At 44.1% G+C, this 121,896-nt stretch overlaps 5 protein-coding genes across 8 annotated transcripts in view; 2 read left to right on the plus strand and 3 right to left on the minus strand.

Moving 5' to 3' along the window:
* DRD3 (dopamine receptor D3) overlaps positions 1-4,596 on the plus strand; it is an 18,987-nt gene extending 14,391 nt beyond the window's left edge. The window contains exons 5-7 of the mRNA XM_086770549.1: positions 401-597; positions 1,494-1,839; positions 2,674-4,596. Of these exons, the coding sequence (XP_086626675.1) occupies positions 401-597; positions 1,494-1,839; positions 2,674-2,870 (740 nt within the window). The 3' untranslated portion in view covers positions 2,871-4,596. The remainder of the gene's footprint in view (positions 1-400; positions 598-1,493; positions 1,840-2,673) is intronic.
* A 9,503-nt stretch (positions 4,597-14,099) lies between these two features.
* Positions 14,100-30,500, minus strand: QTRT2 (queuine tRNA-ribosyltransferase accessory subunit 2). The gene is made up of 8 exons (XM_086761204.1): positions 30,274-30,500; positions 29,504-29,559; positions 27,146-27,222; positions 23,075-23,284; positions 20,787-20,986; positions 18,012-18,163; positions 16,450-16,567; positions 14,100-15,448 (listed from the first exon to the last, which is right to left on the minus strand). The coding sequence occupies exons 1-8, from the start codon at positions 30,468-30,470 to the stop codon at positions 15,187-15,189; spliced, it is 1,272 nt and encodes a 423-aa protein (XP_086617330.1). The 5' UTR covers positions 30,471-30,500; the 3' UTR covers positions 14,100-15,186.
* A 104-nt stretch (positions 30,501-30,604) lies between these two features.
* Positions 30,605-51,680, plus strand: CCDC191 (coiled-coil domain containing 191). 4 transcript variants are annotated; one of them, XM_086761217.1, is made up of 16 exons: positions 30,605-30,733; positions 31,949-32,090; positions 34,435-34,566; positions 35,104-35,282; positions 35,794-36,017; positions 36,838-36,991; positions 38,889-39,079; positions 39,861-40,110; positions 41,443-41,912; positions 42,429-42,523; positions 44,142-44,224; positions 45,628-45,729; positions 46,898-47,041; positions 48,226-48,378; positions 48,735-48,889; positions 50,345-51,680. In XM_086761217.1, exons 1-16 carry the CDS (start codon positions 30,665-30,667, stop codon positions 50,475-50,477), a joined length of 2,676 nt encoding a protein of 891 aa, XP_086617343.1. In that variant the 5' UTR covers positions 30,605-30,664; the 3' UTR covers positions 50,478-51,680. The 4 variants fall into 4 exon arrangements, with proteins under 4 accessions (XP_086617343.1, XP_086617360.1, XP_086617368.1 ...); XM_086761234.1 differs by having other exon boundaries at positions 30,628-30,733; positions 32,008-32,077; XM_086761242.1 differs by having other exon boundaries at positions 30,634-30,733; positions 32,008-32,090.
* Positions 51,681-59,278: 7,598 nt separating this feature from the next.
* On the minus strand, positions 59,279-62,486 carry ZDHHC23 (zDHHC palmitoyltransferase 23). The gene is made up of 4 exons (XM_086770664.1): positions 62,380-62,486; positions 61,359-62,063; positions 60,435-60,602; positions 59,279-59,584 (listed from the first exon to the last, which is right to left on the minus strand). The coding sequence occupies exons 1-4, from the start codon at positions 62,484-62,486 to the stop codon at positions 59,317-59,319; spliced, it is 1,248 nt and encodes a 415-aa protein (XP_086626790.1). The 3' UTR covers positions 59,279-59,316.
* Positions 62,487-63,738: 1,252 nt separating this feature from the next.
* On the minus strand, positions 63,739-121,176 carry GRAMD1C (GRAM domain containing 1C). The gene is given in 20 exon segments (XM_086770783.1): positions 63,739-63,964; positions 65,500-65,605; positions 66,429-66,539; positions 67,068-67,125; positions 68,646-68,825; positions 69,543-69,646; positions 71,336-71,478; positions 72,629-72,747; positions 73,533-73,679; positions 80,549-80,708; positions 87,137-87,257; positions 88,392-88,510; positions 94,984-95,064; positions 96,225-96,320; positions 98,056-98,159; positions 102,402-102,486; positions 119,582-119,710; positions 121,011-121,037; positions 121,040-121,087; positions 121,090-121,176. Coding segments are annotated over 20 exon segments (2,103 nt in total). The 3' UTR covers positions 63,739-63,886.
* Between the last annotated feature and the right edge of the window lie 720 nt (positions 121,177-121,896).

Below are 121,896 nucleotides of genomic sequence, written 5' to 3' on the forward strand. Positions count from 1 at the left end.
CTGCCTGCTCCAGACGGATGGGGGTGAAGGGACACCTGTGCTTCTAGACAGCTCAGAGGCTGTCAGAGGAACAGGAGGAGGGACAGAAGGAGAAAGGATCCTGTGAGAAAGGATGGGAATAGAGATGAGAGTAGAGGGCAGAGCTGTTGGCCAGAAAAGCAGGCAGATGCATGCTGGGTCATGCTAGATGGCTCTGGGTAGAGTCCATTTTAAGCATCAGTTAGGTGAGTGGATAGGCCACGATATAATTTGCAACGTCAGAAACAGGAGATACTTGCACTCCTTAGATTTCTTTTGTCCCCCAGCCACCTTTCGACTTGTTTTGCCAATGCCTCAGAGCCTCCTTGTATTAAACCGAAGCAGCTCAGCCTCTCCTCTCTCTCTCTCTTCTCCTCCCCAGGGGATCCCAGTGTCTGTTCCATATCCAACCCTAGTTTCATCATCTACTCCTCTTTGGTGTCCTTCTACCTCCCCTTCATGGTGACCCTGCTGCTCTATGTCCGGATTTACCTCGTGCTAAGACAAAGACAAAAGAAGCGAACCCTCACCCGGCAGGGCAGCCACAGCGCCAGCACCAAACTGTGTTACGCACACAAAGTAAGATCCACATGAACGCAGCAGGACCTTCCAAAAGGACAGGGCATGCTTCATCTCTTCTCCTCAAAGTGCCCAAGCACAGAATGGAAAGCATGGAGAAGGGACATGGCATGTTTTCATCCCATCCCTCACTCATACACCATGATATTTGAGATGCAGAAGCTCCAGTTAAATCCTTTCCAGCCCTCTAGAAAGAGAAAAACCTCTGTGTATCTCTGCCCTCTAGAACCAGGCAACTAGAAAAGAGTACAGCCTCCTTCAATATTTCTTCAGAGCAGGTCTTTTTCAGCCATGCAGAAGTCTGGCTAATTTATTCATTTATTGATTTTAATGTCTTCATTTATTGATTTTTCACTCTACGAAGTTTCGTTCTCAGGGCTTCACAGGCTTTAACCTACATTATTTAAAAAAAAAACCAACAATCTCTTCATCTGACAGACTGAAGAGGTCAAAATGCTCATGGTGCATGGAGCATTTGTTCCACTGACCTTTCTAGATGAAATATCTGCAACCATGGGAACCAGCACAATGGTTTGAAAGGCATCGCCTGGTCATGCATATCTGCTTGTTTTACCTATTTTCTCACAGTGAAGCTACATTTAAAAAGGGTGGGGACGTTGAGGGAAGCAGGGCCAACACAAAAATATGAGTGAAAGGTTAGCAGAGCAGGTGTTTCAGCCGTTCTTGTTCTCATGCTTCTCCTTGGTGGGATGGAGGCAGAGAGTTGTCCGGTGCTGGTTCAGTCCTCTGATAAACCAAGGTCAGTCCAGAGGGTATGGTGCAAACCTAAGGAGCAAGTGGGGCTAAGGATGAATCCTACAACTTTCCTCATCATCCTTTGACCCAATGAATGGTTTGGATGCTTCCCAGTTTTTCTGTGGCATCCTCTTTTTCAGGAACACATGGAGAGAAAAGCTTTGCCAAGCAAATGCCGAGGCCCCTTTTCCCGCTGTCTCCCACTCAAATGCTCCAGTCAGGAGATGTCTACCAAAAGGAAGTTGCTGACTGTCTTCAGCCTGCAGCAGTACTGCAGCTTCTGCCACGAGGCATCCCTCACCAAGACACCGGGGACTACACAACACAGCAGGCTGGAAGAGACGAGAAAGACTACGAAGTCAGGACTGGAGGTACGGAGGCTCGGCGATGGCAAAACTGTCAGCTCTTTGAAGCTAGCGCACCAGCAGCCCCGGCTGATCCAGCTTCGGGAGAGGAAGGCTACACAGATGTTAGCTATTGTCCTCGGTGAGTGAGAGCCACTCTTCTAGTTGGGGTGCAAGGGGTGATGGTTTGGGACTTGCAAGAGCAAGGAATCTCCAAATACAGTAGTGAGATTAAAAAACAAGGCAAGCCAGGGACAGACTTCAGCTTTCACTGCTCCACAAATTCAGGAGAGACAACAGTGGGACATTTAGGAATCTAGGGTAATGCACTCGAATGCTGACAGCCAAGCGTGTTAGACTTTTATTTGCTATATTTTGTTACAGTTTTGTTTTAAATCAATGGCAAACAAGCCCTGCTAGAGAGAGCGACAGCCAACACCTTTGCTTTCCCTTTTCCTTTATTTTATTATTATTATTCTTATAAAGCTGGAACAATCCTTATTTCCAGACATGCAGCAGCTCTTACGTCCAACTACAGAAGGGGAAACTGAGGCAAGGAGCAGCAGAGGAACCAACTCATAGAGCTGGACAGCGAAGCCAGGAGACTGCTGCCCCAGTCAGCCGCCACGAACGCCACACACACTGCTTCCCCTCATTAACTCAGCAGTGGCAGGGAAATAATGCTGCCCTCGTCATAACTGATCAAAGCAGCTGAGGCAGCAGTCTTTCCCTCTAAGTTGTGGCCACTTGACTTTTGTCTGTCTCCAGGCCACTTCTGAAGCCCCACCCACCCATTCACATAACTGGTCTCAAGGAGCCCGAGCTCTTGCCAAGTCCCTCTGTATCTGAAATAAACATCGCCTTCAACATTTACCAATAGTGAGGGGATGGAGGGAGAGGGTACAGGTGCAGGCCCGTTTCCAAGCAGTTGCTTCTCTAAAGTCATGGATTGTTTTCTCCCTCTCTCTAATTCCAGGGGCATTCATAGTCTGCTGGCTGCCTTTTTTCTTGATTCACATCCTCAATGCCCACTGCCCGTCCTGCCGCGTGCCCCCAGGGCTTTACAGTGCCAGCACCTGGCTTGGCTATGTGAACAGCGCCCTCAACCCCATCATCTACACAACCTTCAACACTGACTTCCGCAAAGCCTTCCTCAAGATCCTCTGCTGCTGACTGTGGGGCTGGCACCGAGCTGCACCACTGCAGTTTGCAGCAGACTCCTGGGCTGGGGACAAGGCCTTTCCCTCCCTCTGCTTTACCTGCTGTCGGGAGTGACGTGCTGTGGGCAGTGTGAGCAGTGATGGTCAGCACGGCATGGTCATGGCCAACAGCCAAGCACCCTCTGCACCGGAGTGAAGAGCAGGAACGTGCCCCACCTGCACCACTGGCTTCACCCACCCAGCCTCAATGCTTCTGCTTAAGAGAGTACAAGTGCTTCCCACTTTTGGGGAAGGAGGGTAAGAAGACACAGAGGCAAACCAGTGAGTCCTTCAACGCTGGGCACAGCAGTGCTGAGAGGCACCCCTGGGTGGGCAGTGGAAGATCAGCATCTCTCATGTCCCCTGCCTACGTGCTAGGAATGCATCTGCCCTCCCACTGCTGGAGCCTCAGCCTGCAGAAGGTGGCCAGCTCATGCACAGCAGTCTTAACAAGAGGGCAGAACGTAACCTCTTTGATGAGGGTCCTTATCATCCCTTCGATCAGGAGCCAAGAGCAAAAATTTGGCAAGAAAACTTAGAAATGGAGCACCAACGGAGAAATTACACCATCCCTGTTATCTCCATCAAACAGTTTGCCCATAGAACTGGGTCAGCCTCAGTGCTTGAGAAAATTGCCCCTGTTGCAAATGAAACCTTCCCTCGTGCTGCCAGCTTGTATTTTATTGCTCCTTGCAAGGTAGAGAGGTGGCTACAATCCCTCTGGTAGGTCAGATCCCATGAGAAGTGCAACACTGTCATAGTGTCACCTCTCTTCCTAACCCAAGGACCAGTGACAGATCGGCCACTACTTAACTACCACACATCCAGTCGTCTACTGGGGTCACTAAATAATGAACAAGGCCTAGGACAGCTCCAGCCATGCCTGCAATAGATCCAAACCTGCTGTTTTCAGATGGGGCAGGTTGCACGCACCCTGTCTCAAAACTTGTTTGTGGTCTCTTTTGAACCAATCTCTGTTTGTGCTCTTCACCTGGTCAGGAGCACTGCTAGATCAAGGGTTGGTCCTGTCTGACTGCTGCGATAACTCCTGATACAGCCCATCGCTTGTTTCAGTAACATCCCTCCCAGTAAGAAAGGACATGCACCTCAGGATCAGACCCAGAACTCTCCCTGGCTCCCCTCTCCAATACACCCGTCTGCATACAGGGTGTCTGTACATCCCAGCTTCCAGGAGCCAGCCAAATACAGCCCTGCCATGGTCTCCTTTCCCAGCAGTATTTTCCAAAGTGACCTCCTGTAGTTCCTGGATGAAAACACCAGACAAGCCCTGCTGTACCATGGTCTCTTGTCAGGGCACTCCAGTGCTCTCCTTGTCTGGTCAGACAAACCTTATGTGGGACAGCCTCAATACGTTTCACTCATTTTTCCCCCCTCGCTGTACCGGATCAGAGGCTCTCACTCCCAAGACTAGGCTTAGCTGCGCTGTTAGCCACGCTCTTTGGGCATAATTCTGTGTGCTGCCTCAGCCTGTGTCCATGCCACAGCTCCTCCATCCGGGAAGGGCTTCCTCTCTTTCATAATACAAAGCCCAAACCAGTGTCCCCTGCCTCTGGAGCACATAGCAGAGCTCTGGCTTCTTTTGTTTGTCTGAGTTTTGGGAGGAGATGCTCGTGGACAGCGTTGTGTGGTTTGCCTGGGGAGGTGCCCTCCATACTGCATTGTAACTGCATTAATCCAATAAAACATGGATGTAGTTGGAAATTTTGGTACCTTTGTGGTGAATGTAGTGCTTCCATAAGCCTTTTCTCCCCTGTAGCCCTCCAAACACTTTCCCTGTACCAAATAAGCATCCACCTGGACACCCACAAGAGATCTTTACGATTACTTGCATTTTACCTGCAACTGGGAAAGAAATCAATGGCCCCTGTAAGCACTTCCAGCAGATGAATTCTGAAAATATGGTCAATTAGTTCTGCAGCTATGCCAGGCAGGCATGCGGTAGCGTGACTCCATCTGCTCAAAGGTGCTGGCCAGCACAGGAGGTACTCGGCACACGGGATACCTGGGTTATCAGTCGAGTCAATCAACCTGTGGACAAATGGCTGCTCAAGTAATTCTCATTTTAAGATGCTTCCTAACACAGATCACCAGAGAGCAGTTTCAGTGGCTTTATATGCACAGTTGTGAGAAAGGTGGAAACAAGGTAAAAGATCTTTTAAAGGGTGACTAGATCCATTTCAACCCCTGGCTGAGCATCTCTCAGGTGTCATGTTCAGTCTGATCATTCTTGAATTCAAACCTGTTTTTCAAGCAGCGATCCTCAAGATGATTCAGGATAGAGGTGAGGAACAGGAGGTGTCGCAGAAGACCAGGCAGTATTTTGGGACCCATACAGCTACCGGGGATGGGCAAAGTTCTATTCCTAAAAAATATGGTCCTTTATTTAATAATTAAGATTTGAACTATCAGATCACAGAACTGACAGCAACCTCTTGAGCTATAACCTGCTATGGACAATTAAAAAAAAAAAGCACCACAAAACTCACCCACAATTACAAAAACTCAGCTCCAAAAGAAAACAATCTCTCTCTCCCCCTCCCTCAAGTATGGCTGGAGCTCCATGCCCAGTTTTACTGTGGCAATCCGAACACAGGGGATTTGATAGGAAAGTCCAAGGAACAGAAGCAATCAAAGGTGCAACCAGTTGGTGCCACCTCGCCCTCCCCAGCAAGCCAGAGGGACACTGAGGAGGGCCTGTACTTCACAAGCCCCCAGCTGTTATTTGCAGTAGAATAATGGGCGTTCCCTCATTTTTTAATTGAAACTCCTCCTCCTAATCTTAATTTTCTACGTTTTCGTCTTTGCTGGTTTTTCCCCCTGGCCCCATGACTGCCTGAAAGAGGAGAGGCGAGCCGTGACTCTGCGCTCTGCTGAGGAACCACAGGCGTTGCTCAGGGTTCGTTTCCATCCTGATATTCACATTAGGAGGGCCTTCGGAGAACGCAGAAAGCTCCTCTCCCACAGAGAAAGAAAGAGGGAGCTCAGAGGTCACCGCGGACTGTAAATAATTCCTGGCGGCTGTAAATAATTCCTGGTGCCAGGAGACCTGCTCTGACAGGGCGGCTGGGCAGACGTGCAGGCCCAGCAAGGGGTCCTGCGGGCTGGGCTCCCCTTCACTCTGCTCCACCGGGCAGCAGGAATGGGATACCTGGAGTCCCCTGTGCCGGATGCCATTTGTAAATGAGCCAGCAGCCAGAACAGCCAGGAAGCATCTCTACAGTAGCTGAGGAGAGTTAAGACACTTTGGAGCTGAAGGAGAGCTGGCAAAACCCACTGGGAACAGCAGCCCCCCCCCGACAAGACACAAGGCAGCCATCCAAGTACCGCCTGTCTAGACGCAATTACAGCACGCCTGAGAAATGGACTGAAAAACACCGTTTATCCCCTGCCTCTGCCGCTTCTCCAGGCACACATGTGTCCCAGCTTGCAGAGCCGCAGGCTCTGACTGAGCTGCAGGAGCCCAGATGAATGAGCCGCTGGGCCCCTGTAAGCCCCACGGCTCGCTCGCAGTGAGTTATGCTCGCTCGGGTTAGCAGGCACACGCAGCCATCCCGCAGCACCGCACACGGGCTGGGACAAAGCTGCAGAGACCGTGATTTCCTCCACACACACCCGAGGCTCCCCAGGGGTACGTCTGGCATAGAGTGTGCCACACATTGCGTCCGTGCATCAAGTTTGCTGCTCCCACCTGCGATGCTGCTCTTTGGGGGCTCCTGAACAGCACAACCCACCCAGGTGTGTGCGTGCATCTTCCTGGGGATACAGGAGACGCTGACGATGGCTGCAGCTCTGAGGTGCATTTTTTTTTAGAGCATAAAACATGTAAATAATTATTAATCCGTAGTTCAGAATAAGAGCTTTTTCAAAATAAGTGGTAAGATCCTGACTCAGGGCTGGGAAGGACAGCCAGCCAGGCAGTGACCTGCCCTCCATGGTGCTTCTCAATCTGCAACCTCTCCTCAGGCTGCTGTGTGGCAGCTGTGATGGTAGAGCATAATTAAGGTGGCTACCAATCATCTGGAGACAAGACAACCTGCCTCGAGCAGCTTTCAGTCACACCTACAAGCATGGCAGGCAGAAGCAAGCAGAGAGCATCTCTGTAGCTCAGTGACACACCTTCACAGACCACCAAAAATTTATATTTAGGCTGCTGTATGGTGGTGATTGTCACTACTTTTGTGGCTTACTTGGGTGCAGGTGCAATGGGAGATGTCCATCACACATCAGAGCCCCACGTATGCCCCATGGCTGTCTGCTGTGTTCTCAAAGGCCACGATTTAAACTTCAGGTCTAGCAGCTAAAACACAGGTTAACCAAGTTACTGAAACCTTAAATGGTACCAGGCATCAAACTGAAGCCTTCCAGAGCTAAAATCAGCAGTTCTTATGTTGAGTTTACATTGTAAAATGTAAACAGAGAAGAAACCATAAAACACTCTCCCTTGCCAGAGGCATCAGCAGGCATGACAGGCACCAGGTCATGCAGGAGTCTTTAAGCAGGAGAGCACAAAGGTCCATGGAGCAGCAGGTAAAACAGTCTTCCATGAGGGAAAGCTGCCTGCTGGCAAGGCAAAGAAATGATGAAGGAGATGGGTTTCACCCGTTGGCACAGCCTCACTCCTCTGCAGGTGACACTGCTCAGCTAACCTGTCCCAGTGCACCTTGCAGCAGCCGTCAGACACGTTGTCTTAACAATCCCAGCTACAGACAGACATTTAAAAAAACCCACATTTGCCAGACTACAACAAGGACAAAGCAAAGTCTTGTAGAAAACCTCACTCCTCCAGGTAATCCTCCCTAGACTCCTTAGGGGATGGGCTGGCCACCTACTGAGCTGAGCTCAGCTGAACCCCACTGTGGGGTTAAGCAGGAGAGGTTCTCCAATGGGAGGGGAGTACACCTGGATCCTGCTGTATTGCAGCCTCTGTGAGGCGGATCAGAGTGACCTGGGGACCTGCTTCCCCAGGCTGGTCCTCTGTCCACAGCTGGGATCAGCCCAACTGGCTCAGGCTAGCAGCTCCTCTGGAAGGGGCAGCCTTACGCAAGATGGAGCTTGGGTTAAGCTTATTGCAAAGCCAAGCCCTGTCTCTGTTACTGTTACTGACACAGTGGTTTCTGAAGAATGTCTAATCAATGCCAGCATTTCGAGGAAGGATCAACAGGCTGCAGGCTGCTGATACAGTGATGCTCAGAAAACTACAAATAGGAATTGAGGACACGCAAAGGACATCGGTACCAATCTGATTAGTTTCAGTCAAATGTGTGATGATTTGCTCACAAAGTGATGACAGGCTCTGGCAGCCTTCAGCCTGCAAACGCTCCTGGCTGTGAGGTGTCTCATTTCCCAAGAAGAACGGGCACATCAGTTCTTTCTCAGACCAATGCAGGTACCTCAAATCTGTATTAGCCTTTGAGTGATCCATTGAAGTGAACTTTTCCTTTACCATTAGATTAATGCTAATAATGAATTAGCATAGTTGTCATCTCCTGGTGGTATCTTACCACCTGACCTGCTGCCAAAGGAGCAAAGGAAGGCTCACAAGGCTGCAGGCAATTCAAGGTGTGAGGGATTTGAAACACTATTTCTTCAAAGTCAGCATCAGCTGCTACATACATCTTGCTGAATGACATTGAACAGGAGGTAGAAGATATATCCCAGACCAATCATGCCTTTCAATCTGAAATGCCTCTGTTACTCTCCAAACAGTCAATCTCAACTCAAGAGAGAGCAGTGACCCTTCTTATTCTCTTTTCCCAGCATCATTCATGTCACCCTTCCTTGGTTTCATACTACTTCAGGCACCAGAATGGGAGCCCATCAGCTCTGATGCCAACCATACATTCTTCCAAAATTGATGCTCTTTGTCTCAGGCCCAGGTGTGCAATTCTCCTGAGCCTCCTTCATGGTTTTGGCCACATATCAGTGAACTTTTTCCTTCTAGACACTGGTCTCATCTCGTCCTTGAATGCTTCTGGAAACGGGAGGCAAAGAAAAAGAAAACCCCTAGAGCCAAAGAAGAAAACAAACGTAATTAAAAATTAATTTCAGTATAATGATTTAAGCATCTCAGCGAGACAAGCACCAGGCTGCTGTATATTTGGTGATGTGGGGAAGAGCTTTCTAGTTCCCTGCCCTGGAAACTCTTATCAGTTTTAATAAATTTTACTCCCCAGCTGTGAGCGTGGTGAATTGAACAGTACATATGAAGGCTGCTTTCCACTGGGCAGAAGCACGCTTACTATGGGACCTTACATTTCTTTCTGCCACCGTGTGTCACAGTGGGAGGGTTGTGATGCAGGTGGGTGACTCACCTGGCTGTGCCTCAGCTGAGAGGCAGCAGCATTTCTGCAGAGGGAGACGGGCAGATCGTTAATGCTGTAGGACTCCCTTGAATATTTGCAATGGTGCCAGCTGCGGGGAACGGGGGAGCCAGGTATCAGGGGTGAGTCCAGCACTCAGTCCCCCCTCAGTCTCAGCTCTGAAGGCCACCAGCATTACTCTGCAGCCTTTTGCCTTTGTGAGCAGGAGTATCGCAGCCATTGCTAAACTTCCTAAATAACGACAGAATGCTTCTTCCTCCTCAAGGCACGCATGAAACAAGGGATGTAAAAAGGCACATGCCAATATCTTCTGCAGCTCAGTGTTGGCAGTGCTACATGTGGACATACTGCACAGCTCCCACTCCTTTCTTTGCTGGCCTTGCCAAATCCTCATCATCCTGTTTGCCTATGCTCCTTCCTCCCAGATGCTCCATCTCCTGCTCCGTTCCTTGAAGATGCTACATCTCTTTGAAGGCTTCGGCTGCCTGCCAGTCTCTGTGTTCTCTCCCATCCCAGTTCACTCAGCTTCATCTGAGGAAAGCATCTGGCTTTCCTAAGGGTTGGTTTCCTCAGCTGTTTTTCAGCACACAGTAGCATATAAATTCGACATTACATTGTAGATAATTCCATTCTGGTCTGGGAAGGGAAGTATAAAAAGCTCAGGACAGATTTGTAGCCTTTGCTGACTTCCTGCAAGATGTGGTCTACATCACTTCGATACTTCTCCTGATTATCTCATCAAAAGGCAAACCAGCTGTTCTCTTGTGGAAGGAGGCAGCAACAAGCACAAGGCATTGCTACGAAGCCACCTTCATGTCATGTTGTGCAATACCAATAGCAATACCTCGGAAAGGCAATCAACTCAGGAGCAGAAGGTATCACACACAGAGCACTGAAATGGGTCCAGGAACTCTGGCCAAGAACCTTGAAACCTCTCCTTTCTTTTGTGAAAATCTGTGCTGGGCCATTACATCTAAGGGGCGTAGTTGTTTGATCTTTTCTTGACCTGCTCTGCAAGTACAAACCGGTAAGATAGATACACCTTGTCCTGTAGAGCCGCAGGCATGAACCATAGCCATTGCCTTTCCCCATGCACTGGTCATCTCCTTGAACAGAAAATGCTTTACACAGTAGCAGGGGGATAGGGAAGACAGGAAGCTGGCTAATCCTGAGCTGTCTGGCAGATCCTGATGCCTCTAGTTATAATTTCTTTACGTATGGTCCTGTCCCCACTACACAGCTTCTTAAATTTTCAGGCTGAAGTTTGATATAACCCTGTTAACCAGATAATCCTTTCTCATACAAACCTGCCTCCCAAAGAGCTCTGCAAGTTGTTCAGACACACAGATTGCTGCTGAACAGAGCAGGCTTTCTCTGAAGTTTTTGAAATGATGGGGAGTGAGCAGGGCCAGGAGCTGGAGAAGGTCTGTTAGAAGCGTGACAGAGCATCCCATTGTGTTGCACCTTCACCTGACCAGTCTAATTAAACCGTACAGACAACAGATGTAGAAGTAACCAGGCAGTTCATCATCACCTCACTGTGAGGCAAGGAAGTTATTGCCTTTCTCAGCCAATATGCCACAGGGGAGAAGACTGCACGCTCTGTCAGGTGCCATTCACACTGGCAACATCAACAGGGAAACAAGAACATTTTGCTGCAGAAAGATGTTCCCTACTTTTGTGCAAGCACCAACTTTGCCAGTCTCGATCCAACTTGTCAAGGGGATTTAACTTCATTCTTTTTGTTTGAAAGGTCCTGTAGTGCCTACAGAATGTGTTTAAGGAAGGATGGTAATATGCACGCAAACATCTTTAATAGTCTGAAGACGTGAGTGCTGCATTACCAGAAAAGAGTTGAGGTCCCTCGTGAATTATGTTGATCGCCCCAGAGTACTACAAATAAGACCATTAAACTGGCCTGCACCGTCATCTGTTTTGTGCATGCCTTCCACATCACAGAGGAAACCTCTCTGAAATTACTGAGAGGAAGGTTTAAACATTTTACTGGGGCCCTGTGCCTGCCAACTCAGGTTATCAATCAAAAATCAACAGGGTTCAGAAAGAAAAAATAGAGCTGCCCAATGCTTAAAAACACCTGGGACTGATTTTTCTATGCATAAAAACCCCATGATCTGAAAGCCCTCTGGACCTAAGAAATGTAGAAATAAATTGAACACTCTGCTGGAACACTTCCAGTCTTGGGCAGCTCGTGCAGTCCTGTAGAGCTGCAGAAGAGCAGCCCTAGAAACTGTCAGACAAGGCTTGATACGACCTGTCATGGACACCACGTCCTAGCAGTTTAGAGGATGGATGGGGTGAGTGAATGTACGGGGGAAGAATGTACATGGCTGAAGGAAAGGGTAAAATATTTTTGTGATAAACCCATTTGATTTTTTTTTTTCCTTAACACATTTTAAAGCATACCTTTGACACTGCTAAAGAGTCTGCAATATTAAAATAACTCTGGCAGGAATAAGCTACTGAGCAGAACACTGATGAAGTGGTCAGAAAGGCACAGGACTTAGCATTTAACATGTGGTCCTGACAGTTATTCTCATCAGAAACAGAAGAGCATGAAAGATTTATCTTTATCAAGGGAAAGGCTACACTAAAAATTGCTAAAGGACAAATATTCAAGGGTCGGATGTTTTTGTAACACTCCATCTCTTTTGTATTCTGCTCTGCTCTTTCGCGTTCTCCCATTTGGGGATAGATGGCAGTCAAGGATGTTTTTGCAGTCTTCTGTGCTAAGTAAAGTTAATTTAGCACAGAAATTTTTCCACTCATTCATTTCAATTTTCACTTCCCCATGAAATGTTTAATTTTCTTCACGTAGTTTTCATCCCCTTATTAGGGCAAGAATTCTGTTTTTGAAAGAAATTACATCTCTGCTTGGAAATAAAAAAGGCTGAACAACCTCAGCTAGCTCAGCCAGTCTTCATAGGAGAGGTGCTCCAGCCCTCTGACCATCTTTGTGGACCTCCTCTGGAGCTGCTCCAACAGGTCCACTGAGCTGAGGTTCAGTTGGAGAAGAGTCAGCTCTGGGGAGACCTTATAGCAGCCTTTCAATACTCCACTAAACCACGTCCTGAAGTGGCACGTCTACATGTCTACACGTCTACACATTTTTTTAACATCTCCAGGGATTGACTCCACCACTTCCTTTGACAGCCTGTTCCAGTGCCTGATGACTCTTTCAGTAAAGAAGTGTTTCCTAATATCCAGCCTAAACCTCCCCTGCTGCAACTTGAGGCCAAAGATGGTGAGAAACTTTTTAGCAGGGCCTCTTGTGATAGGACAAAGGGTAATGGATTTGAACTAGAAGAAGGTAGATTTAGACTAGATGTAAGAAAGACATTTTTTACAATGAGGGTGGTAGAACACTGGAACAGGGTGCCCAGAGAGGTCATAGATGCCCCATCCCTGGAAACATTCAAGGCCAGGTTGGGTGGGGCTCTGAGCAACCTGATCTGGTTGGAGATGTCCCTGCTCCTTGAAGGGAGGAGGGCCTTTAAAGGTCCCTTCCAACCCAAACCATTCTATGATTCTATGATAGGGGTTACTGAGAGTGGCACGTTATTGGCACTTAGCTTAGCAGGTCACTAAGATCCCAGTACAGCTATGTGCAGCTTCTTAGAACACCCAGGCTGGGAGACAAAGAAAAATTAATAAATTCTGATGATTCACAGAATTTATTAATATAATTCACAGAATCCTCCCATAGGGGAGGATGGGGAGACTGACCACAGCTCACAGGTTCAAAATGGCACTTGCAAAACTAGCAATAAGGCTACCAAGAAGAACGTACGCAACACGAGGAAGACAAAATATCTAGCATCCCTTATCCTCCACGTCTTCACAAAGCATCCCTGACAGACCTCTCAGACACAACCATCTTGGTGCCTGAGTGCTGGGCCTGACTCATGCATTTTGGTGATTGCGAGTACAAGGGTATGAAAGTGTCAGTGAATGAGAAGTTTTAAAATAATCATTGTCCCCTCCCATAAGGTTTTGTACTGACACTTACAACATTGTAGAAACAGACACTGCAGAAAGGTCCCAACTCTACCATGGTATCCTGCACTCCTCTTGAAAGAAGCATGAAACACTTTGTTTCATTAGAATTCCCTGCCCTTTAAAATAGGCAGATCTTCTGCCTCACGCTGTGTATCCACGCTCCATCTCCAAGGTTCCCGGTGCTGCATCAACATTAACAATCATAAGGTGCTTCCTGGAGTGAGCACATTAGTCCTGTACTTTTAGTAGTTTCTGTGGCTGAATTATTCCCTCTCATCTCTATTTAAAGAAAACAGTAAAGCAGTCTTTGCACCGTTTATTCAGGATCCTGTGGAACAGAAATATAGTCAGTGCAACACAGTGGATGAGGCTGGAATGCTAGAAAGGACTCCGACACCGTTGTGCAGCTGCCCAAGGAAATAGGGATGCACAGGCAATGCTGACAGGGAAGCTAAAAACTCCTTACACTCTATGGTAAAGTCATTCTGATGTGAGATACTAACATCTTAAAACATTAAAGAAATGGTGAAGAGCAGCAAATTGCAAATTAATCCTTAATTGCTTTAAGGCCAGCAACTTTAAATGCAGTATTTTTTTAAGCTTAATTCAGGTAGTAGAGTTATTACAGGGAGAGGGATGGGTGAGAGTCTTTAACACTGCCAGGTCCATTATGGCACTCTTTTGAAGCAAATTATTTGGATCCCTGCTCCGTGACACGATCCTACTCCTAGATGAGTTACTGTCCTCTATCAAGCTGCTAGGTCAAGTTTCCAGGAGACATCTTCTTGAGCACTGCACTCAAGCTCTCTGGTACACCACCTCTGTCACGTATTGATGAGCCAGTGTAATGAGTAATAAATTTTTTTTATTGTTGCTTTGTAATGTACAATGAATAAATCCAGGACTCCAAAGTAAGAGGCATAAAAAAAAAAAACCAAGTAAGAGGAATGTGACATAATTAAGTCATATTTTAAAACAAGGAGCCACAAGAATCTTTTCTAAAGGCCTTGTCCTGCGATACATCTCTTCCACTGCTCTATCTCATGCTGGTATTTGTGCAGCCTGCTATTTGACCAGTGCTGTGACAGTTGGAAAGAATGGTACGTTCGTTATCAACCACATGCTAGTGCAGGAGTGAAATCTTAGAACATACAGGTGAAAGGGTACAGAGTCAAAAAAACCGTCTATAGCAGGACACAGTTTAAACAGTCTCTTCTTTCTGGCTCTAACGTCACAGACTGGGACTCCTGAGGCAGGGGCTTTCAAGGCCATGCTGAGGTGGAAGGCCTGCTCCTGGCCCAGAGAACATTCTGCACCATTCTGCAGGTGGCCTGAGAGAAGCACACACACAGTCCCTTGTGCCACTGAACCCAGCAGCACTTCCAGTCCATTCTTTTCAGGGACACAAATGCTGGCAATGACCACAAGGAACAGTGTGTTAGACTGAGGCGGGATCTCTCATCAAAGAGCTGCACAATAGGACAACCACAACCACATCACTAGGAGTTTCTAGAAAAATAATTACCTGTAATATCCATTGGGTATGGACTGAGAGTCCCAAACAGCTGCTAAGCCTCCAGGCAGCTGGATTAATTTTAAGTATATGCCCTGCTTCTTCTTCAGTCACAAGTTCAATAACTCTATCCTTCCACATGGAAAACCAACAGCGAGTAACTGCAAACAAAGCTATCCATACTGCTCTTGTGAGCTGTTCAGGCTCTTCCATACCCCCAGAATGCAGCAAGTCAATTAACCGAAAGGGACATTTGAGCAAGATCTTCCTTCCCTGCCAGGAAGTGAGATCTTCTTCAAATGTCTCCTTCTCCAGGAAGGAAGGCATTTTACTACTAACAGGTTCAGGTGACCCTACTGGCAGTCCACCTTACACAGTCCCAGTGTATAAGGATGTAGCTTGCAACCTCCTCTGTCCTCTCAGAGGCCTGGCTTTGTGTTTGCTGGGCCTTGAAGCGCCTGCCTGAAGACAAGCTTTTTCAGCTGATCCATTTTATTGTCTCTTAAGGCATCCCGTATGGCACTGAAGAAACTGAAGTAGTGCTGGAAGTTGTGCATCATGAGCAGGACACCAGCCAACAGCTCATTGGTGACGAGGAGGTGATGGAGGTAGGCGCGAGTATGCCTCTGACAGCAGTAACAGGTGCATCCTTCCAGCAAAGGACCAAAATCATCTTGGTATCTAAGGAGGAAGCAAAGATGGATAACGTCAAAGGTAAGAAGACCCATTCAAGCAATAAAGAGTATTCAGTTACTACATGGCCTTTTGCAGGGACCTGAGCCTTGAAGTCCCAAGTGCCTGGATCCAGTTGCTGTAAGATGTGTTGACATCTAAGACCAGCACCACTGGCATGAAGGACTTCAAACATCATGCCGGAAGTCACTACAGAGCCAAAAGGCCACACGTCTAAGTCAGAGGATAACTTTGACTACATCACAGCTAACAGCAGAGAGAGGCCTTACCTGTGCCTTCCCTGACAGAAAAGCTGCAGCGCAAGACACGTCTCACTAGCTATCACACAGTCTATGAAGGAGGAAGCTATCAGAAACAAGGATTTACTGATTCCACTATTCACAAAACAGTATTCCCTTCTACTGTGAGATGCACCATTCTCAAAAAGTGGAGAGAGGACTGAGCAAAACACCACAGTTGTCTACTCAGACAGCCTAGCGATAGCTGTGGAAAAGAGAAGGAAGGACAGGTGGTAACACTGGCCAAAGTTTTTGTGAAGTATCCAGAAACTGCAGAATTGCTCTACAGCTGCCCACACTGAGTCAGAAAGTTGAGGCTCTCCATAGTTTAAATAAAATCTAGATTCTCAAGATGATGACCCAAGTTAGATGCAGAAGACCAAAATGATCCCCAAACAATCTCTGTGAACCTACTGTCTTTCAGATGGAACACAGTCATGACCTCAGTATGTCTGCTGGATGAGCGATCAGAAAATTCCTGGCTTTAGGTCAGGTGAAAGACAGTGCTTTCAGCCATACACTGTTGCCTGAAAACAAGCTAAAACGCTTGTCCAGCACTCTCCATTCAATGTCCAGAAGTACTGTGGTCAACACCTTCATGTTTTATGAAGTTTCCCATCCAGCTACTGACCACGTGCAATCAAATACAGAGGACAAAAACATAATATTTAGTGACACAGCTGCAGGTACCCTCCTCACAAACTCACATACTTTTTGTCCTTCAGAAATATCTCAAATGGTGTCATTTCTGGGTCAGCTTTGGAGACTTCATCCTCGTCTCCTTCAACACCATTCTTCTCCAGGTCCTCGGCTCCATTCTGTTTCAAAACTGTTTTAAATAAAAAGACAACAGCTTTTTATGAACAGACAGCAAGGGCAGAGAATGGGCAGCAATCTTACAGTAGGCATTTCTGCTAGTCTCTTGCCAGATGAGAACTCCTGCCACAAGTTCCCACATCTTTCCTACAGTAAGCAACTATTTTTCTTTAATTGTCACAGATTAGTTAACACAGATACAATTTTAGATTATTAAAACAGCAAGAGACCAGTGAAAACTAATCTACTAAAGCTAATGAAGACTTAGAGCTGAAACAACAGTATAACTTTTTGCTGCTCTACTGAGCTGAATTCTTAATAAAATGCCAAAAATATTTCCCATCTGAACTGCATGCTGAATAGAATGCAATCACTTGAACAAATTGATTTTATTGAGATTTTGTTAGAGGAGACAGGCAACTCATCTGCATTGGATCATTCTACTTTCCATGGTATCATCAGGCTCAGAGATTTAGAAGCCTTTTTAAAAAAAAAAAAAAATAAAAAAACCCCAAACAACTGGAATAAAAAGAGGCTGGTACCACTACTGCAGAACATGTAGATTCCACATGTGGCTTTTCAGCATCTATCTTAAAAATAAAAAATCATCCCATAATTTTGTAGGATTTCAATTTTAGGATTGTTCTTACACAGGAGATGTATCTGGAAACATGAATATTACTGTTTACAAAATGCATGTCTACTCAGTCTTAAACATCCATGGGACAAAGAGATTGTCCTTACCCAGAATTTTATGATTTAAGGTGAGACAAAGTAAAGAACAACAAACAAGAGAAGGGTTAAAAAAATAGCTGCAAGCACAAAGAAACAAGATGTTCTGTTCTATTCAGCTGATTTTGAATTATCCAGGCATAAAAAGTCGCTAGGTTCTACTCAGGAAGAAAAAATGTAAAATGTTTTTCTGTATTAAAAACATTTAAAAGGCCAAAACAAAACAGCTGCTTGAAACACATTTGATAGATGCTTTAATGGGTGATACACATGCTCCCATCTCACAGCGTAATGAGGTAATGAGTTATGAACATCTCCTTTTTGTTTTGATATGAACTGATGAATGCAAGGACAGAGAGGAAAGCTCCCCAAAGAAATGTGTTCCTTAACTTTTGTCAGCTAGAAAGAAGAAGGGACTTCAAAAATATATTATTAAAAGAGACACATATTCAGTTAATTCTAGAGATCAGGCATCTTAGATCTCCACTTAATAGGTCCAGCCTTCACTGTTAACAGTAGCAGAAAATTTGCCAATGGTGTTGAACAAAAACTCCTCTATTCAGTAAGTGTTTAAGAAATACTTGAGCATATCCCAAGTTGGGGCCTCAAGCTCACCTTTTTTCAGGAACAAAACCGTCAAATATAGATTCTTCCAAAGCATGAGTGATGCCTGTCACAATACTGGCTGATACAGTAAAAATCATAATGACCATCAAGAAGCCCACCTGCTGCTTCAGGATCTGGATGCCAGTCATAACTAAAAACCAAGGCACAGCCTCGCTCTGTCACTTGGAAGGGAAAGAAGCTCTCAAAAATGTCCACTCCCCTTTCAATGCACTCAAGTACCTCGTCTGGTTTGCCTACACCATGGATGATTCTGTAAGAGACACACAAGAAGATAAATCTAGAATATTCTGAGTAGAAGCAGGTACCTGAAGGAAAAGGCACATGTAGCTTATCTCTGTAACTTCTAACCAGAAGGCAAGTGGGTACAATAGTCATAACTCAGAATCCTGTGTTTCCATTTTCCCACCTTCAACCTATCCAGTACACAGCAGAATTTTCTTTATCTGCCATTTGTAAGACAGCAATAAGCCCTCACTTATTGCAGAAAAACCTCATTCTGTTCATTATGGTTGAAGTGATTTGGTTTCCTTCACACACACATAAATACGCTTAGATTCAAAATTCACCTAACGTCTATGCCGTAGATCAGATATTTTCCTTAGTCATGTTTGTGCCCCAGGGAACTACCAGCTTCCAGACACATGGACCCCTTTGCTTGGTAACTGTTTAGGAGACAGTCTAAAAAGACTTGATCAAGAGCAGCAGAGACAGCAGTAGACGGCTGGTCAAAGATACAAGTCTTCCAAGAGAGCTAAACATCATATAGCACTTGGAGAACTGCCTGGAGAAGAATGAACTAATGAGAAACGTCATTGGTAAGATAAAAGTTCCTCGCTTTATTCTTCTCTTCTCTTTACACTTTACCTGCTCAAATGATTTACCCAAAAACCTGGGCTGCAACATCTCCTGTGACATGGCATTAAGAGCCAGGAAGAGCCCAGCTGGATTGCCATCAATGGTAACGGAGATCCTGCTGTTTGCCAAATTTAGCTGGCAGCTTCCCTGAGAGTGAGTGAAGCAGAAGAGAATGGAGCAGCGCCTGCTCTCCTGCAGGTGCATGGCTGGGCTGACAGCAGTAGAAGCTAATGTAGGGCAATGATCTAAACAGATAATTAGGAAAATACACAGGTGCTGATAAATGAAGTCACAAGGTGCCATTTTTAGTCACTTTTCCAAGTACACCAATTAAATTGATGAGTATAGAATAAGAATGGGAGATGTTTACAGCACGAGTCTCTTATGTTTCAGACTCTCATGGCAGGTAGAAAATGATACTCAACAGTTAAAACAGTACCTTTGCCTATATGATGAATACCCTTGCTAAAACTTATCTTTGCACAGGTAAGGACAAACATTTGCTCTTGCAAGGGTTCTGATGTTACTGAAAAGGAAAATAAAATTTTACCAAGATACATCAGCGTCTGTAGGCACATGAGTACCTAAAGAGTACATTCATAAGATCATTCCTCCATCATACAAAAAGCGATCGCTTCTTGGGTGAAGCAGAGAAAGTGTTTGTCTTCTAGAGAATTTCATATTGGGGTAGAACATAGCTGCAAAACAACTTTTCCAGACAGAATGGCAAGGGTGATTCAGGAAAGCAGAACTGTCTGAAATTCACTTGAAGTACTTACAAGACCCCCAAGGGCTAACCAGTTTTCTTCCTACAAAAAGGTCAGAAACACTTGTCTTAACCAGACAAGCAAACTATTTGATAGATGAGGCAGATGCACTGGTAGCCACTAAGGTTAGCTGAGCAGATTGGACTTTAATGCTCCCAGAGGATCTTTTTAAGTAGCTCAACCAGACAGGATGGCATCAACACAGCAAGCCTTCTAATTGTCAGGAAAATTCAAACCCCAGGCACCACTAAGCACAAACAAGCTACAACACCAGACACATGCTTTTGCATTCCATTTCCTTTTGAACACCGTTAGGTCAGAGCAATGCTCAGCCAGCAGAGAGCAGGACAGCTACGGAAAGACAATGGGGCCTGAGTCACTCTCTTCAGGAAATGACGAAAAAGGTACCCCTACTACTTCTGTTGGAGCTGCTCTTGTAAGAACAAGCCATGCAAAAGCCAGCAAGCTCAACCCAATGCTAAGAAACCCCTCCACTTCTGAACCACTAGCAAATATTAGCACGTTTTCTGGAAGTGTTTAGTTACTGCTAATCATTTATAGGAGTCAAGAATGCTGCCACTCCTGTCCAGTCTCTGCCATGGATCTGCTGGGCATAACTAACAACTCAGAATACATACGATCCCCACACTATGCCAGTCCAAGCAGAGAATACAACTGTTTTGGGCCAGGCTGTACCACCTCTGGTAGTTCACAGGCTCGGTGCCTCAGGTACTAGGTCAGAGCTGGCTGCTCATCGTGTAAGCACTGCCTGGTTCCGTCAGCACTGCGCTCTGCTCTCCTCCAGTTCAGACCAGAGAGAACTGGAAACATGACAGCTTCTCTGAGAAGAGGTCCCTGTAAAATAGGTTGATAGTAACATTCTTGTTCAAGTTGAACTTCAAGTAAACCACGGCCACAGAGGCCAAATGCAAGCAGCGCAGACATGTTCTACCTGTAATTCTTCCTAAAAAAAAAAGTAAAGACAACTTGAACTAAAATCTTTATTATTCTCCAAATGTGGGGAATACTCAAACCCACAGTGTGAGCGCAGCTTGGTGCCAGTTGTAGCTAAAAACTGAAACAAGGGCTGAAGACTGCAGCCTGACAGTGGTAGAATTTATGCAGCCTGGCGCATACACAGAGCTGTGCAATACAGTGATTTTCTCCTACAGTGCTTATTGCACAGCAGCCTGCAGACGCTCCTCATAATAGGACAGATGGACTTTTTGGGATGCTGCCCACACAACTTACCTTGGTTTATCCTCTGGCAGCTCTGCTGTGACAGAAGCTATCAGTTTCAACTTGGTCTCCTTGGCCATGGCACATCCCTGGAAGCCATCTAGCAGAAAGCCACCCACAGGTCGCTTGGCAGTCTCCCTGGCTGATCTGAGCCTCTCTTCCAAGATATCTCCACCTTCAATTGCCCCAAACACTACACTTCCTTGTAGTTCCTGGCCCAGGAGAAAGCAACAAGTGTTAAGAGAGTGCTCTGCCAAAGATATACAAGACATCTCACAGCCCAGACTCCAGATGCCTGCTACTTAAGCCCTGCATTCCCAGGAACTTGTGAGAGCCACAGTTTTTCACCCCATGTAAAACTATTCCCCACACAACACTGTGAAGTCCAAGTGTAAGGTCGAAACAGGATTAGGAGAGACGAGATTCTGCTCCTTACCTTGACACTAACTCACTGAGAATTTTGGTGCCACTCTTCCCACCTCCCTAAAGAAGGCAATAACCACAGATTATCTTTGTACATGGCTTTTTAGAGATGGCCCCTCAGCACTACATGTGTCAGTGCAGAATACAAAGCAGGTGCCATTACCCTGGCTGTGTCATAGTTCAGCCCCGATCAGGACCAGACTACGCAGTCTCTCTCTCACTCCCCCCACCCTCCAAGAGAAGAGGGGGAGATGATATAAGAAAAACAGCTCGAGGTTTGAGATAAGGACAGGGAGAAATCCTTAAAGTTACCGTCACGGGCAAAACAGGCTCGACTTGGGGAAAACTATTCATTTATTACTACAAAGAGCAGGATAATGAGACAGAAAACAAGATAACCTCCCCCCACCCCTCCCTCTTCCCAAGCTTAACATTATCTCTACTACCTTCCCCTCCCGAGCGGCACAGGGGGGAAGAGGGAATGGGGGTTGTGGTCAGTTCATCACACGTTGTTTCACGCCGCTGCTTCATGGTCGGGGGAAGAACTCCTCACATTCCTCCCCTGCTCCTTCGTGGGGTCCCTCCCACGGGCCACAGTCCTTCATGAAACTGCTCCGGCATGGGTCATCTCTTCCACGGGGTGCAGTCTCTCCAGAACGACTGCCCCAGCGAGCCCTCCACAGGCCACAGCCTCCTTCAGGCACCCACCTCCCCCAGTATGGGGTCCTTCACGGGCTCCAAGTGGATCTCTGCTCCTCCGTGGACCTCCATGGGCTGCAAGGGGACAACCTGCTCCACCATGGGCGTCACCACGGGCTGCAGGGGAATCTTGGCCAGGAGCCACATTACTCCTCCCCCTCCTTCTGAACTGACCTTGGCGTCTGCAGCCATTCCTCACAACAGGCTGGCAGATGTCTCTCAGGATCCTTTTTACATCTTATTCACTTCTCATCTCCTCTTCACTTCTTGCAGCCGGGCCGGACCGAGTCGGGCCCAGTCGGCCGCCTGGCGAGAGGCCAGAGGGTGAGGCCTGCAAGGCCCATGAGGCCTGCGCCTCCCCCTCTGCGCCTCTGCCCCCGCTCAGCTTCTTCACATCTTCTCTTCTCTTTTTTTTTTTTTTCTGTTTTCCCCTTCTTAAATACGTTACCGCAGAGGTGTTATCACGGAACGTTCTGCTACCTATCGGCTCGGCCTTGGCCAGCAGTGGGTCCGCCCTAGGCCCGGCCGAGTCCACTGAACAAAGGGGAGCGGCTTCTAGCAGTTTCCTACAGAAGCTACCACCTTAGCCCCCCCTCACTAACAAAACCATGACAGGCTGTTAGACACCAGATCTCACGATGAACTGTCTTTTAGGGGATACCAATATCAGCTCCTGTCACTCATTTTCCTTTGCAGTACAGACTCAGATAGTATGTCCACCAAAAGAGAGGGAAGTTTCAACACTGCTTGAAGAAATAAAGAATAGCCCTGGCAAATTACAACAAGTACTCTCTCACTTGGAACTGAGAGAAGAAAAAATGAGTTTTCTCAGTCTGAATCAGAAGATTCTACGTTGTCCATTTATATGACATGAAGGGAAGTGAAAGAAATGCACTAGAGTCCAAAAGCAGAAAAAAAAGTTTAGAAAAAATAGTCCTCCTCAACTAGTAGGGATGGGTATCCTGGTGCAGGAGGCAAGTTATTAAAAGAATAGAGTGGCAGAAGGAAAACTCACTGTGCTACTAGTTATACCTTGTCCAGGACTGTCACCTGAGCATCCTCTGATAGACATACACGACACGATTTCCTACTAAATCACATCCTGGGACTGGCCTGGAATGCAGCACAGACCAAAAAGCAGCTGCGGTGCTATCGTCCCGATATTTTGGCAACCTTACCGGTGATTTTTCTAGCAGCTGAAGGCATACATCCAGGAAAGAAAGCGACCTATCCACAGACTTCTTGGCCCTTTTTCTACCAGCTTCCCCAGAAATGGTGTCTCCATCAGAGATGCACTGGAACCAGTCTGGCTGGATGGCCCGCTGCATATCCATGAACTTGGAAGCTGTAATTTCCATGCGCCCTGAGTTTCCCCACAGGGACACTGTCTGTCAAGGAAGAATAGGGATGAACATTCGTTGCAACGGTTAGCAGATCTTAAGGGTCAAAGAAGAGAAAGAATTGCTCTGGTGAAACACCAGATAACTGGAATGACACTTCATAGATAAGTTCTCCAGGAGCATGGCTCAGATAATCAGCTGCAATTGGCACAATGAGTTAAAGGAGATAAATGACTGAATTGAAATTTCTGGAATACTATTTGGTGAAACCATCACACTCAACACAGTGACTTCTCCACATGTTGTGAAGTCTCTGAGATAGAGCAGCTGGCTTATCATCATACAAATTAGTGGCAGAATTGAAAAAAAAAAAAAAAAAAAAAGAAAAGAAGAAAAGATTTAATTCCCATCAAACTTACGTTGTCATCTCAAGAAAAGCAGAAAAGGCTGCCATGGGAAACACGGCTCACTAGTTTTCTGTACATAATGCAAACCCAAGAAACTATTTCCTCTTCTAAGCAGTGAATTCACACCACCCATGTGAATATACGTGTATATATAAACCACACAGGCACACTAGGAAGAATACAAGCATCCTGGTTCTGGCTAGGATAGAGTTAATTTTCACCTGAGCTGGGAGAGGAGCTGGACTTGGTGGCACCCCTGGCTGGGGGACACAGTTGGGACAGTTTACCCAAATTGCCCAAAGGGCTGTTCCATACCATCTGACGTCATGCTCAGTATACGAAGTGGGGACAGTGCTGAGGAGAGGTTCCTGCTGCTGAGGAAGGAGCTAGGCATTGGGATCCACTGTGAGCTATTGCACTATAAGTTACGTGCTTAAGTATTTTCTGTAATTGTTTTGTTCTGGGTTTTTTGCTTTGTTTTGTTTTCTTTTCCTCTGTTGTTCTCTTAAACTGTTTTCATCTCAACCCATGAGATGTGCCTTATTTTCTTTCCCAATTCTCCTCCCTGTCCCACTGCAGGGGGTGGTGAGGGGGGAGTGAGCAAGCAACTGTGTGGTATTTTAGTTACTGAGTGGGGCTAAACCATGACAAAAAGGTTGTTAGATATTTAATCTTAGAATCCAATGTTATTTTAAGCCCCAAATTGAGTCACTTATGAAGGGACTGAAATACCAAGCGCAAAAGAAATGCACAGCTTTCAAACTGAGCCACTCCAAGAAATGCCAGGTACTCATTAGGATTTCACACACGGTCTTCTTGGTCTCTTCACATGCTTTCAACTCTGTGTGTGCACACTGGTCCCCATATTCCATTGTTACTCCATGCTACCCTCAAAAGATTTTTAAAGCAAGACAAAAGTACCTGCACAGAGAGGTTATGTCACCGGACCACCTCTGGGCTAGCAGATGTCACCATTCAATTCACAAATCATTCAGATTCACAAAATGTTACTGCAGCCACTGCAACTATGCATGCTACCATGTTTCAGCTTATTCTGCAGAATATGTAATTGAATTGTGAGTCCAGTTTGGCTGTTGCTTTTGTTGTACGATTGTTAGATTTGTGACACTGCTGCTTCAAAATTTTAAAGGGGTATTCAAGTAGGTTAAGTATTGGGCTTGAGCCCTTCAGAAGTTAGTTCTTTTCATCTGCAACTCCATTAGTGCTTTTATAAATAAGGAATGGTTTTCAGCTATCAGAAACAGCTGATAGCTTGGAGTGTTAGGGAGACTTTTTGGAGCTTGAGGGCTTAAACACATTCTCCTAGCCTATGCTGGACAGACAGATTAAGCAGTGCACTTCTCATGCATACCAATTCACAAATTGAATTTGATCAGCCAATGCAAAAAATATGAGCAGAACGTTTTTGGGTTTTTTTTTTGTGTATGTGTTTGTGTGTCTGGTCTCCACAAAAACCAAAAGGACTGCACAAACACACCATGTGACTGTTGTCTGTCCATCCATCTCTCCTGATTACTTTTGGCCTGGTGTCCTGGTTTTGGCAGGGATGGAGTTAATTTTTCCTCTCAGTAGCTGGTATGTTTTGGATTTTGTGTGTGAGGAATGTTGATAAACACCCTGATGATACGAGTTGTTGTGAATGAGACCAAGTACAAGTCTCGCTAATTTGTAGATGCAGAAAGCTGGGAGAAAGACAGACAGAATAATTGATCCAAACTGGCCAAAGAGAGTATTCCATGCCATAAACGTCATGCTCAGTATATAAGTGGGGGCAGGCGAGGATGGGTATCTGCCTTCCTGGCATCCATCTTTCCTGCTCGTTTTGCTGGCATCGTTCCCTCTACCTTGCTGGCTCCCTTTTGCTCCTTTGCTTGCTGCTCGGGACAGGCTGTATCGGTCATTGGGACATCGGGTGGTGAGAAAACACATATTGTTCACTTTATATATTTTTAATATCCTTATATTCTGTTATTATTGTAGTTTTCCCTTTTTATTTTAGTAAATTGTCTTTATCTCAACCCACGAATTCTCCTTCCTTCCCAATTCTCTCCCCCATCCCCCTGGGGAGGGGGAGGGTGAGCGAGAAACTGTGTGGTGATTCTGGCTAAACCATCACACCTGGTCAGCCAATTTCACTAAATTTGAGTCGTAAAGAAACAAACAGAAGTCTCCAAAGTAATAACATTTTTTTAAGTTTCCCATTAAAAAAAAGAGAACCTTAAAGGAGGGAGATTCCAAATTAGTACCTGCACAATAACTGGAATGCAGCAGCTATATGTTGTTCTGCAGCAGCATGTTGGCCAGTTATTACCTGTTGCCTCTTATGCGAGAGCATCAAGAAACAGCTGGTGAGAGCAGGCAGAGGCAAGTCAGAACTGTTTGAGCCAAAGGGCACAGAGTGTAATCAAGTCTAGTTACCTTCATTCTGCTCTCCAGAGGAAAAAAGCTGCTTTAATAAAAAAAAATTGCGATGCGGCTTAGAGAACGGAGCGTTACCCTATGACTATTTAAATACAGCCTGGGCCAGGCTTTCTGGCATAGAACCCAGAGCTTTCTGTGCCATTGCTTTCAAAAAGCTTTCATAAGTATTTCTCAGTACAGATCCAGCTGCAGAAGGCCTTGCAACACGGTGACAAAAAAAAAAAACCTCACAAAAACCAAATCAAACCTACAACACTCAGGCTTACATTGCTGCTATCACCTCATAGCTGCACAACAGTGAGACAAGCTTCAGGTAGCTTCTTCCCTGCAGAGAGACAGGACTCAGCCTGGTTCCCAGCAGCAAAGAATAGACGCTGATAGCTGGATGGCAGTAGTCATCCTCTGTCGTTCAGTGACCTTTCACCAAATATGACCATACTCAAACAGGCCTTGGGGCTGATCACATCTGACAAGGTGCCAGGAGCAGCCCCTCCAGGCCAAAGCTGTGGCAGGCAGCATGTAGCGTGGGGACTGCATGGGGAACCTGCGTGCCTGTGGGATGGAATGGGCAAACATCTGCAACACTACACACCCCTGGATTGCTCAGCCACCTTCCTAAGGGAATACTAAGTTCTTCCCCTTTGTGGGCCTGTAGCAGACCGTAAATACATACATAGGTGTTCAGGTTTATTGCTTATCAGTGGCATCACCAAAAAATTGTACAGCATATAAACTGTGTATTTTCTTTTACTAGCATAAAAGTAACTAGCATACTAGCAACAGCATGGGAGTCCAGAGCTCTCCTTTCTATCTCAATTGCCACTTAACTGTCCAGGAACTGTTCAGGGAACACACAGCCAAGTAAGAAAATGTCCAGCTTTATTTAATTGGAGGTATGCACATGTAAATGGCATTCCTCTTTGTGCAAAGATTTATTTTCTATAAAGCACAAGAAACATCTTGCGGCTGTCTATGTACACCCATACAGATGAGGGGAGGACTGGCAGCTTTCTTTTGGGAACTTTAAGTGAACCCTTCCAAGTCTTCACAATTACTGTACCTTGTTAGTGTTGTAGCCAGATGGACAGGGAGTGACTGGGTCATGAAGGGAGCAGTACAGCACTGTGTCTGGCATACCTGAGAACCGAGCAACACAGAGTAGTTCCATGAATCAAAACAAAGCCAATGTAAATACATGGTTTGTAAATTTGCAAAAGAGAATGGAGTGCTGTCCCACACACAAGTACATCCACTATGACAAAAAGAAAATAAAATAGTTCATTTGATCTCTCAGCACCACAGGAAGCAGACTTTTTTTTCCCCAGCTTTACTAGCTCCAGGGAGGAGAATGCAAAATCATGACAAACCATTAGATAATACCCTTTGGTTCTGCAGCCTACACAGCTCCTTTGAGACTGATACATCTTTCTTCTTGATTAATACTCCTGCTACTGAAATTTGCCAGACCAAACAGTTGACTCACTTGACCACTCAACTGATATACTGGAGACATCAGACATTTGACACAATCTAAACTGGGCAATAGCCTCAAGCCTAGAACTTTTTGGGAAGGACAATGTACAGTGAGAGAACAAATCGGCTACAGAAATGAGAAATTTACCATTCCTGCCAGAACGGAGGTTTCGAATGTTATACAGAAAGCTAGAGAGTATGTCTCAATGACATACAGTTTTCACAAATAGTCAGTGAAATTCCAAGAAGTTTCAGATAAAAGGGAATTTAAATTTTTCTTGAAGGAATAAGTTGCCCCAAGGCAGTCAAAGTTTATTGAAAGCTGAGTGAAAACTTCCTTTGGAAATCCAAGCTATAACTCTACTTATGTAATGAAATGCATGTCCAAAAACTTAATGTGTTTTTTTTTTTTTAAAAAAAAAAGAGCTCAGCCTCAGTATATAGAACAAAAATGCTAAAACATTTTTTAAATTATAAAGATTTACATTATTGTAAACTTTAATAATATGTGCAAGTGGCACATACAAAACATTCATAGAAATACCTCAGTTTTGATAAAAATAGCAGCACAAAAGTTTGTGTCTTGCAAAGTCTGCTAGATTCCATATATAAAGAACTGTGGGTACATTCTAGAAACTAGAGACAGGCCGTCACTTTGACAGGATTTACCCTATATCCAGTGTAGCCTGAGATACACAGACTTTGATTTCTTTGATTTGACTTCTTCTTGTCCCAGAGAAGAAGCTTGTTGACTTGCCTGATCATCCTCCAGTTCTCTGAGCTATCTCCCTAGACAGAAATACAGGCTATGTATGATACAGCTATTCACACAAGATGCTAACTCCGCATTCACTCTGCGCTCAGGTTCCTTTGCCACAGGAGCCCAACAACAGTGATCTTGGTTGCATACTACACGTGGTCAGACCTTTAGTGACCCGTAATGACAACCAGAGGAAAAACACAGGACAGTCACAAACACGGGAACTGCTGCTTTACTCATTCTTATCAATAAGGTGTTAAGATAAAGATTTCATTTGTGAACGGCTCTGAGAATGGAGTATGGGAACTGATGAAGATCAGAAAGGCTTGGTGCAGTAGCTGAGGGCTACGGAAACGTTGATTGTTTTGCATTTGATCTGTTAAGTTGGGTATATTCCTAAAACTGACTATTTAACATGAAAAAAATGGAAAGAGCATACAGCGAACAAGTACAGTCCAACTGCTACACTGACAGGGATAAAGCAGGGTAGGGAAGAGCTTCTCCACCTGCTTCTTTAGCTTCTCAAAGCTCCTGCAAATCCAACACAGGTCTTTCCCCTAACACCCTCTCAGAACAGGAATAGCTCAGAGGCAGAAGTGTCCACCAGCAGAGACTGATTTGATGTGGAGTGTTTTGCCTGTTTATTCTTCATACTGGATTAAGATTTCCTGTTGGGTCAGATGAAACCAACTGCTTTATGAGAATCAAAAAAGCCGGCCAGAGTAGAGAGATACTCTCAGGAAATGTATTTGGACAGTGGTAAGGAGAAGGCTATTTTCATGAGAATTTCTGATTCTCCCCCTCAAAAGAAGTCAGAAATTGCATTTGTCAAGATTCATTTGTGGCAGTGACTGGGGGCTACAGTAAAACCTCTCTCACGTCTAGTCTCAATTTTGAGTTAAGCCCATCTCATTCTGTGCTGAAGCCCCCAGGGAGAAAGCTAGGTGCAAAAAAGGAGAAATAAAGCAAAACTACATATTTTTGTAGCCTATTTGAAGGATTTCTGGCCACATTGCTGACAACATACAATTTCAAGTCTTCCTTAGGCATTTTCTCACTCAAAGTGGCACTAAATGTAGAAAGCCTGCGCCTACATCTTTCTGCTTACTGTACTGCCTAAAAATGCACCAGTGGGATCCATCTGTGTTATCTCTCCAGGCATACAAGCAAACACACACACTTTACCTATAAATTTTGCAGCTCCTTCTTTATATTCTTCTAGGACCTCATGAAGTTCTGCCCTGCATCCAGATACAGAAACACATTAACTAAGCAAATGGCTGTCGAGAAAGATTGGTGGTTTTATAACTAAGGCTTCTGTTTCCATATTTACGTGTTGTCTGGACTTGGATTGGTTTGGGCAATGATAGTTGCCATCTACCTATGGGGCAGCAAGGCAGGGACAGACGGAAAAAAATGACAAAGAGCTTGAGAATCACAAGTTTACAAACCGGGGCACTCACAATTCTGTGGCCAGAGCTTTTACCCACACCGACAGCTGGTCTGCTGGAGAGCGTGAAGTCACGCTGTGACTTTTTGGGTAGCATTACTGAAGTGCATCACTCAGCACCAGCTATGGAGGGGGGGAGCTTCTACAAGCTCCGCGATGTTAATCTTTCCCTTCCGTTCCCACTCTGCCTAACTGGCTTTGAGGGCTGGCTGCTTCTAAAGCCGGTTATTCTGCTGGGAAGATGACTGTGAAGTCGCCGAGAGGGGTTTGGCCAAAACACCGCTCAACGACTACGCATCCCGCTAGGTCCCTTACTTTCACCTGCATCCTCCTAAGCCACCGCACCTCCCTTCGACGGGGAAGCAGCAAAGGCGCGACTGGCTTCGACGCTTTGCCTGGCACCCGGGGAAGCCAGAAGCCCGCCTGCCCCCAGCAGAGCGGCGGGGGCTCGCTGCGCCCCGCAACCGCCCGCTTCTCCCCCACTCCCCCCGGCCGCAATACTCACATGGCGGGCAGGCTGAGCTGGGCCACGGCGGGGACGCCGCCGACCGTCTGCAAGGTGTCGCGGGTGAGGTGGGGCGCTGAGCCGGTCCGCGTGTAGAGCAGGCAGCCCGGCAGCGCCAGGGCGGCGGCCCCGCTCCGCCCCAGGCCCGCCAGCGTCCCCAGCCGCCCGCCGCCCGCGCCGCACAGCTTCACCCTCATCGCCGTTGCCGTTCCCGCCTTGGTCGCCGGCCTCCCTGCTTCCCGTAACCGCCCCCATCCCCGCACGCGGCATCATCAGCCTGCGCCGGCGGGGCGGTGCCTCCCTGCCTCCCCCCCCCCCCAACCCATACTCGCCGTTGCTACGGGCCCCGGCTGAGCGGGCTGGGCAGCTCGCGAGGTTGCCCAGGGCGGCCATGGCCTTCCCGGCGTACCGGCCCCAGCTGTACCGCTGGCGGCGCCGCACCGCCGCGGCCGGAACGAAGGTAACGGGGCCTAACGGGCCGCGGGCTGGCGGGGAGAGCGCTAGGGGGCGCCCTGCCGGGTGAGGGGCTGTGCGCGGCCGCCACGCCCCCAACGGCTGAGGCTGATGCGGGAGCGGGGAAGCTGCGTGGGGTGTGCAGACGGGGAGGCGACCCCCGCCGGTTTTGAGGGCAGGGTGGGGCTCGGAAGAGAAATTTCGCAGGCCCTGGGGTTGGCGGGGGGCGGCTGCAGTCAACGGCCCTTCGGTCTGCGCGGCGCAGGAGCGAACGGCGCCAAACCTGGCAGCGTTGAACTCCGGTTCAAAAAAACGGTGGTTGAAACACTATTTTTATATATATATATATATTTAAATCTCGTTTCCAGACCGGGTTTGACTCAGGCAACTTGGAACACTGGATCAGAGTGAAGTAAATTTGCACAGTGACTCACTCGCGAGTACGGTGCCCTGTTGTTCCACCAAAAACTGACGGGACGCGCACAAAGCTTGCCGTTGAGCAGCGCTGTGGGTTGTATGTATGGGCAAACAGGAGACGAGATTGACCGCAAAATACCTTCTCCCTGCATCTACAACCACCGAAGCTCAAAGAAAATTAATTTTAGGGTGAACTTCCCTTTGTATTACTTCCTTGGGTAATGCTACCACCTTCGGCCTGCTGCTTAGGGCAGGTAGGAGAGCGCACTCGCACCCTCATGCAGCTTCCTCGGCCTCTCTGCAAAGGGAAGAAGTTCTGCAGAAACGTGGGCTGTCCGGGGTACAGGTGGTACATGTGAAAACACAGTGATGCATCAGGACCATTTACACCTCAGTTGAATGTGGGACAGAAATTCACTCAGATTATTTACACAGTGGCCAGCCTGGTTATGACAAATGCTGATACCAGCTTCCATTGTTGGTGGTTGCTGGGGACAAACTCGGCAAGTCTCCATTCAGCCTCCAGGGACTGGATGTTTGCATTCTCCCAGCGCGTTCTCCAATCACTGTGATTGTCACTAATTGCCAAATGAATGCTTATTAATCATTTCTAAGTCCAATTTCTCCAGTCAATCAAGAGCAGTCAGAGAAACGTGTTTCAAAATAAATCTATTTCTTATAACAGCCATACTGTCTTGTGTTACGTTCCCACTGATGTTTGCTCTCTCTGGAAGAGAAGCCTGGATATATGAAGTTTAAAAATTAATATCCAGCAATCCTTAGAAATGTTTTCCTTTCTTTAAAGAGAGTGGAGCAAGCCTCTGAGTATGCTGTCTCTGAAGCCGTTTCCCTTCAAAAATCAAGGTATCCACAGAGGCCTTGTGGTTCTGTGATGAGTTTGGAAACCGTGGAACAGCTGCAAGAGCATGATGAGGTCTGTGAGGAAGGTGAGCTGAAATAGTGCTTACTAGCGGCTGCCTAAAATTAACTCTTCTTGATCCAGTATTGTGGTTCTGGTCAGAACAGGCTCTTACAAAGCTTGAGACTAAAAGAAACAGTTCATTGTAAGATACCTTTCATCTCATGGAGAAAGGCATAAGAAGAATCAATTGCTGGAGTTCAAGGTAGATCTTAATTAGCATACCTAAGATAAGGATAAACTCTCTCCTGGAGATTTCAGGTCAAGACCAGGATGAATACTGCCCTTGAATAGACACTGTATGATCAAATACAAGTTGGTGGGCTATAAGAAACTGGATGAAATTACCTGTCATATTTTAATAGCAGGCCAGATGTGAAAATGGAGTTGCTCTGTGTAACTTTCACATCTACGAATAATTGTGTGGTTTTGCTTTGATTACCATGCAAAATTTTACTCGCTAATTAGCTAACTAAATACTCCCTTTGTAATGCCTGCAGTCACAAGTGCTTACTGAAATTCGAAAATAAAACTGCGGTACATTTGGAAAAAAAAAAAAAGAGAGCGAGATTATCTTCCATCAATGCTAGAAGTACATCTGCAGTGTAGAAAGCTGGTAGGAGAAAGGATTTTAAAAACAGAGTTAACCATTCTTTTAAGACTCTAAAGTGAGCCTTACAAAGCGGAAGGAAGACATCTCAAGAGCATCCACTTCAATACAGGAAGTCAGCTTTTTCACTTGAAATCATCAAGGGTTCAACTAATAGCACGGAATATACCTATCTGCTTACAGTGCACTGTCTGAATGCATTATACAGCATAGTGGCTCAAAAGGAGCTGTCTTTGCAATTGGTGGAAAAGTTGCTTGCTTTCCTCATGTTTCTTTATTATTTTTGTTTGCCCTTCTTTGCTAAGGTCTTGCTTTTTATTGTTACCAATCCCTCAGGATTGCTCCTAGCTCAACTGAAAGCCTTTTATCTGAAATCCATTATTAGAATACTTAATGGTATTAACTACATATAGTCCACTTTGCAAAGAAAGGTATCGTTAAGAGAAGTGCTGGAACTCTTTAACTCCAGTTACATGCAGCTCACATTTCCCCATCAAAAAAGTAACCCTTCCCCAAATGATAAGCTGTTTTTCTCTCTTCTTTCTGTTATCAGATATATTTACTTGATCCTGAGCTGGCCTGAGAGATTATAAAGGAGCACAAAAAGTGATGTGGAGGATACTAAACATTAGGTTTATGTTTTCTTCAAAAAACCCACCCCTTTTTAAGGAAGTTTTTAAAAAGGCTTTATTGCCTTAGAAATACCGGGACTCAATGGGAGCATCTTCATTTTTGTATTAGAACTAGAGATTTGGAGTAGCTGCTTCCTCCTGTCTATCGGCTGTGCGCCTTTGTAAGGGATGACTTGCACTGCAGCGGCTGCCGAGATCCCTGCTCTTTGCCCATCCTCGTTGCACAGATGACTTGGGATGGCTCAGCTTCTTGGGGGCCTGTTCCTGATACCTTGCAGTTTACAGCCCTGCATTCTGCTTCAGGAATGGCTTGGCCACCCATGCAATGAGGCCAGGTGGTTTGTTGAGGTAGCAGCCACGTTAGCTGTCTTTGCTTTTGAGTAGGAACTCTGAAAAAAGGAAGTTTTGTATTCTTCCACAGAAGAGTGGAGATGCAAATAAAGTCCACAGAAGGACTTTATACCCAGTTGTTCATTGGGCATTTGAGCTCCCTGAGGAGTACCAAATCCATCATGGGTGCATTCCTGTAGTTGCAGTCTTAATTCTGAGTACAGGTAATCCCTAGTGAAGCTTGCCACCTGGCAGATTTGTAATCTAGACTCACCAGTTGTTCCTGGAGCTGTGGTACTAGCAAAGGTGAATCTGTTCACATGAAGCAAACATTTGTCCAAACAGTGGTTCTTTTTGTATTTAACATGTGACAACCTTGGCTGTACATGTAGAAAATACTGAAATGTCTGCAAGTGCCGTGGTGAAACATATGAAAGCTATCTGAGTTATGAATTACCTCATGTGAATTCCATCTCCTTGATAAATGCTATTATAATCACATGAGTGATCTAAATGTCCACAGAATCTTGCAGGAAAAATGGGGTGGAGAAGAATTAATTTGTGAGATATATGACAGGGAAAAAGTTTGCAACCTTCTCTTCCTGGTCTTTTATAGATCAAGAAGATGAGAGCAGAACTATTAGCCTTATTCCATTTTCTGTTGCAGAGCAGCTTTCAGCCATTTTAGACTGCCTTCCCAGCCTATGATATAACTATGCCAGAGACAGAGTCTTGCTCGTTTACACTTGCCCATATATTTTCTAAGCAAGTGAAATCATCAGTCTCTTTCCTCCTGATAGCCCAAGAGCTGCTCAGTAACTGGATGAAGTCCAAACTGCAACTGGAACTTATGAGCGATGGAGAAGAGGAAGCTGACTTTGTCCTCCTGGAAAAGCCACCTGCAGCCCCTCTGAAAGATGAGTTGTTTGATGGTGAGAGCACAACAAAGCAGTTTCCATCTTCCTTTCTGAGGATGTGCTGGGGAAGGGAGCCAGGCCTTGTGGCTTGTCAAACTGAGAGGTGAAAGTTGCTTTGAAGCCAGGATAGTGGGCTCAAGAGAATCAAGACTAGAGGTGGTGATTTTTCTCCCCTAGCTCTTACAGCAGCTTACTGTAGGGCTGCACAAATGCACCTCAAAAACATTCAACGTCTCCCTTTGTAAAAGAGAAATCTTATTTCTTTGTGTACGGGTATTTGTGAGGCCTGTCAAATTTATACAGCCATTTGAGGTGCTCAGAGGCAAGGCAGTAAAAAATGGACAAAATGTTGTTACTGTTCTGGTGTGTTCAATGGGAGACTGATTAAGACTCCGGGGATAAATGGAGTGCAGTCAGTGTGTCCCCTTTCATCAGAAATGCATTCACATTCTGGCAAAGTGATCTCTTTAATTACTTTAGGCTTTGTGATCTGAGACAGAGAGGATTATTAATTTCAGACTAGTCTGAGATAATCTGAATTCCTCATTTCAGACTTGTGCAGCTATCTGGAACGTGAACTGGAAAGTTCTTCTGTCCAAAAATACCTACAGCATCTTTTGCAGAGTGAAGCTGTGAACTGTGAGATAGCAAAAGACCTTAGACTTGAAGACATCAAGGAAAAACAAAAACATGCAGATCCACGAATAATCATGGAGCTCAGGCACAAGCAGGTGAGCAGGCAAGGCAGCACAGTTAAAAGGAATAAGATGGAGCATTATAGGATTAGAGTAAATGCTCAGTGATACTTCCCCAGTATTCTCTTCCAACCTGCAATAATCTCTGACTTGGAGGCAAATACCCAAGGATACTCTTCCATAGTTTAGCTGAAATGTTACTGCATTTCTGTGTACACGTTGGCCATTCTCTGTAGCTTGCACAGTCAGTCAGCTTCCACTGCATCTGTTCAGGTTTTCCCTCTTTTTAAAAACTGACAGGAAAAGCCACCATAGCAGTCAGTTCTGAGTTTGCTCACATCAAGTAATACTGGTTTAACCTCACTCTCTTGAATTGAGTTGTTTTGCTGGTCTGAGAGCAGAACCAGTCCAATCAGTGACAGCTACGGATAGGGTTGCTTGCTTTATGTGAAAGGTGGACTGTGAACCCCCTGTCAGTGTACAATGAACCTCAAATTCTTCAGCCTTTGGTGCCTGCTTTGACTTTTGCTGATTTCCTCCTTCCCAGGTGAAAGAAAACAGAATGAGGCGTCAGAAGGCATTACAGCTTCAGAGACAAGAAAAGTTCCTGAAGAAATCAATTCTGTCTGAGGCCAAGCTCCAAGCACAGAAGGAGGACAGAAGGAAGGCGCTGAAGGCCAAGAAGGAAGAGGAGGAGATCCAGAGGGAAATGGTGAAGCTGCGAAAGGAAATGGCTGAGAAGAGGCACACCGTGGCAGAAGCATGGAGGATGTAAGAGGGAGGGGCGGGGCATGGAAAGAACCATATGAAGAACACTTCTCTTATCAGCTCCTTTTGCTAAATATAGGAGAAGTGGTGGTCCTAAAGGAAACGTCTGCTAGTCCTCTGTCTCCAAACTCTCCCCAGACATTTTATTCCTTTGTTACCAACTTCAATGGCAGAGTTTGTCATTAGTGGGAAGGTGGGCCAAAGATGCTCTTAGCCTCCCCTCAGCCATTACAGGTATGTACATTGAAACACAAAGTAGGAGTCTGTTTGCACCACTGTGCATTCTCTCCATCAACTCTGTGGCTACATCCAGCCTTGTTAGCATCAAATACAGCATGAAAGCTAATACACAAACACACACAAAAAATTAGGATGAATCGCTAGCCTGCCTGCAGTAGTGTGTGCTGAAGTCTAGCACTTACGATACTTCCTCTGTTATGAGAGAATTAAGAGCATTCTTGGCTGAGAATTCTGCAGAGACATAACTTTTGCTTCTGCGAAGCTTGGATTGTTACAGAGATGTGACTTGTAGGGATGCCATTTATTCACTTAGGCAGCACCAAGATCCTAAATCTTCCCATCCACGTGCTTTACTGAAATCTTACGATGTTCTTCTGCCTGCTATATTTTGGAAATTCTCCAGACTGTTGAATCTCTGGGACCCCAAGCCATGACAGAGCCTGTTTTCTAAGAAGGCTGAGTTAAATCAGCAACTTTCTAAGCTGGAAAGGCAATTCTCTTAGGATTGGCCAAAAAGAGAGTGAAATCTATGCTACATTACTTTCCTCATTGTATTAGATCTGTATGTTTGTTCACTTTCCAGGGAGAAGAGAAAAGAAAAAAGTCAGAAGCTGGCAATGCGGGAGGTATCTATTACTGCATCACCACCCCTGGTCCTGAAGAAAGAAGAGCAAGAAGAGGAGAAACAAAGAAAGGCTCAAGAGCTGCTGCGCAGGATTCACGCCAATAAGCAGAGAGTGAGCATCACCCTTCTTTATTTGATACTCTGAGCTACCTACCCTCAGCCAGCTTTTGCAAAACTGAAGTAAAAAGTCCTGATTACCAGAATGTTTTACTTCTTGCAAGCCCTCCTCCTGATACCAAGAGAGTAGAACAGCAAGGCAAAAGATATATTGTAAGACTAGGAGCAAGAAATTCTGAGCCTCCATCCCCAGTGTGTCTGTACCTCAACTGTACTCAGTGGGAGGTTTCACTTAGAATTGTGGAAAAGATGTGGCTCTCAGGACAGTTGCGAACATAAAGGCTTCTGCAGTTGAGAAACGGGCAGATGTACAGAGGAGGCAGTGGAGCAAGATTTGTTTTCCCATGAGGATGGAAGTATAAGAGGGGAAGTGGCACAAAAGTGCCTAAGAAGCCCTTATTGTGTGTATGAGATGATGTTTTAAAGATTGCCTTGCAGACTTTGGTGCAGGAGCAGGAAGAAGAAAGAGGAGAGAAGTGCTGAGGCCTGGGATGAATTTTGAGCTGGGTCTCCAAGAGCTGAAGTATGCCAGCACATCCACAGTAACGGGTTCCTCAAGTATCCACTCCCACTGGGTGCAATAGGATATTCTGTGATAATTGCAACAGCACTTTTGAGACAAATGTGCAGACTTCAATAATTCCTAGTGGGAACCTCTTTTTTTTACCCTTGTTATTCTAATACCATGGCTAGCTCTGGGTTAAACACCGAGTTGTATCAAATACAAGCAATTAAAGAGCGATCTTTTTGTACGCCATAATTTTATATGGGCAGTCTCAGCAAAGGGAATAAATTTCCCTGAGTGCAGGTATGAATGCCATCCATCACATAATGTTTTTAATTAATAGATCAGTCATCATCATTAATGTCTACTTACCTTCAACTAGATTTTTTTTTTTTTTTAATAGAAGAATCTCATAGCTTTTATGGTGATTCTCCCCATGGCTCACTTCATCTCCGTGCCTGTTGGATTTGAGCCTGGCTATTGTATAGGAATGCACAACCTCTCTCCAGCACAATCTAAGCTATGAAGAAAAGCCTGAATGAAACCGCAGAACAATTTAGGGCTGGCATAATGTGAGAAGCCATGGCTTAGCTGAGCTAAGCAATAGTGACACTTTGATTATTTTTCTAAAGCAGAAAGAAGTAGCTAATGCACTGACATTTTGTCCTTTTTGTAAGTCTCCATTTGGAGATTTCAGTGACTGAGAGGAATGCAATTAAAACAAGGCATTATGAGAAAAGGGGAACAGCCGAGTCCTGTGGGTTGACCCACTTGGAGGATCAAAATGAACAGTGTCTGCAATGACAGGGCTGGAATTATAGGGTAGACTAGATAGCAAATGGCTGTTCTGTACAATGTATATCACTCCCGGAGGCAGCAAGTCTCATTACACAATAGGGGAAAGGTTTGGCTTCCTACTGGAAGAAGGGTGAGCTTAGGTCGTGTCATAAATTCATGCTAGGAAGTGTCTTGATTTTTGTCTAAGTGAAAATAAAGAAAACAAGTGGTTCATGGAGATATTTGTGAACTGCTCTCCACAGAAGTGTTCTTAGCTGTAGCATTTAGTCATTTTCTAGATTTTGAAACGTCTTCCATGTCTCTAGAAATTCTATGTTCTTCACCCATTTTATTCCTTTTACATGTGGTCAACTAAGTGTGTTTCACTCAAAAGCATAGAGCCCCATGATGTTATCTTTCTAGTCTCTTTCTGCTTTTTGTAGAAGTCCTGCATATGGTCTGCATTATTTTTTTTTTATCCCTCAAGGTAATTGTGGAAAGTAGGGATTCTAAGAAGAATCTCAAAAAGGAAAGTCAGATACGGAGAGGATCAGCCTTTGTGTGATGGGCAATATCTTGTTCATTGTTTTTATGAAACTCTTCCATGCAGTGCATGCAACGACATTTCTCTGCTTGGCTGAAAGTGATTCTGGAGCACAGAATTAAAATGGAAAAAGCCAGAGCCTTTGCTGACTGGAAATGCCAACTGAAGGCCCTGCGAGCCTGGAGGAACTACACTTGGGCCCAGAAAGTAGAGCAGGAGACACAGCAATTGGAACTTCATCTCCAGGATCAAAACAGGTAGTGATGCTACACTGTGGAATCCTTCGTACTGTGACAGTACTTGGGCAGTGCGGTGATCAGGGACTGTACAAGGGGCTTGCCAGTTATCCAGCTGGAGGAAAGCAGTAGCTTTTTGACAAAACTGTTATATTGCCTGCAGTCTGCCAGAGCGTTGTGGCACAAATGAAAAGGAGGACAGAGATAAACAAGAGCTTTAGCACTTTCCAGCAAGCCTGCATCTCACTCTCTCTGTAGGTATCTTTCCTGGAAGTCTCACCCTGCCTTGCTCTGGACCGCAGAGAATATGAGGTGCCATATTTATTCCTGATTAGTGTAGTTATTTCCTATTTCAGCAGTAGTATAGCAGAGATCATTTTGGCCAGTGCTTTTCATTAGGGAGGCTGTTGGATGAATTCCCTATCAGCCAGATAAAATTTTGCTTTTTGCAGGTGTCTGGCAGGCTGTGTGGTGAGGTACTGCCGCTTCCCCTTACGCAGCTGGCAAGGGAATGGGATACCTCTTTTCCATCTATCCTGCAGCCCAAGGGCGACATAGGAAATTGCAAAGTGTGAACTAGGGAAACCCACCTCAAAGTAATGGGCATCCTTTCTGCCCTCCCGCTCCTCCTTGAAGAAACACTGTACAACTTTGGAGGGCCTTCAGAGTTAAGTGACAAAAAGACTCAGGAAGTTATGGGGCCTCGTGCCATGGCCTGGAATGCTGTACTTGATGTAATTGTTTCAGGCAGGCCTGGGCAGAAGCCTCACTCCTATCATAACACAAGTGCTTTCTCATTCAGGAAAAACCAACTGTCTGTGCAGCATAACCAGCGACGGCTTTTGCGCTGCTGCTTCCTGGCGTGGCGGCGCTGGAGCCAAGCAGAGACAGAAAAGCGGAAGCTGCAGATCAAGAGGGAGGAGACAAAGAGAAAGATGGCAGAGCTGCTGGAGGCAGTGTCACTGGGGAAGGGTGGTATGGACAGGCCACTGGAGGTTAACAAGCCTGGGACAGCAGAAATAAACCATCATCAAGATTTGCAGCAGGAGAAGGTAAATCCTTCCCATGTAGTTTTGTCTATTAGCATCTCAGTACTCGTGCAAAGTACTACTACTGTGCAATCTGAAATAAGGAGTGCATTGTCCGGAGGAAGGCTTTTTTTCCCCAAGGTGACCCCCAAATACCTGCCTGAACCTGTTCATGGGAGAAGTCTTTAAGAGTCAGAGGCAAACGTGAAGGACAATGTATGAGTTTTAAAAATAATCTCTGATGCTGACAGAGAATAACCTTCTTGTACTGTGAGTTGCAATGAGCGTCCCACCCCCGGATCACTTTTGCTGAGAGATTAGTTTCATCTTTGATGCCTGCTTAGACTGAAAAAGAATAATGCTTGACTGCATGACAAGAGATTTTGTAATGCCAGTGCAGCTCTCTGGCTTTTAAGCGTGGGGGAAAAAGGTTGTCGCTGGCTGTTTCAGAATAATGCACATCACAAGGAGATAGGAGAGTAGAATCAGAGGCTGCTTCCTTAAATTCTCATTTGTCAGGTCAGAGCCTGCCCTGCCTTTCTGTCTATAAAACCTATACCACAGCAGTGTCCCGATCCCAGCATGAGAGCTCCCTCACACATATTACAGGTCAAGTTTTTCGTTTGCTTAAGTGTCAGAAAAAGTTGATTTCCTATGGTGCTTGTATCATCCTAGTAGGCCCATATTTTTCTTCTCATGCACTGGTAAAATTTATGCTGGAAGGATGAGACTGAAATTGTCTGACCTAGGAATCAGAAGGCAGACCTTAACCTTTGATTCCTCTTCAGAGAAAGACCATGTGTTAGAAAAAGGTGCAGCCTCATTCCCCACTGTGCACTAGTTTCATACTAATACTTATTAAAGCTGGAGAAGAGGCATGAGGAAGCAGCACCTTGTAGACTTCTCTTCCATCTGAAAAGGGACTATCCAGTAGATCAGCCATATAGATCACTTCAACAACTGTTTTTTCCTTTATTCTCCAGCTGAGCGCTGAGTGGGGACAACATAGTCCAAAAGGGAGTGTGCTAACCCCTGAGAGATGAGCTGTCCTGAGCTGTGCTCCCTAACAAAATAGGATATATTCCTGCCAGAGCTCTTGCCTAATCAGGATTTCTTCCTCCCATTGAAAAGGGACACAGCTCCGTAACAGTTCTTTCCCACAGCCTGCCATTTTGTGCATAACAGGGCCTCTCTGCCCTGGCTAGAAGCTGGATAAAGATTGTGTAGCTGAGATTACCCTACTTCTCAGGCGTCTCACTAGATTTGCATTAAAGAAACACTGTGTAGCAAGGGCAGAAGAGTGCTTGGTTTTAATCAATGCCAAAGTTTCCTAATTTTTTTTTTTTTTTCCCCTAGCCAACTGAAACTTGCCTCATACAGAAAGAACCTGACCAGGTCAGAGACCACTCATGTTGGGATGCTGCTCACACATCGTATTCTTACAGAAAACTCAAATTTGCCTGGGAGATCACCCTAAAACACACAGCCCCGAGTGCCCAGGACCAGGCTGTGTACAGGAATGAAATACCCACTCTCCTTCAGCAGTTTCAGGCACCTGGTCCCAAGACAGCTCCTGCTTATGGTAGCCGTTTTGAGCACCGTCATGCCTTCCAGCAACGTCTAATTGAGGAGCAGAGGCAGCAGCTTCAGAAACAGCAAGACCTGATCCTTAAACTGCAGGAAGATCAGAGGCTGAGCAGAGCTAAAGGAGAGGCAGCACAAGCCACAGTTGTAACCCAGGCACTTAACAACCCTGCTTCACAAACCTGGGAGGAAAACCCAAAGAGGGCAAGACAATCCAAATGCAAGAATACAACCTATTTGAGGTATATGCCCATGATAAAGCAGGCTCAATTAGACAGCATGTCTCATTCCTACTCAAGTTGAGCCAGAATTTGCCAGGCACGCTTCAGTCATGCTAGCGTTCTCTGCTCTTCCTCTCATCTGTGACTTAGCCTCGAGGGTAGTATGAGGCTGGCCACAGTTCTCTGTCCTTCTGCCTTTTTGCAGTGGCTCAACACCATGTGATCCATACAGGATCCACTTAGAAACAGGAACACTAGATTGTCACACATAGTATCAGCAGGGATTTAATTAGGAAAAGAGAGTGTCATCCTCAGTATTTCAAAACATGCAGCAGCCTTAGGTACTCAGTTCCTTTGGAAAGGATGCATCATTAATCCCATTTCAAGCAGAAGAAGGGTGTATCAGGGATTCAGAATTAAAATGCAGCACAATGGCAAACAGAAACGATAAGGCATGTTTCTCAACCATAGCTGGTAGGTGTGAGACATCGTTTGACCACATTCATTGATGATTTTCTTTACTCTTTCCTTTCATAGTCCACCTGTTTCTCATGGGCCAGAAAACACAAGGGCAGCGATGCAAGGCAGGAGGCCCTCCAGCCAGCTGACCTCAGCTCATCCCATAGTGAAAGGTATTGTTCTAGATAGCAAAGGCCACTCCAGACCACTTTTCTCAACAGCTTGTCTCGAAACTTGTCTTTATTTGCCTCAGCCTTGCTGGCTGATGACAGTATGCAAGTAAAATTCAGCACTCTCTTTCCCAGCCTGACCAGTGCTGTGAGAGGGTAAGTTGTTCTCATGGCAAGTCAGGCATCTGTAAACCTGGGCCACTGCAAGCCCCTTAAGACCGTGCCTAGTAGCAGTGGTAGCAGTTACTCCTAACACTTGTGATTCTTTCCGGTGGGACAAGACTCAGAGCAGCTCTACAGCGGTTTTTTTTGCTGTCAGTTTTATTGCCTTCATTGTGCATCCAAGTAACACTTAAACTGACCAGTCATTTTCGTCTAACTTTGAAGTACTGAGATATCAAAGGGAATTAAGTGCCTACCCAGCATTTTGTGAGACAACAGTAGCTAGGCTGGAGAAGGAGCTCCAGATTCCTGCCTTCTGTGAGATACCTCCCCTTCTCTGGCCATGCTGGAACAGCATATATATGTTAAACATGCAGCACAGCATTTTCAGGCAGTAAATTGAGATCGGGTTCTGTTATATCCCTAGGTCAAGTTTTTCCATATCAACTGGGGGATGGTCATAGTCTGCATGAAAGGCTGTCTGGAATATGATCATTGTGATGTTTTAACAGTTTTAGGATCACCAGAGCTTTTTGGCCATGATAGCTTGGTATTAATAGTTGCTTTTCATTAACTATGTTCAGCTCCAGTGCTCCCTAGTCCAAACCATCACTCACTGTGATTTATCTGAACTCTGTACAGCTTAGGTTCAGTAAGCGTATTTTCAGAACATTCAAGTGCTTTTTTTGAAGATCTCCCAAAAATTCAGTGAATAAGTTATCACTGGACGATTTTCCCTTGCCATAGAACCTTGGGATGTCTGGGAGAAGAAAAGAACCTGAGGAAGCCTATTGTGGTCAAAACACTTAAATGGCCCTCAGTTATTGATTGCTCCAGCCTGTGCTTCATTTGCAACTTCAGGAGAAGTAAGCACGGGCTCTCAACTCCACTGCATATTCTGTGTGATTGCGTCAGCACTGTTAACACCTTCACTGATAGCCAGCAAGAGCACCACATTGCAATTTATCGCACAAAAGAAGCATTAAGCAGTAGTTTCTCACTAATGAGACTGAATACCTCCATGTCACTGTGGCAGGAATGCTTTCCATCATGAAGTTGCTTTTTAAATACGCAACTGGAGCTTACTGGAGACCTCATAGCAAATGCTGCTAAATCAGGTGCCCTGAGCCTCAGCACTCAACCAGGGAAGACAGGGATAAAACCTCTGGATACAGTTCCTTTCATAACTGAGCCTCATGGCTGTGCCTGTAAACCAAGTAGGGTGGAGTGAATCTAACTGCAGTAGTCCTGAGTCATCTTTAAATGTTTATGGGTTCCTCGTTCATGACACTGCCAGCCATAAGAGGCAGCAAAAAGCAAGTCCCCTTGTGCTAGCATTGCCAGGTCAACGGGGGCCTGACAGTAGAGAGAAGTGGTCATCCTTATTCACTGAAGTTCTGCCATTAACGTATAGCTCATTTTCACTAAGCCTTACGTCCTCCTGTTTTAATTTCTGTAGCTATGGAGGAGAGAGCAACTCAGCGGGCAGAACGGAGGAGGAAACTAGAAGAAGCCAAACAACAAAGAGAGGAGGAGAAACAGGTAAGGAAAGTAGAAAATTAATCAAAGTGATGCCATTCCAGCTACAAGAAATGCTGTTTTAACTCCAGAGCCAGGGACCAAAAAAAGGCCTTTTATCCAAAATAAGAGTTTTATAGCTTGTGAGACAGTGAATGTCCAGCACACATCAAAAGAAGAAGTTACTGCTGCATTTGCATATGGTGATGGCACTAGCCCTGCCATATCACAGGCAGATACTTCATGTTGATGCAGGTGGAATTCTAGAAGCAGCCTCCCTTACCACCCCATCACTACCCGTTTCACACCTATCTCATGACTGTAACTGTCCTTGCTGAGGATGGGAAGGGTGGATGTGCATGCAGAGATCCACTTGATTGGACCTGGGAATGGTGGGTTTCCCCTTTGCTGTCTTTCCTGTCTGGTCACGTGCAGCTTGGGGATGTGCAGTTTGACCTAGTAAAAATATTACATCTTTCTAGCAAATCTCTGCTGAAGAGAGAAGATACTGACAATATTTGCATAGTTGATATACAAATTCTGTGATACGCATCTAACAAAAGAGCTTTCTTGGCTTCAGGGCATTAAGCTGTCACTGAAAACATTGATAGTAAGTTGCATTAGGATTAGAAAGCTCAGAACTGGGGTCCTAAAACAACCAGCATGTCTTCCTTCTCCAAGCAAGAGAGATGCACGTACATATGCAGGAGGCTGAAACGAGCCGAAGAGAACACTTTAACCATAGAGTAGGCAGACAAGCGTCAAGTTAGGTTTCCTCAGCTGCAGTTGCCATGATCTTAGAGATCAGGAAGCACAGTCATAGTAATCATGCATTATGGCTGGTGTGGGTTTTAGGCCTTTTATGCATACACTAAGAGCAAAAGCTTTTTGAAATGCAAGTGGAGTTGGGTTTGCAAGGGAAGCAGATGAGCATTCAGAGAAGGATGTTGTGCCCAGTATGATCAGTACTGAAGTAAGACAACTTCTCTGATCTTCAGCGTTTGGGGAAAAAAATGTTTGGGTACCTGTAATGCTGCTTTGCATGTAAAAGTAAAACTTAAGAGCAGAGCCCAGGGATTCAGAACTGACTTCAGCAATCAGCTTATCAATAAATAACTTAGTGTACAGTTTAAATGTTTTAGAGGAAGAATGAGCAAATATTATAACTTAGAGCAAAGAAAGAGATACATACATATATATATATATAAATATATATATGTAGTAGAAAGAACAGTCTCCTTCTCCCTTCAACATTTCATTGATCAGCACAGATCATGTCTGGTATGTGACAAAGTCTGCTTCCTTCTGAAGTTTCAGGTGCTGGTCAATACTAGAGGAATACTGGGAAAGCTTAGAGGTTTGTGTTCTCTGAAAAGGTCACATGTGCCAAATTAAGTTTTACCTTCCTCCATTTTCTCCATTCCAAGGCCCAGCTGAAGGCTGAAGAGGAAGCTCGACAGAGGAAGGAGGCTGAGGAAAAGGAAGCTCAGCAGGAAAAACGACGGGAGGAGAGAAGGCAGCAGAAGCTGGTGACCAAACACCTCACCTGTTTGCCCCCCATTTAGCCGGGATAGGGAATAAGAGCCATTACCCACTAGCGCTCACTCAGCAGCCAGAGTAATATGAACTGAAAGTCTTCATTAGTAGAGCAGAGTTCCACAGCACAGCACCCGCTGTATAGACCCACCACCTTGCCCTTTTTTGGCAATGTTAAGGGAAGGGCTGTGAACCAAACACTCTATGAAGCATATGCTGCCTCTGACTCATCAGCAGGACTAGAGGTCTCAGCTAGTGGACCTTCACTGCTGAGGTATAGCCACATAAGCCCCCACAGTTGCAACATGTTCAGCCTACTTTCAGACTGTTCCTTCTCCTTGTATTCCCCTCGGGCATACACAATGATACCAGTCACAAACACATGATTTACAAGTAAACAAGCCTGACAGATATATCAAGGGCAACTTTCCACCTGAAGAAGAGAAGCATCCTCTCCTTGGAGCTAGCCTAGGAATAGCGTCACTTCATTATTGTTACTTGGAAGTGAACTGTCCTAATAAACCAACTAGCACATTTTAAATCCTACAGGAATTTGACCTACAAATACTGTTCTACTTGGATTGAGTGGTTTAGGATATTTGACCTTCATCCCTGAGTCTCAGTCAAAAGTAATATTTTCAGTTATGTAATACCCACATCCCTCTCCTACTTATTTAGGCTAGATTAAGTGAAAAGACCCATGCGTAAACTCAGAATCATTTTTGGACATGTTTTCAGTCCAGTTTTATAAACATAGAAAGCTGCCCTCCTCAAGCTCACCAAAGCACCCCTCCCCACATTGATGAAGGCCCATCAAAAGGAGGTTCCTGCTATGTCAGCACTGCTAGTAGCCACAGATTATACATCTGCTACAGTGATACCAAACTGCAGTGCTGAAGGAAGGCCACATGCTGATACACGGCCCAAGGAAGTGTCCAGGAATAGTGTCATCTTCCATGAGGATTTTCAAAACAGTTTGCTCTGCTTTCTACCACAGATTCTAGTACACGGGTGTCATGTCTGGTCTGCACTGCTAAAGTTGATGCAGATCCCTATTTCCTGTCAGGTCAGGACCTCCAGCTCCAATATGACAATCTGTTGTCATTGCTTAACTTCCTTTTAATCCAGAGTGAATTAAAGCTACTGCTCTTTGTATTGTAGAAAGAGCTGGAGAGGCAGAGGAGGCTGGAGAAAGAGCAGCAGCTCCAGAAAAAGGCCAGAGATCACTATGAGAAGGTCCTGCTCAGAAAGCTGGGAATGGTGCCATGGAAAAGGCTGAGGGAGCAAGCCAAGGAAAACCTGGTGGTAAGTGCTGAGGATAAAGGCAGGGACTGGCGCTGTGGCAGGAAGGGAAAAAGAATGGAGGCAGCACTTAGCAGAAACCTTAATAGGCTCTTAGGCCAGGTAGAGAAGGAAAAAGCAAAATTCTCCCTGCACACCGTGACCTAAATCAGCCCCTCTGACAATAATCATGAAAGGTCATCAAAAACCCACAAGGGAGGCATCCTAATTTATAGCTGATTAAACAGGAACCAAAAGGAAAGAGAAAGAAATAAATTTCAGTCTAATGAGAACTCATGTTTTGTTAGCCTCCACTTGTCTGCAGTACTAACCACCACATGATTTGATGCCAATAAGACAGTGGGAGTTAGTTCAGTATGATACAGCCAAAAAAATAACTTGAAGTTATATGACATGAGCCTGTCAGTTCTCTTGCTCCATAGCAAAGCTAATCAGTAAGACACTGCCAAGCCACTGTAGTTATAGTAGTTACCCCAGCCCATCACCAGGGCTTTCCCTCTCTCCGAAGGTGCAGCGTTGGCCACTGCTAGAGGTAGGACACCACAGGTGAAAATGTAGCGATTTGTTCTGGCCTGGACATGCCTTCAGTGCAGAGTAGCAAGTGGTAGCTTCTGAGACCGTAACACATAAATATTGCTAATGAAACATTTCCGTATATGACTGCATTAGCATGCCTTATCAGGGCTGGACTAGTAACACTCAACCGTATCTGGAAGGTTTAGCCAGAGCCCTGGGCTAAGATGGCAAGCTTCCATTGAAGTCACTGGAACTACAGCTACTTACAGTGCTCAATCGAATGCACACAGGCCTCTGGCCTGGAAGAAGTAGAGGGATAGCAGCTGCTCCGTAAGTCCACTCTGCTGGTCAGCGTTACGGACAGGGTTGGACTAAACTGTTACAGGCCATGCCTCGGCTCCATTCACAATAGGTTAAACTGAGCATCTAATTCAAAACTATATTCTCTAGAAGTGACACAGCAGTGGCCTGATAGAGACTGATCTTGTTCCTTATGCTGAGCCCTCTTTGTGGGAACCTACCCTACAAGTTATTCCAGCTGTCAGACATCTGCATTTTGGGGGCCCCAAAAAGCTGAGGCAATTTTCTAGTGTACCCAGTTCTCTGTTGCTTTGTGTTTATATAGTCACTAGTGCAAGTAAGTAGCTGCTGTCTCTGCTGTCTTTACTCAGGTGGCACAAAGGCACCACTGCTTGGGCCTGCAGAGGAAATGCCTGATGGCTTGGCTCCAGTACACCCAGGGGAGCCTCATGGAGAAGGTGTCTCAGGCTGAGGACTTCTATTCCCATATGTTGCTGAGACGGGGCTTCAGGAACTGGCTAAAGGTCTGCCTGCACCCCAGGGGAGAAATGAGCTAGCTGCTGCTCTGCTTTCCCCTCACCACAGTGCCACTTCACACACCTGCAGCCCAACCTTTGCTGAGTTACACTGTACCCATTCCAGCAACATCATTCCTTTCTTCAGAGACCTTCTTTCTGCTCTCCATCATCCTCTTCCACTGAGGACACTCTCCTGTGTAATGTTCCCCACTCACTCACCCTGTTCCCTGCTGATTGTCCTCCATTCCTGTCCCCATTACCCTTCACTTTCAGAATCTCAGCACTGCTCTATTTCTGCTTATTGAGCTGGAGATTCGGAGGAAGAAGCCATTCTCACCTCTTTCTCGGTCCTCCTTCCCTAGTACAAGGATTATCTCTCCGCTCAGGAGGAGAAAGCAAGTACCCTCCATGCAGCTTGCCTGATGAGGAAGTACTTCTGGGCATGGTTTGATCTAATAATGGAGGAAAAGAGTACCTTATGGGAGAAGCTGAAGATTGCTACTGACCACAGTAACAAGTAAGTGCATTCCCTTGCCAGCAGTTCTTTACTTGGGTTTAATATACCCTATAGATTATTTTAGGGACTACTTTTGACAGGTCAATTATTTGCTCCCCAAGAACATGTGAAACAGGTTCTTTACTGTTGATATGTGATATCCACAGACAATGTCCGCAGAAGTTTGTGGTAAGAATTTTCCAGGCAGCCTGGAAAAGGAAATTTAGTGGTACCCTTCATAGGACTTTTAAATCTGCTGAAGGAGAATACAGTGAAAGCAGGTAAGTGGCTAAAACGTTCTAAGCTGATCAGCAGATCTGGCCATGCAGCTTCTGCTAAAAGCTGCCATAGGAAAATCTTTAAGTACAATTATAGCAAGCCAAATGATTGTGCAGGAATTACACTGTATTGTTTTGTCCACAGCAGAGGATTTAGTTCACAAATCCAAAGCTGATCAACTGGAAACCCTACTTAAGGAATCTTTCAGTTTATGCCATTGTCAGCTTGATGCGGCAGTGAGAACTACAGCAGACAGTTCTATCAAACACGACTGGAGCTGGACGCACCCAGTTCATTCATTTTTCCATAACTACATTAGCTGTGTGTTTTAACAGGAACAAAAAAAGAGAAGCATGTTCACCTACCTCACCATGAAAGCATGTCAGCTGCATGCAGTCGTGAATAGGCTGCACCTGTGCATAGCCCAAACAGGATCCACAGCACCCTGGATCCACAGCACCTTTTATGTGGTAGAGGGAACTTGTTCTAGCTGCTCTGTCAGTAAGGTCAAAACAGTGCGTGATTTAACCCAACAAGCCAGCAAACTGGAGGAACCAGGGAAAATTCAGACTCAGGAAGAGACTGGATTTATTCTACCTATGACCTCATATTAGGAGCATAATCACCTCTCGTTCGTCATTGCCTCTTCCCCCACTGACTTGCAAAAGGCAGTTCAGACCTTGACACAGCAAACTTATTTAGAAAGGACTGTGCTCCCTATTGCACATATAGGAACCCAGGGCACGGGGCAAGGCACCTTTGGTGGGGTGATTAAGATCAGGTAAGAATTGGAGCCCAGCTGCCTGCGCTTCCAAGTGGTTGGTCTGGACTAAAAAAGCGTGCATTTTTCCTGAAGAAATTGCTTACAGAGACCCTGTTTATTCTTCAGGAAACATCTTTCATCTTCAGTGTGCTAAGCAAACACCAGCTAATGAATCCTGTCAGAGGGAGGAGCAAAATTCTTGGGGGAGAGGAATAGATAAGGGCAAGATATTATTTTTCCCAGGGATGATTGACATATTAATAGAGTGGTCTGCATGCAGATGTTTAACATGTCACAGCCCTGACTAGCAGCAGAAAGGACAAATCCCACAGGGAGTTCCCCCCTCAAATAGAAATAGTCTTTTGATTACCTGTTATGTTATGCACACATCTGCATGTTGTCACTTTGTTCTTTGTGTTCCAAATTTCTTCAAGGAGACTCATGCTGAATGCACTCAAGGCATGGAGGCAGTACCCGTTACTGATGAAAAAGGAGAGAGAGAGAGAGGAAAGGAGAAACCAGCTGCGCAGGAGAGTAGCTGAAATTCTTCCCGACTTCCAGACATGACAGAAGACAGTCAAAGGAGACTGGGAAAGGGGACAAAAAGCCTGATTCTGTTCCGTGCTGTTTTCCTACTGACTGAAACAAATGCAAGGGGAAGCCCTGTCCAGTGCAAAGGGTCTTAAAGTCAAAGGAAGCTCCCTGGGGCCACTGCTGTCGTAAACTAAGCATGTGTGGAAACTCCTCAGACAGTTTCACTTTGCACTTCAGAGGCTTATTCCCCACAAGGTCCTCCTCATGTGAAGTCTCAATAGGGACGTCTTGGCTGGTGGCAGTGTGACCTAGGTAACCAAAGCCTAGCACAGGGTGTGTTTCAGGCCAAGACCATTTCTACACACAGAGCTGCAGCACCGACACGACTCCTCCATCATAGGAAGCACAGAACTGAACTGCACCTATTTTTCGAAGCAGTAACTTGGTGTTTTTCTGTTGCCAGCACTCTGTAGGGTGACACAGCTTGATCAGAGAGCAAACAGACCTGACTGTCAGCTGACCCCCACTAACCACCACTGTGAACTTGGCCACCCAGAGCACAGTTTCTATCAACTGTGCCAGGAAAGTTTGGATGGGAGGAGAAGAGGGAAGAGCTATTTATGCAAATTGTATTTGCTGACAGTCCAGATCACAGCATCACATATGGACAATCTAAAACCTGGATTCTTTTTCAAGGGACCACCTAGCTTGCAGCACTGGCCAGCTCACAAGCACAGTGCTTTGATTTTGGTGGCAAGCAGTGATTCCAAGTTTATGAGCCTCTATCTTATAATTTTAAACATTTTCCGAGCTGGTTAACTGTAGCATTTAAGGAGGTATTGTGCAAGTCTGTCTGGGTCTTTTCACTTGATCCAGCACTTTGCCTTTTTCTTGGATTTTTATTTTTTCCAGACTATATTTTTACATAAGCTAAAGCTGACATGATTAAAATGAAAGTTTCTTATCACTGTTTAGCCTATAACATAGTGCAAATAGGGTAATGCCGTTAAGGTATGGTGTGTCTTGTCTTAGCAACAGCATAAGGCAGGAATCTGGAATTGCTTCTCCCTCACAACAATACAGGCAAAGTTGTCTCCAGAAGCATTTGGCAGTACAGGGAGCACTTGGGTAATGCCAGGAAGACAACTGTTTACTGTTATCCATTGTATTGGATAATTTTTGATTCCTGTATACGCATTGAAAGTTTCCAATAAACCCAAATCTGAAATGAGCACAGCCGAGTTGTTGAGGCAAATGTGTTGGAAGCCAAGGGAATGGCACTAGACGGAAGTCCATGGTGAGGGACCTAGAGCAGCATGAAGTACTGCCCATGAAGTAGCATAGGAGAGGTCAGGCACATAGGTGCAGCAGCAGGCTCCAGAGCTTTAGCACTGGGAGTTTTCCATGTGGAGAGCTCACAGGGATGTAGTCAGAGAGCCTCCCTGCCCACACAAGCCAGGCTATCGAGCAGGCTCTCGGTGCAGGTATGAAGACGATCGTCACTCTCGGGTTACTTCCCACAGCCATCCTCTACAACACATGGACATTTACCAGCTCCCAAAGGCTGTCTGCAGACCTGACCACCAGGAGGTCAGATGAGCGCATTATCCAAGCGCAGGGAGCTGAAGGTGCCTGCATGGTGTGTGGGCGAGTACAGACCATCTGGCTGCATTAATGGCAGATTGTGAGAGGAAGCGACAAGCTGAGAGAGGGCTGAATAACTTGTCTTGCAAAGAAGAACAAGCACTGCAAAGGGTAGCAGCTTTTGCAGAGGACTGAGCCAAAGGAGTGAGGAGCAGAGCTGGGGGCTGAACTACCAAACTAATGCCCCAGTGCAGCTAGTAGCTACACTTGGTGCTAATAGCAGCAACCTGTGGCAACAGAGCAGCAGTAGTCCACTTTCTTGTCATACATGCTCTCCCCTCGGAAACCTCTCCCATGCAGTGCCTAACAAGCTGCTGGAACACCTCCAAACCAGCCCTTATGCTCCCATGTTAGTGGTGGCCTTTTCCTAAGCAGAATTTCTCCTTACTGGAGCTTCGCAATGAACACAGCAGGGAGAGTCTCCAGCCCACCCTCCCTCTGGATTCAGGGCATAAGGAGGATAGTGACCCAGAGAACACGCACTTTCTCAGCTAGAGAGAAGGCAGCATTACAGCAGCCAGAGACAGGACACCCTGCAGCTGTAAGGGAAGTAGCAGGAGTGTGGCGCAGTAGAGTGGATGAGCCCACATGCAGCCTGGTCTTGACCCCAGCAACAGGCTGAGCAGGAACTGAATCTACATCTCTCACAGCTAAAAGGGTAAACCCAAACCACTGGCTACTCAGGGGTGCATCCAGCTTACTGAACTGCAGATTCTTTCCCCAGCAATGCCACACTTGCACATTTTGTCCTTGAGGCCCATAGCTCCCACTCACCATCCATGAAAATAATGCTGCTTATGTGGAGCATAACTCCCTCAAAGAACTTGAACTACAGTCAACACTTACTTTTGAAACTGGCCTTTGTCTCCAATGCTCTCATCTTCTAGGGCTTTATTCTCAGTGTCTTTGAAAAAGATTCTTCTGGTAAGATGCTCTTTGGTTGGACAGTTCCAGCAGCAAGGCGGCAAAAGATGATCCAGGAGGAGCTGTGCTTTGACACCCCTTTGGTCTTACCTATTGCTAACTCAATGCTAGTGTAGAGCTGAAGCCTCACAGCTGGATCCAGCTGAGGGATAGGGATGATGTTCAGGGATCAGGCACATTCATACTGATCGTGGTCCGAATCTAAGGAGAGATGAGAAGCCCCTCACCTTCCCCATTCAATCCACACCTGGCTGAAAAAACTCATACCTCCTTGGCAGAAACAAGGCTGTGCCCAATGATACTGTTGAGAGACTGCACAGGACACCCCTAAAATCCCTGGCATGTTAGTGTTTTGCAAAACAAAGCTCCAGCACACGTTTCCAGCAGAAGAGTGACACACGAGAGCTTGTTAGATAGAGGAAACTGCTTCAGCCTGCAGCTCTGCCAGAGCACCCCTCCTGCTCCAGCGCTTGGTTAGATGCAGGTGTCAGTGCCTTAACGTTGGTCATCAGCCCACACTCTCACAGCTCAGACACACTCCTGCCTGTCAGCTCCTTGCTTTTCTTAGCAAAAGAGGGAGGTGGCTGCACAGCCAGACTTCCCTTCTGCACAGGGAGGTGGGGAGGACTTTCATTTTGGTATAACGCAAAACGCAGAACCCTGAAGTGATTGCAAACTCCCCTTCTCCCCAACCCCATCCCCTGCCAACACAGACCCTCTGGAGTTCTTGCATGCTTTCCCAAAAACCTTGACTACAGAAGTATCATCTTCTTGGTAAATCTGTACACTGGTTTCTTCAAAGTCATCCAGGCCCAGCTCAAACTGGATTTGTAACAGTGCCTGAAGTATTAAACAATTTCCTCTGCTCTGCACAGGCAAACAAGGCCATAGCTGGTGACAGCAGCTAGCCTGGGAGGCACCCATGAGCCACTGCAGTTGGAAACACAGCTCACATCTTTGCAGACCTGTTAGACATTATGGACACCAGCTGCAGTAATGCACCTTGGCCTTCCCCAGCATGTGAGCTGCCACTCCAGACATGCTCCTGCTGTGCAGGGATAACATGGCAAACCACAAGTGGGAAAAAAAATAAAAGCTAGGGAGAGACAGTAGTCTTATATATCCCTGTCATCAGCACTGGAGGCAATAAAGCTGGTGCTGGCGTGTTGGAAGTCTGACACCCTTCTGCACACACCACTCTCACCTAAGTACAAACCTGGTTCACTGCTCATGCAAGGTCCTTGCTGTCAGCCAGTGCAAAGCAATCTTCAAAGAGGAATAGCAGAACAGCAGACAGAAGTGCCACCCAGGCAAATCAAAGCAGAGCTCTGGGAAAAATCAAAGGCACCTGTGATTCTACTCATTAAAAGTCATCTCGCCTTTCAGCAGATATCCCAAGATACCGACAGAATCAAAAGCTACATCTCTTCCCACTATCTGCACAGAGAATATCCACGTAGTTTCCAAACATGGCTTAGAAGAGGGTTTAAAGTAAGAGTGTTCGTTTGGGGGGTTCTGAATGTATTGTGTGGGAAGATGTAGGAGGGAAAGCAGGACACTGGACAAAAAGAGCTAGGAACCTGATCAGATACTGATAATGTATTGCTCATGGGATGCAAGATCCCAGTTCAAATCCCCACTGTGGGGGAATAGCCCTAGTTTCCAGGGTGATGAGAACTGCCAGCAGGTCTCTTTCATCCCAACATCAACAAATCCAAAGGTAACTTTTGCAGATCTGGAAGAATACTTGTTTCTTAGCTTCTCCTTAGCGTGTTGCCCACTTATTCCCAAGTCCAGTCCACAGTTAAATAGACATGAGTTGATGGCAGCTTTTGGTCATTTGACCTGGCTGAGCATTGGCATAAATCAACAGGCCACTCTACAGATCATTCGTAATAATTTATTTTAATTCATATTTGCATCCATTTGAAGACATTGAATATGATGCAAAATGGACAAACACACACACACACCCCAGTCCTTTCAACAAAGCTCAAATGTGTTTCACAAAGTTTCTTCCTAAAGGTTAGGGTGAGAGGGGAAAAAAAACAACCAAACAAAACCACACAAAACCAAAACACTCCACTGTCCTAGACAGACAGTTCTTCCAGAGCCCATCATTCTTCACATTATTATTAGAGGAGTTCCATAAATACCTCTTGGGAGGTTCAATTCCTGCATTTCAGAAAGAACCTCACTTGTCCACCGAAAGATTTTTTTCCATACAAACATCCTAATAGTGGAAGAAAATCCTAGGAAACTGTAGAGTTCTTCACTAAAAGCAATACAGGAAAACACATTCATAATCACACACGCTTCCTGCCCTAATGAGGCGATATACATTCATATAGAAGGATAAAACCAAGCACATTATTAAGACATTAGGCAGTATCCATTTTATCGTCAGAAGAATTTTACAGCAAGTGGTTTCATTAAGACACTTGAAAGTGTCTTAACCTACTTTGAAGAAAGAAAAGAAAAAAAAAAGCACCATCATAGCATGAAGGCTGAAATGCAATTAGGAGTTACAAGCAGCGCCAACTCAGGCTCACCAGTGACTTTTGTCATTTGAGGACAAGTTAGATGGAGAAACAGTCAACATGGGGACCTGTGACTTGCCTACAGAAAAGCACAGTGTAAGAAGACACAGAGTGCCAAGCCACCATTTACAGGGTATATCTAATGGTGCACAGTTCTTACTATAGTCACCAAACAGTAGGGTGCTGGCATTTGGACACGGAGGGTTTAACACTACAACAGCAGCAATATCAGGACCCTGGCCCCTTAAGAGCTGCCCTACTCTACAGAAGTCCACACTATTCGTGAAACAACAAATGCCTCTTAAAAGATCATGGTTAAAGCAGGATAAACTAATTTTCAAGTCTGGGTGGAGAAACATCAAGGCTAGATATTACCAAAAATCCTTCCCTGCTTCTGACCAGCTCTGGGTCCTCTCACACAGGAAAAACTTTTCAAGGGGTACTGTTTTCTGCACTGCCAGGTACGTGCATACAGTTTTACAGGTGAGACACTAGTCCTTGTCTCAAGGTCACCAAGTCACTTGTCAAACGCAGCCTGCTCTCACTGCTGCAGCACTCAGGCAGCACAGATCTAGGCAGCTACTAACACAGCGAGCCCAAGGACTGACTCTTTATGCTGAGGTTTTAACGTTTCTCTACCAGCACAGCCAGTAACAAGCTCAGCAAGAAAATACTCAGAAACAAAATTGCCCTTAGTGCACAAGACATCACAAGAGTCTGCCCTCGCTATAAGTGCAAAAGGCAGCGTCACCCTTCAAGGGCTTCTTGCTAATTCTCAGGGCTATTAAGAGGAGAGCTCCCAAGTACGCAGCTGAAGCTCGAGACTCTTCTGCCCTTTTAGATACCAATATATCCTGTTACTGTAAGCTTTCCATCTCCCGAGGCATTCACAAGCTAAATCCTCTCCGGAAGAAGCCAGGATAGTAAACAAAAGCCATGTACTTAAAAAGTCACCATTGCTATGCAATTACAACCAGGAGAACTTCCTATTCACTGAGGAATCAGCACTGCATTCCACTCCTACAAAAACCCAGCCTTGCAACCATTTTAGTGTCCTGAATGGTTCCAATTCCCTCTGGAGCGAGTGCATAAAAAGAATTTACTTTAGCACTTTACCCTCACTCTATTGGAGTAGGCTTGACCAAGGTATGGAATGGCTACATTATTCCAAGGTCCTTTGTTCCTAATCTGCACTCCGAAGTCCATACTGCCTGGGACAACACCACTGAGAGAGTTTTGGTGTAAGCATTTCAAATGACATATCCCACGCCAGAGCTCACTAAAAGACAAGGGACCAGTCTACAGTGACCCACAGGCTGCAAAGTAGTAACCAATCTCTGCTTGTGGGAGAAAGTGAGCACAACAGGGTCAGGAACTGTGAGGGAAGTGATCTGCGATCTGCTCTGCTCTCCTGTCTCCCAGCCAGGAGCAGCAGGACTCTTAGAAATCACTTATCTCAAACCTGTACACGCTCCCAGAGCTTGTTCAGCTCATGGGCACATGACTGATTTCTGCAGTTGTAACTCACAGGGACAGAGAGACCTTAGTGCCAGCAGGATGAGGGCTGAGAAGATCATAAACCTGCTAACCCATAGCATCCCTGTCTCTGGGATTACCAAACTCCAGTTCATTTCAGCAGGCATCACAAAATGCATATGTGCCACAGAAATGCTTAGAGACAACTCATGCAGAAGCAAGGTCTTTGTGTGAATTCAGCTCCTAGGGTCAGGCTCCAGCTCCAAACAGCCAGAAGGTCATACTTGGCTGCCAGAGAAAGAGCCAAGTGCCTTTTTCTTGGCATTAGGGCCAGGGAAGGGGTCAGAAACCTCTTAGTGTGTTCAGTTAGAAGCAGGAAGCAAGAGAGGTGTCCCCTTCACTTGCTTATAAAGGACTTCTCACTGGATGAAAAGGGGTAAGAGGAAATTATGGGACACTCACTAATTCAGTACCTTTTTCTGCACAGCCACATTCCAAGTGCAGCTGCTCTTCAATTATCTGCTGGTTAGAGAAAGTCCCACTTGAGGAAACTAAACAGTGCAAACAGGGGCATGGTCTTGACCTTAAACTGGGACGTGCAGTGAGGAGCGCTTGCACCAAATATGGCAGAGATCTCAAGGGAGACCCTCCAACCCTGCTACCTTTTGGCATCATGCACCATCCATCCATTCTTCAGAGACAACGCACAGTGAGTTTGCATCACACAGCCAACATCCCCCCACTGCCGGCCACACAACTGGAGCCAGGGGTACGGCATGATTTGTGCATGCTACACATACATCTAAAAACATCAGTAGCTAGGACAAGACTCTTCTCTCTGCTTCTGCATCTTCAACTTGTAATTCTTGTGCCATGGTCCCAGGCTTTTCCAACCAGACCTTTCATATTATTGCTGCAGGGCAACTAACATACACAGAAGGTTTAAAACAAAAAGCAACAAAAAATAAAACCCACCAAAAAAACCCATGCACCCACAAAACCCAGAAACCATCGCCATCAAAACCTTGTGAGATTTCAGCTGAAGCTCAAGTCTGGGCAATAATACGGCTGCAGGCTGCTGAGGAACACGTGGCATTCTTCCAGAACATGTTTAACACATCCATTCACCTCCCAGTGCAGGTCATCTACCCTAAAAGCAGCCAGCTCCAACACATTCTCTCAACCTCCTCTCAGCTTCCTGGCTTGAGAAAACAGATCTAGTCTGGCAGCTCCACAGTGACCATGTTGAGAGGAGACAGGATCACTATGTTATTAGCAACACAGCCAAGATGCTACCTACCAAAAATGCTGTTAGCAGAATTGCCTGTTCTCCCATCCCACAGAAGGAGAAAGGTAGTTTCAATAAAGCAACAGTAACATTGGATAGCGCTCTTGTTTTCCCCTCAACACTGTTATGTGTTGCTTCAAAACATCTCCTCCTTACCTGCTGGCTCATATCACAATCCATAGTCAGAGCAGAAACACTTTGAGGGAGATGAGCCAACCCTCCAAACCAACACAGACCCAGCTTGCAGAAAGAATGACAAGACTGAAGATGACAGCACCTTGTCAGACAGACAGGGATGGAATAACAGCTTTAGAGGTTAAGAGGAAAAGGGATCTTACAAAGCCCTACAGGAATGTTGCTCACAAAGGCACTTAATACAAGCATGTACACAGCTGGATGGAAGAGAAGACTGGAAAGAAAAAAAAAAAAGAAAAAAAACCCCACAAACCACCAGAGAGGAGGGAGTTGCTCAGTGACTGTCTAAACAGTCTCTTTTAAGCCAAAGAGCCTGGCTTCTGTTGTGGTCCATCTGTTCTCTGTATTGAAAGTTCACCCTCCTGACATCTCTGAAATGTCACACGTCAGAATGAGCCAGGGATTCCTTAACCATCGCCACTGCAGGAATCAGGGCACACTCTGAAGTCCAGCAGCAGGTTCCTCTTGACGCCAGGTTTCACACCTAATGAAAACTCAAGTTCTCAAAACCTTGTGCTCTTCTTCCTGCTGAGCTGCACAAAGATTCCCTCAGTGGAAAAAGGCAGCAGGCTCCTTCTCTCCAGGTTTGTGCATATGGCTTACTGCTTTCTGCATCCTGTTGCTGGCTGACAGCACGTGAAGAACCAACCATTCTGGCGGGAAAAGCCTCTGATGTAGTCAGTGATGGGATAGGCAGCCCATACACCGACTGCGAAGGAAGGGCGTGGGAGGAAGGAGTCCTAGTGGAAGGGGCCATTCCCCTGCTAAAGAAAGTCAGTCAACGTCATCTGCAGAAAGAGGGGTGTCACACGATGTCTTCAGCGGAGCGCTGTGGAGGAGAAGACCCTAGGCTCAAGAAATGGCCCCAGTTGCATAGGAAACCCCTGTTATACTGGCCAGTGTCTATCACTAACCCACCCAGGAGCCTGTGCCCAGTGTTGTCCCGCAGAGCCAGCCGAGCTTCCCTCTCGGTCACGTTGTAGCTGATGTTCAACAGCTGGATAAGGAGGATGTATCCCATGCCAGCTGTTACAATGGCACAGTACCACACACAGGTGAACGACAGAGCAGAGCTGGCAGCAGGGAAAAAGATGGGAAGGAAGCCATTTAGTTTTGGAGCAGCTGCTTTAGAGTGACTTTCCCTGGTAATCACTATTCTTTCAAATCCCTGTCTACATCTGCCACAGTGATCTCACTCTGCTGCTTTCATCAGATAATCCTTAAAGGCTCTCTCAAAATTAAAGCTTCAGGGCTTACTTAATGAGAGCTTTTAGCACTACCAGAGCTACTCCTGCACATTGCTATCATGCTATCTAGCTCTTTACTCTTACTCTTGTAACGGCACTTGGTCCTTACTTAAGGACACAACGATGTTCGCACTCGACAGATCACAAAATGGAGTGCAGAAGAAGGTAGAGTCATTTGTGATAGTGCACTCCGCACAACAGGGATAGCACCAGTCTCTGAACTCATGTCCAATGCTTCTCACCACCCTCCCGGCCAGACAGGGCATATTAACGCCGTCTGTTCTGAGCGGATAACTCAGAGGGACAGTACTAGATAAACAATGAGGGATGGGAGGGAGAGAGAGCACATGGATTCCAGACTGTCACCTGCATCTAAGGGCAAACATATTTAAGGGTGTCACTATACAGGACACAAAAAAAATAAAGACTTCAAATCTCAGCTCCTTCAACAACTTTTCTCCAAATAAATGGTGAGCTCTCTCCAAGTCTCAGGCTCCCCGAGATGGCAAAAGCAGTGATGCATCCCTACTTTCCAGAGGCTTTTAGGGAGCCGTTTTGGTGGAGCTCGACAGCCAATAGCACTGGCCTGGGGCACAGAATGAGGAACAGTAAGGAGCTAAGCTGCCTGGTCAGGACTGAGTTCCCATCCCAGCTCTCTCCCAGACAGATGCCTCACCTGTAGTCAGAATAGGCCCCAGGGCAGTAGAACAATGCCACGAACGGAGTTCGGCCCCTACAGACGGTGTGCAGGGTCAACGTAATCCCATACACAGAGGTGAGCATGAAGAAGGAGAGTGCAAGGATGAATGCCTGGTGGTTCTGCTCCCCTACACAGCTGTTAATCCTCCAAAAGGAAAGAAGAGATTACTTTGCTTAAAAAGAAAAGAAACTGGCTTCTTTCCTCCTCCCCAGCCCCAGCTCTCAGAGAACATAATTTCCAAGTTGTCTCTGTACAACACAGGCTAAGAACTTTGAAACACATTCAAAGAAGCTTTATAGCTTTTTATAGAAAGGTTATAGGCACAAGTCAATAGTTCAGCAGGTTTAACGGTGGTGGACCATTTGCCTCAAACTTTTAGCAAATGTCGTGTCCTTTGCTGAGACAGATCTATACCCTCCTTCTCCTTGGTTCCAGTACTGCATGCACACAGTCAGCCTTGGGTTCCTTTGGCCCAGGAGAGTGTTAATGCAAACTAACTGAAGGACTGCTAGTGCTCCACAGACCAAGTCTACTGAAAAAACCCCAAACAAAACAAAACAGAAAACACACCCCAAAAAACCAGAACCAAACAACCAGATGAAAACCAGTAAAGAACCAAAGGCAATTCTGAAGTATGCTGTAGAAGTTATCAGCTAGCAGGTCATTCCCCTTACAAAGTTGTTTAAATTGTTCTTTAAAGCAGTAAATTTATATTTAATTGTTCCTTAAAATAGGAAATTTGTATTTAAAAATTTACTGTTTCAAAGAATGCTACCAAGAGTTGCACGTAACAAAAGCAACTCCATTTGACAGGGAGTAAAAAAAAAAGCTAACTTAAGAAGAAGGGGGAAAAGAGAGAGAGAGAGGGGACATATGTAGCCCCAGCAGTGCAAAACCTACCAGACACAGTGATGGTCCAGTCTCCTTACACACCTGCCGCAAAGCCGGCAGTGCCCTGCTCGGGCCGGTCTGACCAGCTGGCATTTAGTGCACCAGTCCTTTTTCACAGCTTCCGGCTCCTCAGCTGACAGCCTGGAATAGCCTTTGGCCTCCCCATTCACAGCACGGCTGCTGGCAGCTCCCGACGTGGTGACGCCATGGAGCCCGTTGGAGCTCCCTCCTCTAACACTCTTGTTGGGCAAACCCTGGTGCGATGACTTCTCATTGCTTGCTGGGATGGGAAGGTAGCCAGGGTCTTTCTTGGCTCGGCACAGGGCTGCAAGCATAAGAACTAACCCACAGGTGAGAGCGACTACTTGGGAAAATCCCACACGGCCCCGCGGAACCACCTCCTGGAGAAACACATAGTACATGTAGCCCAAGGAGAAGAGCCCCAGGCTCAAGAAGAAGAGAGTCCGTTCCTTCCTCCTGTGGGTGAGGTAATAATACCACAGCACCACGGCGGGCAGAGACGTCAAGATGACGAGGCCCAGCAGGAAATGCAGAGCGGCAACGTGGAGGAGGACGGGCAGCAGCACCAGCGGCGGCACGAGGCTGACGTTGATCTTCACCGCCCCTGCGAGCCACGGGACCCGCACCCGGTCCGCCACCGTCTCGGCGATTCTCTCCAGAGCTCCCGGCGGCAGCGATTTGCACGTCAGCCACCTGTTAAGGGTGTAGGGGCGGGGGGGCGGGGAAGCACGGGTGCCTGGGAGCAGGCGGGCAGCCGCCCACCCCAGGCCCTTCCCCTCCCTCGCCGCCCCGGCCGCCCCCTTCCCTCTCTCCCCTCAAGTTTCCCGAGGAAGCGGCAGGTGGCTCCCCCTTCCCCTCAGGGCGGGAGACACCGGCTGCCACGGCGCTTCCCGTGAGACGAAGGGAGGGGACGCCCGGAGCCCCCCCGCCGGCCGCCGCTGGGAGGGGGTCTGGCGAGGGGGGGGGTCTGGCAGCGCCCAGGGAGGCAGGGGCCCGGCGGAGCCGTTACCTCTCGCAGCCCTCATCCAGGTCCTGGCAGTCGCAGCAGCACGCCGCCAGGTGGTTCCTCTCGCCCCTCCGGTCCACGTACTCGCAGCAGCAGAGGGGCTCCTCCATCGCCGTCCAGCCGGCGCCCGCCCTTCCCTCCCTCAACCGGCACAGCCGCCGCGGCAGCCGCCCCGCCCCGCCCCCCGCCGCAGGTGCCTCGCGCCCGCCACCGCCTCCACCACAGCGGCCCCGCCCCCGCCGGCGGAGCTCGGCCGCCATTGGCCGCCCGCGCCCCAGGCACCTCCCGAAAGCGGAGGTGTGCGGGGGCGGGGGTGTGAGGGGGACCCCGCCCCGGGCCCATCCACCTGACGGTGGAATGACCCAATGCCTGCCCGGGAGGGGCGGGGCTGGCCGTGACGCGATAGCACCTGGCTTAAAGGGAGAGCGCAACAGGTGGCGGCCGCAGGAGAAGGGATGGCGGGGTCCCGCCGCCAGCAGCTCCGCGCCCGGGAAGACGCCCCCGACCCAACCCCGCCGCCCCCTACGCGGAGGGGCGAAACAAGGCTGTTCGCATGGCTGGGGAAAGTTTCCCACTCAGCACAACAGCCACCGTGGGTGATTAAGCCCACCCTGCGTAGCAGTAGCGGCAATCCCAGGACCCTGCGTTTTGGGACTCAAGCACCCCCTAACCTACCCTGCACCACCGCAAGACAGCCTACAACCACGGTCTGAGCCCACAGGGAGGGTGCGGTTCCCCTTGCTGTCAATTTTTAGTTTTGTCCTCTTTCTCTCAACCCGCTGAGGAAAAGCACGAAGCCAGAAAAGGTGTTTCATCGCCCGTGGGCACGCACCACGCTAAAGAAACGAAGAGCAGCCCTCCATGGAGGGGAACTAGTGAGAGCCGAAATGTCTCTGGCAGAGCTAGAGACAGACGGCAGAAGGCAGACTGCCAAAGCTTGCCGTATGCAAGAGAGATTTAGCAAAGAGCTATCCAGCATTTTCCTGTTTAGTTAATTAATCTTAAAAATATTCCTCTAAAGACAGTGATTTGCTTTATAAGGTCCCCATTGCTAAAAAAAGCATATAAATATCCTGTGGCTGTGAAACCACTACCTGTTCTCTCTCTCCAAAACACTCTTCATTGATTGTCATTTTTCAAGCTGACATAAAAAGCTGTGATTTCATTGAAGACAAGCCCAGGTCTTTGCCGAGGGTGTTCTCCTCTCCTCCAAAATTTGCAGATCCATGAACCAGCAGTACAACTGCCCTCGCTCACTCACCATGGGACTTCAGAGCTTGCACTGTTTGTAAGCAAGACTCCCCAGGATACAGGGCTGGCAGGAGAGACCGATCGCCAGGCTATGGGAACACGGAACCCAGCTTACTTCTTCCAGAAACCTTTATTCCGTGCAGTTTTTTAAGCCACATAGTAAAAAGTCCAAAGGTGACAGTTACAATCCTGACCCTGCAAGTCCTCACACACACGTATCTCTTCTTCCAATGTCTCGAACAGAAAGCTGATGTGGGTATTAACTCTCCGTCTTGCCGCTCTGTGTCCTGTTCAAGTGGTCAAAGCTTCTTTGGAGCATGGAAAGGGAGATCTTCAGCTGTGAAGATACAACCATCATACCCCCCACCATAACTTAAGTTAGTCTCCTGCATGAGTGAGTGGTATCAGGAAAATAACATCTCCCTCCTCCTTTTCTTTTAAAGACTTCTTGCAATTTCCTCCTCCCTGTTTTCTATAAACAGTTGCCTTACTGTGCTCTAACAGCTATACTCTGTACAGTGTATAATTACTAACAGTCCAGTATGATAAAGTCTTACCACCCCACCAGACAGTAAGATAAACCACCCCACTCATTTTCAGTCACAGTTAATGTTCATAGCAAATACTAAGGAATGTGGCAGCAAAGCATGAATTTTCTTTTAATACCTGGGCCTCCCAGTACATTTTGGTGCACAAAACTGACAACCCTCAGAAAACACAAAGTAACAGGCACTAAGATGTGTCAGGACTTCCAGCCAAAAGTGTTATTTGGGATGAAAAAAGTGACTGAACTCTCACTTTTTTTTTTAACAGTCTGTGTGTTCAAGAAGTAGTTTAAACACTTCAGAATTAAGAATTGTTTGGGCAGTAAGCAGAGAAAATAAAAAGGGCATGGAAACCAGGAAATTAATTTCTACAGTGAAATTTCCAGCACTCAGAAGCTTTTTCAAGCTGCGACCAAAATGGTTAACAGATAAATAGCAATTCTGCGTGCAGAGACCCCTTTGAACAAGGAGTATCAAAAATGTCTTCTTTTTCTACCTTCCTTTAGTGCGTGGGAGAGCACAGAGAAAACTGTTGATGGATGGAGGTACATGTGAACTCCCCCACAGCTTTCCTAATCTAATAATTTGTCACATTTTAAAATTTAATTAAAAAAAATTAAAATCAGGCCATTCATCGGTTATAAGTAAAAAACAAAGTATGAATTTACTGTCCTTCACATACTGAGTTGAAATTTCAGCTTGGGGGTTTACCAGTCCTGGACTCCAGGATCAGAAGGACACATACTTACAAACACTATATTAAAAAGTGCTGTTGTAAGAGCCTGGAAGTGTAAATTAGTGGCAAGAAGGCAGATTAACTCCATAGCTGTGGAGCCTCTCAGAAACATCATCTGCAGACGTTATTTTTCACTGGAGATTAGGTGGCCCATTCATACAAAGGCTAAGTGAAGCTCTCACCAATATCTAGAAGAGTAGTGGGGAGCAAAAGCCAGGATAAACCTGAATGAAGAAACCTCATAATGAGGTGAGCAAATACTTAATATTATTGTTTGAGTCTTCTTAAAAAAAAGGATCTGCTTTGAATTACTCCAGTCTCTTTTGTCATGATTCAGAACTGCATCAACACATATCATCAATAAAGGTTTAAGAAAACTGATATGAGTATTTAATCTTAGTTAAAAACCAACCCAAAGTCTCAGAAACATGAGCATTGTTTTTGTAACAAATTCAAACCTAGGACCAAACAGGTCAAGTCATTAAAACTTTAGTTAGCACCAGAAAACAAACAAAAGCTATGATGGCATAAGGAAAAAAGCCTGAGTTGTTGAGAAACAAGAATATCACCAGGAAAGACTGGCAGACCTACCTGCTCAAGCATTTCAATCGAGTCTCTCAAAACTCCCTTCACATGTTTAACCTGTTCCTTATCATATTGAGGGATCTCCTCTTTTGATACCGTTTCTGGGGATATGCTGAAAGAAATTGAGATTATATCAGAAACATGAAACTAGCATCTGCCTTTCTAAAAGCAACTGCTCTCTGCCACAAGCATCCTTTCCCAAAAGCCACATAAAAAGCTGCCTGCAGTTGAATTTCAATCCATGCTGCCTTCAAGATACTGCCTCAGATCTTTGTGGACAATGGCCCCCAAGGACAAATGAGCTCACGTTATGTCTACAATGTAAGTTCTCACACTTCAGAGGGCAAGATCCTTCTTATGAAGAAAGTTATTCTAATAGTTCTGAGATGATGACTGCGGGAGGTTACCACACCACTTCCATACTCAAGATCACATTACGGTTTTTAACCTGTTTGACAATACCGTATTTCAACAGAGGAAGCAACATCTGAGCCTCTTCTACGTGTCTGAATACAAAAGGCATCTAACACAGAAGTTTGAGGGGTAAAGGAGATTTTGCAGGAGACTCACAGAAAGAGGCTAAAAAGCTAAATAGATCTTTAACATTACATTTGAGATCATGCTGGTTCACACAGGATGAAGCAAGCAGTTTGGTTCTGTGATCAGCACTATGTATTCACAGATAAGTCACAGCACGGTGATAAATGCAAGCTAAGGTTAACACTCCCCCCAAAACACAGCTTGTCAAAGGAGAAATTTATTACTGCAAGATGCAGTCAGACATGTCACTGGATATCAGCACAGACCACAGAAGAGCAGCAAACCTCAGCAGCTTTTGAAAACTTACACTGAGTTTCATTGTTCAAAATTTATTTCTTTGGATCAGATTTTCACATAAGCTGAGGAAGAAAGCAAAGACTGTGAATTCAACTTACTTCAAAGAGCTTTCTTCCTGAAGCTGGACATGATAGAGGGACTGAGCTGCATGCTCTATCTTTGACAGTTTGAGAAACAGTGTTATATTCAGCAAGACCAACAGCAGCAAGCTGTAGAGAGAAAAGAACAAAAATCAAGTTCTGTAACAATTTTGGTTGCAATGTTACAGAAACAAGATCTGGGCTAAAAACAGCTAAAAGAGAATCCTTCTGGGAGAAAAAAAAAAAAGGTGTGGGGCAGCACTATACTGAAAATAAAGATCTATCCAAACAATTCTTAGCAGTTAGCTTTAAGCTGTGAAATAGCAACGTATAGGAATGACAGTGTCTCCTCTTGGAACTTTTAAAAAAGTAGGAATGAGTAAGTTCTAGAATCTTTTTTTTTTTAAGAGGATCAGACCTAAGTAAACCTGCAAGGTAGACTAGCTTGCCAAGACAGTATTTTCATTCTATACGTCACTTCCTAAGTCAATCCATTCCCCTCCTATACCCAAGTGCTCCTATATATACACATTCAAATTAGGTTATGATCTATCATGCTACATGCAATGTTAACATGCAAGTGAGGTACAGGTAAATGCAAATAAAGACCAAGATGAGCTTGAATCAAGCCACATTTTAATGCAAGTGAGTACTTACAAGACACTCATTACTACAATGATGGTGGTGGTCCTACTTACAGCATCCCTTTTCCTTCCTATAGAGCATGAAAGAGAAGTAGGTTAAAAAGTACTGAAGAACATTCCTAAAGGATGCCTGCAGATACGTATCAGTGCCCAGCATTTCACAAAGAATAGCTCAACAGCTTCTGATGGAAAAAATAACAGATCACATGGGTGCAGAAAATAGTCTCCAACATTCACCAAGGCATTTCTGCAGTCATCTCAGACAAGTCAGCTGGACAGTCAGGCTCTTCCATCAGAAGCAAGGCTGCTCCCACTCCAGTATGCTGCAGACAACACAGCCCTGGGGCACATTCACATTAAACCCAGATAGCCTGAGCAGGCTACAATCCATTCATTACTCGCACTCACATAGGCTGCTAGTCACACATGAGCAGCAAGGCTGGAAAGCGACTCTCTTCTGCTTGTTCTCCTGCCCACATTAGTCTTTCTAACAACCAGTGTCAAACCAAGTTCTTCTTTAACTTGTCCCATCCTTACCAGCTCAGTTTATATACTGGCCTGATGACAGCCTTTCGAAAGAGCACTTGCTAGTCATCAGACAACAGGGTCTGGACACTAGTGAGGGACAGGAAGTATGCATGTCCTCTCCAAACTGAGCAGCAATCACCTACCACTGTGGTCAGGCTGATCTTTACATATAAATTTCCCCAATCTCCTAAAACCGTTTCTTACATTCGTATTTTCTGCCCTGGTCAAGGAACATACACAAAAGCTGTCATGTATACCGAGACAGACACACTCACCTGACAAGGCAATAGCAAAATTAAGTAATTAGGAAGTAACCTGAGGTAGGTAAAGAGTCCATTACACACGCTGTCGTGACCCAAATGCTCTCTCAATGCTGTACTCAGTGTTTTCTCCCCCTTTAGGAAAAAGCACTTGCTCCGTTTACAAGTCAGCTTGTGTCATGAAGTACACTATTCTCTGGTACATATTAGTGCACAGACGTTCCTCCTCTCTGTAGGTACATAGCTAATATTGTATATGTTACTGGTGAAATCTAGGCTCCTAGAGGCAGTGGAGCTGCAAGAAATGCTTCAGTGACCCAGGAATTACAGAAGCAGATGGAAAAAAAAAACCCTTAACTTAAAAAAACCCTCCAAAACTAGATAATAGGACAAAGAGGTGAGTGACAAAATTTAATGAACTCATTACTTGGGCATGCAGTTACTTGAAGAAATAAAGCAATTTTTCAGCAACAAAAGTCCGGTTAAATTTATTTCTGATCCCATCTCATTTTCAATCCTATGCAGGTACAGTGCAGCATTTTAGGTTTTGGTTGGTTTTCACTTTTTTTTTAAAACAGAAAGTGAGATTAGATCTGATTTCATAAGATACTAATTATAAAAGTGACTATGCATGCTCCAAATCTATTTTATGCAAGCTTCAACACACTAGAGCATTTGCCATCGCACCAATTAAGTAAAAACAATGAGAGTAACATACATGCAAGTGTTACTCTTCCACTATTTTAAGAGTTAAGCTTTCTTGAACATACCTTTTGGAAAACACTTGATATAAAAATTCCTACCTATTATGCTGCCTTGGGACTCTACTCCCATGTCACCAGAGGAGTGCTGGGAAGAGCGTTTGGGAAGTGATTCTGCCAGACTCCGGTGTAAAGTGCGTCGTCTCCGTCTAAGGGCAACTAATTTTCCAGAGTCTTCTATGGACTGATTAATTGCATATTCCTCCATTAGGAGATCTGATTCTGCAGTGGGAAGAAATAAGGTTACCGACCTTTCAAAAGGAAAGCTGAAAAGCCTAGCGCTGAAGACAAATTGTGAGATATGGAGGGTGGCAGTGAGAGGAGTAAGTGCATCTTCTTGTAAACGAACTTAAAGCAGGCAATTGACAAACTAGTACAGGTCACAGTGTACTTGTCCTATTTGCTAGGTAGCATTTAGTAGACTTTTCACATATGATGTACATTCAGCCTATGCAGAATTGTTTAATGATATGTTAGACAGCAGTTTGAAGAGCACTTCAGGACACTGTTAAACTGAGACTAGGAATTGTGTTAAGACTGCAAGCCTGTAGCTGTGGCTGGCCAGGCTGTTACCAGACATAGCCCAGGAGCCTGCCAAGTGCCACTGCTTCTCTTCTCATACCCACAATCAGTGAAATACCTAAAGACAGGCACATGCAGTTGAGAGTAACAGCTTTCCTGCTGCTCCTGATGTTTCCTTCTGAAAGCAATTACAAGAAGGTATACAAGAGCTCCTTGTTAGCATTAAGCTACAAGGCTTCTTTTACATCCTGGAACTGGCAGATATTATTCGTGACAGGAACTTCTGACTTTGAGATTCCTTTCATATTGCCTTCCTTTCAAACCATTCTTTGAGGAATCAAGTTTGACAGACAAGAAAATACATATAGGAAACGCAGCCTCCTTACGCCATCCAGCAGAAAGAAGAAAATGCCTCACCAAGTTGTTTGAAGTTTTCCTGTATTCCTCCCCAGGTGTTCTTCTCGATTACAGACTTGACAAGGCCCCAGGGCTGTTTTTTGTACTTCACTTCTGCAGAAACCCTAATAAACAGAATGCAATACTGAAAGAGTGCTCTTCTAGGTAGCACAGTAATAACAGAAATCTCTTATGAGAAGCAGGCCTCCAGCTTATGTTCATAATCTGAAATACCAACTAGAACTGCCTTGGGTTTCCACCTGGACAGCACTTACACTGAAGCAAGACAAGAGAGACAGCAGCACAGACAACACACCTAGCTAAGGCCTCAGGAGATCTGAATGTCCAAACTAGGGGAAACATTTTGAAGTGTTTTCCTTCAGACTCAGATTAGCAGAGAATTTCTCCTCTGAAGTGTTCTCATTTTAATAAACATTTAAAATAGGCTTCAGGCTTTCAGATCATAAAGTCCCATTTTTCACTCTGTATGTGTACACATGATGTATTGCATGGGCACCACAATAGCAGCAGGTGAAATTCATTATCATCACTCATGCACCAAGTGCTCAGATCCCACTTTGAGTAGACAGAAATTAAAATCTGTCTTTCTGTGAGCATGGCAGAAGTGAAGTGACACTCCTGCCTTGCATTCCCCAGGTCAAGTTAATCAATAATGCTTCCAGAATAGAAATGAATTGGAGTAGAATACTTCAGAGGGCTGCTTCTAACAACTGAATGAATCCCAAAGCTTTTCATAAAGGACAAAAGGATAGCCTATGATTTTGATCTGTTTAAGTCAAGAACACTGACTGTCCTAGAATACATTTTTTTCAACATTTTGAAATAACCAAACAAATCAATGTAAGCCCACTGTGTTTCTAGTCTAACAAAACAGCCTCCTTCAAATAGAGTTTTTGAGCCATTTTAAACACAGTATAATAAAGGCAGCTGTTACACCACCATGCACCTTCTGTTCTATACACGCATGCTCTGTGCACCACGTTGAAATCTGGTTTTGCTCCTACCCGAGGGTTGCCATGCATCTCAGACAAAACAAATATAGCCCTCAAAGAGGAATAATGACTCACCAAAAAAAAAGTCACCCACAAAAGACCTTTCTACTGGGAGGAGAAGGGAGTCTTGAGCACTTTTATAGCCTGAGATAAGCCAGAATGAAATCCAGTCTTGCTTACCTTTCCTGTGTACTGATGAAGTTTGAGATAAAAAGTCTTACTAAAGACAGCACAAAAACTACCAAGGATTACATAGTCAGAAAGTCACACAAATGCACTGAACATGGAAATTGATAAGTGGGAGGGGAAAGGGAAGTGCCTTTTAATACTCTTCTATCTAGGTAGAGTCTAATAATGAAGCCTGATTTGCTTGAGTACCCTTCCCTGCAAAAGTAGGTATGTTCCATCTTCCCTGCACTTTCCTGTGAAACCATCCCCCTCTTCAGGCCCTTAGCAAGGATACCTGGGAAACTTTGTAATGAAACATCTCAAGTAGCTCCAATTTATTCCACTCACACAGCTGCACTTGAAAATGCAAGGCTGGTCAGAACCCAGTTCAGTCTTGTAGATGAGTTCAGCACCTCCCAGAGTCAACGTAAGAGTTAATTTCTCACTGAATTAATTAGATCCAAATACAGCATACGTATGACAAGATAAACCAAGCTTATTTTTTCAGAAGAGATCCCCAGCTTCAAGAGAAACTGATCTTCTCTATGCTGTTGGCAGATCTTTTGATAAGCACACATCTTCAACCCGTGCCTTGGCTTCTCCCCTCCCACTGTGCACCACACCCAGGCTCACCGTAATCGACACTTGTGACTGGATGTGCGGCTGATGCAGTATCTGTTCACAGTGTAGAAATAATCATGGTAGGGGACATCATGGGTCAGTACCTCAGCATCCACCTGATAAGACTGACCTTTCTGGCTCTGCTTATGCAGGATCTACCATAAAAGAAAATAAGAAGGTATATTCATGGTACCTGATTTTTTTTTTTTTTTTTTAAATTCAGGCCTGAATTCCTTAGGCCAGATCAACCACCTCCAAGTGAACTAAAGTAGAGAGAAGCCTGAATAACCACAATAAAAAAAAAAAAATACAGTTAAAAGTGACAATTATAGATGGGGTGGGGAAAGAGAAGACACCTCCTGCTAGAACCAACATAGGCAGCAGCAGTACTTCCCCACTGCCATTTCAAGTACCAGATGCAAGGCTGACCACTGATGCATGACTACAGCTCTTCTTTGAGACTGACCTATGAGATCTTTCCCAAAGCAGAATTACAGAATGGTTGAAATTGGAAGGCATCACTGGTGGTCACCTTGTCCAAGAACCCTGCTCAAGGAGGGCCACCTAGAGCTGGTTGCCCAGGGCCAAGTCCAGATGGCTTTCCACTTCTCCAGGGAAGGAGACACCACAACCTCTACTGACAACCTGTTCCAGTGCTCCATCACCCTCACAGTAAAAAAAAAAAAAAAAAAAAAGTGTTTTCTGATGTTCAGAAGGAACCATCTGCATTTCCTTTGTGTCCATCACCCCTGGCCCTATCACTAGGCACCACTGAAAGGTGTGGCCTTTGGTTGTAAAGGTCTGGCTTGGTTTTCTTCGCACCCTCCTTTCAGATACTTACATACATTGTAAAATGCCCCTGAGCCTTCTCTTCTTCAGGCTGAACAGTGCCAGCTCTCAGTTGTTTCTCATAAGAGATGCTCCAGTCCCTTAATTACCTCAGTGGCCCTTTGCTGTACTCTTTCCATCTCTCTCACACACTGAGAGCCCAGAACTGGACACTGAAAGCGATTCATTGCATCTTTTTGCTCCCCAAATCATAAGAAGTGTTAACATTTTTCCCCCACAGACTTTGTGGGAGAAGTTTACAGTCATCAGTAAGGGTAGAAAGCCTCTCCGATTTCATCAGCATTTGCTCACTAATGGTCAGAAGGACAACAAGCTACCCTTAGAGATGCTCTGTTTTAAACTGCAGGTCCATGTTCAGCTGACTGAACTCTAATCCATCATCATATCTCCAACAGACCATAGAGTTGACCTCTTCCTTGCTTTAAAGGGCACCAGACACACACATGCACACAGTACCTGCTTTTCAGTTGCAGTTGTAAACTTCCCACAAAGTGGATTGTTAATTGTTACAGTGTACGTCAAAGTCCTCAACTGATTGCCACTGGGATCTCTGTTCCAAGGGGTTGCTACAGCATCTAGATGAGAAATTACACAAAATCTCACATGCAGACTACCTAAGATATGAAAGTGCAGAGATAATATGTTTTAACAGTTTAAGAACAGTGGTGGGGAGAGAGACAGAAAACTTATTCCAAATGGTTGTGGTTTTTGCAGGAAAAGGGAAAATTGTAGTTCTCTGATGAACAAAGGTGAGGCACTAAGTAGCAGAATCTGAGTCTACTGAAAGAGAATTGAGGGTGGGGAGAAGCATAAGCAATTAAATGAAAATATGTCATTTTCCATCTGCTAAAAGTAGAATAGACTCACTTAGCATTATCAAAAGCTTTTGCCACTTTGCCTTCCAAGCTGACACTGAATAAATATTACCCTTTTTTACTCAATTTTCTGTTCATATGATCTCAGTGAATAAAATTTACTCATCCAGAAAATTAAAGCCTGTGAGTATCGTTTAGGAGGATGCAATGATTTTGCCTGTGTGCCAGTTGTACACATTTCACCATTTCTGGGACACAATGTAATCAGAAATACCCCGCAGAATGCATCAACTTAATAGCCTACCCAAAATTCAAGCATTAAGGTGCAGTTTTGTGGTGCACTGAAATCAGGTTTTTTTTACTCCGAAATGCAACTGATCTACAGATACAACAGGCTAGCTCTAAATATCCTCTCTCATAGTGGAACTTAAAAGCTTCAAAGCAAAGAGAAACTTAAAATTCAACTTAGCCCTATTTAACATTTCTCAGAGGCTGAAATTTTCAGGATAGTTTGCCACATGGACAGAGGGAGAAGAGTGTATTACCTACTATACTCCTGGAACTGAGAAACCTCTGCATGAAGTGAGAATTGGTGAAAAGGATTTCAAACATCTTGTCTGCAGTGATGTGGAAAACTCTGTTTATAAAAAGTCTCCCATACAGATCATTCTCAGAGACAGACTCCTTCACTGCTAAGGAAAGGCAGAGAGATCAGGTTAAGAAAAAAAGCAGTATTACGAAGAAACTTTATAATATTCTAAGCTTTATTACAGCTCAAATCCTTCCCAAGCTTGCATCAGGATTTGTTTCTCACTGTCAGAAACCTAGTAATGATAGCAGCACATGATCTGGTAGATGGACTATCTTCAGGAGCAAAGTGCAGAGTCAGTTTTTTTAGGCCTACCCCCCACCCCCCGTTTCCCTGTGCAAATATAAATTGGTAAATCAACAATACAGGGTCCCATCCCTTTAGTTTTGCCGTCTGTATTCTACTAATCCTATAGGAAACATTGCGGAAGATAAAAAGTTAACATAATCTTTATCAATATGTGTGCCTATTGTACAAAGGACACATGCACAGCAAGTAAGACAGTGAAACCATACTAGCTTTCTTCTTACTTAGTTAGTTTCAGAATTCTGCTTTTAACATCTGTAATGCTGATAGTGTCCAGAGTCTAAGAGACCAGGTACAGACTCCCAAACAGTTCCTCAGACTGTTCCTCCCTCCGTAGCTATTTATAAGAGGAATGCTCCACTTTGCAATCCTGAAAAGTGCACCAAGATACTTAATCGCAATCCCCTATTTCAAAACCACCAACAAGCACCCTAGGGGCATTCTGTGGCTACAGCATTGATCTTTGCTATTTCTGCTTCTTGTTGGTTGCTGGCATGACTCAGCTTTGTGGTTGTCTCAGCCACTCTTGCAAGAGATAAGGAACAGAATTATAATCCTGGAGGGCAAGCAGTTTCCTATTCCAACCCCAACGCAATCTGTTTATGCTTTAGAAACAAGTCTATCCTAAGCTATAATTACAAAAAAAAAAAAAAACAAACAACAACAACAAAAAACACAACAAACCAAAAAACCCACCCCCACACATCAGTAAAACGAAACAAAAAGCCTGAAAGCAAATCTTGCGGAAGCAAGGCAGAAGTCAGGATGCCTAACCTTTCAACTGATACAAACAAATGCTCAGAGCGCTAGCAAAGGTCAGTGCCAGCCACCAATGCAAAGGCAGCTTGAATATCAAGCTATAGTTCACAAGCTGCCTATAGGCTAAGGTTACAGCACTTAAAATATTACTGCTTAGTAGCAGTCAGTATTGATAAATGCAAATGCAGCAACTAAACACCCCCAACAGTCCCCAATGAAATCCAATTCTGACTCTGAGCAGACTTCTGCTCTAGTGCTGCTTCTAGCCTGCTAAAATTCCCTGTTGTACATCTGCCTCAAAAGAAGTTCTCTTTGACCTAATCGGGCTTCAATGTAGGACTCCAAAAGCAAAGCACGACTGTCATTTTTCTGCTTGCACAAAAGACGGACTTCCTTCCCACCTCACATTCTGCTTACGCAATTCCGACATGAGACGGAAAACAAGCATGTATTTTAAGACACCTATTTAACCAGCCAATATGCAGTCATTACATGCTAGAATAGAGATTCTGCTGTGCTGAAACATTTTATGGGAAGCCAGAAATTCAGCCTGGGTTTTCAGGCTGAATTCATTGTACTTATGTTCAGGCTTATGTTCACTGTACTTCCTCTCAGAGCTGACCCTAATTCCAGCAAAATGCAGTCCAAATGAACTGTAAATTTGACCTCAACATTACAGACCTCTCCTTTCAGAGTACACTCCCCACTTCCTCTCTTCACTAAGAGGCAGGAAGCTTCAAGATAATAATGTTGACATCCCCTTTGCCTACTGTCCATCAGCTAACACACATGGAGTCAGACACCAGGTAATTCAAATCTAGTTACTCTGGTTGAGTCTTACCCAGCTGGACCTTGACATGCTCAAAGAATCTGCTATCACTTAAAAAAAAAAAAAAATGCCCAGACACATGATCAAGTCACCATGCATCAAATAAGCTTTGACAGCTATTTGGATATGCCTTAGCAAATACATGATAATACAAGTTACCTTTGCCCCAGTGAGGATTAGCTAAATGACACAACTTTATGTTCACCCGAAATGCCTGAGGATAGCTACTATGGTTCTGCTGATGTGAGGCAATTTGGTAAGGCACAGCAACTTATGATATGCACAAAGCCCATCTATCATTACCGTAAGGTGCAGACCTTGCTACTCAAATATTTTACCCTTCAAGCATGAAGCCTGTCCTCGTACCAAGTCTTAAGCAAGAGCATCTATGGGTCTATACAAAAATTCCTGTTAGTTGATTCACCTACACTATTTCTATGCAGTCATGTCTCTAATAAGGAATAGTCAATGGAGTGCCAAGTGCATGATAGGATCTATTGAAAAACATGGTTTTACTTACAATTCCTCTCAGCTCTTCGAACAAACAACAACAAAAAGGTGTTATCACATAAAAGAGTATTTTCAGAAAATCCAAGCTAGAACTGTGTTGTTGTATCAGGCCCATCAGCCACTTTAGATGCTAGGATTCAAACAGCTGTTTTCCAGAAAGCCTGGAAATCTTTCAGATGATAGGACTCGAAGGTGCATGTATGAATGCTGCCATGAGCTCCACATCTGTGGAAGCACATCACTGCATACACCGACAGCTTGACAAGCTTCAAGTCATTTCTATCTGGGTTTCTCAGAGTTTATCTGTAGAAACCCCAGATGAAGCAGTGAGCAGAAACAGTAGCATAGCAAAGAATATGCATACAGTATACACGCTTGCAATTTGAACAGAATAAAATAGCTTTAACTACGTAAATGAATATGCGTGTTCATCTATTTTGTTAGTTTTAATTCACACGGATAAATCTACCTGCCTTTTATTTATCTCAATACTAGAGCAACATTAAGCATTTTATCTAGAACTGGCTTAGAAGTACTGTTTATAAAGTGTTTTGTGAAGGTATCTAGATATCAATATAACTCCTTAACTTGTAATATTGTTCTAACCCCTCAGCAGTATGCAATTATCAACCACTAACTCTTAGCCTGAATACATTTATAGATGAATTGAGGCTACTGTCTAATAAGAGAATATGAGATTATTCTGACTTTAGGTTGGAATCCCTAGGGACCCAAAAATCCAGAAGCAAACATATTACCCAGAGCGTCCTGGTTCAGTATGAAGACAGCACAAGTCTGTTCCCTCCCCCACTATTGCTTTGCACTTCATAAGGTCATTTTCATCACTGCAAGGCAAGCTCTGAAATAATGTTTGAATATAATACCATTATGCACCACTGATTGCAGAGGTTTGAAAACATCTACAGTGCAAGAAGAGACAGACAGAAAACTGGAAGGAGGGAAAGGGGGGGAGAAAAAAAGAATTGTTCTTAGAATTCCCGTCAACAACCAACAGCTCAAAGCTAAACACACACCACAAGCAAATTAAGAAAGCTGAACCAGTAAGAGCAGATGCTATCAAACAAATTAATAGAAAGCTGATTTTTCACTCCACAGAGTTGGGGAGGATCAGGAGAAAAAAAACCACAAAGTATATATGCAAATCTTGGCACTGTTGAGGGTTTCTATGCTGCTGGGGATGGGGGAAAATTGCACACTGCATGAAGAATATGTAGGTAGGAGCCTTTAAGCAGATATACCTGAAAACAAGTCAATAAATCAAATTCCTGGAGTCAACATGTTTCAGATACCATCTATTTAAAGAATGCATCAGCAATATTGACCATTATCAACAAGCTCTCCTACACTTTAAAAGACTAAGTACAAAATCTTGGGAAGGTAGTAAGTACTGTGACAATGCTATCTTTTTCCAGTTCACAAAATTAAAAAAAAAAAAAAAACAAAACCATGCACTTATGCCTTTTGCCTTTAGATAACTTGAACATATATCCTCCAAATCCCAAAGCAACAAATAATTGGTAGTTATTTATTCAACAAAATACAAGCTTTTGGTATTTTGATTAAAATGCCAACAAGAGGACTACTCTTCCTTACACACATTGTACATTTAAAATTTCATATCTTGGGAAAAAACCAAACAAAATACACAGGGCTGAAATGATTTCAATCACTATTTCAAGCATTTTCTACCCCATATATCCCTATCTGCAAGAAGAGTCAAGCCACCACTGTACCTATCTCACAGCACTACAGTACAAGCAAGTAGTAGACAACAGTCTGCACTTACCTGCAGACCACACATTTAAGGTGATTATTAATACAAATAGAAACAACAAGTCCATCAAGTTATACAAGGAGATCAGGAATTTATGCTGTTCCTATATACAATAAAGTTTTCAAATAGAAAAGGCTGTTTTTCAACTTCCTGCTTCCCCCCTTCCTTCCTTGGAAGTATTTTGTGATGCTGAACATTGTCATTGCATATAGAAACCCTACATACAAAAGAGACACATAAGGAAACTCAGAGTCTCCTGGTTCTATTTTGGAAATACATATTCTGTGCTTGAACTGAAATTTGTTTTCTGAAATTTAGAATCAAGACCACAGATATTAATTTTTAGCTTAGCCAAAAGTTTGTCATGGCTCAAGATTTATACTCCAATTTAAGAAACGGAACAAAAGCATCATGACACAGGTCAATAGGCCAGTGGTGCACAGCAAGGTGCATGCCCCCCATCCCCCAGCAAGTGAAGTGAGAATTGCTTAGGGCAAGGGAACTAGTGTTGCTAAGGCTCTGGCATTCCAGCTTTGGGTGTCAGGTGGAACTGGGGTTGGAGAACAACAGTCTTGAGCTTGCCCCTCACCTTATTTGCCAGGACACCTCCATAGGCAGCCCGAGTATGAGCCAGAGGACACAAGAGAGGTTAATCGCATGGGTAAACCTTTGCCATGTAGGAAAGCTAGTTTCATTTGCATGAAGGAATTCACCTTGTAAGAGTATAGGGCAACTGCAATAGAAAACAGACAGAGAGAGAGAAGAAAAAAATTCTAAGCATGAAGAAGGGAATCTGAGAGAAAATATTAATGTTGTGGGACTAGTAAATCCTGCTCTGGATAAAAAAAAAAAAAAAAGAAAAAGACAGTCTTGGGGGAGGAAGGAGAAATAAGAAAAGCAGCATGAAGTTAGTTCTCTTTCAAAGAGACATCTCCAGTTTAATACGCTCTATTTACTCAACATCACCAATGCAAAGACGATAGAGTATTTACTGTTATTGTTTAGGCAAACAGCAGCATGAAAGACAACAGGACTATTTTCAATCAGTTCCAATGGAGACTTTTGCAGTAAAAAAATAAATCCAGAGACAGAGGAGATATGTGGTACTAAGAGGATAGGAAAACTGTAAGATATCTAAAGTATCCAAAGGCAAAAACTTCCTGCTGCCATTTGTGATGGAGTAAACAATTAATTTGTGAAGCTTGTTAAGTGTGCAGGTGTATGGCATACACAGCAGCCTGTTCAAGTAGGTATATTCACAAAAATGATACAGCCTGACATGTACTGAGTCGAATTTGAACTCAAGCAAACACAAACGGTGTGGGTGAGCAAAAGGAAAGTTAGTTGAATATAAAGTATATCCTCAGGCAATCACAACTTGCAAGCAGCCAATTCAATCCATGGCTTTGAAAGCTTTCCTGGACACCTCAGTGATCCCAACATAATGACACCTGCAAACAACTTCAGTTGCCAACTCTTTTTGAAAGGATGATACGCAAAGTGTCTCAGCCAGAATAAGAACTAGCCTCAATTAACTGAACTGTTTTATTCCTACCAACAGGTGACAAAAGTAAGTCATTGCATATGAAAGAAACATTCAGCTGCTACTGAGCACACTGCCACTGTTGAGCTTTTCTGTCCTTCATTTGCACACCAACATCCAACTTTGGAACCAATCCAGGTTGTGCACAGCTTGATTTAAAGGCATTTACAGAGTTCAAGATTAGGATATTTAACAGAACATCCACCACAACTTCAGTGAGCTGTCTGAACAACTACAAGCCTTTGGCACAGAAGAGTTCCCTATGGTGGGTGCAAAGCTCACCTAAGAGCAAGGACTTGCTAGGGGCTACTGCGGACCCACAGAACAAGCACCCACAGACCTCAGCACAAGTCTCGCTGTCATCCAGCCTGGGTAAAAGGCACACTCTGGCCTTACTCTCTCCCCAGGACACAGCAAAAACACTCATACCAAAACCGCTATGAGACATACAGCTACGCTTTTTCCTTCTACAACGAGGAGGGGAAAGAAAGCATGTAACAGCCAAGTTACAATCCCTACACTTGGTATCCAAGTTTCTTCTCATCTTGTACTGGGTAACGAGGTAGGAGTTATGAGGATGGTATATTAGGATCCATTAAGATACTAACTCTGTTGGCGCACAAAGTGTAATCTGCTCTAAGGCACACGTTAAGGTTTTTCCATCTTCAGACCAGGTTCAGAATATGCACAATACGCTCCTGAAAGCTAGGAAGTTGTCTTGTCCGGACTCTCAGTGAGTTTCTCAGTGTACATCGATAACACTGAAGCCCATATGCCTTAAGGAGGCAGAATTTTAAAGAAGGGGGGGTGCGGACAGTGGGGGAATCTTTCAGAACCTGGAAAACTTGTGAGATGTTTCTCCTCAGTTCACAAGCAGTAAAAACAAAGGAAAGAAAAATATTTGAAATACCTGTGAGAACACAGAAAGTGAACAAATACCATCACATTGTCAATAAACTTTTTTTTTTTTTAGTTTAAGCTGTTAGCAACCCTTTACCCACCAAATGAGAAAGAGCAAACCCACAATTTGTTTTCACTCTAAACACCCTCAACAACTTTTTGTTCCTCCCCAGAAACTAAGTAAGATACAAAGATGCTGTTGCTACAATTCTGTGAAACAAATGAGCAAACAAGTTTCATAAGATCAGAAAGCTCGCTAAGTTGCCCTGCAAGCGAGAAGAAATACTAGAGTCAGGTTGTCTTACAGATCCCGATTGTTAAGAGATTTACCTTCTTCACTATCTGATGCACTGCTTTTCTCTGGAAGATTTTCATTCTCATTCAGGTCCAAGGACTTTTCTAAAGACCTACTCCTGACTAGCTTAACAGGTTTTCTTTCTGAGGATGGAAGGGGGCTCTTTATTTGCTTCTCACTTGGGGACTCCTCTACCTGAAATAATAAAGAAAAAAAAAAGCATCAGTACTCACAGACCATTTAAAAAAAGGGAAAGTTATTTTCAAAGAAGAACTTGTGGCTTCCTTTATACAGCTTTCTATCTGCTCAGTTACCACACAGTCAAGAAATAACTTCTCCCGTGTTCTCCTACCCCAGCCAGCCTCCTTTCCTCTTTATTTCAAACTTTCACTTTACCCCAGTAACAACGGACAGACTCACATATCTGTACTGCCATACCTAGAGCTGCCTTAAAAGGGACAGCTTACTCCTCATTCAGGCCCCTTGCACCCTCCTGCATGGTTTGGCCCCCTTCCCTGCATCAACATCAGCATTTATAAATTCATTAACTTGACACAGATCATTTACTTTTTTAATCGATCAGGTTAGTTTTTTCCTACCAGTTTAGCAAGAGGCCCAACAATCCTGAGGGGAAGCACAATGAAATAGGCAGGGCCTCTCTTTTTTCAGCAAGATTAGATCACTTCAATTATTTGTTTGAAAGGTGCTCTTATTTTATAGACTCCATTACCCTTTGACAAAAAGGTTTTAGAAGACTGTCTAGAGCCACCCTACCTAGAAAATATTGCTTCTCAGAAACAAAGCAAAGCAGTATCATTTGCCATCTGCTATATGTAAGCAGGACATCCCCCAAAACATCAGTCTCTGAATCTATAAGCAGGACATCCCCCAAAATATCAGTCACTGAATCAACTATGCAGCTCTTCACCCTAAACTATAATAACTGATGGCTAAGTTTACATGCCATTGCACACTTTAAGAAGTAATTTCTAATGAAGCCATATGCACAAGGTTGTTATATCTCAAAATGCCACTGAAGCAGCTTAGCTACTAGCTACAAATCATAGCTTTCATTCTAAACCTCTCCTCAAAGATCCCATTGCTTCCAGTGGAACAGCTGGGATCAGCCCCACATATGCAGTAGTACACAGACCATAACAAATAAGATCAGGCCTCCTCAACTGAGTGGTTCCAATTCTGCAATACCATCATCCCTGAAGATTATTCAACCACTGACTCAGAAAAGCAAGAGCATCCGCTACTTGAACAGTCATCATGTACTTCTTGTCTTTTTTCAAAAAAAAGACCATTTACTTTTTTGTGCAACTGATGGCCATTATCAGCAGGTGGCTGGCTGGAAAACACAGACAGGCATGAACTTGACTGCAGTACAAGCAGACAAAAATACTCCCTCAAAGAAGAAGAAAAAAAAAGGAAGACTGCATCAGAAAAGCAGATCAACTAACAAATGCTCCTACTGAAAAGAGCTACCATGCCTGAAGTTATACTCAGTCACATCTGAAGTTATACTCAGGAACTAGGACATACATAACAGGAACAGGACAGAACCAACATTTCCACGTTAAAATACTCTACCAATACAGATGAAAGTCAGAAAGGAGCTAGTTATGGTAAATCTCAGACTAAATCTCAACACACAGACAGACCCAGCACAAATCCAAGGAACTCTCTCAGCATTTTGATGACAACTAGGGATCGGGTCAACAAGTGGAGCTCCCACTAGCAGCATAAGAGCAGCCCACCATGCATGAGTACAGCAGGAAAGTCAGGCTCAAGTCAGAAGACTAAAGCAACAGCTGCTACCAAATAAAAGGCTTTTATGAGGTCAGGGAAGAAGAGATTCATGCTGGAGCTTTTGGAATAACTGATGAACTCAACCACAGTTTGCTTGGAGTTTCTTGGGATGGGGCTTTTTTTGGGGGGAGGGGGCAAGGGAGGAGGTGAGTGGGGTTTTTTTGTTGTTTTGTTGTTGGTTTTTTTTGTGGTGGTTTTGTTTGGTTGGTTAGGTTTTCAGGTTGGGTTGCTTGTTTGTTTGTTTTTTAACACTAAAGAGTGATGATTTTAGATCTGTCAGCTGGAATTAAAGATGTATCATTTCTTCCTCATGTACATTTATCTCCTGAGCTCGTCCAGTATTGCTAAGCTTTGTGGTTTTTAACCTGTGAACAGCAGGCTCTGGGACTGTAAGGCCTCCCTACAGAGGGTAGAGGGAAGATGACAGTTGAAAGCATAGGCAATAAGGTTGTTTCCATACTGAGACGAACTGCACTTAGATAAGTAGGCGAGCCATAACTGGTGTTGCACACAGACTTTCTTTAATCAACTATGGACAGCTATTGACAACACTTTTTCCGAGACAGGCCAAGTACTATAGCCAACCCTTCCATTAGTTCAGATCTTCCTTTAAAGAGGGTTTTGGAACTTACTTTGCCTATCATAGAAGTAAAGGAGAGGTTAAGTCTGCTACCCTCTAGTCTTTGGGAGGTGATTAACTGTTTGGGAGGTGATTAACTGTGTGTCATTAGTGCAATGGCTTTTGATAAATACACTCTAAGCACTATTGCCTTCTCCTATTGCCCCTGTGCTTCTACAAAATATGCTGTTATCCTGGGCCTGTGGAGAGAGCGTTGATGCTCTTGAGAATTCCCTGAAACAGTAAGCTGAACAGTTTAGTTACACATTTATCAAGACTTCACTTTTACACCATAAGTAGAGGACTTTTTAAAGGCAATTTATTCAAGGGAGAATCCTAGCATTTTTTCTTTCGTACAAGCCAAATCCCTATGCATTACGCTTACCAACATGCCCAATTAGATTTAGCACCTGCAAGAGACATTTCTGGGAGTGGTTCCCAATAGGCAAACAAAACTCTTACTTTACTAGGTAAAGCAATTATTTTTAAATGGCTTGTTCTTGTGCAAATGAGACTTACAAGTCCAAACCAAGGCTACTTGGGTAGATTTTTAGTTATCCTAAACAGCCCAAATTCCAGCAGCATCCACAGTCCTCCCAGGCCTCCCTTACAGCTCTCCAAAAATCTTGTTTTATAATCCTAGGATTTCCATAAGGAATATTCATAATCCAATTACCTAAGCGTTTAACATCTGACAAACAAATACTTGTGCTGTTCGCTGGATATGAGTCTCTAGCCATTAACTTGAATTTCAGCAAAACTATTTAAAGTTTGCTTAACCTCCAGATCAGTTTTAGCAAGTGACAAAAGCCAGAAGACTTATACAGTAGTAAAAACTATTACAATAACCTCTTTTCTTCTCTCCCCAAATTTTCCAAAGCAGAAATAGCAATTCAGTACCCAATGCTAGTGAAGCTTATAAGAAATACTTCACTGCTTTATTTGCTTTTCCAAGACGTTTCTCTTGTGGTATCTAGTAATCAAAAGGTCTGTACCCTTTTAGGACTATAACTGCACATAGTAGTCCTGTCAACTGTGCTAGACAGTGCACACAACTCAGATACTGCTACTAATGCACTTGCCCTCCTAACCAGCCAAATACCTTCAAAAACTCATACAGTGCCATTAGGGAAACACTCATGCTTGTTCAGTTTTATTAACCCAAGGGATTAAGGGAAAACTCATCTTTACTATACTAAGGGTGGGGTTTTTTCCTTCTTTCTGAAACATTTCCGCAAATTTAAATGAACAAAGGTTTAATATATTCACAACAGACTAACTGTCCTTTGAAGGCAAGGATAACACAGCATAACTAAACTCCAATAAGTCTCATATAGGAGAGAGAAAAGTACAAGATGAGATACTCTTCAATGAAAAATAGCACAAGCAAGAAAGCATAGCAAGTGAACAAAGGCATTACTTTCACAAAGCACTTGCATGAAAATGCACACGCTCCCTAGGAAGGTGAATAAAACATGGTTAGTTTTGTTTTTACAGCTGGGAAAACCAAGGCATAAGCCTCAGCATTTTAGCCAGGTTATGCAGTGAGTTAGTGATAGGACATTGCTGAAACTCACACCAACAATATTCTTATACAGAAGTTTGTTCTACTTCCAAATTAAAAAAAAAACCAAAAACAAACAAAAAAAACCCCATAGAATTGTTTCGGTTGGAAAAGACCTTTAAGATCAAGTCCAATTGTTAACCCAACTGCCATGTTCACCCTAAGTGCCACACCTACACAAATACCTCCAGGGATGGTGACTCAACCACCTCCCTGGGCAGTCTGTTCCAATGCCTGACAACCCTTTTGGTGAAGAATATTTTCCTAATATCCAATCTAAACCTCCCTGGCACAACTTGAGGCCATTTCCTCTCATCCTGTCACTTGTTACTTGGGAGAAGAAACCAACATCCCACCTCACTACAGTCTCTTTTCAGGCAGTTGTAAAGAGCGATAAGGTCTCCCCTCAGCCTCCTTTTCTCCACATTAAACAACCCCAATTCCCTCTGCTGCTCCTCAGAAGACTTCTGCTCCAGATCCTTCACCAGCTTCACTGCTTTTCTTTGGATGCGCTCTGGCACCTCAATGTCTTTCTTGCAGTGAGGGGTCCAAAACCGAACACAGTATTCAAGGTGCAGCCTCACCAGTGCTGAGTACAGGGGGACAATGACTTCCCTACTCCTGCTGACCACACTATTTCTGACAGGATGCTGTGGTCTTCTTGGCCACCTGGGCACACTGCCATCTCACAGTCAGCCAGCTGTGAACCAACACTGCCAGGACCTTTTCCACCAGGCAGCTTTCCAGCCACTCTTCCCCAAGCCTGTAGCATTGCACGGGGTTGTTGTGAACGAAGTGCAGGACCCAGCTCTTGGCCTTGTTGAACCTCACACCATTGGCCTCAGCCCATCGATCCAGCCTGTCCAGATCCCTCTGTAGAGCCTTCCTATTCTCAAGCAGATCAACACTCCCATCCAACTTGGCATCTTCTACAAACTGACTGAGGGCGCACTCAATCCCCTCATCCAGATCATTGACAAAGATATTAAACAGAACTGGCTCCCCAGTACTACCAATACTAAGTGCTGGGGAACACCACTTGTGACTAGCCACCAACTGGATTTAACTCCATTCATCACCACTCTTTGGGCCTGGCCATCCAGCCAGGCTTTTACCTAGCAAAGAGTACACCTGTCCAAGCCACGAGTACACATGTCCAAGCCAGTTTCTCCCAGAGAATGCTGTGGGAAGTGGTGTCAAAGCCTTTACTGAAGTCTAAGTAGACAGCATCCACAGCCTTTCCCTCATCCACTCAGTGTGTCACCTTGCCATGGAAGTAGATCAGGTTGGTCAAGCAGGACCTGCCTCTCATAAACCCATGCCAGCTGGGCCTGATGACCTGGTTGTCCTGTACCTGCTGCATGATGGCACTAAGATGGTCTCCTCCATAACCCTCCCTGGCACCAAGGTCAAACTGACAGGCCTGTAATTCCCCAAATCCTCCTTCCAGCCCTTCTTGTAGGCAGACATCACACTTGCTAACCTCAGTCAACTGGAACCTCCCTGGATAGCCAGGACTACTGATAAATTATGGAAAGTGCCTTTGGTGAACAATTCTGCCAGCTCCCCCAGTACCCTTGGATGGATCTCACAGGGCCCCATAGACTTGAGTGCATCTAAGTGGTGTAGCAGGTCACCAACCATCTTCCCTTGAATTATGGGGGCTTTACTCACTCCCTGTCCCAGTCTTCCAGCTCAGGGGGCTGGATACCCAGAGAACTGGTCTTGCTATTAAAGACTGAGGCAGAGGTGGCATTAAGTACCTCAGCCTTCTCCTCATCCTTTGTCACTACGTTTCCCCCTGCATCCAATAAAGGATGGAGATTCTCCTTAGCCCTCCTTTTGTTGCTAATGTATTTATAGAAACATTTGTAATTGTCTTTTACAGCAGTAGCCAGATTAAGTTCTAGTTGGGCTTTGGCCCTTCTAATTTTCTCCCTGCATAACCTTACAACATCCTTGTAGTCCTCCTGAGTTGCCTGCCCCTTCTTCCAAAGGTTAAACTCCTTTTTTTTCCCCACAAGTTCCAGCCAAAGCTCACTGTTCAGTTAGGTCAGTCTTCTTCCCCACTGGTTTGTCTTCTGGCACATGGGAACGGCTTGCTATTACGCCTCAAACTGCCTTCTTGAAGAATGTCCAGCCTTCCTGGACTCCTTCATCATTCAGGACTGCCTCCCAAGTGATTCGGCCAACCAGTTTCCTAAACATGCCAGAGTCTGTCCTCTGGAAGTCCAAGGTAGCAGTTCTGCTGACCCCCTACTCCTTACTTCTCCAAGAATCAAAAACTATCATTTTGTGATTGCTATGCCCAAGACAGCCTCCAACCATCACATCATCTACAAGTTCTTCTCTGTTTGCAAACAAGTCCAGTGAGGCTACTTCCCTACCAGCTGTGTCAGGAATTTATCCTCCACACACTCCAGGAGCCTCCTAGACTATTTCCTCTGAGAGATATTCTTCAAATTTGAAGATATTAATGTTAAATTTCCGATATGAAAGACTTCCAGACAATCATGAATTCTCAGTCTTCTTTAGAAATTACAATCCCCATGCATTACAGATATACAATCTAAGCACATATGCTTATCAGGTAAAAGTAGTAAGAAAGGCTGTGTCAGCACTTACTCCTGGCACTGCGTGGCTATTGAGTGACTCTCCTTCTGTTTGAAGCGTGGGTTCTCGAACTAAACCAATCATTTTAGGTAGTTTTTCATCCCTTTCTCCAGAATCATCACAAATGTTAGATCTGTCCAAAGCAAAAAGGAAGATATTTTTGGAGACAGCAAATGCTGAAAAATCTGAGAAAACTTCTCATGTCTGATTTTTGCATTCAAACCATGGCTAATATTAAAAACTACCAACTCATTCCTCCTACATCCCACTCAATCTCTCAAGTCATTTTCAACCCCCTAACCACCTCTCAGTAGATTCAGCTTCTGACCATAAGGCTAGTAAAACCAAGCACTGGTGAATCAGAGAGAAAGTGAGTGCTATAAGAAAAAAAGGAAACAGAGATAGCTTAGAACAAATTTGGAAAGAAAATGTTTTAAGAAAGTTTGAGACAATAATTTTTTTTCCTCCACCTCTTATTTCAGAGTTACAAAGTAGTACATTTTTACAGGTAAAAAACCCTAGGAAATATTTAATATTACATCTTTTGAAGCTTGAGTGAACTTAAGGTTTGTTTTTTTTCCCTTACAAACATACTCAGATAACACAGTATTGAAAAGAAACAAATTACATTGTTCAGTTTTGTAGAGCCATACTTAACACACAGATACAAAAATTAAAGTCCCATTATTAGATTGACATTAGCAGTTCATAAGTTAGCTCACATTTGTTACGGAAAAATAATAATAATAAAGGCAACCATTTAAAAAAAAAAATCCCCATACAGTTAGATTATACCAGCCTCCTAATTCAAGCTAAAGACAATGCAAAAATAAGCTAAGACCTCAGATATCAGGATAATAAAGCAAAACAAGTGTTTCAGTCTCCACAGAAGAGAGGAAAACTCTCTGAACATCATATACAGCTCCATTCCATTTATTTCTTCCATATTGTTGAAGGGCATACAGATCCTAACTAGATCCCACCATGAGAAAAGCTTGATATTTAAGCTGTCCTGCTGACAGCCTCAAGTAGATGCAGGGAGAACAAGGTCTTCCTATCTCCCTCCTCTAAAGGGCCTCAGCTGTGCTTCTGCTATTTTACACAATGAACACAATTAAGTTTTTATGCACGCCCAGTTTGGTTCTTTGCATCCTTATATTATAGGTTTAACCTTTCTGGTAAGGCTACTTTAGCACTTTGAAAAGATAATTTTTAAGGAGACTACTTCTCGCTTAGTATTTCAATAAGCTTTATAACCTCTCCTTACCGAGGCTGTCCGTTGTCTTCAGATGATGAGTGGAAGCTCTCCATCTCCTCACTGTTCAGGCCCAGCTCAGAGCCATAGCTCTGGTGCACCAGCTGCCAGAATTCCTGCTTGGTCAGTCTCTGAAAGAAAGCAAGCTAGTCAAGAACTACAGTACAGAACAGCAAGGCTCAGGAGTAAAACAGTAAGAAGTTTGAATTACGCCACAGCCTTTAACCTCAATTCTGACAAGGACTGAAAGCATTCAGGTATCACATTTCAGTATTGGATTTCAGCATTTTGGGGAACTGTACTCCTGTCTGCTCCATATTCCCAACCCACCACTGTTCAACCAATAACACCAGACATGAGAAAAATTGTTATTTCAAGAAAATAGACAGTTGTAGCCACTACTTGCTTCTTCACGTGTTACCAAGGTCTTCACAGATATCTTCAACATAGCTCCCTCTTGAATTTCACTCAATACAGCACAAGACCAGAAACTAGTAGGCAGCCAGGCACTCCCTCTTTGATCTTGGACAAACTGCTTAATAGATACACGCCTCTTTCCTGAGGGTGCTCAGAGCACTTTTACTCAGTCACTACAGGCAGCGGTGCCTAGGTCAGCCAGCTGTCCACTTTGCCAAGCTGGGACAGGAGGTCCTTGCTTTGGAACAACACCAGAATCCCCTTACAGAAAAAAAAAGTTGCTTTTGCTCAGTGTTACCCTGACTCATCACTAGCTACTCTTCTCCTTTTCTGTAACCTCTCTGCCCTGCTCTGTGAATGCCCACAGCTACTGGAATACATTTAAGTTCTCTTGGATCATCAGGAAAGTCAGGAAGTGAAAGCAGTATGACAAACTCATATCGGCAATGTAAGCAACTAGTTTCAAAGTCCACTTCAGCTGTAAAGGGCCCCCCCAAAAAAAACCCTCAAACCACAAACAGAAAGGAAATAAGGTTTAGGATTTAACAGAACTCAGAGCGCAATACTAGCAATCTTTAAAAAGAGACACCACACTGGAAAATGTGCCTCAGCCACAATCCATATTGATCAAGGGAACAGAACCGTGCTAATGAGGCAGTAACACAAGTACGGCGTACTATTTGCATGAAGTGATCACACGAAATACCCGTGCATTATTTAAAGGACTTTTAAATGATCCCCTCGGTCGCCTTCCTCCACCTGTGGAGCGTCACGCTACCCGCGACCGCAGCAGGGACAGAACCGCTGACCCACAAGCAGCGGGGATGCCGATGCACTCCCACACGCACCCCCAGCGTACTCCCCCCGGGGCTGCCGCCCCCCTCCAGACCAAACCCCGACAACAAACCTGCCGCTTCTCCCCGCCGGCTGCCGCCCCGCTCCCGGGACGGCCCCGGCCCCGCCGGCAGCCGCCGCGCTCCCACTTCCTGCTGCTGGGCGGCGGGGCCCGCCCGGGGCCGCCCGCCTCCCCCTCCACCCCGCTCCCCGCCCGGCGGCGGGGCCCGGGGCAGCGCCTTCCCCGGGGGGTGGGGGAAACGGGGGGGCATCGCCACAACGCTTGTCCCCATCGTCACGACACCCACGGGAGCCCCTCTGTCACCTCGCTGCGGGATCCCCGCAGTGCATCGCAAGGGAGCCTCTCCCTCCAACCCCACCCCCAAACAAGGGTCTCACTAGGAAAAAGCGTGAGAGGGTCAGGGCAAGCCCGACCCAGCTCAGGGCATGGCTGCTCTCAATTGCTCTAAAGAGTGTGGTAGGTTTTTTTTCCCTCGGATATATTTTCCAACACAACAAGGTTTCAGGCTTTTCAGAAAGCAGCTGGCACAAGCATCCTACTGGTAAAGATCAGTTTCAAGGTGCTTAATCTTACCGAGGACAAAGTAAACATTAAAACACAAAACACACAGATATAAAGCAAGGGTCAGAACAGCTAATGCCAGCCTCTCTCTGCGGTGGGGGTTTGTCCTACAAAGCAATGTACTGCTAAACACACACGCACCTTACTTTCCCCAGGCACGCCGTACTTTGGAGCAGCAAACTGACAACCACCACCAGCTACCTACAGCTGTTTTAATTAAATGTCTAAAAGCAGGAGTAGGCACTAGATGGCTTCAAAATACGACTGGGGCGTACCTTTAGACAGCACACATTTCAACCAGCAGTTAAGGGACAGAAACAAAGCCGCTTTCACTTCTGTTGCCCAGTATTGCCAGCACCTTTATTTCCAGTCACAAGAAAATAACTGGGAAAATAATTAGCTAATGCTGCTAATTAAATTCACTAGCACATTCCCCACCAGTCTGTGGGCAAATCGGGCTGCCCTTGCACAGAGAGCTTGCTGGCTTGAGGAAAGGAGAGAAACCAAGCTACGCTTTTTAGGACTCTATAAAGCTGTTTCCTGTGGTTTTGTGAAGCCAGTGTTACCGACTTTGGCTTCTAAAACAGGATTCTTGCACTCCACTCAATTATTCCTAGCTCAGTAAGATATAATAAGTTGTTAATGGTCACAGCCTAAGATCAAAACAGACTTGCTTTGTTGTATCAGAAAGGATTAGTTCTGAAGGCAAAGGGCACAAATTTTCTGGGTCAGACTTCTGCTTCTGAGAGGATGGTTTGAGAAGCTCTGAAGCTTGAAAGGCTGAATCTAAACATGAATTATTTTGCTCACTCAAGGTGATGGTCTATGCTGGTCTTTTCCTCAGCTCTCTTTGTATACAAAAACAAAGACTACAAAAAGCAGCTGGGACTCGTTTTTATCTTTTCAATCTGGAGCATAAAACATCAATATTTTGTTTCACGCTAGACAAAGTGGTGGTATGTCACAAGCAATACTATGGACTATCACTGACATAAGGCTGCTGTTTTTTACCCCCTATGGACAGAAGCAGAAGTAAGAACAAGACACACTGTACAGGTTTACTCCAGAGACAAGCTCCCACCACATTTCCACCAGGCAACTCTGATGTGGAATTCTGTCTGATCGCTTGTTCACAAGGAAAGATAGCAAACTCCCCCTCTAACTGCCCAAACATGAAGGTTGGAATAAACCCGAGCCCTCTTTGATCTCTAAAACAACCCTCATTGCACACAAAGCTGCAAATAAACATCTCTCTCACAACCGTCCCAAAGAGCTGCCAAGGAAAGCAGAACTGCGGTCGGGGTAGATGTTTGCCACAAGAAGCTCAGCTCATCAGAAATTCTGTTCCCTTCTCACACCTCCAGACTTACCTGCTACAATGTCTCTGGAGACAAGTGCAAATCTCTACCCAGCAAAGCATAAGAAGAACAAAAGGAAAATAAATCCAGCTCCAAGGAAGAAGACTCATGGGAATTGAGACTAAGTTAAGATCTTGTTCCACTAGAAATAAGGAGCACTGTGTTTGTTTGGGATTTGAATGACCTGTCTAATTAGATTTTAATTTGTTCCCTCTCCCTTAAACTGTAAGGATATTTGACACCCATAAACTTCAGGAAAATAAAGCAAAACTATAAATGGCATTGCTTTTACTGTGAATAACAGTCATTAGTAAACTTGTTTTACTAATCTGGAAAGTCTGCTGCAAAACAGAAATTTTGTCTGATTTTATAATCTTATGCATTATTGAAAGCCTCAGTGTGGAAGCAGCTATCTGTTTTATCAAGACCGGTGTCATGTCTCTTCCAGACCTACATTAATGACTCCTTATTTTCCATGATGCTTCTCCTTCAACCAGGAGCATTTAAAAAACAATGGCAAGGTAAAAGCCTAAGAGGCTCACTCTGACCACATTTTGCAATAGGAAGGTGGGGGGGGGAACCAACGTGGAATATTCCTTGAAAGAAAAAAAGTTTTTACATGGACATTTTTTAAAAATAGCCTAAGAAAGGACCATCTTAAGAGGAAGGTATCCAGTGATTTCCAAAGGAACCAAAGTTGAAGGGCACCAAACGCAGAGTACTGTACTCTAGGCAAGATCTGAAGGAGACGCTATGAGCCAGAGAATTACAACTCAGCTAAGGGGACCAGGAGTCCTATCAGAACAGTGACACAAAGCTAGGGGAGAGCATCATGATGGCCAAAGTAAGCTTAGGCATGGAGTACCATGTCAGCATTTACTGTTTCTCTTACACAGCGCAAGTCATTTCTAATAGAAAGGTAGATTTTACAGAAGACTACTTCTTCAACTGTCTAGGACACACGATACGTAAGTACAGGGCAGAATGGCCACAAGATGGAGATCTGGGAAAGGGCACGCTAACCCCACCAAGCAGTTCTTCAGGGGGTGAAAGCTTAACATACGTCATGTTAAGCAGACAGGTCACTCTTCAGAGGTGAGAACTCAAAATATGAAATCTATGCCAAGGAACCACTGAAGAGGGCAGAATCAGTGACTGAAAGTGACCTCTGCACAAACATGATTTGAAGCAACTGCAATTCTGATCCCCTGGATCCAAATTCTACAAATTTGGGAACATCTACCATCAGGTGGCGCAAACCAGCACTGCGAGAGCTGCACTCAGTTACGCTTCTGACAACAGCAGAAGGATTTTATTTCATAATTTAACAGTTGGATGTCATCTCCAGGTTTTGCAGATGTACTCCAGATAACAAAGTTATCCATAGGCTTTATCCATACTTAGTATTTGCAGAGGAAACATTAAAACCAGCTCCTTTTGGAACTGGTTCCAGAGTGAGACTTGGACTTTTTTGCACACAAGTCTTAAATTCTGACAGGATCCCTTTGACCACTGGAGCCCAGAAACACCAGGTTTCACGTACTCAGGTCACTGCATACCACACCAGAGCCTCAGATGTATGAGATCTTTCAAATGTATGCTGTCCCTGCCATGGAGGGGCTGGGAAAATGCCACAAAACTGCTTGGATGCACCAAGGGCTTTCTAGCAAGCAGGTCAGTGGACAGCTCTCACAGATCCAGCTCTAACTACAGTTTCTACTTTCACCACCTCAGTGCCCCTCTATAGCTTGATCTAGTTTGGTTAAGCAGTAAAGAATCACAAAGCAGGCTGAGAGGTGATTCAAACTCATTCTAGCAGAGAATCAGAAGTCACTAGGACGTTGCAGAAGCAGGAGCTTAACCAAACAGAAATACCACTTCAAGAAGTAACTCCAAACATACCACAGAAAGGTGGTGTAGGTGTATGCCGTACATCCACCTCATAGCAATGCTCCATTTTACAACCGAGAACTCCAAAGCAGAAGTTCTCATAACCGACTTCTATCTTTCAACATACTTCAGTGAGGATGCAAGAAAGCTAATAACAAGATCAGACAGAAAGAATACAGAGTTCCCAAGCTACTCTGATATAGTGGTCTCTAGACCTGCTGGCTTAATCAATCTCATCTTGCATGCAGTTCATGCCTTCTACATTCATACCTATCCTGTAGTTACTGCTCTGAAGTGAAAAATTGTTCCTAATATGACACTCATTTCAGCAGCAAAGAGTAGAAACACACAGGAAAAGCTAACACTGAAGAGAACAGAAGCTTGTTGCCTCTACTCCAGCCTCCTGGATAGTTCTGTATACCTGAATGCCCATACATTCACCCTCCGGCACCACCAACTTACCAACTGAATAAACTAATCACCATTCCTGACAAACAAACGAAACAAAACAAGGTTAGTTTCAGTTGCACATTCCAGTCAAAAGATGACATAGTATATTGTGTTTCTTGCAGTGCTACCGCTGGATTCAAGACAAGATGGTTATGATGTTACAGTTAAATTGTATTTAATATGAGGAATAAGAGATTTGCAGGAAATATTAGTTTTGCCTTTAAATAAAAGTGCCATTTTTTCATCTTTTGTTTGACAAAAAGCATCTCTAATCTGCCCTAAAATTCATTTAACAAAAAACTTGCATGAATACTACATACAAGTAGTCCAACAATTTTAAGCCTTTGGGGACTGTTGTAGTGCAGAGTTATATATGGATATTTCAGTGTTCAACTGCAACTGTGTTGAAATATTTAAACAACAAGAGCCATAAACAGGAAGGAATTGGTTTACAAAAACTGTATTACTTACAGTGATGTTCTGCAAAAGTGTTGGTACATTTTTAGAAAGATTAGCTTAAGTGTCCACAAATTGCAATATAAATCAAGCTAACTAGCAGAAGTTGCCAAAATACACTTCCATATCATACAGCCTGCCTTTGTTGCATTTATTCAAGGTCAGAGGAGTTGTAATGAGTTGGTTGGCAAAGGTTCAGCTAGCTTATCTGAGAAGGTGACTTTTGGCTTTTTCCTTAAAAAGAAAAAAAGCTTTCACTGAAAAAGTCTCTTGCATTTTTTATCACAAATTAGCCATAGAAAATGTCAAGCAAACACATGCCAATTTAGCAATATCTGCTTGAGTTGGTAGAAGAGAAGCATGCAAACTATCTTCAAAGACAAAATGCTCCATCAGCAGCAAAGTTTAGATGGTAGCATCAGAAGGAAAAGATGGGAAGTCTATCTAGGATCTAAAGTACAAGGAGTCAAAGGAGAACATCAAATTAGACTTCTGTGTCAGAAAGAAAAAGCTAATTCCTTAAGGAAAGTCTCTTATCCTCCAAAGACACATCTGCTTACATTAGAAAAAGATTATTTTGTTACTTAACCACAGGTACCAGCACTTACAAGCTTACCTTATCCAGCAACACATTCTGCCATAAGCGGAAGATACTGAGGTAGCTTCTGTCTCTTGCACTGAATGATGTGAAGAAAAACTGCAGGAAAAACAAGGTACAAAAAGCTCACTCGCAGCTATTTTCAAGAAACCCACAGTATCCTAAGGTTTTCAGCAATGGCATGCTCCTCTCACAGTCAAACTTGGGCTCATATTCCTCACACTCATTTTTAATAAGAGTTAGTTCCCCAATATCCAGATAGCATATGACGACACTTGCTCTTCTGGGCATCCAACTGCAATCATTTGCACCTTTGGCATAAAGAGCTCCCCCTCAACTCACTACACAGTTAAATCCTTCTCCCACTTCCAAATAGGAGGTGGAAGTGGAACAAATCAGAGATGCATATGCCTATTTCTTACAGGCCACAGCCCTTTCCATCCTTCCACCACATATTCCTTTTACTAATCTTTTCACATGAGAAGATGTGTAATTAAAATAAGTAAGAGATCAAATTAGATGCATCACTGGCAGCATTAAAATCTTTCTCTGCTAAACAAAATTTCAGATGGGAAAGAGGATTATCTTCCTTGATGATGAAAGTTAATATTTAATAAGTTGAAGGAGAACAGCCAAATATGAGGAATCACAGGCCATTCACAAAGAACAGCCCGAGATCCACCCTGGAAAACTATTCTGTGTCCAACCAAGAATTGTTATTTTCAAGGCATTGACAGAAGCAGCATCATGAAGTGAGCTGCGCATAAGAACATCCTGCATCATGCTTTTCAGTTTTTCCAAATACACACCCAAAAACTACACTTCCCAGAACATAAAATTGCACATTCTATGGGTAGATTTCTCAGCAACTCAAAATCCATGATATCATAGCCCTTTTGTTTTCAGCAGTTTTCTTCTGGGGGCACTTTAAATCCAGCAAGATCACAAAAATACCAAATTCAAGGACACACATTCTGAATTCATGCCCTGAACTTTTAGTTTTCAAATGGTTTTCCTTTGAGAATTAGTGGGATAAACTTCTGGTTTACTGCATCAACACTAGTCTGCAATCAAACTAAAGTTGTATTATCAAGCCAATATGCACAGGGATAAAAACACTTAAGTACATCTTCTAATCCTAAACCCATTTAAAGATTTGACAGGGAAGTTACTTATGCAAATTTAAAATGGCAAGTGCTCTGCCCTGGACATTATAATTTTAAAAAACAAACAAAACATATTTAAGTACAGGTTTTCACCTTTTCTCCTTTTGTTGCTATTTGTATGGCATTTGGAATGAGCCGAGCAGTCTTCTCCTTTGTCATGAAAGTGATATCCTTCAAGGCAATAGAAATCTAAGCAGAAACAGATTTAATAAGACATAAAATACCTGTTAAGATTAGAAATTTAGCAAGTAATAGAACATGCAAGAGGAACTCTAACTAACCCCAAAGCCTGGGATGCAATTCAGTTAAGATCACAAAGGCAATTACTGTCCCCACTTGCTAACCTTAACGGCAAGCATTCCAAAATAGAAGCAATTTAAGATTACTTATAATTTCCTCTTCTTTCACACTAGGACTAGGGAAGCAAGTAAGACTTTCTTCTTTCCTTCCACTCCTCCAGCAGCACTCGAGGACTAAGGGCACAATCCCAACCACATAGAAACCACAGACCTGAAAGTCAATCCCAATCAGTACACCATACATAAGGCAGGACATAGATCAGGTAACAGACTATCTAGTCCTTTTTCAGAGATTTATTTGCAGTCCAGTCACTGCAAGGAAATCTTCCTGCTTGGGTATGCCTGCCTTGCATATTAGTACTCGAAATGCTTCTGTTTAGAAGAGCATGGTCTGACCAGCTGCAACAAGCCATTTCCATTCAGTCTACCCCCTTCCCTTGAAGATAAGACTCCACCATTCAGCTTAGAAAGGAAGAACACACAGGTGGATCTTGCTTTTTCCTGTGTGTGCAGAAGGTCCTCCACTTGCTGTCTTTCTCCACACCAGTACAGCCTGCTAAGGAAGTCTCGGAGCTTGGCTCTAGCATTGCAGCTGATGAGCTCATATTGCCTTACGATCTCGCCTAAGATATCGCTCTGCTAGGCAGGCCAGAACAGGTTACCAGAATGTATGCTATTTTGCCTTAGCAGTTTATATATTCAAGGGTGTCATTTCAAAGGGATTTTTTTTCCAATCTCAAGCCTACAATACAAAACATTAAATCATCAAATCCATCTGATGAAATTAAGCTTGGTTTTCAGTCAAGCATTTCTACACTCCCTTTTGTCTCAAGTACACATGCTATTTGTTGTCTGTCCTGTGTACTTCAGAGCACATATAGCAGAATTTTAAGAGATTAACTTAAGGTATGAGCGGTCTTACAGCTGCAGAACATTTTGATACATCTCCATCACCTATTAACTAGGTTACCTTTCATTTCTCATTCACTACCTCATGCTATTTCTACAGCAGATGCAACAACCGCTTGAATGAAAAATTTTAACTTGTTAACCTAACCTGACAGAAATAGAAGGCCAACACGTCACGAGTATCTACTTTTGCTCATACTGCTCAAAAGCTGCAGATCACAATATGAAAACTTGCAGAGCTCAGCTTGTCTTTAGCTATTTTAGATGCTGGTATTTACATGCAAGACTAAACCAAGTTAAGGTTCAATGCTGGAGATTTCTTGAACAGGGCAACACCATATACTGTATCATGCTCCTGGTCTTACAGGAGACCATTACGTGTTATGTTCTTTTATAGAGCAGCTTGTCTTGGTAAGGAAAGGCAAATCACCACCCAAAAAAAAATGTAAAGCATCAGCTTTAACATAGCTCCTGAACTCCATCCTATGCTGAATGACTGACTGAGCAGGCTTACTTCAGCATTCAGAGGTCTCCAACGCTAGTCTCATTGTACAGAGCAACAGATCTGCCCTTCCACTCTGGGATGCAGGCTCTTTCTTTTCAGTACAAAGTTACTAACATGAGATTGACAGGGTAAGACTTGTTTGAGGGACTGTCATATCCTGATAATCTAGGACAAAGAAGAGGTGGGATCCAAGTGAGCTAAGAGATCTTACTGTAGTCTCCCATCGGAAAATGTTGCTGTGGAAACAGAGCCAGTTTTCAGAGAGATACAGGCGTCCTTGCAGCAGGATATCCTTCTGGAGTGCACAGGCATAATCTGTGTATACAGAATAAGAATAAGTTTACTCACTTACTGCAGCTCAGTTGACCCAAACCTGTAAACTTAAAATGACGTAAGGGTACTACAATACAATTAAAAAACCCACTTCTTTCACTCTTCAAAAGTGTGTGAAGGCAGACTTGTACTGGGCTGTATTTAGACCCTTGTTCCAGGAAAATCCCAGTGCCAAAGTTGATGGAAATATCTGTGTGAGGACAGCACTCCATGTATCAACCTCCTGTGCATTATCTTATATTTTCAGAGAAGAGGTATCAGGCAAGATCAGGAGTAGACAGGAGAAATATTCATAAGTCAAACTTTAAAGCACCTAAACAACAGAATACACATTTTATAATATAACAGATTAAACTGTCAACTCCTACATAACAATAGCTCATATTTTGTAGTAAGATAACCACTTTCCACTAACAGATCCTATCACTAACTAAAACTACCTGCAGAGTGAGACACTAGAAGGCAGCTTGAAGTATCCAGTTCTTCAGGCAGGGGATATTTTCAGAAGCTGACTGTCGTTTTTATTATGATACTGCCTGTGGCTGAAACACCCCTACTGAGAATGAGATTTAATCTAGAACGCAATTACCCAGCATCAGACACCTGCTAATTAGGAAAAAGAACAAAAGATTTGTTTGCACTTCCAAAAAAACTCTTTGAGAGAGTTTTCATAATTTCAGAGCCTGAAGATTCAAACAAAAGGAATTTTCAGAAGTACTACTGCTAGAAAGTTAAGACAGACCGACCCCTTTGGGAGGCTCCAATCTAAAGAAGGTTACCTTATGTACAGAAAATACTCAGAATGTACCTATTCATGCAGGATGTTAATGATTTTAACTTTGAGGTATCAAAGAGTTTTGTTATTTTGAAAAGCATTGTATCTGGCATTGACTGAGCCAGAATTTTTATTTTGTATACAACAAGACGATGAATACAGTTCTTGTTCAAGTACCAAGAGGTTCAGGAATCCCTCACCATCCTAACTTCAAGGTAAGTCTGCATCCACACTAGCTTCTATTACAATTTTTAAAATTCTCTTAGGTTTTCCCCTCAAATAATCAAGTGGAAACAAAATTTCTTGCAACAAGCATAAGGCATCTATATAAGCCCTTGGAGACTTAACTGCAAACAGAATTACATAAACCTAAAGAAATCCAAACCAGTAAGTTGTAAGTTCATGTTAAAAGTGAAGTCAGATACCAAAATGCTGGGAGAGCAGGGAGAGGGAAGGTAGCAGGAGTTTGATGTTAAGGACTTGAGGATAGCATTACCAAGAAGTTTGCATCCAACTTCTGTGTTTAGGAAAGGGAGAGGGATTCAGACCTATAAATACTGGAGCACTAGGTAAGTGATGAGCAACACCGTGGCCTACCTACACAAGAGTTTAGCATTTCTCTTAAGTTTTCAAATCCAGTAACTTAAGATGCTGCTTGTAAACAACACTTTCCGACAAATTAAAGTTAGCGGCACTGCTCTACGCTCCCATTTTTAAAGTCTAAGTGATTTCTCTTTCATTATAAGAAAATAACTATATTTCATACAATCTTTGTATGCAGTGCTCATTACAGCGGAATAGTTGCCTTTTGTTAACTGTTAAGAACAGGAGCAGTTACAGTTCTTTTGAACAGTAGCAAGTAATTGCTTCTTTGAGCAATGTAAAGCTTGTGATAACTTTCTCTGCATCAAGCAAAGAGCTCTTTGCGTAGAGGATGCAAAAAGTCCTTCCAAAGGAGAACTGCTTTTTATAGGGTAAAAGTATATAAAGTAAGAACTTTGCTTATGATGGCGCAGGTGCTACATTGTTGAGATTAACCCATTACTAAATCTTTCTTCAAGTCCTTGGCAGCCTGTTCATTGAAACTGTGCTTCAGAGTTTGCTCCGCAGCTTCTTACATCAATCCCATGTAAGGAGAAACATCAAAACAATGCTTTGAAGTAATATCCTTTTCTTCTGTACTGAACTCAAGTATTTTTAAAATGCAGAAGGCATTTCAGAGGATAACTGCCTCCTTCTGAGGCTGGAAAAGGACACAGATATTTAACTGTTTCTGTGTAAGTGAAAGCTCTAATCTCTCTTCCATCAACCTGGAAGGAACTCAGCATGCTGCAAGCATATACTGACAGCCTCTCCATATTCACTTCGTTAAAGGCTGCATAAGATGAGAGATGAACTTTAAACAGTCACAATGCCACTTCTGTATAAAAACATCATCCAATTCTTGCCCAGTGTGTTTGTTATACAATGCTTTGGCAGCGCAGGCAGGCTTACCTGGAAGGCAACTGATAAAGAGGGAATAAGGTGCACCACTGCATGCAAAGGAGATAGGTTTATGTGCTTGCCTTCTTTGGATTTTGCAGTGGAGTAAAACAGGGAATCAGAGCTCAAAAGGAACATTTCAGAGCTAAGAAGTTATGCTTGATAGAGCACAGATATTCTCTGCCACTTCTTTCCCCTCCCACCCCATGCACTTCTCACCACCTCTGCTCTTCCTCCTAAGCTGTACTTCTATGCCTGCACCCATGTCATCAGCCTATGGATAAGCTAACCTGGTATACTGGTGTCGTAGTTCAGCCCCAATCGGGACCAGACTACACAGTTTCTCTCTCTTGCTCCCCCCACCCTCCGAGAGAATAGGAGGAGATGATACAAGAAAAACAGCTCAAGGTTTGAGATAAGGACAGGGAGAAATCCTTAAAGTTACCATCATGGGCAAAACAGACTCGACTTGAGGAAAAGTATTCATTTATTTCTAAAACTAGCAGGAGAATGAGACAGGGAACAAGATAAGCCTGGGAAGAGGGAGGAGTGGGGGGAGGTTAACATTATCTCTACCACCTTCCCCTCCCGAGCAGCACAAGGGGGAAAAAGGGAATGGGGATCGCAGTCAGTTCATCACGTGTTGTTTTATGCCGCTGTATCATCGTCAGGGGAAGAACTCCTCGCATTCCTCCCCTGCTCCAGCGTGGGGTCCCTCCCATGGGCCACAGTCTTTTGTGAAACTGCTCTGGCGTGGGTCACCTCTTCCACGGGGTGCAGTCCCTCTAGAACAGGTGTCCCAGCGTGCCATGGGCCACAGCCTCCTTCAGGCCTCCACCTACCCCTGCATGGGGTCCTCCACAGGCTGCAGGTGGATCTCTGCTCCTCCATGGACCTCCATAGGCTGCAAGGGGACAACCCGCTCCACCATGGTTGTCACCACAGGCTGCAGGGGAATCTTGGCCAGGAGCCACATTACTCCTCCCCCTCCTTCTTCACTGACCTTGGCATCTGCAGCCATTCCTCACAACAGGCTGGCAGACGCCCCTCAGGATCCTTTTTACATCTTATTCACTTCTCATCTCCTCTCCACTTCTTGCAGCCAGGCTGGGCTGAGTTGGGCCCTGTTGGCTGCCCAGCGGGAGGCCAGAGGGTGAGGCCTGCAAGGCCCACAAGGCTCGTGCCTCCCCCTCTCTGCCCCCTGCTCAGCTGCTTCACATCTTCTCTCCTTCTCTTTTTTTCTGTTTTCCCCTACTTAAATACGTTATCGCAGAGGTGTTATCACAGGACATTCTGCTACCAATTGGCTCGGCCTTGGCCAGCAGCGGGTCCATCCTAGGCCCGGCCGAGTCCAATGAACAAAGGGGAGCAACTTCTAGCAGTTTTCTACAGATGCTACCACCTTAGGCCCCCCCTCACTAACAAAACCTCTGCTCAAGGCATGTACCAACCCAGAACTAACTGATTTGCACAGCACAGCACCAGGTAATGTACTTTATGCTCAGCACTAGCCCAGGCACTACTACAGCTGCACAGATCAGCATGGAGCATAGAAGGTTTTATCTGCCCTCAATATACCTCGTTGACAAACCCATCCAAGTGCATAGCATTATAAATCAGGATAAAATGAAGATTGGTTTGCATTTTCCAATGATCTATGATGGCTGATGGGATTTACACACTTAAATATCAAATTTTATGTCCTCATATCACATAGCTAGCGTTTATCTCTGAAAAGAGTATTTTAAATTCCACGCACACACTGTGTGACTCAGTAGCAGAAGTCACATTAATCAAGGTGCCTAGGGCAAGGGTTTAGGCTTAGTTCCAGGGAGCAAGGGAAAAGCTTCTAAGAATTGCAAGCTATCAGCTGTAGTTTGAATTTACCGTAAAAGAAACACCTTGGCACTGCTGCAATATGAAGTTACCAGCCAGAAGACAAGCACTTTGGTGTGATTATGTCTTACCTACTATGAGTCTCTCTGAGTCTGGCAGATGAGAAAACTGTCTCTTGAATTCCTCGCTCCTATATTTGTAAGTGGAACTTGAGAGCTGCAACAAAGAATGGTAAAAGGTTAAGCAAACAGATTATTTTCAGCTGTCTTCATACCGGATGTGTAATTTTATCTTGAACAAATGAACACCAAAAGAGCAATAAAAAATAGGTGGTATCTAAATGGGATCATCACTGTAACTTTATGCTTGCTTATGTAAGAGCATGCTTCCAATATTTAGGATAGCATGGGCCAAACTGTTCCCTGTATCAGGCCAGATGCCAGTTACAAGGCATGTAAGTTGTATGATGGCAACCTGCTCTCCACTCACAAAGACACAAGAATCCCTTCCAGGGCTAAGTCTTCTAGCACAGACTAAATGAACAGGCAGCAAGGCCACAACACAGGAGGTGACAGTACAGATCAAGTCTTCATGCAAGCCACTATCCAGATACAAACCACAACTTAGAATACCGACTTCTAATTGGAGTACCATTTCCGGCATACTACAATGCAGTGGATTTCTTGACAGTTGCTATAATTAGACCTGTAGGAATAAAGGCCAAAGTTTCCTCCAGTAAACACAAATAGCAGCACCATCACCTCTTGATTTCCTGACCTGTTCTACACTTCACCTCACTCTCTACGGTTCATCTAAGATTCAAATTGGGTGGTAAATTCACAGCAAAGATTAATCTTGATTGACTTTAACTCGTTATAAACAAATGCCCCCATTTCCATTCAAATAAAGAGCTTTAGCATGTTCTCCAGAAATTATTCTCCTGTAAAAGCCCAATTTTTTATTTTTGCCATAATAACAAGGCCATTTTTTTTCCTTAAGATGTTGGCCACTTATTTTAGGGGGTATCCTAACAAAATGCTGTATAAGACTGACTCATCTGGACTATAGCTAAGACAGGAAGAAGTCATTTAAAGTGTTACCAAAACCAGGTATAAATATACTATAGAAGACTTGTTTACATTTTTTTTTTAACCTTTCTAAAGATCTTAAGGATGTGGCTGCTATTCTCTCCGTGAGCACCTGTATTACTCCAAAACTTAACATTAAGTCTGTCTCTACCATAAGATCAGTGGCTACTCACCTTTAGGGTGGGGGAAGAAAGAAGAAAGGAGGCAAAGAACCACTTGACTGTATGACCTTGCAGCATGTTTACTAAAAAAACACCTAGTTCTAGCGCACTCCTGCAGCACCTTAGTTGGTCACTACCCTTTCATTATGTCTGTGCTTGTTGTCAAAACAATCCCAGAACAGAGCCAGACTTATCCTCAGCCTGAGGGTCTTTTAATAAACTAGAACCAATAATGCCTCCATCTGACCAAGTTTCACACATTTTGCTATTTTCTACAGAATAGATTCCTGCTTCTTGCAGTTCAAAAGTTCCCTGAACAGCATCCTATGCACACGCAAACATCCTATGATGGTCTGTCATCTACCCATACTTAAGAATCGAGCTCTTTGGCCACAAGAACACAAGCGCTACTTCAAGGTCAGGTGTTTAAGTGCATATAACAGAGCAGAGGGTAAACTTGGCCTGATTTATTTTAGCTTCTTTTTTTTTTTTTAAAGTGTTACCTTCTATTACTATCAATAAAACAAAGTCTTTATGTCTGACCACTGGTGAGTACATATTTGCTGTCACTAATATTCCGAGCATTGCAACATAAAAAGGCAGTGAGGGAGGGAGACAGGAAATATGTCTACCCTTCTGAGAAAAGCAAGCATGATAGATTTAGGTGCAACTAACAGGACAACACTTTAGACATATCCTGTAAGCTGTATGCTTCCAGTTACATTTCAGCTATTTCTGAGACCATGAAAATAACACTCTTGGAGAGCATGTCGTCTACTAAAGTAGACAGGCTATGGTTTGACCTTGGCACATTGCACCCTGAAATGCATACTTCTAGCTGATCATCTGAAACAGGCATCCAATGACTACATCACTTTCAAGAAACTGAGTTCTTTGCAATTACTCTAGAAAGAGACATGGAGAAAAACAAAAAGCCAACTTGGATCTGTGAAGTTTCCACTTGTCATTCCAGAGATCCTATAGTTCACACAATCATATCTCAACTGACTGAAATCTGAGCTTGTGATGGCAATGCTAACATACAAGGGGGGGGGGGGGTTAAAAAAAAAAATCCCCCCCCCCAAAAAAAAACCACAAAAAAAACCCCAAAATGGTCTGCCATGAGAGCAAAAGACAGCTCACAATCTTCAAGCCCGAGCTATGAAGCCACAATTTAAGAAGCCAAGCTTTTAAGGAGGGAAGTACTTTCTCAAACATGCCATACACAGATAAGAGCTACGCTGAATATAAGCATTTTTGTGGTTATAAGAAAAAGAATCAGGAAGTGAACAGGAACATTACAGTATCACAGACACATTTATATTGGTGCCCGAATCAGTCAGCTGAACAGCTCCAAGAATTCAAACTCATCAAACTCAAGATATCTTGAGTTTTACATAGAAATGTAATTTAGAGCATAAAAACCTGCTATAGCTTGTCTGAGAAACCCTTGCTGGCATTTAAAACTGACAAATAGGCTATAAGAAATCCTCTTATCAATTGTAGATTTCTACTGAGCTCTTAGGACACTTATGAACAGCCAGCACTGAATCCTTATCTAATCAGCAGAAAAAAAAACAGTGAGCACATTGAAGCTTTTTAACCTTGTATTTTTCTTAATTTGTATGAAAACTAGCTCACTTAGATCTCCAATTATTACATGCTCAGTAAGTGGCTTGGTAATTAAGAGATCACTTAACAGACTTGGGAAATAGGGACAATTTTAATACCATTGGCACTATCAATTTCCTTAAAGTGAAAAAGTAAGACATTTCCATTTCCAAGAAATACAGCATCTCTCAACCACCATTATAATATCCCAGACCTGGCAGCATTTGAGGCGGGTTGCCACCTCTGGGTTATAAAACTTGCCATCAAATATTAAAAGAAAGGTGTAAATTAGGCTGTAGTATGATGCTTAAAAGACGAAAACAGCAACTCAATTTTAACACATGCACATTTTGAAGTTTAATTATAAGTCATCAGGCAAATACTTTGCCTGAGGATAATCTTAGGCATTTATGGGTATGTTATTTTTAATCACAAAGAAAATTATTAAGTCCAGCCAACAACACATTAGCATTCTATCTGAAGCCATAAAATACAGAAACCTGTAAAATAGCACAAGCAGAAAAACCTCTTTAGTGTCATCCAGAAAGTTTTACAGAAGACAGTTATGTAAGAACCAGATACTACTTGAAGACACATAACCAAGTGATTCTCATACCTTGTTTAGAAATGGACCAGAGTCCAACTATATAAAGTCATGTTCCAGGAAAAAAAAAAGTTAACTTAAATTAGACTGAGTTATTTATATGATAGAAGCCTGTTAAAAAAAAAAAATCTTCCCTTCACATTTACATCTTCAAAGCTTAGACATTGTAAATAATTTGAGCCACTTAGCAAACTGTGGAGGAAAAAGAAGCTACATCTTCTCCCAAGAGTACAGTAAAAATGCTAAACATCAGGTAATTATTTGATTGCACACATAACTAAGCATGCAAACAATCAACCTCAGCAGAACAGTGTGCACATTTTTTAATGTTTGCTAACGACAGTGATAATTTTGCATTTGCTTTGTTAGTGTTTTCCAATTGTTTTGAGGCACCACAAAAAAAACCACATTACCTGACAACTGGGATTCTACAGTTTTGACATGCAGCCATGAATACAAACAGCTGAGAACATAGGTGGGTTGCCCTTACCACTAGAGTAATACAACTTTGACATCACCTCATTTTAAGAGATGCACACATGCCTCCCACTGAGTTTCAGTCTTAGCATCAGTTATCACAAAATGCTTGGGGGCCCAGAACCAAACAAGCCTATTAAGCAAGCTGCATGACCTTCTCCCCTCTTACGCTCAGAACTTTTATGCTCACTTAACCATCAAAATATGGCCAATGAGACTCACAGCTTTGCTCCTGTCTACAAGAAAGCCAATATATGCTATCTCTACACTCCACTTGAAGACCATCCGATGTGCTATTCCCCAAAGACAGAAAAGCTTGACCTGTACTTTCCTATGAAATTTCTAGACATGGTTGAAAACAAATCTGGCAATTTTAGTAAGGTTAGGATGAAAGTACTTTTTAATCCTACACTAGCACATTAAAAAACAAACATTAAATATCCTGGCAAAAATTGTCATATTTCTACTGAAGAATGCATTGTTCCCCCCCCCCCCCTTCAAATTCATCTAAAATCCTGCTTAGCATCAGAAGAAAAAAAAAAAAAAAAAGAAAACAGCTTCCAGAAGAACAACACACAGTCAGAGGAGTTTTATTTTATACAAAAAGACTACAAGTATTCTTGAAACGTATCTGGTAAGGGAGAAAAAAAAAAAAAACCACCACACAGACACCACCAAACCAACACCCCACTTCTTTCTATAAGTCTGAAGCCTCACTAGGCTAAAGAGAGCTAAGTTAACAGCCCCGAACAAAAGCCTCATTTAGCAGTATAAGGCAGGCAAACTTAGAACTTCACATACTCCAAAATAGATTCAGGCAGACTTATCTGTAAACATAAGTCCCATAATACATTGAGACAGTGGTGTCTCTGCTGAAGCTACTTGTAATTCAACCAGAGAAATGTTGATCCCACTGCAGGCATTTTTTTCAGTCCAGAACAATTCATTATGACCATCCAATCTAATTTATAATGCAAAAGCTATCTTGCAATTTAGGTCCTGCTTTAAAACAAGAGTTGCAGTGACCAAATTTCCCTTTGGGAAAAGAGAAAAAAAAAAAAGTACATTTTACCTTCTTAAATTAAAAGTCACCCCTGACAGAAAAATCCATCCTAGCTATGGATAGTTCTTTGAGGTCTGTTGGTTCATCTTATCTTCACTTTCTGAATTTTTCTGGATTGTGAGCAAGTTACTCCATATCTTCTTTTGGGGTAGGGCCTGATTAGCAAGAAGTCTATTAGCAAAAAGATTTTTTTTCAGACTTCTTCTCACGGCTCTTTTGAATCCCCTTCTATTTCCAATGTGCTTCTTGAGAGCTAGATGTAGCATTGCAGGAGTCACTGCAAACACATAAATCCAACTTGCATTTGCTTTTAGGCACAGAATCACAGTGGAAGCTCACATCCATATGACTACCAGTCTCCCTTATCTTTTCACAGGTCTAGGGCACAGTTTTCCATTTCTTCTGAAAATAAGCAAGAGGATGTGTTTTGAAAGTGTCAGACTTGTTCTCCATTTAACCTCATCACAAGCAAACAGTTTGGATCCACTGTTAGTGTTCTATTTTCACTAACCGTTCCTTCACAGAATTACAGAAAAATGTTGATTTAGAAATAACTTTTGAGTACTCATAAGCTTTACTAGCAGCAACTTACTGTTCTTTTGTTAAACTTGCACAGGGAAAGAATGACTCACAGGACCTGAAGAGCAACACCATCCTACTTAGGGTAACTTACTGTGGTAGGTACAGTACACTGTGCACTTTGGGACTGGACATGCAGAGTGCTCTTTTTAAAAAAAAAAAAAATACAGAGCTATTTGATCTCACCTGATTATCCATAGTTGTATTTAGGTCATAGGTCATACAAGGCATGTAAACCAACAAAAAAAAAAAGGAAAGAAAAACAAGCAGCTGTTGCCAGGGTTGGCTCAGCCATTGTATTCCCTAGGAGCCTGCTTTCCAAAGTTCCCATGCTCACAAGGAAATGGAAACAAGCTCATAGTCACAGTGGGAGGGGGAAGTTTCAGGAGCCAGGACTATTTTACTTACATTCATTATATGCTCTTCTTCATTCACCCTTAACTCCTCTGGAGAGGGGAGTCTCATAAGAACAGGGCACTCTTCCAGTGGGCCACTGGCAGACACAGGGCTGTGCACTAGGGTCATTATGTCCCCTTCTGTGGCTCAGCCCCGCTCTTATTTGCGGAGGCTAAAGGAGAAACAGATTTTAACATTTCTTAGTGACTGAGCAGAAAACAAACCAGTGGCAGTTCCCCTTCAGTGGCATCTGTGTACAGGCAGAGCCACATCCAGTAAGAATTTTGGTGCAACTATGTCCTTTCTTCTGTTGGAAATACATAACATAAAATTTCAAGGAAGGGATATTAAAACATAGGTCATGAGTAAATACTCAAGCCATCGTATTTTCTAGGGGTTTGTTTGTTTAGGGTTTTGCGGTTGGGGAGGGGTGAGGTGGTGTGTTTTTGTTTGTGATTTGTTTTGGTTTTGTTTTTTTTTTTTAATCCTATGAGATCCCATAAACAAGGCTAAAGACAGAGTCCCTAATGCCCCTAGAATGAACGTTACTATTAACTAGTTCTCATAGATGCATGGGCATGCACACCAAAAGTATAAAAGACAGACTATTATTTACCACTAACACAAATAGCTTCCAAAAATCCACATAGGAAGAAATTCTCAGAACTATTTCATTATGGAGAGCTTCTGAAATATTGGATGCCCACCTACAAAATATTTGACACTCAGTGTCATGAAACTGACTTAATTAGGTACTTGCAAAAGAAGGCTGCTCCTAGTTATTTTAAAGACTGGATCTAGTACATCAAAAGCACTGTGTCCTACAGCACCTCAACAGCAGTCCAGCCCTCACCAGCTCCACCGTGGATATCAGCCTCATCAAGCCATCCTTGCCCTGAAACATAAGACTGCTTTTCTGAAAAGCAGTTCTGGTTGACTACTGGCCAGAAAGAACTGTATCAACTGTTTACCCCATGGTGTGACATGAACTTGGCTGGACTGGAGTCCTGCTCAAAGGCCTGGTCATTTCCTGCACCTCATCAGCCACCTTGTCCTTCTGAAAGCAGGAAAGAAGATCTCATACTTGAGCTTTGACTACATAAGTGCAAATATCAAATCATGTCACAACACAGCTTGGAAAATGGCCTAAGAAAACCACAAAGTTATCACAATTACAATTTTGACAGACAAGAAAATTTAGCATCATATGAAATACTGGGAACTGTGCTGCTAACATCAGGTTATATAATTAAAAATAGAACAAAGTACAATTTTGTGAAGAATTTTTAAATTTGGCTTCCTTCCCAAGCAGGAATAAAACTCAAACTTAATGTTTAAAAGATGAAAGATGTAAAGGTATTTCTTCTGAGAACTTGCAGCTGCACAACTAGTTACAAGTTTTGGTTTTGAGGTTTTTGTTTGTTTGTTCTTTGTGGTTTGGTTTTTTTTTAAATGTTCTTTATTAAAAAACAGTAGGAAAGATCTAAAATAATTTTGTAACAAGTATTTCAGTTTAGAACATGTGAGGACCTCTCAAGTTTGTCCTTCAAGATCCTACCAGCTCAGTTTCACAAGTCATTATCTTTTATTGAAATAAGGTTCAGATAAAGTTATTCCAAGAAGGTCCTTGGGAAATAAGCTGATAATCTTCTTATCAATGATTAGAAAGTCTCTTGTCATTAGCAGTATTATAGACTTCTCCCTGAAAAAAAAAGCCAATAGTTTGTATTAAGAACATCCCCTGCTTGTTCTGAAGCAAGTACTTTCAGTACTTTCTTTCTGCAAATAAGCATTCTAAACCACTTTAAAATGGTGAAGCGAACTTAGTTTTGTAACAGCTCTAACTTGGATATAAAAATCTCAAGTTTGACATATACACTGTGGAGCAAAGCATATGCTGTGTTTCAGAAATAAAACTGACTGAGGCATGAAGCCAACGTAAAGTCAGAAGACACACACCCCCTCCTCTAGCTGCCTGCAGCCTGTTCCAACCCACCTAAATCCCAGACGAATGCTCAGGCAGCCTCTAAGGCTTCCCCCCCTCCTCCCACTTATTCAGTGCCGGTGCTGGACACCATCCAGCAGAGCTAGCTAGTGTTCTGCCAGCCTCTGCTTGCATGCCAACTTGGAAAACAAGCTGAAACACACTAGCGTTGCAGAATATGCACAAAATGCTGCAGCAAGTGGTCAAAGAAAAGAAGAGGCCGGGGGGAGCACAGAGCTGCCCAGCTCCAATCTAAAAATCACAATCATCTAAACTGATTTTGAGAGGCCGACTGTAGTAGCATAGCTCATTTCAAGTTCACAGAAGTCCCAAAGGGGACAGCAAAGGAAAGTACCATCACCAGGGAAACACCAGCTTGTAAAGGAGCACCCAATGCCCAGCGCTCCTCTTCTCTGCACCACTGAAGGCTACAGCCCATGCACCAGTCTTGGAGTACATCTGTACCTGGTAACTCTGGACGCAAGTCTACTCTCACACAAGACTTGGCCATTGTCCGCTTTACAAGTCAAGCCCCTGCTAAGAGACCTCCTCAGTCTGAGCTCCAGAGCACGCAGGGAGGAGATCAGGGCATACCTCATGCACACTTCAGCTCCTCAAATGAGTATGCTACCTCCCACTCTGAGCAGCCCAGAGCTCAGTTCATTGTAGGCATAGAGCAGGGACTTTGAGGCAAGAGATATAGGGATTTGCATGCTCATCAGACATCTCTGCCTGCTCTGAAAGGAAAACATCAAGCATACATCTATTTTGCTTTCTTTCTGCCGTCTGTCTCTTTCCATCTGCCTTACCTAGGATCTGTCTGCTGCATTTCTGCAAGTAACTGCATGAAGTCAGGCTCTGTATGGGCCTTCTCTGGAAGTGAGGAGGAGGCAGACTACAGAAGAAACAGCAGGCTACATAGGAGCTTCACCCTGCACAGACCCCAGGCCACTATGGCAGTGAGGGTCTGTGGAGCCCCTTTTTGCTGCATGGCACCACCCACCCATCCCCAGCTGCAAGACTGCATACCTAGAAGCTATCACAATGCAGGTAAGGTCTCAGAGCTACAGGAGAAGAGGCAAGTGTCTCTAGGCTGCATCCACCTCACCCACTGGAGACCCAGCCTCCTACACATGGGATCCCCGTGGGCATTTGGCTGAATGTAGAACTAATGACTCAACTGCAGGGAAGAGAGATCCCTCTCCCAGCACAGCCCTGACTGAGGAAGCTGTAAGAAGAAACAGGAAAATGCATTTCAAGGCATTTTAATCACTTGTATCATAAGATTTAAATCGGAATACCTGAAAGGAGAAGACAATTGAACACAATGGGGCCATATTTACAGTCATTTTGCCAGCCACAGCTGTTCGCTAGGATTAAGTGGTTGTCTTTGTGGTGGGTGGTGGCCCTTTAGATGCCCGCAGTTCTGTTGTCAAGATCAGCTACATACGTAAACAGCAGGAACTGGTTTCACCAGAAAAACGAGGCAGCTCTTCTGCCTTCCCAAAGCAAAGCTAGGATACATCACAGGGAATCTGTGTGCTGCAAGAGTAGCAAGATATTAGGAGGCAAATCTGTTCAGAAAAATATTCATTGGTGATTTCTTTCCATCAGAAAGACAATTAAAGGACTGAAAATCATCTTAGAAAGACCCTGCCAAAGCCTGGGTACCGGTATGACTCAGGCCTCAGAAGTAGCATGAGCATAAAGTGATTTAAGTGCATTTCCTGTTTATAAGATAACACCACCTTCAGCTGATTAAACACCTGAGCCTGGACTTGTGTAATTAGCAATAAAGCTGATAATTTCAATTTCAAATACGATTATTTATACAACTGCTACCAAGTACCTCTGAGTTTGTGTAAATCTAAATTTTAAATAAGAAAGTTAAGCGAGAAGTTCAAGAGATTTGGATGCTTCCATAGAAAAACATCTTCCCCAACCCTGAACTGGAAACTAAGGTGCTTTTTGCTCTTCCAGGAGGCAAGATGCTTCCATCTCAGATTTACTCAGCATCCTCATCAATACCACCTGCAGCTGGCAGTAACTTGTCTGGACTTTGTAGTAAAATTATGCCTATAATGCCTCTTCCAGAGACCATGTTTCATACTGCCTGCCCAAGACACTAGTACAAGCAAAGATCTTAAATGCCTAGCTCCTTTTCAATTTAGGGAAAAATTGTGGATCTGTACCTACTTTCCTGACTTCAAAGATGCAGCATTCAAACAATCTTTTTTTTTTCCCCTCTCAGTAATTTTATCTCAAAGATTGGTGATAAAATTAATAAAAGGATTAAAAAAAAAAAAGGGGTTTTTTTAGCATTTAAAGGACTAGAAAAAATACAAAAAAAATGAAAAAAAAAAAGTCCCATGATACATCAAGTTCTAAAACAAACTTAACACAAATAAACCAAATGTGTTTATATGAACTCCACAGTTACTATTCTAACATTGTTTCATTGAAATTCATTTGTTACCCTCCCAACACCAAGTTATCCTTTAGCTCAGATAATTTGTCTGCTCCCCAGTTTAATTTCAAGTCTTGTAACTACATTGTCCAAGTTGCAACAGCCATAAGTGTACAAACTAATAAGATGCAATGACAACTAAAAGCTCAGTCAGGATAATTTCCTTTTGGATAAAAGATACATTCCTTTCTGAACAGCAGTTTCATCTGACTCATATTTCTTCCTACAGCATGTGTGTGAAACAATTAGGCAATGTTATTTGTTAAGAACATCTGTTCCTTCACCTGATCTTTCACTCCTCCAGGCTGCCTAAGTAATGAAAAAAAATTAGAACTGCTTGTCTTTAGACTTATCTGATCCATTTAATAAGTAAGGGAAAAAAGACTGAGATTGGGGGGAAGAGGAACGGGGACATGACTTCATACAATAAAGTAACTAAAAGACATCACTTCTGAGCTCTCATCTTCCTTACCCACAACAAAGTCCCACCTGGATTACTTAATACAAAAGTAGCTAAATACAGAAGCAAAAGAATGGCATACCCCAGTCACACTTTTCCCTCCTTACCCTCCCAGAAACCAACTCTGGCATCTCTGATCTGTATTTAAGTTTCGTAAAGGACCCCAGATATTGGTCAAAAAAAAAAGTCATGAAGGAATCAACCTCTTTGGTAGTAAGACTGATCGCAAGTTATATTAAAGAAAAAAATAGGACTTCTCAAAATATTTATTCAATTTTCATTTAGCACTTCAGATGTAATAACTGATCTGTGCCATTTATTTTTCAGCAACTCATAGAACAATACATAAATATTTTGGATTGGGACTATGGTGACAACCAGTAGGAATATATTACATAAACTACAACATTAGTTACATAGCTAATGCAGTAGTGACTATAGACAACTACATGAACTGTGCTGGTATAAATTAAACCAGTCATCTCATGATGCCTGCAAGTAGCCCTACTGCATTTGAAATTATATGGAAAACTGCACTCACCAAGCAATTGCCCCAGAATTATTTTTCTTGTGAAAAATCTAATTTGATCTCTTCCTTTTCTACCTTAGAAATTAAATGTAATTTTACTTAGTCATTTCTTGATTAAAAGCTGCCACCAGATTTGATTAAACCATTTTCAACAAAGACAGACCATACATAGTTTTTCTCCAGCTTTATACAAAAACGGAATGCAAAGGGTCAGCTACTGGGAGACGTGCATAAGTACAAGCTGATCAGAGCTAGGCACACACCATGGTTCATGATCACATACCTCCACTCATTCTGAACAAGGGGCGATATCTTGCGTCCCAGTAGGTAGGAACGGCAGAAGACAGAAGCAGCTGAGAGGTCATATGAGCAGGCTGAAGTCCTGAATGACTTTATCCATCATTGCCCTAGGGGCTTTAGGGGGTTGCAGTAACAAATACACAACTGGAACATATTACCAAAGTTAAAGCTTGTGCATGAGCATCCCAAGTGTGGGCTTCGCTGACTCTGCAAGCAACTTCAATAAAAAACTATCTAAAAAAACACTTACTCCATGTAATTTCTAAAACACTATCAATAGCATCAAGGAATCTTGACATAGCTCAATTGCTGCATAGGATGAGATAAAATACAAGTTCCAGAGTAGTCATTAGCAGAAAAACCATATACTCTTGTCTAGAATGCTCTTATGTTTTCAGATAGGCAAGTAAGCATCCCAAATCATCTAAATCTTGAGAAAATATTTCAGATTTTGCCTTTTTTTCTTCCTGAAACACCTCCTGGAGAATTTTGTACTCCTAGTTGTTGCTAATGACTTAATTAAATGTACCACTAAAGAGAGTCACATTCTGTAGAGTTTTGTTTACCTGTCTTCTTTCCCTCCAAAGGGATGCAAGTAGCTCATCTGTAGCAGACTTTAAAAAAAGACAATGTTACACCACTGCTTGTTTACAAAAATACTGAACAAAACTGTAACCAAACCAAAGACTAAAAAAAGAGCTTAACTTCCATCTCTTAGATTTGCCTTTTAAAGCTTTCATTCCATTAGTTATAAACCCCTCTCTCATTAAACAGGTATCAGGATTCAACCAACTCCATGCTGATTTTCTAAACTATACTGCGTTTCTGATGGTTTTGCTCCCAATGACTTAGAAAGTAAGTAAATCACACAAATCTGAAGTATTTTCTTCCTCATCTATTAAACTCTGCTTTCAGATTCTAGGCTAATTCTTTAGGTGTGTGCAATAATCACTAATAATATATAAAACTTCTCACTGCTGCAGCTGGAGAAAGCTTATTTAGACAGGGCACCAACTGGCAGTCTTTGTTCAGGCTGAAACTTGATGGCAGTCAGATCTACCCCAGTGCTCAGTTTGGAGCTGCATTAACAGCAATAAAGATATTTCCAGGCTGAAAATAAGCAAGCAAAACACTTTATCCTAATCAGCTATGTTCAAGGGCAAGGCAGAACTACAGTTTATCTTTTCTTACCATTTTAAAAAAAAACTGCTTCTGTATAATCAGTGCTATCAGAGGGCTTGAAAAAAAAAAAAAAAAGGCACCTGTTCTAGAGATTACCAAATAGGTAAACAAACAGTGTACCAAGACTACAAGTACAGCAAAAGCTATTTATACTGAAGTTACGACATTTCAGAAAAAAATAGTGTAAATGTTCTAAAGATTTTTATTCTCTTTGGAGACCTACAGCATTTATCCAATTCTCATCCTCCTTAGCAGTCTGCTTCAAAACAGTAAATAAAAAGGAGGCTAAAAGTTGTCCTCTGATGTCACAAGCCATGACGTCTCTTCTTCACAACCCAAGCATTTGGAGGCACAGACAAGAAGAAAAGCTTTCTTAAGAAGTAACATACCAAGTACATAGCACAGGAGATGAAGCAACTGTCAGAGGGCCTTAAATATCAGTCTGTCAGAACATAGTTACTGATTTAACAAGCCAAATAAACCATTCCCAGAGTGAACATGAGTCTTCAGAGAAAGGTGAAAGGAGGATTCAAGCAACTATAGATGTAAGAAGTATTTCATCTAACTCTTACTAGTCTTGGTCCCCAAAGTATGTCAGTTTGTATCTGTGCTGCAATAAGTTATCTTCCAAATTGCAATGTATATCTGCACCCTTCCTGTGCAGATTTGAGTCATATGTGTTTACCATATTCTTGGCATATATATTTTCACATGATCCCACAGACTAGCTCTTTCACACAGAAATCAAATTCATGTTTGTCAAAATTCAAAATCCTTTTCCAAACCTTGTGCAATCTCTCTTTTTCTTATATTATGAAAAATAAAAGGCTTACTTTCACTTTTCACCGTATCATTTGTTTCCTTCTATTAACATACTCCTTCACACTGACCAGTTCTTTAAACTAACATTACCTTGCAATCAAATCGGCTTTTTAAAAGCCTCTTATTTTCTTTCCAACACCTTCTTGGCACCTCAGATTTCCAGTTTCTTAAACAAGCCTCCCAGATAAAAGCAATTTTCTGAGAGATGCTCATTTGATTTCAACTCTTTCCACCTACCTTTTCACTGTAAGGAAAGGACTTACTTTTTTGGTCTTTCTTTCCACATGCATTCTTCTCATTGTAGACATATATAAACTTTCTTTGACTGTTTATTAACAGAAACTAGAGTCCCCAGACAGAACACTCTCACTTTTGATGCGAGGATCCTTCTCATTAGCTTCTTCATTCACCTTTACCTCCTTCATAACAGTAGGAGAACATGTAAGATTTCCATGGGCTTCTTCTTTCAAGGTTATTAAATTTAATTACATTTCAGTATGAAGAGTGTAAAAAGAATAAAAGGTGAATTCAGAATCTTGAGATAGGGCTTCCAGATGTAACTTAATTTCCCAAGCATCTTTGACTTCCATCACTTCTATTTGCAGTTGCCAAAACTAGAGCCCTTTAATCAAAAGTAGATGCATGCTTTACAGATTCCAGTAAAGTGGGAAATCCCGAGATGAAGCTCGCAAGCAAGCTTCTTTCTTCCTCCAGTGAGGTTATAACTTTGCCCACTTCCAGCAAACTGTCTTCAAAAAAAAAAAAAAAAAAAGCCACTCACAAAAAAACCCCTGCTAATTTTTCTGCTACCCTTCCTTCTCTCCTCTCATCATAGTCAGGTAAGAGATTATATCCCAGAGGCTCCCAACCCAAGCTTGCTGCTAATTACATGTGCTCACAGGACCTATTGAGCATTCATGATACCTGGCCTGGCTTCCAGAGGCATGGCACAACTGCCTACTCCCACTCAAATCCAGGAAAAATTGAAGTCAAACCAGTCAGGCTCTAAGATCCACATTTGGTTTCCATCATCAGAGAAGCAAGAGCACGTACTTACAAGAAGTGAACCATTGGAGCAAACCAAAGTCATCAGAAACGTGCAGCCTCTCAAAGCAAATAACCCAGGCAACCAAAGCTGATCCCTGGATGCTACCGCAGGATAGCCTTACTGTTGTAGCAATTCTAGTTCTACTGACTTAAAACTAGGAATGAGCACAACAAATCCACACCTGCCACAGGACACTAAGATCATCCTTTGTCAAGTGTTCATGACACATGCTTTGCACAGTACAACAAGCTGCCTTCCGTGTTATCACCTACACATTTGCTATGACTAAGTATTCAGGGAGTTTTAATGATTCGTTTATATACTCAGCAGCTGATCATCAGTCGTGAAAAGTTATTAAAACACAGTTTCTGTCTAGAAAAAGCAGGGAAATATGCCCATGACATAACCTTTTAATAAGATCTTAATTTTTGCCTTGAATTTGTGACTTTCTGCCTCTCGCTACTTCTAAGTTCAGTCCCCTTGAGGCAGAGAAAATTAGTACCCAGCTTTCTATAAGCAGATTGATAGAGGTTTTTTAAACCACCTAGTGACACAAATGATACAGCTAGAACTTTACAAGCCAGAGCACTATCTTACAAGAGGCACGTATTTACGCAACTCCTTTGTTCTATCTGCAAGGTCATATTTGCAGAACCAGATAAACACCAACTTCAAACAAATACTAAGGTCTTGAAGTATAAATCATAGACAGAAGGCAACCATTTAATCATACTGGAGAACACCTCACACTCTCTTAGCAGAGGCCACTGCACTGAAGAATCCCATTCCCCTGAAGTGACAGGCACGCATTACTACAGGAAGCAGAAAGCGGCACTGTGAGGACACAATACCCTGCACCGTACGTGCCTAAAACTCTGTTCAAAGAAACTTCTAACTTTCAGCATGAATCTCAAAGCTAAAAATGCAAAGCCAATAGCACAATTATATTCCTCACATATTGTGATTTACTGACATAAATTTAGATTGCTAAGCTTATCAAGGAAAGACTGAGTTGCTAACTACAAGTCCAACAAACTGACCCCAAGATCTAAACAGGTTTATTCCTCACACAGACTACCAACTGCATTAACAGTTGTCCGAAAACCATCAAGAGTTAGTTTAGACCATCTAATTTGCCATCTAATGAGAGCATAGCTGGCACTTACAATGTGCGCAGCTTGATTTGCTATCGATTCAACTACAGAGATACAGCTGTGCACCGGCAGGAGAGCCCTGCATCATCTCTGTCGCTGCAGGAACAGTGGGGAAAACACTGAACAATCCAAGCACTCACTCTCTAGCAATATAATTCTATGACCTGCTGGGATTCATTTGGCCTGTCACATTTCTATTGGCTCCAGACCACCATTGCTCAGTTTAAAAGTACACATGCATTTTAGGGGAAATTTCTGCTAGAGCCCAAGATGCAAAATCAATGTTCTGACTTTTAGGACATCTGCCTATTTTGAACAGGAGGGACGAAAAGACATAAAAGCTTTATTTGTAAATAAGGAGCTGGGAAATCTAATCCTCTGGTTCTGCTCACAGCTCTGTCACAGATTCCCTACAGCCTTTGCTAGTTACTTAATCTTTCACCTGCTGAGCACAAGGAGCACTCCGATGACCTCATCAGGAGGATGCAGATGATGTTCCTATGCACAAGCTGAAGCACACCAATTTACTGAGGCCACCTGATGCAGAAGCTGAGTCAGACCATCAGAGCTGTGAAGAAGGGAATTCAAGTCTCCCACAGGATCAGGTGTTACCCTGCCTGTGGCTGCACACACAAGTGTTCCCCTTTCCCACCTAACAGCAGCAACCCATCCACCAAACTAAGAGCAAAAAATACACTCTAAGCCTACACCCACAGGTTTACCTTCTCTTATGGCAGTGGGGAGGGGAGAAAGGAGAAATCCATCAAAAGCACAAGAAGACTATTACAGACAGCATTTATTATTACACCCTCCACTTTCAGTGGGGCATCTCCCTGGAGAGGTGCAAAACTACACTCCTCCTTTATACCCTTCTTATACACAACTCTCATTCTTTACACAGAACACAGGAAGCATGTTTACTCTTGTGGAAAATAAGTGTGCTTACTTGACAAAAAGACACTAGAAACACACATCAGAAGAACTACTCAACACTGAGAATCAAAATTCAGCCCTTACTGTAAAAAACATCAACAATGACTTTCTCAAGGCATAAAGAGACATTGGACAGGTTAATGAACCGTGCAAGGAACCAGGAGACAGGACTAGGTACAGAAGCCAGAAGTCCTGTCACTAACTTGATTACATGACATCAGGTAAACAACTTCACCCCCTCTCAGCCTCAGCTTACACTTTAGTAAACTGATAATGATAAAATTACCTACCTCACTACATGGGTGGAGAACGCTTTACTAATTCATGACTGCAAAGCAACTTGAGAACTGTGGATATAAAGCTAGTACATATACACACATATATAAATTAAAATATATGTATATATTATATTTAAAATAAAACACAAGTTAGGAGAAAGATAAAACACGTTACCCAAAAGCTCCAGTCAGCACTCCAGCTATACTGAGCAGGACCCTGCATTTTCTCTGCGGATGAGCCAAGAGTCTCCTCTGAATCAGCAAGCAGCTGGCTAATAAGACCATAATCCACTTCATGAACTTCCTGTGAACAAAGCAGCAAGGTACGTAATTCAACAACAGAGGAGAAAGGTGAAACAAGAAGATGGTTAATTTATTTAACAACTATATATTAAATGAAATTTGACAAGCTAGTTTCACCAAGGCAAGTAGCATGGAAGCAGTTCCCACTGGCATTTCATTGATTTTACTTTGTTTTCCAGAGTATACTATATTTAATTATTCCTTCCATTTTTATCAGAGTATTTCATTTCCACAGCAACTCCTCACCTTGCACACTGAAGCTGCACAGACATTTAGAGCTAGAATAACATCAACACAAGACACACAGCACATCTCTAGAACCTGCAGAACTTTACAAAACTTGGGAAAGGTCGTACAGGTGTAACATTTACCAGAGGACTGACATGTATTATTATAATACAAATACATCAAATATTTATATTTAATATCAGTTACACCATAAATAGTGTGTTTTGTCATATATAAATACAAGCACAACACTTCAGAGGCAAGTAGTTCTGCTCTTATCACTTGCTATAAAGATAAGCACTCTTCTGTAGCACTCTCCCTTGATATCAATACCCTTCACGTGGAAAGTCAGTTTTACTTCACGAAGGAAAACCCAGCACCACAGAAAGACACTTGTCCCCAGCCACCTAACAAAGACAAAACCAGTCCAGGGCCTTAACCCATAGCTAACACCGCCTGTACTACTGGATCCACCAATGAGAGAAGTTGGGTTTTGAGTCTCGAACGCCTCAAAACTAAATTGACGTGGGTACATATGCACACCCACGGCTGGAGAGGGGTGCGAGCTCCCCCGAGGCCGCAGCCAAGCCCAGGGCCCAGGCTGGGGGGCACAGGACAACGGGGTGAGGCAGAGAGCCGAGACACCCCAGGCGACGCGGGGTGAGCAGAGAAGGGCTGCTCTCCAGAGCTCCCTCCACAACAACACACGGACTCCCTGCAGCTTCCTCCGGCTGCTCCTCGCCACCCCGGCCGCACAAACCCGTTAACGCCACAAACCCCGAAGCCAGCCCCTCCGCCCTCCACTCCCCTCGCCCCGCAGCGGGGCCGGGCCTCTCCTCAGGCGGCTGTCGGCACCCCAGAGCCCGGACCCTCCATCCGGGGGCCGCAGCCGCCCCTCCTCACCGTGGGGGGGAGGCCCAGATGGCCGCCGCCGCACCCCCCACCAAAGAAAGAAAACTTTCTAGGAGGTGGCGGCGGAGCGGATCGCGGTGGCCCCGCACCCCCGGACGGTTCTTCCCGGCCCGGCCCGGCCCCCGGGAGAAAGAGCAGGGCTCCCCGCCCTCCGCACCTACCTGCGCAGCCCCGGGGGGCGGCGGGGCAGCGGCCGGGGGCATGGAGCCCACCGGCGGGGCGGGCGGGGAGCGGGCAGACCGCGGCGCTTACCATGGAGGGGGGCGAGGGCGGCGCGGCGCCCGCTAACTGCCGCGGCGGGGCGCGCAGCCGGGCCGCGGCCGCCATTTAAAGGGGCCGGCGCCGGACGGGCCGCGGGGCACGGACCCGGGGCGGGAGGCGGTTGCCAAGGGCGAGAGGCGCCGCTGCTCCTGAGGGGGGGAAGCCGTTAAGGGGGCGGGGGGGCGGGGAGGGCCGCGAAGCGGGGATCACTCTCCTCGGCCGGCTCGGGAAAGCACTCGGCGGCCTGCAGAAGGGTTAATTACGAAGCCTCCGAGCCGGTGGAAAGTTTGAGAGCTGTAGCAGGACGGCGGGGAGTTGCGGGGGGGCGGCCTCAGCTGGCTCCCTCGCGAGGGAGAGCCCCGGCCCCCCCCGCCCTCTCCTTGCGCACAGCCCCCGCAGCCCATCCAACGGCCAGAGCGCTTCCTAAATCTGACGAGGGAGGGTGGGTGGGGGGATGTTCAAAGGAAAATAGCGGCGAGAGGCCGCTGCAGGGGGGAAGCCGAGGAGGAGTGAGGGGAAGGGAAGCCAAGCCCGCCCTCCGCTGCCCGCTCCTGCGGCGCCCCGGGGCCCGGCCGCCTACCGGCCCTGCTGCCGCCACAGCCCGCAGTCTGAGGGGCCGCCCGGGCCCCGACCCCGCGTCCCCGCCCCGTCGGCGGCGTGCGTGGACAGGGTCGTGCCGCCCTGCCCCACGCGTGTTCGCGGGGGAGCAGAAGGAGGCCTGGCTCTGCCCCGCTGCGGACTGAGCGAGGGAATGGGGTGAAATGAAGGAAATCGTGGGGGACTCCT

Source organism: Chlamydotis macqueenii, chromosome 1, assembly GCF_036417535.1.
Source record: "Chlamydotis macqueenii isolate bChlMac1 chromosome 1, bChlMac1.mat, whole genome shotgun sequence".
Lineage (NCBI taxonomy): Eukaryota > Metazoa > Chordata > Aves > Otidiformes > Otididae > Chlamydotis > Chlamydotis macqueenii.

Coding starts and splice junctions, on each gene's coding strand:
- QTRT2 (XM_086761204.1), bottom strand. CDS start 30,470: ATGAGGGTGAAGCTGTGCGGCGCGGGCGGCGGGCGGCTGGGGACGCTG. Junction 27,223..29,503: donor AGGAGCTGCAAAATTTATAG/GTAAAGTGTGTG, acceptor CTCGGTTCTCAG/GTATGCCAGACACAGTGCTG. Junction 23,285..27,145: donor CTGGCTACAACACTAACAAG/GTACAGTAATTG, acceptor CTTCCTTGACAG/ACAGTGTCCCTGTGGGGAAA.
- CCDC191 (XM_086761217.1), top strand. CDS start 30,665: ATGGCCTTCCCGGCGTACCGGCCCCAGCTGTACCGCTGGCGGCGCCGC. Junction 36,018..36,837: donor GTGGCAGAAGCATGGAGGAT/GTAAGAGGGAGG, acceptor TTCACTTTCCAG/GGAGAAGAGAAAAGAAAAAA. Junction 47,042..48,225: donor AAGCCAAGGAAAACCTGGTG/GTAAGTGCTGAG, acceptor GTCTTTACTCAG/GTGGCACAAAGGCACCACTG.
- ZDHHC23 (XM_086770664.1), bottom strand. CDS start 62,486: ATGGAGGAGCCCCTCTGCTGCTGCGAGTACGTGGACCGGAGGGGCGAG. Junction 62,064..62,379: donor CTGGATGAGGGCTGCGAGAG/GTAACGGCTCCG, acceptor CACCCTTAACAG/GTGGCTGACGTGCAAATCGC. Junction 59,585..60,434: donor GGGGCCTATTCTGACTACAG/GTGAGGCATCTG, acceptor CCCTGCTGCCAG/CTCTGCTCTGTCGTTCACCT.